This window comes from Alligator mississippiensis, chromosome 9, assembly GCF_030867095.1.
Source record: "Alligator mississippiensis isolate rAllMis1 chromosome 9, rAllMis1, whole genome shotgun sequence".
Lineage (NCBI taxonomy): Eukaryota > Metazoa > Chordata > Crocodylia > Alligatoridae > Alligator > Alligator mississippiensis.
This window is the reverse complement of record NC_081832.1, coordinates 16,578,373-16,722,551: the sequence shown is the minus strand read 5'-3', so window position 1 is coordinate 16,722,551 and position 144,179 is coordinate 16,578,373. Positions and strand designations below refer to the sequence as shown.

Here is a 144,179-nt window from a genome sequence, read left to right as displayed (position 1 = left end):
CCAGAGCCATCCTAGCCCATTCTTCCACCTGACCCCTGCCTTTGACTTCCTTAGAGGCCACACAAGCACTTCCATGGCAAAAGCCACCCTTGAATTGCAGACACAGGTTTAATTGACAAAACACTTCCCTTTCTACGATGGGACTTAGCTGAGTTAAACACCCAGGCATATCCCTGCTGGTCACTGCCTCCTAACTGGATAAGGGAATAGCAGTGGTTTTTGTTTATTGAGAAATTTCCTCTAAGAGAATTTGAGTATTAAGAAAACCCTGAATTTGGTTCTAATCCTTTGACCTATGCAAAATCCTATGTAAATCCTTAAGTGTGTGTGTGTGTGTGTGTGTGTGTGTGTGTGTGTGTGTGTGTGTACACACATATATGATCTCTGACCAACAAACAGGAGAGGGTTGGCCTTTCCAGGTCATGTTTTCTACAATGATTCTGCCTCTCCCGCCACACACACACCCCGTCGCCGTCACACACATCCTACAGCACCTACCCATTTGAATTTCTGAACCTGTGGCTGAACTCAAACTCTTAGAACTCACCTGATTTGACTCCTGAACAGAACAATGCAAGGCTGGAAGGAGAGAACTATATATAAAATTCCCCTTCAGCTCCGATTCACGTGTGTGGGTGTTACAATCCCTGTCAAATGCAAGAGAGCTCTTATTTTATGGGGTGAGTTCAGTGCACATAGAAGAGCTGAGAACAGCACTTTGCATTTCTGGGGCACCTTCCTTCTGAAGATCTCAAAACCTGCTGCAAATGGCGAGGGCTGCCTTTACAAACAGCAGCCACTAATTGTGCGGAAACATAACTACATGTCCAGTCTTGGACCTCCGGCAAACCCTGGTTTTCAGGGCCAGCCATTAGATATCTACCGTATTTTCACGCATATACCCCGCACACAAGTATAACCCGCACCCATGTATAACCCGCGGAAAATTGCATTTTTGAAAAATAATCCATGCATACCCCGCACCCGTGTATTCCCCGCACTCCCTTGTATTCCCCGCACCCCCGGGCAAGGACTCCAAGCCAAGCGGCACCTCCCCGCTGGGCCCCGGAGGCGCCACTGGGTGTCTACTACATGCCCCGGCAGGCGGCGACCGTGGCGGCGGCGCTCCCGTGAGAGAAGGAGATGGAGGGCGAGGCCCCGTATACATGGGGAGGCGGCACAGCCCGGCCCGCCCAGCCCCCGCAGTGGTGGCGGCACAGCTTGCCCCGGCTCTCGCGGCAGCGGCAGTGCAGCCCGCCCTGGCCCCGGCCCCCACGGTGGCAGCGGTGGCACAGCCCAGCCCCGGCCCCCGCGGCGGTGGCAGCACAGCCCAGCCTGTCCGGGCCCAGCGGGGAGGCGGCAAAGCCAGCCAAGGCCCCGGCCCTGGCCCCCGTGGAAAAAAAGTCTGTGGATAGCCCGCGCCCCCGTATAGCCCGCACGCATCCATTTTTTTTGTAAAATTGCGTATATCCAACGGAATATATGCACAAAAATACAGTAATCATCTGTCTGTGGGCACAGTGCTGCAGCCACATGTAATTAAGAGCATAGGGTTAAGGACCAGCTTGAAACCCAGCTAAAAATTAGGCCTTAATATATTATTAATTATATAATGAGCCTTCCCACTCCCTGAGATATAGATGCCGTACATGTTCTACAAGATCTCACTAGGGAGGAACATGCAACTTTTTAACTGTGCACTGCAACATTACCCAACAGCTTAGGACAGGAAGTGAGGAGGAACAGTATTTCCTCTTGAGAGCAGGGGAGGCATTTAGGGGCAGAACATTATTACCTGAGCTGGAATCTAGCCAAGGACTAAGCTTTCAACAGCACATCGTTATTCCGAAGAGGCTGAGCAAAATGCACAAGGAAGGAGGGAAATGATATTGCTGCCGCCTCCCTTCACAGTATTCATTAGGAGGAACTGCTCATGGATTTAAATTCCAAATTACCCTAATGAGATGTATGAGCATCTTATTTGTTTTAATTAATATGAAGGAGGCTCTCAGTGTTCCAGGAAGCGAAGACAGTGAGAAAAGGGAGATGGGGACATTATGAATTGAAATGTCCTATTAATACATCCTCCGTCATTCGAAATGTGATTAACAATCCAAAGAAAAATGAGTAGGAAATGGAACAAGAAAATCAGATCTTTCCCTCTGCATCTCACATTCAGCTTTCTCCACAGAAGCATTCTCCAAGGAAGACCTAAATGCTGGTGGTTCCTGGCTGTCCCATGAGACCTGCCAGTCCAGTTGCTGACACTGTGATACTGATCCTATCACTAACATACAGAGCTAAGTAAGCAGAGACTGAAAACTATTCTATTACATTAAAATAGGCACAAAAGATAACAAAGGTCATTGGCCATAACTTGAAAAGAAGTCTGGCAAACCAGATGGTGTAATCCAGTGGGGGCAAACCTTTTTGGCCAATGTGCCACAAATAAGCCACTCCAATTCTCCTTCCCCTGCCTGGTCTGTTGCTCGGCTCTCTGCTCCCTGTCCTCCGTTCCCTGCCCAATCTGCTGCTCTGCTTTCTTCTCCCTGCCCTCTGTTCCCTATCCTATATGCTCCTCTTCTTTTTGTTTTCTGCTCTATCTGCTGCTCTGCTGCCTGCCCCCTCCCTGATCTGCTGTGTATCACACACACAGGCTGCCCATGCCATTTGTGGCACACGTGCTGCAGGCTGGCCACCCCTGGTGTAAGCAATGGTAATCAGTCATGGAGCCTTTCACTTCTATAGGTCACTGGCTTGAATTTGTTTGTGGAAATCATTTCCACAGGCTGCTGATATTAAATGTATCAGTGGGTTTTTGTGCAGTCTTAAGTGAGTAGGCTACCCAGCCACTAAACCCTTTTATATTGCCCTGATGGTTATACGGAAGTACACATATCTCAACTGGTTCAAGGGTGCGGTTTGGTCTCTATAACCTAACTAGTCTTTAGTGTGTCAATGGACTAGGGCAGCCAGGCTGCCAATTGTGGGTTTCATGATGTTCAGTCAAGACTGAGACCAACCAGTCTCTCAAACAACTGTGTAATGGTGAAGAGTTTCTCTCACTACCAACCAGAGGAGGAATTCAATTCCAGTCTCTTAGGTTTCTGGCTGCCTTTAAAAAAATAAAAAGGGAATATAAAATTGCTGATAGTAGTCCATATTCCATTTGGGACTGAATCGCTAGATGCACTATTGTGCAGTATTGATGCTGGCAGTTTGTGCAGTATTGATGCTGGCAGTTTGGTCCACAGTACAAAGTGTTGCCGATGTAGTTGTGTGGGCAAACCCCGCTGTCTGGACACAGCTGTGCTGACAGAAGACAGTTTCTGTCAGCAGACAGGGAGGTGGTGGAAAGAAGCAGAAAGAACAACCCCTTCTGCTCCCATGTCACATCACCAGGAGGGGGTTTGCCCCCGTCCCTCTGCTGACATAGCTGTGGCAGCACTAGCCCTGTAATGCAGAGAAGCCTGGAATATTCCTTCATCTTTCAAACCCAAGAATCAAACATCAGATCCAGAGGTGTGCTGTTAGCTAAGACGTGAGCTAGCACGTTCCAAAAGCCAAGCATAGATAAGGTAGGGTAGACCTGAACATGTGCTAAGATGAGCAAATTAAAGCCTCAATTCCTCTTATACATTTAAGGCTGTATTGCTTATGCTAGACCTTTAAATGTGTTAGCCAACATACTACAGAGCTTTGCTTGCTAGGGCCTGGGAGATGGAACTCCCTGCCCCAATGTGCTTTTTCAGTCTTCCTGCCGCCTGAGATGACCCCATTGCCCAACAAGGCTAGCACTTGCCAGTGTTTAGAGTGCACCATTAAGACACTGTCTTCTGTGTTGCAGAGTTAGAAATGGTTGAATTTGGGTTGTTTATGCATTGGCTTGGAATTGCATTGAGGGCTTTGACAGCGATTGTGTAGGAGCTGTGAGTCAGCGCCAGAGAGAAGAGACTCATATGTCGCATTGCCTTTTGTTCTCCAAACACACAAGCTGGTCAGTCTGCACCGAGAACTGCATGCTAAATGGGATCTTTTTGCAGGGAGTGCATGTTTCATTCCTAGGTCATAAACCCCAGAAATGTCTTACAGCATTAGCCAGGCCTGATCAGAGCTCATCTTTAGAGTAGGGATTGTAGTTTCCTATGTATTTGTGCAGCACCTGGTGCAGCAGGTTTAAGACCTCTAGGAGCTACAGCAATAATAATAATCCTATGTTCCAATTTTCAGGTATGCTTGGGCCTAAGCCAGAATAAGGAGATAGACTATCATTAACTTCAGAGGGCTTTTGATCAGGCTGCCTGTTATGCTGTTACAGCAAGTGGACTGCTTCACTGGCTCCTTGTCACTTCTGGAAATGGGACTAAGCTTGCTAAGCCCCCAAAGCACTTTTGAAAACATCACCCGTGTGCACAGAGGAGCTGAGTGGGTAAACAGAGACAATCTGTGTGATATGGCAAAGGTCATATGGGGAATTGTGATAGAGCAAGGAACAGAAACCTGTGATGTCTTACTAGCCTACACTGCCTCTCATCAAAGCCCTGAACTTGTTTAGACCAAGTAAAGCTGGGGCTAGCTCTTCTTCTGAGAACAGGGCTCTGCATATTTATACATTAATGAAGTATTGATCAGGGAACTCATTTTCCCAGAGTGTTGAGTGCTTTCTCTCCCATTTGTCAATGCCCATTATGTAGGGACCAGAATTACCTAACTATTGTATCCATTTAGGTTCTTGCACTTTTCCTCTCCCCTGGGCACCTGGACTGAATGCAGAGCACGGGTGTTGTCGAAGGCTGAGTAATGAGAATTGATCACTGCCCTTAATTATAGAACTGGGCACAGGGGGAGGGAGGGCAGGTTGATATTTGAGCATTTGAAATTGCAAGTGGCAGTTCTGCTCTGGGACCCTTCACTGGCTTGGCTGCTGCAACAGAGACTTTGGAACCAAGTTCATATTTCCTCCTTTTAGCCCATTTCAGATACTCCTTTTTAAAGTTAATGTCACCAGTGCATGACCCCAGCCCTGTGCTGAAGCAATGACTGTCCAGGAATTCATTTGCCACTTGAGATGGAAGGAAATGAAGATTAAATGTAAGCTATTTGTTCAGTATCGCTGTTATGCAATCAGACATCATAGATTAAGGAAGGTGACCTCCTGGAGCATGAGAAGGATTTGCTAACATGCTGAAGCAAATATTACAATCCTTGAGATCTGGCACTGCATGAGATGAAGGAGAAAAGGGGAATGACTTGAGAGGGAGCAGGAGAGCTGGAGGCTGCCCTCCTCCCTCGCTGCTCCATGGAATGAGCTGCACAGTGACAAGGCATGGTGGCACTGGAGGGAGGTTTGTGCCTTTCTGAGACCTGTGACCTCCCCTCTCCTGAGTGTCACAGGTCAGACCAAGAACTCCTGGAACAAAGTGCAAACCCGCTTCTTTGGCTTAGTATCCCCACAAGAAAGAAGAAAAAGACCCAAGTAAAGAGGGGTTGGAGGAAGGAAGAGAAGCAGAGGTCTAACCTTTGGCATTTATAAAGTTCGCCAACACTCTGGAAATGGGTGTAGTAGATTCCTTCCTCCCATCTCCCAGCCAGATAGAAATAGTGACTCCTTGGCACAGCATAACTCTTGTTACTATGATTATGCTATATCCCATGGCCACTAGGAACTTCATGATGCCAGGAATTGCATTCAGATCTTTCTTCACCAACTCTTATCGCTTGCTGTAAAGGAGAATCTTTGTTAGGTATTTTCGGTAAGGGGGACTATGGCACACAGTTGAACAGTTTTGATGCTGCCCCACAGAGGACAACTAGCCAGCTCATTAGAGCACATAGAGATTCCATTTATAGTTAATTTTCCCCATACGATGCAACATTATAAACCATGACAGCCACAGCTGTGAGCTCCTTGCCAGGGAGAGTTGTAGCTGACCAGAAATTTTAATTTTTAATCTCCGTGTTTAAAAAAAGAAAACACTGGGGAGGGCTGGAGCACGGCATTGCAAGCTGTCACCATCTCCATTTGTTAAAAGGGTTTTGAGTGACAGCAGAGTTTGTTAGACATGCATCTGACGTCACACCCATGCCTAACAAGGTGTTTGAGTGACAGTTCAACAATGGGAACACGGCAGCATCGACAGTATCCGTGTGCTTGTTATTTCTCCTCTTACCCCTGTGTTACACAGCCTGTGAGCCAGCAGAAAGTGCAGGCTGCTCCAACAGCACTGACCTGTCTGCAGCATAATTGGCTTCTTTGTAGTTTATTGGTAAATCTCATTTGTGAAGGAGGAAAGGAATGAGCATTCTTTAATACTTACCTGGTGCCACATTGCAAAGCTATTCTACCTAAAGGGTAATAGGGACATTGTGGAACCAAAGAGGGCAGTTGGCCCGGAGACATCCCAATCTTTTTGCCATGACCTTCCTCCTTTTGCTTCAGTCCTTATCCTAAAAAGCACCCCCCACCCAGTCAATAACTTGCACAAGAGAGTCAGAGAAGGGAGCACTGGGATTACTCTGGATTGATACTAGTATAACAGAGCAAACTCTGGCTCCTGGTCTTCCCAGACACAATGAGGATTTGTTGCTCTCCTCTCCAGTACTCACAGCAGTTTTAAGTGTTGGAGATGGTTTATGAGATACCCACAGGCTGTAAAACATGCTGCAGATAAGTGTGGATAAAAATCAATTATTTAAAAAAATAAATAACAAAAAATGGATTTTTTAATTTAAATCAGATTTTTTAAATTGAATCATATTTTTGTTAAGATTTAAAAAAAATAAACCTATATAACGATAGTTTAAATTTAAGATATATTAAAGCTCAAAGATATCATCATGGAATAGGGATTATAACTTCTAATTATATACTATTTGAGACAATATATTCATGTAACCATTATAGAAAAAAATTATAAATAGGTCACAACAGGCCATGGACTATATTAGAGGCCCAAGCTTCCCAGGTTCCCACAGGCTCCTCTATAGATTAGTAAAGATTAAAGAAAACCACTCTACCCAATGGGACTCAGTGCTCAGTTTAAAGATCTCATTAAGAATCTCTGTGATGCTTAGTTTCAGTTTTCAAATGGTGGATTTGTGTCTTGAGAGAGAACATCCTTGTTAACAACAGTATATGGAGATGAGAGATAACAGACCTGATTACCTACCCATCAGCCCTATTGTTTTTCTGCAAGTTTTTGTACACAGTCAAGCCCTTACCTCTCTCTAAAAGTGCAGTTTCAAGAAGTTAAATCACAATTCAGTTTTCTGATGTAGCTGCAAAATTAACCTGAAAAAATATCAAAATAAATCACTGCTTCAAAATGTATAGCGTGTACCTTCTAAAAATGAAACCTACATCTATCTACTGTACATCTATCTCTGAGATGTGAATCATATGCGTTAAGGTTATATCAAACAACAAGAATGCACTTTTTGTAGAAAACAATAATTAAATCAAGGCTTCCTGACCAGTGATTTAAATTGGGTTTAAATTATGATTTAAATTGATTTGATTTAAATCAAAGCCACCCTGCTGCAGATACCCTTTTCAGCTCAGTTTTCTTTGGTTACTGTCTCTGCTTTTCTTTTCTTTAGGGTTTGGCAGCGGTTTTAAAACAGGGCCAAAACTGACTCCAGGCATATCTACCTCATGAGAAGGACAACACTGAGGAAGACCAGTGAAAGTGGTCTGCATGCTTTTTATGCACTGGACTGCCACCTTGATGGGGTGGGGAGGCTTGTGTGCAAGCCTCTAAGAGTGACACCGTCAGGAGTCTTGTACTCCTGGTAGGGCCACCCATGGTGGTAAGGTCAAAGGTGATGTATCAGATGAAGAACAGTCCAACACAACACAAAGACCTCAGCGGTGGAGCAGGCGGATGCAGAAGGCATACTTCTCAATGGCTGTGAAAGTAGATGAAGGCTGCAGTGGAAGAGTAACCCCAGTTATCTTGGATCTTCTTGCCACCAGACCTAGGTTTCTCCTCCACCAAGACCTGTGTGGTTGCTGATGCGCAATGGCCTCCTCATGTAGAACAGGTCATGTTCAGACTTTTCCACTGGTCCAGCATCTACTACACAGAAAAGATGTGAAGTAGCTACCCTTTCTGGGGTGTTAAGTGTGCATCAATAAGCATTATTCTACTATAATAAAAGGCTTAGTCTGCCTGTCTCTGTGTGTGTCTGTCTGTCTGTAACACTTCTGGCCAACTGCACACATGCCACCGAGACGGTGGGCAGCGATTGGTTGGGTGGCCCGGGCTGTGTGCGCCCAAGTTTGAGCCGCTGCTGGGGAAGTTTGGTGGTGGAGAACACACCCTGGCTGTCCCAGCAGTGGGGCTCCCCCCCACCTCCCTGCTCGAGGGCAACTGGGGGGATCACATTGGTGGCACCCCCCAGAACTGTAAGCAGGGAGACAGAGGGAGGGGAGCAGGGAGGCTGGCAGATGCGGGCCAGGCGGACCCGAAGTGGCAGGGGGGAAGAGGGGGTGGAGCGGGGTCAGACCCGAAGGGGTGGGGGGGAGGGGGGTTGGATCCGAAGCGGTGGAGGAGGAGTGGGGTTGGACCCGAATCGGCGGGGGTGGGGGGGAGCGGGGTTGGACCCGAAGCCTTCCTAAGGCAGCGGAGCTAAGGCAGTGATGACTTCTCTATCTGTATGAACACCCTGTAGACAAAGACATGTGCTCCCCTGCCTTCAGACTGTGAGTAGTTTGAATGGTGTCTCATCTTGTCCACTCACTCCATACTAGAGAGAATGTTTGAAACGCCCCTGCCAAATCTTCGTTGTCCTCCTCTTCTTCCCCATTGTGTTAATATATTGACTTCAGTAGGGACAGGACTGAACCTACCAGACTTAGGCTGCCCCTTCCTCTGAGCATCATGATTCTGTTCTGGCTCAGCCCTGGCACTGGCAAAAGCAGGCTAGGGCCCATGTGCTAGGGAAGACTGTCATCCCTCTTGTTGTCAACACTCTCTGGGGTACCAGACCTGGCTTTGCCTGCTTCAAATCCCATGGCTTTTCCCTCCATTTGTGGAGAGTCCTAGAGAAACTGGCCCATTCATTTCAAAGTGTTTAATGGAATAAAGTGGCCAGGCCTTGTGCCAGTATCATTAATACGTACAGTGCAGAGATGGAAGGACCCTAGCTGCCGCCGCTACTTGTTTGGCTTCATGTGTCTCTGCTTCTGAACAATCTGTTCTGCTGGTGCCCAGCATAAAACAGTACGAGTGGCCATTTCTCAGCATGTGTCTCTGTCTTATGCAAAGGAGTCTAAACTGCAGCTGAAAACATGGAATATTTCCTCAACCTCTCAGCATTTATACTGTGCTCCTCCCTGTAATAACTAAGCAGCCTATTGGGACATCTGCAGAATGTGTAGAAACAGTGAAATTAACTGCATCCCTGGGCATATCTAAAACTGGATGAGACAAAGCCCTGATAAGGATATAAAGGAAATAATCCTGCATTGGCCATTGGGAGATGTATTGCCCAAGCATTGCTATAGGTCCTATTGCCATAACATTTGAACCCCTCACAGTCTTTAATGCGTTCATCCTCTGAAACACCTCTGAGGTGGGAAAGTGCCTAATAGCTATACAGTGCTATTATGCACATTTTTCAGGTGGGAAAACAAGGCACAGAAACACTGGGTGATTTTCTTGGACTCCATTGTGCGAGGCGATATACACAAAGCAAAGAGATAGCCCTTCCCCAAACACTTTACAACCACAGTAAATCCCTTGGAAAGGTAAAAAAAAAAAAGGAGTTAAGATATTAGTGAGGTGGCTGCTTTTGCATTTAAATGAATTAAAGATGTATGGTTTCTTCACTTGCGATGATTGATTTTGTGTTTCTGTGATTTTATAAGGGGGAATCCATCCTCCCCTGTGCAATCTACTTCTGGTTTTTTTAATGATCCAGTTTTGTGGGAAAAAGCAGTTGCCTTCAGCTCTGACTGTGACAAGGCATGATCAGGACACAGGTGAGGGCTCTAAGGGACTGGGCTGTAGAACGGATTGAGGGTCCATCTCTAGGAATGATACATCATTGTGGCTGTCTTGCATATTGAAATGGTTCACTGTGGGAGCATCATCTCCTCAGGCAGGGGCTACATCATTTTTTTCTTTCTGTGAAGCAAAGAAACATCTATGCCTTGTACAAATGCTGTGTACAATAAGAACAGCAACAGCATTGAAGGACGTATGTGACCCTGCTTGGAGATATCTCAAGTATGGAAGAGAACCGCCCCCCTGTAGCTGTGGGCAGATGGGTTTTTCTGAGGTCTGGAACACCTGATTGTTTCCAAGTGGTTTAGCCCATCTGCTTAATGTCAGGCTGTCTGGTAAACTGTTTCCTTGTGTTTGCTTTAAATGATGAATTATTGCATGGAAGATTATCCTACAGTTCTCTCTCTTTGTTCTGATTATTTCTTCTCCTCTCACCTCTGTTCATCTTGGGGTGCAGCATCCACTGCAGAATCCCAGGTTTGAATTCTGAGGACATCACAGATTTTTTTTTTTTATACAGGCAAATTCCCTCTGATGCTCTTAGGATTGAATCAGAGATTCAGGATTTGGCCCCTCAGTCTTGAGATGGCACAATCCCCTGGCTTCCTCTGGACAAATGACTTCAGAAGGGGAGAGGGAGAGAGATGGTGAAGACAGGCAGCACAGAAAGTGAGATCCTGATGCTAGCCTTCCTTCATTGTTTGTGATATGGGGGCAGGCAGCTGAAATAATGGCATCACGAAGAGAAGATGTGGATATAGGTCTCATCTGGCCCTTGCATTAAGATGCTTGAGGAGCAGAGAGGGAAAGGCAGTGAGGGAGGAAGTTCTCAGCATCAGCACTGGCAGGTTCTAGGGGGACTAGTGGCAGACAGATATTGTTCGTAGTTAGGCAGATCAATGCATGGTGAACGTAACACTGAATGTATTTCTTCAATGCAGGAGCTGCTACAGGAGAGAGGCATCCTGAGGGAAGGGATATCATACACACCCAAGGGGCTATCACTACTAATAGCACAGACCTACACACAGGGCAGGGTGATGAGGAGGCTGAACTGAGCACATAAAAATGTCACCAAAAAGAAGGGCATGGATATGAATTGGAGGCTTTGTCTTTCTAAGGTACTGCCACCTTCACTCAAATACCCTCATACCCCCCAAGCACACATTCTGGGGGCGATAAAGGAGGATCTTTTACCTTTGAGTAAATGTACACAGAGGTTTCCAGTCCCCAGATTGCTTCTGCTCAGATGCATTTTTTCCTGTTTACAATTTTCCTCCAGATTGGGATTTGCACTGCTCCACTTGTGATAGGAGCTATCCACCAATCTGAAACATTTTGCCCTGTGGCTTTATTTGTGAGCAACTGCCTACCAGGATTCACTCTGAAAAGTTGGCACTTCAGTAGGCATTTGCTCTGTGGATGTAAGGGGTAATGTGCAAAAGCAAGTCACTTTGGAGTCCCATCCCAAGCCAACATGGGTATAGACAGAGGTAACAACTGCATCAGTATCTGTAATGGGGCCCCTATCCCATTACTAGAATGGGAAGGGGATTTAGGAGTACCTGGTCCTTTTCTCCTCCTTTACCCTCCCTCCCACCTTTTCCTGTCCTACCGTTTGTGTGATTGCCAGTGCCTCCTTTCCCTGGTAGAGGTCCCTTCTCCCTGCTTTCCTGGTTACAAGGTTCTGATTTCCCTCCTTCTCACTTCCTTCCACTTTGTCTTGATGTCTCTTCTGCCTGTGCCAGACAGAGAACAAACACAAACTGGTGGAAGAGAATGTGAATTTATTTTAAAAAATCAGAAAAATGTTCCTGAGAAATTTATGTAGCCCTTCTTGCAGATCTGCCCAAGGATCAGAGGGAAAAAGAATGGAATAAGAGTGAAGAATCCATTGGTAATTCAGCTGGATCTGGTCAGGGGCTGCCTGAGAAGGTCGTGATAACACTAGGTGGAAAGATCAGGCACCTTGTAGCTAAGCTTAAATTCTCTGTGACTGGGTAAAAGGGATGGAGTCACATAGCAGGTTATTTTTTGCATCTTAGCCTATTTTGTAGCGCCCAAGAGTAAAAAAACATTTCTCTTTGATTTCTCTGTGCCTGAATTTTTTTTTGCAGCAGGACCCTCAGTCTCTGCATGTAAAATTCTCTCATCACTTCCATACAAATATAATACAACTATGTATTTTCGAACATTTATTGCTATTTTGTGCTATGGGAATGTCTAGAAGCTAGAACCAACATCATAGATTTTGAAGATTTCATCAACATTAGGGCTGGAAGGGACCTCGCAAGATCATTGGGTCCCACCCCCCACCCAAAGAGCAGGAAGTCAGCTGGGGTCAGATCACCCCAACAACATAAGCATCCAAGTGTTTCATAGATTCAAAGATGCTAGGGCCAGAAGGGACCTCAACAGATCATAAAGTCCGACCCCCTGCGTAGGCAGGAAAGAGTGCTGGGGTGAGATGACCCCAGCTAGATGCTTATCCAGCCTTCTCTTAAAGACCCCCAAGGTAGGGGAGTGCACCACCTCCCTTGGGAGCCTATTCCAAATTTTGGCCACCCTTACCATGAAGAAGTTTTTCCTGATATCTATCCTAAATCTGCTCTCTGTCAGTTTGTGACCATTGTTCCTTCTTACCCCAAGAGGCGCCCTGATAAACAGAGCATCTCCGATCCCTTGCTGCATCCCCCTAATGAATTTGTAGGTAGCCACAAGATCACTTCTCAGCCTTCTTTTGTGGAGGCTGAAGAGGTCCAGGTTCTTCAGTCTCTCCTCATAGGGCTTGTCCTGTAAGCCCCTGACCATATGAGTGGCCCTCCTCTGGACCCTCTCGAGTCTATCAACATCCTTCTTGAAGTATGGTGCCCAAAACTGGACACAGTATTCCAACTGCGGTCTGACCAATGCCACATAGAGAGGAAGTATCACCTCCTTGGATCTATTTGTCATGCATCTGCTGATGCATAATCAAGTGCAGTTAGCTTTGCTGATGATTTTTTCACACTGACAACTCATGTTCATCTTGGAGTCCACTATGACTCCAAGATCCCTTTCCGCTTCTGTGCTGCTGAGAGAGTCACTTCCCAGCCAGTAGGTGTTCTGGATATTTTTGCATCCTAGGTGCAGCACTCCACACTTGTCCTTGTTGTACTGCCCACTTTTCTAACCTGTCCAGGTCTGCCTGCAATCATTCCCTACCCCCTGGAGTGTGTATTTCACCCGACAATTTAGTATCATCTGCAAACTTGGACAGAGTACACTTTACACTTCACACCCACATCCAAATCACTGAGGAAGATATTGAAGAGTACAGGTCCAAGGACTGAGCCCTGTGGGACCCCACTGCCCACATCCTTCCAGGTCGATACCGACCTGTCTACTACCACTCTCTGGGTGCAACCACTAAGCCAATTTGCCTCCCACCAGACCATGTAAACATCTATGTCACAGCCTCTTAATTTATTTATGAGAATAAGATGACATACCGTATCACCTCTACTCCTGCATTTAAGCATTTTGTGACCCTGTCATAAAACAAAACCTGAATGGTCAGGCATGAGCTACCTGCTACAAATCCATGATGGTTTCCCCACTGCATTTTTTCCCACTGGACTTGCACAAATATCATCTTTCATAATCTTTTCAAAGACCTTTCCAAGAATGAAGGTGAGACTGACTGGCCTATAATTACTCGGATCCTCCTTCCACCCCTTCTTGAAAATAGGGACCACATTGGCCCTTTTCCACTCCTCCGGGACCTGACCCAAGTGCCACAAGTGCTCAAACAGCCATGCTAGTGGTTCTGCTATGACACTGGCCAATTCTTTCAGTACCCTCGGACGCAGCTCATCCGGGCCTGCTGACTTGAACACATCCAGTCCATCCAAGTGACTCTGCACCAAGTCAGCATCGACAGTTGGTGGGCTGGTGTCCCTCCGATGCCCATCTAAGAACCCATTAGGAGACTTATCTTGAGCCCTGTTCAGGAACACAGAGGCAAAAAACTCATTGAATAGCTCAGCCTTGTGCCCCCTCTCTGTCACTAATTGCTCCTCCTTGTTCAGTAGGGGTCCTATGCTGCCCTGTGCCTTCCTTTTACTCCCTACATACCTAAAAAAAGACTTTTTGTTGTCTTTAATTTGTGTTGTCAGCTCTGTAGTTGCTTTGGCCTTTCTAACTGCTTCCCTGCAAGTGCAGGGCAGGTAGGTATACTCCTCTTTGGTAGCTTCCCCCTGCTTCCACCACCCATATGCCTTATTTTTTGCCCTTAGGCTCCCCTGGATTTCCCTGTTTAGCCAAGGAAGTTTTTTGGCTCCTTTCCCCCTTTTCCCTTGTACTGGGATAGTCTCCCTCTGTGCCCAAAGGATTACTTCCTTCAGGAACAACCACACTTCCTGGACTCCCATCTCACCAATACTCCTATCCTGCAGCGCATCATTGACTAAACTCCTAAGCACACTGAAGTTAGCCTTCCTAAAGTCAAGCACTTCCACCCTACTAGTTATCTTACCCACCCTACACTGTATGGTGAATTCGACTGATTGGTGATCACTGTCCCCAAGGTGACCAAGAATCTGCAGCTCCCCTATCAGGTCCTCCCCCGTAGCCAACACCAAGTCCAAGACATTCCCCCTAGTGGAACTGTATGCCTCCTGTATTAGGTGAAGGTCCTGCACGCAGGTTAAGAACGTACACGAATGGTTAGATTTGGCTGACTCCTCCTCCCAGCAGATGTCAGGGTAGTTTAGGTCCCTCATGACAACCACGTCCCTAAACCATACGGCCTCAGAGAGCTGCCTCAAGAATTCCAAATCGAGCTTTTCCTCTTGGCGTGGTGGTCTGTAGCAGACCCCCACCACCAAGTCCCTTTCCCCTTGACCTCCATGTATCCTAACCCACAATGCCTAAACTTTCTCCTCCTCTGATCCCATTTTGATTAGGGTAGATGTATAATGCTCCTTTACATAGGGAGCAACCTCACCCCCTTTCCTCCCTACTCTGTCCCTTCTGTACAACCTGTAGCCATCAATGTGTACTGCCCAGTCATGGGTAGGGTCCCACCAGGTTTCCATTAGCCCCACTAAATTGAACTTATTATCTGCAAGCAGAAGTGCAAGTTCTTCCTGCTTGTTCCCCATGCTCCCAGCATTAGTATAGAGGCACGTGAGCCCTCTGAATGGTGCCTTTGGTGCTCCCCCCCATTCTAATGCCCAAAGGGCCCCTTAGTACTTACCTGGGGTGTACTGCTGCATGTCTCGTAGTTTGTAGGTTCTAGAGACTCTTTCCATCTCGTGCCTCCCTGTCCCTCAGTGTACTTAGTTTAAAGCCTGACATAGGAGGTCAGTCAACCTGTAAAAAAAGAGACTCTTACATTTGTGGAGAGATGAAGCCCATTGTGTCCCAGGAGGTCCCTTGCATGGAAGTGTGGATCGTGATCCAGGAAGCCAAAACCCGCACAATGGCACCAACTCTGGAGCCATGGGTTGACTTCCATGACACAGGTGACGTGATGCCTACCATGACTGCTGATGGGGAGGATCGACAAAAAGACCACCTGCACCCCCATCTTCCTAAGCCTGGTCCCCAGAGCCCTGTAGTCACTCATGATACCATCTGGAGTGCTCCTGACTGCATTTGTTCCCACTTGGATGAGGACCATGGGATAGTTGTCAGAGGGCCAGATGAGGTCAGGAATTCTCACTGTGACTTAAAGGTATCCAGAGTAAGTTCTTACACCACTTCTGGGGGGAGTCTAGTCCAGACTCTGGAGACTCAGACGGTAAAAAAGTTTTTCCTTGTGTCCAGTCTAAAACAGTCTCCCACCAGTTTGTGACTGTTAGACCTTGTCTTCCCTCGGGGTGCTCTGGTAAACAGACATTCTCCCAGATCCTGATGCACACCCCTTATATACTTAGGCTGCCACCAAGTCCCCCCTGAGCCTTCACTTCTCCAGGCTGAAGAGTCCCATGTCTCTCAGCCTCTCCTCATAAGGCCTGTTGTCTTGACCTCTGATCATGCACGTGGCTCTCCTCTGGACTCTCTCAAGCTTCTCCACATCCTTTCTAAAGTGTGGAGCCCAAAATAGGATGCAGTACTCCAGCTGCAGTCTCACCAAGGCCAAGTAAAGTGGGAGGATGACTTCTTGGGTCTTGCTTGAGATGCATTGGTAGATGCAAGTCTGAGTTTTATTTGCTTTGCTGGCTGCGACATCACATTGGTGGCTCATGTTCATCTTGTGGTCACTCATGACCCCCAAGTCTCTGTCGGTTTTGGTGCTAGTGAGTGTAGCACTGCCGAGCCTGTAAATATGATGTGAGTTTTTTCTCATGAGATGGAGCACCTTGCATTTCTCCATGTTGAATGTCACCTGCCTACCTTGCTAGCCTGTCCAGGTCGGCCTGAATTTCCAGCCTATCCTCTAGTGTGACCACACTTCCCCATAATTTGGTGTCATCTGCAAACTTAGCCAGTCCTATTCTGACACCTGAATCCATCATTTATGAATATATTAAAGAGTACTGGTCTGAGTACTGAGCCTGGGGTGACGCCATGCTCCATCAGGGCTACATTGTGCTGGGCATCATTCAGAAACAAAGTAAACCGACCTGACAGACAAAGAAAATATCATATTTATCCCATTTCTACAGATTAGTCACTGGGGCACAAAGATTTGTTCAATGTCACACAGAAAATCAGCATGACAGAGCCTGGAACTGAATACAGCCTGTCCAGTTCCTGCTTTGCAAGACCAGTCTTCAGAGATGCTTAAGGATAAATCACACATGGGAAAGTGGCCCGGAATCCTTGCCTTCAGCAACAATGCAGGGCCCCATCAACCTACATAAAGGAAACTGCTACCTATGAAAGTTCTTCTATCCAATTCATGAGCTGTACCCACTAGAGGGTGACAGCACTCAGACATAAACCCAAAGCAAATGAATCACCTGATATGGAGCATATGTTAAAAGGTATTCTCTTCTTCATGGCAAAGATTCAACCAATTGGTTGGGACAATTCCTTTGGTTCATAGATTTCATAGATTTCATAGACATTAGGGCTGGAAGGGACCTCGGAAGATCATCGAGTCCAGCCCCCCACCCAAAGGGCAGGACGTCAGCTGGGGTCATAGGATCCCAGCAAGATAAGCATCCAGTTTCATCTTGAAGGTGTTCAATGAAGGCGCTTGAACAAACTCCGGTGGCAGGCTGTTCCAGACCTTGGGGGCTCGGACAGTAAAGAAATTCTTCCTTATGTCCAGCCTGAAACGATCTTGTAGTAGTTTGTGACCATTCGTCCTCGTCATCCCTTGGGGCGCTCTGGTGAACAAACGTTCCCCTAGATACTGGTGGTCACCCCTGATAAACTTGTAGGTGGCCATCAGATCACCCCTGAGCCTGCGCTTTTCCAGGCTAAAGAGCCCCAGGGCTCTCAGCCTGTCATCGTAGGGTCTGCTTCCCTGACCTCTGATCATGCGCGTGGCTCTTCTCTGGACTCTCTCAAGCTTCTCCACATCCTTTTTGAATTGTGGAGCCCAAAACTGGATGCAGTACTCCAGCTGCGGCCTCACTAAGGCCGAGTACAGGGGGAGAATGACGTCCCGGGATTTGCTTGAGAAGCATCTATGGATGCAAGCCAGCGTTTTGGTCGCTTTACTAGCCGCAGCATCGCATTGCAGGCTCATGTTCATCTTGTAGTCAATGATGACCCCCAAGTCTCTTTCTTCCATAGTGCTAACCAACATAGCACTGCCGAGCCTATAAGGATGCTGCGGGTTTTTTTTCCCAAGGTGGAGAACCTTGCATTTATCAGCGTTGAACACCATCAGATTCTCATCCACCCACTTGCTGAGCCTGTCCAGGTCAGCCCGGATCATCCGCCTGTCTTCTGGTGTGGATGCTTTGCCCCAAAGTTTGGTGTCATCGGCGAACTTGGCCAGTCCGCTTCTGACTCCAGTGTCCACATCATTAATGAAGATGTTGAACAGTATGGGTCCAAGGACAGAGCCCTGGGGGACCCCACTGGTCACAGGACACCACGATGAGTGACTTCCATCAATTACTACCCTCTGGGTCCGACCCCGGAGCCAATTTTCCAGCCAGTGGATCATGGGGGACCCAAGGCGACAATTGGCCAGTTTCTCCAAGAGACGATCATGGGACACCAGATCGAAGGCTTTTTTGAAGTCAGGATATATGACATCAATCTCATCTCCCTTGTCCAGGTGATAGGTCACCTGGTCGTAGAAGGAAATGAGATTGGTCAAGCAAGACCTACCCGCAACAAACCCGTGCTGGCTATCCCTTAAGATGTTGGCGTCGGCCAGTCCATTAAGGATGGCCTCCTTAATAAACTTTTCTAAGATCTTCCCCGGGATAGAAGTCAGGCTGGTGGGCCTATAGTTAGCCGGATCCACTTTCCTCCCTTTCTTGAAGATAGGCACCACGTTGGCCTTCTTCCAGTCTTCTGGCACTACACCAGAGCGCCAAGAGTTTTCAAAGATCCGTGCTAGAGGCTGGGCTATGATGCTCGCCAGCTCCTTGAGTACCCTGGGGTGAAAATTGTCAGGGCCGGCTGACTTGAAGGTATCCAGCTTCTCAAGATGTTCCTTCACAAAGTCAGCATTAATGGAGGGCAGGGGATCACCCTCACCCGGACTTCCCGGCCCTGTAGCGGGCACGGCGTCCCATGGGGCTGATGAAAGACCGACGCAAAGTACCTATTTAATAGGTTGGCTTTTTCCTGGGCGTCAGTTGCCAGTTGCCCCATCTGGTTCAGCAGGGGTCCAACGTTGCCCCTGCTTTTCCTCCGGCTCCCCACATATCTGAAAAAGGACTTTTTATTGTCCTTGATGCTCAAAGCTAGCTGGAGTTCAGTTGCAGCCTTGGCTTTCCTGGTCTGCTCCCTACAGGACCGGACCAGTGCAGAATAATCCTCCTTGGAGGTGACTCCCATCCTCCATCCTTTGTAGGCCTTTCTTTTTAGCCTCAGGAGGTCTGCTAGGTCCCTGGAGAGCCAGGGGGGCTGCTGTGCCCTCTTGCTGCCTTTCCTCTGAGATGGAATAGACTTAGTTTGTGCATTGAGGATCGCTCCCTTGAGGAGCAACCACTCTTCTTGAACTCCCCTCTCCCTGTGGTCACAGTCCCTTAGGGACTCACTGACAAGCCTCCTGAGCTTGTCAAAGTCGGCTTTCCTGAAGTCAAGGACTTGCGTGTTGCTGTGGTCTAAGTTTTCCACACAGTACTCAGTCAAATTATGGCTGCCCCCACATACTATCCCTTCAGTCAAGTTATGGCTGCGCCCACACGGAATAAAAGCAGTGAAGTGCTACCAAGATGACCAAGAGAATGAAGAGCCAGCCTCCTGAGTAAAGATGAAAATAGCTTGGCTTGGTTAGCCTAGCAAAATGAAGGATGACAGAGAGAGGATTGCTATCTATAAATATGGCAGGAGGGGAACATGAGAAAGGGATAAAAACTATTTAAGCCCAAAGACAATGTTGGCAGAGGTACAACTGTGTTTAAACTTGAATGTGAATCAACTTAGGCTAAATAGTTTCTAACCATCAGAGCAGTGATGTTCTGGGATGGCCTCCTAGTAAGAATAGCTGGAGGGAAAAAAACCCTAGCTAGCTTTAAGATGGAATTAAGCAGTGTATGAGAGGGAGTATCTGCAATGCTTGTATAGTGATGTGATAACAGGGGGCTGGACTCATTGAGCCAGCAGGTCTTTCCAATCCTGTGTTCCTTGTGGAACCCATATTTGGTGTCCTCTGTGGGGCTGCAACAAGGAAAGCAGGAGACTGTTTATACCCTGACTCCTATACCCTGGAGATCCAGCCTCCATCAGCTATGTAACTCCAACCTATTTCTACAGAAGACCATGTAGCAATTGCTGGGGAAGGTCACTGAAACATAGCTGTGGAGGCAGAAAGAATAGGATGTCCTGAGAGCAGTGATGTAACTAGGGTTGGGGACAGAGGCAACAGCCCTGGGCATTGATGGGTAATGGGAGGGAGGAGAGGGAACCAGCTTTTACCATAGCTGCACAATCACAGTGGCAGTGGCAACCAGAAATCATCACTGCCTCTGAGTTTGGCAGCTACCTGGGCAACTGGCCATGTTCTTATGCTGCTGCCTGAGAGCAGTGCAGTGGAGCCCCATGTCAATCTTCAACAGGGTCTGAGATTATTCCTAATGGGAAGTACACAGGCAAATACCCGAGGTCCTCATGGGGTGAATGGATTCTTTTTCTCTTCACAGCTATTTCCAGAAAGGGTGCCAAATGTCACAACTGCAGAGCAAAGAACATTAGTCAGCAACTCAAAATGCATCAAAAATCCAGCCCCAGCTCTGCAGAGAGCAGAACTATTAACCTGAAGAAGAAGTGAAGAGACAGAATAGCATGACTCATGGCTTGAGAACAGACAGCTTGAAGTGCTCGGGTCCTTCAAGAGGATTGGGCTGCTTTTCCCTATGCAGGAAAGGAACAGGCAGCTTCTGTGACATTCATTGCACAGAGCAATGGCAACATCCTCTGTGCAGGTGTGAAAGGGAATCAGCCTGCTGTAGCCTTCTCCTCAGTTGACTGGGGAAAACATTTGCTTGGAATAAATATTCAGGCACCAAGAGAAACACAGCAGCTTGAGGATATGGTTTGGGCCTGTGCCTCAGTAGCTGGCAAAGTATTGAACAAGGTGTATAGCAGCAAGGTGGGTCATTCTATGAAAAACAAAGGGGTTCTGCATAAGAGCAGCCTTTTCAGTTTATTATAATTCAGTTGCCATTCCCAGAGAAGAAGGAACCTCAGGGCGTTGGAGTTAGTACCCATAGAGTTCAGTAACATCATTGTTACTTTTCCCGTATCAAACATTTATCTCCTTCCAGAGATTGGGCTGGGAAATGAGGGCCAGCCTTAGGGTTACATGGCCTTTGCAAAATAAATTTCATGGAGCCTCATACAGATTTTGGTAAACTAGGCTGAGTGGCTTCTGGCTGACTATGGGCCTTTCCGATCAGGATGCACTAAGCATTAGGGTATGATTAATAATCCCTCCCCAGGACAAATAGACAACTTCCTCTTGCTGCCTTTGCTTCCATCCTTAGACTTTGATGTGGGTTAGTCAAAAGATAACTGAATGAGGGCCTCACACCCAGAATGAGCTCTGCAAGTCCAGCTCCAGCATCAGGAAGGTTCATTCATTCCTGTGAGACCACTGTTCTCCTTTTCATTCTTAAAGAGGCAACTGCTTCCCTTGGCAAGTCGTTCCGATGCCTCAAGCCCCATCAGTGTTAGTAAGCTCCTTTGGCAGAGTGCTGGGAGCCATGAGAAGTAGAAATCAGTGTTTTCACCATTTTTGCCTTGCTTTTCCTTGCAGATGTATTTTGAGGAAAGGCAGGGCTCAATGTAGAGTTGGAATTATCCATGCAGCTCTGTTTACAAATAAATACGTAATGAGTCTTTCAAAGGCCTGGGTCACACAAACCCTCCCATAACTGTAGCAGTTGCATTTAAAGTGGCTTCCTTGATGGGCCAACAGCAGCTCCAGGACAGGATTCACCTGAGAATGCTTGGCAGGTCCCCTGCTGAGCCAGCATTTTAGGGAGGCACATTTCCCTCCTATTGGCTCCCCAAAAGCCAAGCTAACCAAAACCACCCAGCAATGAGAATGGACCCTGGGACTGGCTGAACCTCTGCTCTCAACATGTCTCTCTCTAGGGCTCTCAGCTGGCAGAAACTCACTACCATTCCTAGCTGGCTTAGTCCCGGGAGGAGGAGTCCACCTCAGCACAACCCCAAATGACTGAGATGAGAAGGCTCATCTCATTTCACTTGTGGGGACCACCACTGCATATGGGATCAGGTGGATCTCAATTTAAGTCTGGGCTGTGGCAGCGTGAGAGGCAACTCTGTTAATGGTCAAACTTGTCCCCAAGTGTCTGGGTCCCAGGCTAATCCAAAGCCCCCTGAAGTTAGTGGAAAATGCCCTGCTGACTTGGAGCAGCAAGTACCAGTGGTACTGCAGGTGGGGTATGTGAGGTGAACACATATGCAAGAGTACAGGATCAGATTTTCAGATCATCAGTAAATACATCAAACCACATAGGATCTACGTGGAACCTTAAGGCACCAGCTAGTAACCTCTGGCCACAATGAAAGCTGACTGTACAGGTCTATTCTTCTGCCTTAGGTCTCCAGGCCAGTTTTGACTGTGATAATACTTGGACTCTCACCTCATGAGTATTCAGCCTCTTTGGAAGACTCTGTGCTGCTGTTGGAAGTCTAAGTAATTTATGTCAATGGCTTTACTACCTTTATTGCCAAGCTCACAGATCTCTAACAAATTATTGGGTCCATGGACCCAATAATGCTTTTACCTTTGTTGCTGCTAACAGAACAACATTTGCAATAGCTCAGTCTTTTACATTAAATATCTCATAACTATATTTCCAAAGGGATATAAGTCTTGCACCCATAGCTTTCTTGTGCATTATTTTGAATAATAAGTTATAAGTCATTCAGAGTGGCAATAGAGTGGAGTTCTTTAAACCAAATTTGAGTCCCATCCTTGTCTTTGCAGTCTGGTTGCCTTCTCATGTGAAGGCTTCAAAGACCTGGAGTAGGAGAGAATACTGTATTTTCTTACAAACAGTGCACCCTGGAATAATATATGCACCTTGTATTTGAAAGGCAAAATGAAAAAAAAAGATATTTCCTTGCAGTAAGTAACTCTAGTAAGTAAGCAGCTAGGGAGCCCAGCTTGCTTATTGTTGTTCTTCCTGAGTTGCATATTACTATATATCTTGCATACAATAATTGCCAGTGGCCTTTTTAAGGTAGGGATGGGGGGAAGAAATGCATGTCTCATACAAGAAGGTATGGCACCTTATGTTGAAACTCCTCTGGCTAACCAAAAAATAGTGCCAACAGACTATGATTCTCAGTGAGATAGATAAGTTAGATCAGAAATGGGCCTGCAGAAGCAGGAAAAAACAAGGAAAAATTTCATAGATTTCATAGACATTAGGGCTGGAAGGGACCTCAGAAGATCATCGAGTCCAGCCCCCCACCCAAAGGGCAGGAAGTCAGCTGGGGCACCTGTTTCTGTTGCCAGTTTCTGCTGCCTGCTCTGTGAAGAAGGCCAAAAGCCTGCTATTTACTATTCTGCCATAAGGCTTTTACCAGCTACCCACCAGACCAATATGTGAGCACCTTCCATGAAGAACCAATAGCAGTAGCTTTTCACTTCTGAGGTTTTCTATCCTGGGGCCAGCTACACCATAGATACAGGAGCAAGAAGGCAGAGTGTTATAAGTTAAACACTCCTAGGCACTGGCAGTGATATCTTCCTCCAGACAGAGACTCAGCATCAGGTGCTATGGTGAATCACCTATTATTCTATAAACCTGACAATGTTGATCTGGACCCAGAACAAATCCATTTACCATGACTTTTACAAGCACCAAAACTCATCTGCAGAAAGTCACACACAGGATTATTTCTGTCTTGCTTCTATTATAAACTCCCCATAGTTATTTAAAAAAAGACAGTGTTATAGGATGCTTAAGGCACCTCTGACTTTAAGAGGCCAAGCAGCCGGTGTAGCAACCTGCAGGTGAGGCTAGAGCTGATTGACCCAGAGAGCCTGCAGGGGGGGACCAGGACTGATTGGAGGGAGTCATTTGACTGGAGAAGGGCTGGGCTTAGGCAGGATATAAGCCCAAACCCTGAGAGCAGAGCAGCAGAGCAGCCCAGGAAGGATGTATGACATGAAGGGGAAGCCCAGGGGGGTCCAGGAGTTGGATCAGCATGACCAGAGACTGATCCTGAGTAAGACCTGAAATTGCACCCTACTGGGGCTGGTTAGTGGTAGGGCAGCCCTGTGACAAGGCACTCTCCATGAAATGCCATGCATGGGCCACCCTGGGGAAAGGTGAGTATGGGGTGCTGGAAAGCTTTGGCTCCCACTGCCTTGTGGGTTATCCCATGGAGGGGGAAGGCTAAAGGACCATACCCTGACAGAAAAGAAAGGGAGAGAAAGAGTGACCAGAAGGGTCCAGAGACCCAGAGACAGGCCAGGAAAGAATGGGACCAGAGCCTCCTGCACTCTACTGAAAATATCAAGGCATGACAGACAAGATAAGAGTGGATTGCCCATAGAGGAAGATACAGGACATTTTTTGGCCTCCAGGGGTTTTACGGCCACCCCTGGGGATGGTACCCTGTGACAGACATTTCTGAAACTAGTTGCCTCCCAGGCTGAGAACCTGTGCAACAGCGGAACTTGAGTTGGAAAGCAACATACATCACACTCTCAAAGTTTGCATGTGCCATGAAAGCAAAAATCCAGACCCAATTTGTACAGTTAAGATCAGAGGTTTGTCTTTGCAGGATTATTCCTTTTAGTAACTAAGAGAAATGAAAGTCAAATGAAAAACTCCAGGTCCAAATGATGCAGCTTCTCCACAAGGTAGGTTAATCCATGCCGGGCTCTGTGCTCCTGTAGCTGAACTGTTTGGGAGCCAATCTACCTCACTGAGAGTTAGCTTGTGCATCTCTACAGTCTGGTGCAGAACAGACCTACACTAAGACTGCTACTAGTGTGGAAAAGTGGTAAAAGGGCTCAACAACCCCCTTGGCTCAACAGGAAACTCATGGACCTCCTGCGTCTGAAAAGAGAGGCATATAATGGATGGAGGACAGGAAACACCACTAAGGAGAAGTATACTGCGCTGGTCCACACCTCCAGGGAGTGAATTAGAAAAGCCAAGGCTGCAACTGAACTCCATCTGGGTATATGAATCAAGGATAAGTCCTTCTTCAGATGCGTAGGGAGTCTTCAGATACGTGGGGAATTGAGAGAAAAACAAGGGCAACATTGGACTCCTGCTAAATCAGCTGGGCCAGCTGACTACCAACACCCAGGAAAAAGTCAATCCACTTAATGATTACTTTGCGTCAGTTTTTCACCAGTCCAAGGGGACCACCCTACCAAACATGATGCGGGATGACCAGGATGAAGATGAATATATGCCCACCACTGGCATGTATCTTGTGAGGGAGCAGCTTAAGAGGCTGGATCCCCATAAATCAGCTGGTCTGGATAGGTTGCACCCAAGGGTGCTAAGGAACTGGTAGACATCATAGCGCAGCCACTGGCAAGGATATTTGAGAATTCGTGGCTCTTGGGAGAAGTACCTGAAGATTGGAAGAGGGCCAATGTGGTGCCCATCTTCAAGAAAGGGAGGAAAGAAGATCTGGGAAACTACAGGCCAATCAGTTTGACCTCAATCCCTGGGAAGATTTTGGAAAAAATTAACAAAGAAACCATTCTTGACAGGCTAGCAGAAGGCAACATCCTGAGGGACAGCCAGCATGGGTTTGTTGTGTGTAGGTCTTGCTTGACCAAGCTCATTTCTTTCTATGACCAGGTGATGTAACACCTGGACAAAGGGAAAGAGATTGATGTCATATATTTGGACTTTAAAAAAGCCTTTGACCTGGTGTCCCATGATGTCCTCATGGAAAAATTGGGCAACTGCGGTCTTGACTACCCCACAGTCCAATGGATGGGGAACTGGCTTCAAGGTCAGACCCAGAGAGTGGTAGCTGATGGAACAGAATCAACATGGCACTTGGTGACTAGTGGCATCCCCCAAGGCTCCGTTCTCGGACCTGTACTCTTTAATGTCTTCATAAACTATCTGGACACTAGTGTGAAAAGTGGACTGGCCAAGTTTGCTGATGACACCAAACTTTGGGGAAGAGTGTCTACACCTGAGGATAGGCTGGTGACCCAGGCTGACCTTGATAGGCTTGCAAGGTGGGCAGATGAAAACCTGATGGCATTCAATATGGAGAAATGCAAGGTGCTCCACCTCGGGAATAAAAACCCGCATTACACTTATAGGCTCGGCAATGCTACACTCTCTAGTACCATGACCGAAAGAGACTTGGGGGTTATGACTGACTACAAGATGAATATGAGCCACCAATGCGATACTGCAGCTGGCAAAGTGAACAAAACTCTGGCTTGCATCTACTGATGCATCTCAAGCAAGACCCAGGATGTCATCCTCCCGCTGTACTCAGCCTTGGTGAAGCTGTTGCTGGAGTACTGCATCCAGTTCTGGGCTCCACAATTTAGGAAGGACATGGAGAAGCTTGAGAGTCCAGAGGAGAGCCACGCACATGATCAGAGGGCAAGAGAACAGGCCTTATGAAGAGAGGCTGTGAGCTATGGGACCCTTCAGCTTGGAGAAGCGCAGGCTCAGGGGGGGACTTGGTGGCAGCCTATAAATACATAAGGGGTGTGTATCAGGATCTGGGGAAACACCTGTTCATCAGAGCACCCAAGGGGCTAACAAGGTCCAACCATGACAAACTCCACCAAGACCATTTTAGACTGGACATAAGGAAAAACTTCTTTACTGTCCGAGCCCCCAAGGCCTGAAACAGACTCCTCCCAGAGGTGGTGCAAGCACCTACTCTGGACGCTTTCAAGAAACATTTTGGATGTTTATCTTGCTGGGATCCTTTGACTCTAGCTGACTTCCTGCCCCTTGGGCAGGGGGATGGACCCAGTGATCTTATGAGGTCCCTCCCAGCCCTAAAAATCTAACAACAAAAAAATTAAACTTGAGTCTTGCTAAGTATGACATGGGCAGAATGCCACACTATCACTTAGCAATTTGGCTGGATAATTCCGTGCCAACCTGATTCCCAAGGTACCTTTGCTTTGCCTGGTTATAACTTATCCATTTCTATATAAGCTAGTTAGTTACTTACTATGTGAGAGGTGGGGAAATTTACAGCTAGAGTGGATGAATCTGGATTTGTGGCATGGGATCTAAATTACCCACCCATTGAAATATTATTGTATTTTACAATAATTAGTGATTAACATTCAAATACATTAAATCCCAGCTGTCACTTCCAGCATCGCCTCCGTCTGTGACAATGCCAGTGGCATGTGTGGGTATGAATGAAAGGAATGAAGAAAGCAATTTGTCTGCATGACCTGATGTTTGCATTCAGTCACAAATTGCTCAGCTCCATCTCCCAAGCCCCCAAAATATAGCATAAAGCCTTTGCTCTAAGGATTTTATTTTTTTAAGTTAAGACTATAGTTGAGGTTTACAAAAACAGCCCCTACATTTGCATGTGCAAATTGGGTACTCTTAACTTCCTGATCTACATCTATGTGCTTTATTGTGGCTGCACCAAATGCACATACTTCTCTGTCTCATAGAATCATAGAAAATGAGGGTTAGAAGGGACCTCAGGAGGTCATCTAGTCCAACCACCTGCTCAAAGCAGGACTATGCCCAACTAAATCATCCCAGCCAAGGCTTTGTCTACCTGGGTCTTAAAAACTTCCAAGGATACGATTCTACAACCTGCCTGGGTAACCTGTTCCAGTGCTTTACTACCTTCCTCATGAAAGAGTTTTTCCTAATATCTAACCTAAACTCCCCTTGCTACAACTTGAATCTTTGTATGTCTGGGCTATACCCTAAAATGTCATTTGCCCCATGACTACATGTTTCACCTTATTCCTCTCCCACTTGCTTGCACCTAATTCTTTTCCATTTCCCTTCCTTTTCTAGAGTCTGCTCTCCAGTTAATGTCCCAGTTTACAGTTTCTTCCCCCAACCCAGCTTCTTCTGGCCTGATTCTTATGTCCCTCCTTCCCTTCCCACCAGCTCTGTCCTTTCCCTCTGCCCCATCTGTTCCTAGCTTTTCTTTTTTCTTTGCCCAGTTTTCCCTGGACTGCAGTGCTGCAGAACATGCAGGTCTTGGGGACATGCTGTTCCTATGGTATTTCAGTGAAGTGCATGTGCAAACACCTGCTCTTAACAGCATTTTCTATTTGAAGACATCTCCTCCTCCCCCACCCTGGCTGCTGAAATGCTGAGCTTGCATTTTTCATGGGGAAAAAGTTAGCAAATAAAATTACCTGGTTCCCAAACAGACTGGGGTACAGCACATGTTTCAGTAGCTCAAGGGGGATTGCAGAGAAGGAAGTACTATATTTTTTTCACATAGTATTTGCACTTTCCCCCCACAAAATCAGCCCCACCCTCGCTAGCTGTGGTGTGTTTTTAAGCAGGTTGATTTCCTCCCCTTCCCCCCACCGACTGGAATAAAAGCATTGTGCTTTGATTTCTGCTCTAAAACCAACAGCAACAGTGGTATTTCTATGCAGGTAGCTGAGGGAGTTGGTTGACTTAATGCCTCACTGGTCTTCACTCCACTGGCAATAACAGTCATCTCTCCTTTTTAGTCGTCTTTATGTTCCACTACTCAAGATAACTTTTTTTCAGACATTTTTTCTGTCTATGTGATGGAGAACACTTTAAGGGCTCAGAGCAGGCAGCCGGCAGGTGCAGGCCAGCCCTGATGAGGTGGCTATTTTTGATCCAGGCCCTCAGGGCTGAGGAGGGAGGTCTGTTGCTGGCAGCCAGGGAGGAACAACACCTGGCTGAACTGCTGCTCCAAACACCCTGGAGGTAAGGGAGGAACTATGGGGATAGCAGGAGGTTCCTATGGGCCCTGTGGGGTCCTGAGCCCCGGGGAGAAGGCTGAGGCCTAGAGAGAGTATGGCCCAGCCTAGCAAGGGGGCTAACAGTTTGTAGGCCTACAGAACAGGTCAGGCAAGCCCCAAGTAGATTTGGCAGGAATGAAGCCAGGGGCTCAACTGTGAGACCCAGGAGGGACCCATTTGGAGTATGGGGGTTAGCAGCTGCTAGGCTGACTTTCTGATCCCTCGCACTGGTCAGTGCAAGAGGGCCAGGGCCAGAAAGTCAAAGGGTAGTTATGCCCAATGTGAGGGGCAGGCCAGGATCAAGGTGAGTTATCTGGCACCCTGACTGGCCTGGAGGCAGGGCCAGAGCCCACCTGGGCTGAAAGTCCCTTCAATGGTGGGGACATCACAGCTGAAGAGAGTAGGGGTCAGCCAGCATGCTGGCACTTATAATATCAGAATAGGGTCAGAGTGAGAGCTGGGTCCAATGAGAGAGATATCCCAAGCCAGGTGCCCTAATGAGGGAACTAGACTGAGTAAGACTGAGAACTGCACCCTGCTGGGGAAGGGTGGTCTAGTAGGGCTGTCCGTGGTGGGACAGTCCCCCAGAAATGCCAGGCCAGTTACCTCCCTGATGAAAGGTGGGTAGGGGCACCTGATAACCCCAGCCCCCACCATCTGGTGGGTCATTATGACTGAAGGGTAGTGGGGCCAGGCACACACGTGGGACAGGCATCTGAGCCCATAAGGGTGTAAGACCCCAGAGGGCAGTGGAGGCTGGCACACCCATGGAAGAGATACCTGAGCCCATGGGGGTGTAAGACCCCAGAGGATAGTAGGGCCAGGCACACCTAGGGAGGGGCATCTGAACATGTGGGGGTCTAAGACCCTGGTAGTAGTGGGGCCAGGTACACCTATTGAGAGGCATCTGAGCCTGTGGGGGTGTAATACCTGAGACCACAGCACAGGAGTGGAGTGTGGGCCCCAGAGAGACAGGGGTGTGTCGAGGCCCCAAGAAAGGGGGCAGCTAAGCCCAGGTAAGTCTTCAGATGCCTGAGGCTGCAAGTAGGCCCGAGGCCGAGTGGATGAGTAATTGGCCCTAGGCAGGAACAGAGAGTAACGAGTTACCAAACAAGGGGCTTTAGGTCAGAACTCCATCCAGGGTGAGGTGAATTGGCTGGTCACCGTTTGGACGAGGGTCACAAGAAAGCCTGAGGGGCTGTGTGCCGGCCAGCCAAGGCGTGTTAGTAGGCAAGCCTGATGGCCTATGGGAACTGTTCAAGGGAGCAGGGCAGGCTGAATGTGGCCCAGTGTGGGGCAGTGAGTAAGAGAACTAGTGAGAGTGGGTGTAGTAACAGAGGTATGGTGAGAGCGGGTGGTGTAAATGAGGCCCATTAGGATAGAAAGAAAGGGCGAATGTATGAGGACAAGCTAGGGCCTGAGTTTGGCCTGGCCATGAGCTGGAATTAAGAGCAACTCAAAAGGAGACATCTGTGAGGCATGGGACTTGAGAAGGGAAGGTTGGAGTTGTGTATACATCCCTTTGACATCAGGGTCTAAAACGGGCAGCCTTCTGCTTTATTACAACCATTATCCTAACAACAAGACGTGGGAGATGAGACTGGGCAGACTGCCCAAGACAGGTGGGTGGGCTGGTACTGTGACCGGGCCTGGGAGATTTGCCCTCTGTCACAGTCTGCTTTTCTTCTTCTGTTTCAGTTCTGGAGACTTCTAAAAAATTGGAGATCCATCCCACCAGTTCTTAACAACAGCTAGGGTTTCAGCTTTTGGTTAAGCAAAAAAAGAAGGGTGATCTGGCCCTGATCTATGCAGCCATTTCTCTGGAAACATCTTTTAAAATCTCTTTCTGACCTTACTGGAAAGGCCTTTCTGGCCATTTTTGTGATGACAGAGAATGTCTCATGGATGCTGCAATTTCATTTTGATCAGTGGTTCTTAACCTTGTTAGACTCAATATTCTTCCTTCCCCAAAACGAGGTGCGTGTCTTATTTGGGGGTGTATGGCACGGGAGGAAAATATGGTATATCTTGATATATCCATTCACCTACCTCTGTTGATTTAACAATAGGAGGGGGTTAGAGGGTAGAACAGAAGGCACCAGAACAGATTGCTGCTTGTGAAGGCATCACAATAACTCCCAAAGGTTGGGAGTCACTAAAATAGATGATCCTGCCCATCTATTATAGATGCTAACAGAATGAACAGAGTGCGCAGTGAGGCAGCTGATGTGAAGCTTAGTGTTATCTTATCCTTTGAAAGAAGATGGCCAAGATAAATGTGAGAAGAAGAGGAAGCAGTGAAAGGAGTGAATGTGAGACTGGAGGCTGACAGGTCAATACCTCATTACTGACAGTCAGCCGTGTCCCTGTCTAGCTTGTAGCTTAGTGCCTTTGTGGGCTGTGTTATAGACAGATGAAGAGAGACAGGTGTGTGAATCTAGTCACAACTGGAGAGAAAGCTGGAGGAATAACAGTACCGAAAGTTGCAGCCATTGCTTCATATTAGGATCTCAAATTTGAACAAAATGGTACCCCATGGAATGCAGTTCTCTTGGTTTGATTTACAGGGTGGTATTTGCTGTTTGGCAGCAGCAGAGGGAGCAGGACACATGTCTGTTTTGGACATTAATAGATAGGAACATATTAGGTTTGACTGGATGCTAATCTTGCAAAGAGTCATGGAAAGGCCTTTCTGGCCATTTCTGTGATGACAGAATGTCACATGGATGCTGTAATTTTATTAAGATCAGTGGTTCTCAACCAATGCCAGCTCCTAGCTTTCACTCATTTCTTGACTATGGGGAAAATTATTATTTATTTCTTCTGTTGCAAAGTGTGAATGTGTTGGGTAATAACTTCATCTCCTTTCTGTACTTGCCTGCCAAGACTTGGATGTAATAAGAAAAGGGAGGAGATCTGTGAATTTTTAATGTCTGTGATCAATAAATATCACCCAGATGTTGCCCGCTCAACTTGTAGGTTTATTTTACAAAGTAACAGATACAGTAAGAATAACCTTGCCAATTACCTCATTGGCCAAGGTAATCTGTGTTGGAGGTGAGGAAAAACCCCAAGCCAATACTTTTAAAGATATATTGTTTAAACTAATCTAAACCACTAATTGCCTTATTAGAGGAACACGGTCTCCACGTTTTTCGTTCATCAACTGTGGCTTATGCCAGGAGCGGCTCCCTGCTGCTCCCCTACAGTCCTTCTGGCTATCCTCTACGTGATCGCAGTCCCGGTGAGGTAAGGGCCTATCTGGGACTCTATTTCCCTGTGCTTCGTCCCAGAGATGCTGTTTCTTACTTGGCTCCCCGCCCAGCCGGTTCCCGGCGCCTCAGTGCCTCTGCACTCACCATGCGGCGCAATCCTCAGCAGCAACGTCCATCCGGGTCTGACCTGTTGCATCTCTAAGCAGTCCTGTGCTTTCAACGTCCTTCCAAGTCACAGGTCAGACTTCTTGTCACTCTCGTCTCTCCGGGGTCTTGGTTACCCTTGCACTCATCCTCTTGTGCCCGAAAGCAATCAGTAACTGTTCCGCTGCTGGTTTTATCTCCAGTTTTTGTGGGCTAATCACTTAATCTTTCCCCAGGTGTGAAATCCTTTCCACCTGGCAGGGTGCATCCAGGAGTCACTCCTTCCAGAGCTATCCTAAGTAACAGGGCTCCTGCCTGAGTCCCTGTTACACAAAGAATTAAAAAAAGACCACAAAGGTCAGAATGCTTTTGACAGCGAATCTCTCTATGAAATCTCTGGATCTATCTTATGAATCACATGCAAGGTGTTTGCATAATTAACAGTACTAATGTTCAGCAGCATCCTGCAGCACCCTTAAAAGTATCTCATCACACCCCAGAGTATCCTGGCACTCTGTTTTTGTGACTTTAATATAATTGGCTTTGAATGTCCTGCCAGGGTCATTTAGAGTAGCTCTCCTGGAGCTAACTGCCATATGCAGCATTAATGGCCCTGCATCAGCTTTTCCTAGTGGAGGGAAGGAGTGTCACAAGACTGTAGCACTCTAGTTAGTATGATTTATCTTTAGTGCTTCTATATTTACTTTGGGCAGATTTAGGCATGGGATGTGTTCTGACTATCCCAGTAGCAGGGATTATCTCACAACTGCATTGGAGCTCCCCAGTTTAATTAACATGTGGCTTCTTTTTTGAGCAAGTGGTGGGCGAATAGGGCAGAATGGGAAACAAACACAAAACAATGAGTATAGCTTATTTACAAACAACAATACACAGAACAGCAGGGGAGTGGAGTGGGGAGGAACAGCAAATCCTCTCAACCTGGCATATAAAATTTATTTCTTAGGCTGTTCCAGAGACCTAAAATTCAAGGCCAAAATAAGCTGTGTAACTACTGGAAAGAGAAGAACCCAGCTGGAAAAATCCAGCCAGCACTTACCCTAGTTCAGCTACTCAGAGGCAGCTTTGTTGACGAATCAATAGATTAGCCAATTTTACTAAAGCAGCCTTAGTTAAGGTTCTTAGTGATATGGATGTGCTAAATCTTAGTGTTTATCTCTGTCTCTCAGTAGTGCTCAGTTTATCCACACCTATTCACACAACAGACCGCATGAGTCCTACTTCCTGCCTATTCTCAGACTTGCATTGTAGCACCAGCTTTTTAGCCATTCAGGCCATTGGGGAAGAAGACAACATTTGGATCCAAGGTTTTAGATTTTTATGTGCCTTGCTGTTTCGTCTGAACACAAAGCCAATACAAATGGACTTCTCGAGGCATCTGGATCAGGGCATTACTGATCTACAGCTGTCCTTTTAATGTGTCACTGATGCAGCCTTGCCTCTCAGGTTGTTTTTGTTTTGTTTTATTTTGTTTCAAGATGGCATTTCTAGGGCTGGCTGGGATTCCATGATCCTCTGACAGTAGTGGGTATAGGCTATTATTTAATCCAGGCCATATGCAGAGGTGCCAGCTGTCACAAATGGGCAGATCTAGAGACATGATTTTAAAGCTGAGGGGTGAGGCACAGAGCAATCAGTCCAAGCTCCTCTAAAGCAGGAGGCTGTGAAGGGAGAAGTGAAGCAAGATGGGACAAGTGAAAGTAGAAAAGGCTTCGTTTATAGACAGGAGGCAGCTATTTCAGACAGCAGGACATGAAACTGCAATGGACAAGAGATGCTTTAGGGAAGCAAGACCGGGTAGATTATGCACCCAAAGGAATCTGGGGCGGGGAGAGGTGGGGGATAAGAACTGAGCAGCTCTTAATAATGAGGTCAAGCAGCTTGAATTGGATCTGAAAAGGGAGTGGAAGCCTGTGAAGCCAGGAAGGGATTCAGTGAAAATAGGGAAGGGAACATGTCTGAGGCAGCACAAGAGGAAGATGATTTAGGTTCTGTGTTTTGAATAAGAGTGATGTTGTCGCTATGATGCTCCAGAAATTATGCAAGAGGCAAGGATTCCTTAAGCTGATATCTTTTATTGGACAGATTGTGTAGTTGGGGTAGAATTAGATAAGCTTTAATAATTATTAACAAATACTTGTCTCATATGTAGCACATCACACACAAATCTCACATCGCTTTCTAAAGGAGGTTACATTGTCTCCATTCTACATACTGGGAAACTGATGCAGAAAGAGGGGAAGTCAAAAGTCACTTAGTAGGCCAATGGCAGATCTGGAAATAGAAGGCAGAGACCCTGGATCCCAGTCTGTCTGGCCATTAGACAGAATGCAGTTACAGTAGGCTAGGTGGCCAAGGGCATGGTCCAGGGGATAAACTCATGTCCTTTGCCTTAACACTGCTACTTACAAGTTTTAAAGAAATAGGAATCAGCTCTCCACACTTCTAGGCAGCTTCTGTGCCTGGAAACCTAGAAGCAGTTTTTGATTCACAGATGTCTTTTGCTCCTCACATAAAATCTGTTGCCAAGCCTGGTAGATGGGAGCTGTCCAACAGCTTTAACGTACAAGGATTTCTCACTAGCTGCTGCTAATGTCTTGATTGGTGCTATTGAAATGTCTTGCTAAAAATATGGTAATAAGTAACTCAACTGCTCTCCTTCCATTCAGAATCCAGTACTTGATTCTTCACTGTCCACAGCAAATTCATTGTGCCTCTTCTATTTTATTGTCTGTCTTAGAAAGTAGAATTCCAATTGCAATTGTACTCTGAAAAGCACATTACAAAGTGACATTGCGGCACCATCTTTACTTTCACTCAGTAACTCCAGATGAAGTTTTTTCAATTGTCAAGTAAGATACCTCTTCTAATCACCATACCTATGAACAAAACCTGAGATCTGATAGTAAAGCTGGCCCCTTTCTCTTGAGTGCAGTAATAACAGTTCTGTAGGCCACAGTCCAACAGAGCTCTACTCAGTGGGATTTCAGTGGATGCTAGATATGGCTATTAATGTTGAATGAATTGTTCTAGGCTGTGTCCTAGGTGGTATGATATGCTGTGTTTTCTTATTTAAAGTGCTTACTGGGTACATCTACATGTGTGCTTTAATGCATTAAAGCATCATGCAAAAAATATGTTAATATGTTAATGAGCAGTAAAAATAAGCTACTGTGCATTAAGCATCACTAAAAGTGTGCACTTTTGCTACTGTGCATTAGTCTAATGCACATTTATTTAGTACCTCACATTAGAAGGCATTTTTATACATGTTCCTGGCGGGGTGGGGTGAGGTGCACTTTAATTAGAGTGGCTTGGAGAGCCACTCTAATTAAAGCACCCAGAGCATCTTATGTATCAGTGTCCCTGCACTTCAAAATGGTGGTGGGGGTGCTTTATCTAAAGCTCATCAAATGAGCTTAGTTAAGGTGCCTCCACCAGCATTTTTGAAGCATGGGGACACTGTCCACATCCATTTTTAAAGTGTGAGGACACTGATACATAATATGAAGATGCTGGCTGGAGCATGGTAATGACCATGCTGCAGCTGACTCAAGTAATTCAGTCTGCTGTTATACACTGTTATTACAATGTATTGGAGCAGCCTCCATGCTCATGTACAGGCACCCAGAGGTACTAAGTTTTAATGTGCATCAGCAAAAGTGCATTAATGAACATGTAGGCTTACCCACTGGGCATGTAAATAAAATCATGAACAACCTATGCAAGTATCAGTTCTTCAGTTACATCTCAGCCTACTGATGCCAATGAACAATTGACTTCAAGCCACCCAAACTTGTCATCATCTGAAGTTTTGTAGTTTGGTACAACCTCCTCCTCCTCCGAGGTTAATTTGCAGCAAGCTTGAATTCTGTTGCATTGTTACAGGGGACTAATCTATACCAATTTCTTTTATGGATGTGCTTGTTCCAGAACTGTATTTTGCAATAGAAAAGGTAGGTGTCTTGTTTGCATGTGTTACTTGTGATGGCATTAGTTACCACAACAGGTGAAGAGAATGAGAGTGTTGGTGACATTCTTTCCTTGTGTCTCCAGGGAAGATCACCTCATACTGGGGACACCAAGGGGATGTCGAGGGATATGCCTCCAACTCCCCTCCCATCTGAGGTTTGAGTTGCACAGAATACCCAGGATGTGTAGAGATTCCTTCACGTAAATGAGAGGAAAAAATGATGCAATTGTGCCTACGCTGCTTTTGAGCTTCCTGAGTGAGCAATGCTCAGCTCCTCAGGACAGCTGGTACTTTTGTTCTGGAGCCAGTGATTCTGGGTGATGTTTACCAAAAGATAAACCACAAGAAGTAGTCTTTGAGTAATGGACTAGAATTCGCTCCATTGTTAGAGCAGACCTCCACATTTCAATCAGTCTGTCAAATCAGGTGCTGCCAAACCAGTTTGATCTAGAAGTTGGAAAAGGCTGTAGAGACCTGATGCCTTCATCACAGATATTGATTCCAGGGTGCTGCTTACTGGCTGGCTGATCTCTGTGTTGCTGAAGAAGCACTGCTATGATTCCACTGCATTGTTCCAGATGAGCGAGAATCATCTGCTTGCTTGTGAGAAAAAAAGCTGAGAAAAAAAAGCAACTTTCAAATCTATTTTTACCCTCCTATCAGCAATCAAGGGAAATCATTTGAATGTATGTGCTTTCTGCCTGGAACTAGGGTACTTTCAGATAGTGATTTCAATGCCTGAAAAGTCAGGCTTATAAGGAAAGAGGCCACAGTGCTAAGGATGAAGGGAGGCAGCAGGGATCTATCACTCTGGGGGATTTTAATGCAGGATTTTAATGCTTTCCTGGCCTAGTTTGGTTCAGACTTCTCCAAGGAGACTGAGTGCTCCCTTTGATATGGCTGACTGGAGATAATTCTTAACAAAAATATAAATTTATAGAAGTGAAGGAGACATGGATTTTTCTGTTGCTAGTAGGTCCTTCATCTGCATGCCATGTGGAAAGAATCATCTGTCCTGGAGCTAGAAACACACTGGACTGAGAGCGGAGGTTCTCAGCGTAGTGCATGATGCACAAGATGTCTGAATTTTTTTTCAGAGTAGTTAGCTCTTAGCTATGACAGCAGAGGCAGCCAGGTGAGAAATATGTATCCAGGGGGATGTAGCATAGAACAACAAATGCTGTAACCTTCCTGTGAGTGCACATTTGACTACTACTGTGTCAAATATGACGAATATTCCATGCATTAGGCAAGGTGCTTATTTTCCCATTGGTCCATGGAGTTTTTCTGTATTCTAAATGATGGCTCATTTATCTTTCAGGAACACTGAGTTCCTGAAAGTACAGGGTAATAATGACTTACTGGCCCAAATGCCCCTCTAACATCTTATGAAAACAACAGAAATATTCCTGGCCTAATTCAGTAAAATCCATATTGCAGGGTCCAAGCTACTAGGCTATTCCAGCTATTGTGAACTAAAGCAGGAAGAAAAAACTAGTGCAATATATCTTCTCCTAACCATAGGCTATATAGCTTGTCATAACTCTATGACACTGAAAGAAGCTTTGTTTACACATACACAAAATTGCACTGGGAAGCTATAAAAACACTGTCGCATGTCACAGATCCAGTCCATATGAAGGGCTTTCTCTGAGAAATACTTTTTTGAGGAAGATCCTAGAGACAAATAGATTTTTAGAACCATCTTCTAGGATTTATATCCCTGCTAGAGTGTCCTACAATTTGGTTCATAAGTCTAGATAGAGGATCTCATTTTCCAGAAGTTGAGCATAGAACACAAACATTTTCAGCCCTCTTATACTGTAAAAGGCTTCCCTGTAAGGGTTCCAGCTCTTAATTATGAAACAATGGATGTCGGAAAAAACTCATGATCACTTTTAAATCTCTAAGGGCCCAGAGTGTATTGTGTAGCAGAAGAAACTCCTGCATTGACCCAAACAGCAGAGTGGGACTTGGCAGAGGGACTTTAGGCCTGGCACCTGCTCTTCAAAGACAGGGGAGGACAGAGGCTGGGTTGGATGTGGCTAATACTCAGCTAAGGGCAGAGCTAAGGGGACACTCTGCTGCCTGCCTTCACCCAGACAGAGAAACAAAGGCTCGGCTGCCCAGCCTTAGTGATTTGTTGTGTCTGTCACACTTTGTTCCCTCTTCCTCTTCCTCTTCCCACCTGACTTTGGGGAGGAGAGGACAATTAAAAACTCACTTGCTTGCCAGCCTGGGCATTGGGGACATCAATCACCTTTGTTGTCCCTGCTCAGAGAAGAAAAGAGCAAACATCCTAGTACCTTGGACAGGGCACCACTCACCTCCCGACCCGCCAGCACGGAGCACAAGCGATGGAGGTGACACCTGCGACGGGAGGGGCGGGGCGGGCCGGGGCCGGGGCCGAGAGCAGCCGGGGGGAGAGGTGAGGGAGCCAGCAGGAGGGGAAGGGACGGCGGAAGGGGGAAGGGAAGGGTAATAACCCCCCGGGGCTGGCTCTGCTGCTCCTGCTCCCTAGCTGCCTGCAGCCGCCCTCCTCAGGGTGCGCTGGGACGTGCCCCAGCCTTTTTTTTTTCTTTCTGGCCCCCTCCCCGGCCGATCCCTGGCTCCCGGACGCCCCGAGGCAGCAGGAGCGGGGGAGGGCGAGGGCCGGAGCCCGCCCGGCCCCTTTAACGCGGGCGGCGCGTCGCGCTCCCCCCGGCCGCCGCGGCCGCCCTGATTGGCGGTGCCGCCGTGCGAGGATGACTTCACGGCAGCCCCCGCCCCGCGCCGCCGGCGGAGGGCAGGGACCGTGCGAGCCGCGCCGCGCCGAGCCGAGCCGAGCCGAGCCGCGCCGCGGGCAGGAGCGCAGCCCAGCGCAGCGCGGCGGTAGCAGCAGCAGGTGCCGCCGTCGGGCCGCAGCCGCCGCCGCCGCTGTCCCGCCGGGCCGGGCCGGAGCGGGCCCGCAGCAGCCAAGACGCCGCGGGCCGTGCTGCGCGTGAAGAATGGGGCGGCCAAGCTGGCCAAGCCGGCGGCGGCCACGGCCGAGGCGCCCGGCGGAGCCCCCGGGCCGCCCGGGCTCTTCATGGAGCGCTCGCAGAGCCGCCTCAGCCTGTCCGCCTCCTTCGAGGCGCTGGCCATCTACTTCCCCTGCATGAACAGCTTCGACGAGGAGGACGCGGGTAAGCGCCGGGCGGGAGGCGGCGCTGCCCGGGGATGCGCGGTGGCGGCGCTTGCAGTGCGGGGCCTCGCGCTTCTGCTGCGGGGGGCGCGGAGCGCGGGGCTCCTTCTCCTGCACCCTCCCCCCCCCCCGGTATACTCATGCTTCCCCCCCGTGGGCTCATGCCCCTGCACCCCACCCCCGGGTGGCCTCATAGTGGTGCCCCCCCCCCCCCCCCCCGTGGCCTCATAGCTTCCCCCCCCACAGTGGGCTCATGCTCCCCGCAGTGGGCTGAGCCCCCCTCCATGGGCTCAGGGCCTCAGGGGCCTCAGTTACCCCCCCAAAAAATAACAGGCCTTAGCTATGGCTCCTTTTTCGACTAAAGAAAAATAACCAAGCAATTCTTTCCTTGCAAGGAACTCAGACCATGGCAGGGCAGAGCATTTTGGACCATCTAGGTTCCTATTTGAAATCTCAGGGTTTATCTTGTGAATCAGGCACAGGTGTCTGCACTCCTAGAGTGGTGCAGCACCGGGCGGCACCCTTCCAAGGATCCCACGGCAGCCCCGGGTGCCGTGTCAGTCTGGTTGAGGATCCCTTCTCTGATGCCCGGCTGCCTTCTAGACAGGGCCGGAAGGCATTGTTTTACACTGCAAGCACATCGTCTGCAGTACGTTCTGTTCGCTGGCTTTTCAATGTGAATAATCAACTTTGCAAAGTAATTACAGTGAACTGGCACTTACAATAACGTGCCCTGGTGACCTCATGGGAAGAATTCAATTTGTCCTAGGGGGAAGGCAGGTGGCAAGAGATTTGCCTAGACCTTTTACAGGCTGTGCAGGATCTCACAAGGTTTTCCCAAGCTGTTCCCTGCCCCATAGCTGTTTACAGTGTAAACAGAACCAGATTAGGCTTCAGGAGGGGCCCTTGTTGATATGGAGGAGAAGGAAAAAGAGAGGGAGAAGTTTGAGAGAGGTCTGAAAAGGAAAGAAGGGACTCTTGAGGGATGACAGCATACCAGTGGTTGGAGGCGGTGTGATGGAAAACATAAAGCTGAGTACTGCAAGGTACAAGAGGAGAAGATACATGGTGAGCAGGGAGGGGAGTAGGGTATAAGCATAGTCTTGATTCCAATTGGTTTATTATTACATGGGTAATGATCTGCTATGCAAACATAAGCTCTCCATCTGGTAATGTATCTTCAACACCTTTTAAGTGGAGACCTGTTAAATTATATGATGTGTTTTAATACGTACCATCCTGAATGTATTCTTCAGTGCACCTTTGAATGCTCCTTTGTCTTGCAACTTCAGCCCAAGAGATGCAACTTCCAGCAGGAATATATGGGCATGTGGACAAGGTGAAGCATTACACAGCAATCATTTGAGAGTAATCGAGATAAATAAAGCATAAAGATCAAAAGTGATTAACTTCTGATTGCCGCCATCAGCATGCAAAGAACCCTAAAGAGCTGAGCGGAGGTTTATTATCCTCCAACTGAATATGATTTTGAACACAGAATAAAAATAAACAGGATTTACGTGCTTTTAAATGCAATTTCAATACAAGAGCTGATGGAGTATATAAGGCAATAACAAGAACTTTGAGAAGTCAGAGTGGTGTTGCTTTGGGAATGGTTTGTAGGTAGGGATCTACTTAATTTGCAGTTTTGCAGAAACCACAAAAAAAAACCAGCGTTGTCCACAATCACCAGGAAATATTGCATTGGCCACGATTTCCCATGAAATCAACCTAAACCTCCCCCCTGCCTGGCATGTTATTCATATAATACAGAACAGTGTAGAATGCCCCAGTGTTTACTGCGTTACAGAGATAATGTGACAATCACTGCAGCCGTGATCATGTGATTGAGAGGTTACTGTGTGCTGTTGATGTAGACTAAGTGAAGGTGCCAGTCAGCAAAGTTAAAATGTTTCTACTAAGGTTAGAATTAATTAGTATTTTTAAATTTTTTTTAGAACATTACATGTAACCTTTATAATATATTCAAGTTTGTATTTAAATTTTAATATTTATAGTATATGTCACTCCACCAATCAGTGGTGAGGGGCAGGGCTGTCAGGAAATGCCTACCAAATCAGCTTTTCATGCTGTGACCAAGTCATGAAAATTGCTTTGTCTCTTTGGGAGTTAAGTAGACCCCTATTTATAAGGAGATACTTTGGAGCACAAGGACCTGATGCATTGACTGGAATAGTATTTCATCACCAAGTGGCTGATCCTGATTGATCTGTGAGCACTAACACTTTAGGCACTGGAATGGGAAGCATTCGCTTAAAGAATTAGGGTTGTAATCAGGAATGTATTTACTTAGTCTCATTTCTAACGATCACTCATGAATGTTAATATTTTAGCCCTCATAAGATACAAATACTTGCCTCTGAATTACAAAATATACAATTAGGGCTTCATCCTTCAAAAATGTACTGCTGGTACATTGCTTACTACCATGGGTTAATCTTTTTAATTAAAGTACTTGAGGCATTATGCATTAGCCTTGTTAATAAGTGTTTTCCATAATGATCCCTTACTATGTAAATATGAATATGTATTCATATTTATATAAACAAATGTATATATTTCTACTGTTTATGCTGAGAAGAAAAAGATGTGAAACTTTGGAGTTTTGCCTCTTTCACAAATAAAAAGTAATTTTTGTTGGGTAAATAATATAATGTGGAACATAAGATAAATGATCACATTGTGACAAACAAGACACTAGAACACTCACATTTATGCATGAGATTCTGACCAATTCTGATTGCATTCTGAATTTTGTCCAAAATAAATCTGACACAACAGAGAACACTGCATTTGGCAAAACAGTATCTGTAGGAGATGGTAGCAGAAGAGGAAAGATTGAACCCAGAATACAAAAAAGGCAGATACAGTGCCAAAGAAAACACTCATGCTTCAAAAAGACTTACCCATTTTGTCTGAAACTGAGAATCCTAGCAAAAAGAGAGGAGAGAGCATTCTTACTGAGGAAGAGGAGAAGTTAGCATATGAATATGACAGATTAGAGGAAACCTTACTTGTTTCATAGCAAAGGAAAAGAGAACCTTGGCCCCATGTCTGTAACCAGGAAGGAATTCAGATCTGCATCACCATTGAGTTATCTTTCAGGGGACAGATTAAAGGAATTTGGAAGGAAATCTGCAAGGGGTGGCATAGACTTCAACAAAGGGGAGAATGAAAACATACATAACACTATTTGATCATAGTTAGAAATCCTCATAAACCCTTGCATTTTCAGCCCCGAATAGTCAGACACAGCTACTGAGGGAAAAGGGACTTGATTCTGAACTCACTCAGTGGTAGCCTTTTAAGATGCTTTTATTTGCAGAATTTCTCCCTTCCTAAATTGGGCTTCTCATTTTTTGTCTCCGTTCATCACCTTGGCATTAACCTCAAAACCAGTTCCTTACGTTTTGTATCCCCTGTGTCTGCCAGTAAACTAGTCATACCTAGGCAGCATGATTCTGTGATTTCAAAGTCTGTATGGATTTCTTAAAGATTAGGTGAATACAGAAAGTGCCTCAGTCCATACCATGACAGGCAGGGCCAGAGGGTCTGTATGCATGGCAGGGAGATCAGTGTGCAAAACCTATAAAGGAAACTGATCTTTCTGCTGAACAGTACCTAAACTACAGTCCATGCTACAGGGATTAACTGGCCCAGACCCACAGAATTTGCTACAGGCTGCATAGGTCTGGAGAGATGAGGATGGAGCAGTGCGGATGTTTGCATTCCAAAATGGTATCAACAGCTGCGGAGTAGCTAGAGTATTCATAAAATCTAAGCAAGCAACAGGATCTACTTACAGTTAGTGCTTCAGCAGTGCTACAAGATGGCAAAGATTGCTGTCTAAAGCAAGCAGTATAGGTATGATAGATGAACACTGAACAGTGTTTTTTAATTTAATAATTGCAATTTTTCTTATACTTTCTGTTGGCCATGCCCTGCAGTTATTCAGTTAAATCTCCATCAGTGCTAGGGAGTAAGGATTTCAGAACTGGGGTCTTCAATATTAATGATCCTATACTTTTACTTTACTGTACTGAAATGTCTGTCTCAAGCTCTGACTGCTGTCTAATTATACAATAATGGACCAAGAATAGCTAAATAGAAGATAGTATAGTTAAGGTGGATTTTTTTTGCATTGAGGCATATATATAAATGTGAAGTGCAGTTGCTTACCTAGACCACAATATTGCCTCTGCGTGGAGTCCATTTGAAGCTAACTGAATTCGGCGGGATCACAAGGGTATGTCCAAGTGGTATACCTTAGAGAATCAAGGTCTTGGCTTGGATGTCCAGTTACTTTGACTGTACACACAATTGTAGTGTGTACACACACAAATTATGTACACAACTTAATTTTTGTATGCACAACTTTGAAAATTTGGACTGAAAGCCAGTGCAGTGATTCTCAACCTGAGTGCTATGGCATCCTGAGGCACCATCCTGAGGCACCACTGAGGCAGTAGTCATGGGGGACCTAAACTACCCAGACATCTGCTGGGAGACGCAGACAGCAAGGTCCCATCGCTCACGCAGGTTTCTAACCTGTGTACAGGACCTCCACCTGACGCAGGAGGTACACGGTCCCACTAGGGGGAATGCCATACTGGATCTGGTATTGGCAACAGGGGATGACATGATAGGGGGCCTCCAGATCGGTAGCCATTTGGGAGACAGTGATCACCTAATAATAGAATTCACTATAAGACGTTGAGTGGGTAAGGTAACTAGTAGGGTGAAAGTGCTAGACTTTAGGAAAGCTGATCTCAATGCACTCAGGCGATTAGTCAAGGACGCACTGCAGAGTAGGAGTTTTGAAGGGATGGGAGCCCAAGAAGGGTGGCTGTGCCTTAAGGAAATGATCCTTCGGGCACAAAGCAAGACGATCCCCGAGCGAGGCAAAAAAGGGAAAGGGGCCAGGAGGCTTCCATGGCTGACCAGAGAAATCCAGGGCAGCCTAAGGGCCAAAAGGGGAGCACATAAAAAGTGGAAACAGGGTGAGATCACTAAAGATGAATATACCTCCTCTGCTCGTGCTTGTAGGGAGGCAGTTAGGCGGGCCAAAGCTACCATGGAGCTGAGGATGGCAACCCAAGTAAAAGACAACAAGAAATTGTTTTTTAGATATATTGGGAGTAAAAGGAAGGCCCAGGGAGGAATAGGACCACTGCTAAATGGGCAGAAACAATTGGTGACAGACAGGGGGGACAAGGCTGAACTCCTCAACGAGTTCTTTGCCTCAGTGTTCCTAAGTGAGGGGCACATCAAGTCTCTCACTGGGGTTGTAGAGAGGCAGCAGCAAGGCGCCAGACTTCCATACGTAGACCCTGAGGTGGTGCAGAGTCATTTGGAAGAACTGGATGCTTTTAAGTCGGCAGGCCCGGATGAGCTCCATCTGAGGGTGCTGAAGGCACTGGCCGACATCATTGCAGAGCCACTGGCGGGAATATTCGAACGCTCGTGGCGCACGGGCCAAGTCCCGGAGGACTGGAAAAGGGCTAACGTGGTCCCCATTTTCAAAAAGGGGAGGAAGGAGGACCCGGGCAACTATAGGCCAGTCAGTCTCACCTCCATCCTTGGTAAAGTCTTTGAAAAAATTATCAAGGCTCACATTTGTGAGAGCCTGGCAGGACAAATTATGTTGAGGGGAAACCAGCACGGGTTTGTGGCGGGCAGATCGTGCCTGACCAATCTAGTCTCTTTCTATGACCAGGTTACGAAACACCTGGACACAGGAGGAGGGGTGGATGTCGTATACTTAGACTTCAGGAAGGCCTTCGATACGGTATCCCACCCCATACTGGTGAACAAGTTAAGAGGCTGTGACTTGGATGACTACACAGTCCGGTGGGTGGCAAATTGGCTAGAGGGTCGCACCCAAAGAGTCATGGTGGATGGGTCAGTCTCGACCTGGAAGGGTGTGGGCAGTGGGGTCCCGCAGGGCTCGGTCCTTGGACCGATACTCTTTAATGTCTTCATCAGTGACTTGGACGAGGGAGTCAAATGTACTCTGTCCAAGTTTGCAGATGACACAAAGCTATGGGGGAAGTGGACACGCTGGAGGGCAGGGAACAGCTGCAGGCAGACCTGGATAGGTTGGACAAGTGGGCAGAAAACAACAGGATGCAGTTCAACAAGGAGAAATGCAAAGTGCTGCACCTAGGGAGGAAAAATGTCCAGCACACCTACAGCCTAGGGAATGACCTGCTGGGTGGCACAGAGGTGGAAAGGGATCTTGGAGTCCTAGTGGACTCCAAGATGAACATGAGCCGGCAGTGTGACAAAGCCATCAGGAAAGCCAATGGCACTTTATCGTGCATCAGCAGATGCATGACGAATAGGTCCAAGGAGGTGATACTTCCCTTCTATCGGGCGCTGGTCAGACCACAGTTAGAGTACTGCGTGCAATTCTGGGCGCCACACTTCAAGAAGGATGCGGATAACCTGGAGAGGGTCCAGAGAAGGGCAACTCGTATGGTTAAGGGCCTGGAGACCAAGCCCTACAAGGAGAGACTAGAGAACCTGGACCTTTTCAGCCTCCGCAAGAGAAGGTTGAGAGGCGACCTTGTGGCTGCCTATAAGTTCATCACAGGGGCACAGAAGGGAATTGGTGAGTATTTATTCACCAAGGTGCCCCCAGGGGTTACAAGAAACAATGGCCACAAGCTAGCAGAGAGCAGATTTAGATTGGACATTAGGAAGAACTTCTTCACAGTTCGAGTGGCCAAGGTCTGGAACGGGCTCCCAAGGGAGGTGGTGCTCTCCCCTACCCTGGGGGTCTTCAAGAGGAGGTTAGATGAGTATCTAGCTGGGGTCATCTAGACCCAGCACTCTTTCCTGCTTATGCAGGGGGTCGGACTCGATGATCTATTGAGGTCCCTTCCGACCCTAACATCTATGAATCTATGAATCTATGAAAATCCTTTTAAGGGTGTGTATGTGTAGAGTGGGGGGACACATAAAATATCAGCATTTTTAGGTATGCTAACACCTACACATGATTCACAAGATAAACCCAGAGATTTCAAATAGGAATCTGTAGTGTCAGAAACATTTTGACCTGTTGTGGGTTTTATGAGTTCTTTGCAACAGAAGAATTGCCCTATTATTTTTCTATAGTAAAAAACAGGGGCAGTTTGAGTCTGAAAATGTTGATCACCACTGTGATAGTACATACAAGATACAAATCTTAATTATACAACAAAACAAAACAAAAACCTAATCCCACAGCAAGGTTAATTTCCCCATCCTTTTCCCCTCTCCCTCCCCCCACCCCCCAGCCGCCCCAAAATGGTCAAAATCAAACATTTTATGTTGTGGTGCCCATGTCACAACACCTTGCAAGAGTCTGGCTGGCCAAATGACAAACTAAAGCAAGTGAATGTGGTTTAAATAAAACTCAGTGAGAGTTTGTGATGATTTGGACAATCTGTCTATGAACAACTTAAATTCGTTGTATTGATTAGAATTTATTGTATTCACAAAAATCTCTATCATAGAATGCTTCTGTGCAGAGGCAGATTAAGGTGTACTGGGGCCCTGGGAAAACACAAAATTAGAGTCCCCTTCCTCTTATGGGAGCTGGGCTGCAGGGTAGGGGCTTCATCTCCTCCTGGTGGTGCCAGGGGAGGCTGGGTGGACGCTGCTGGCTGGGATTGGGTGGGCACATGCCCCCCTCCTCCCTGCTCTTCACCCCCCTCCCTCGCTATGGCCAAATATACACACACAAACAGGCATGCACACACAGGTGTGCACACAGACAGGCATGCAGTCTACTCTCATTCACTCTCTGCACATGGACACAGATACAAACACAATCTCCCTGCCACGAACACAGACATACACACACAGACACGTGCATACACAGATAAGCACGCACTCTACTCACTCACTTTCTGCACATGGGCACACAGAGACAAACACACTCTCCCTGCAATAAACAGATATGTGCGCAGGCATGCATGCACACGTGCGTGCACACACACACGTGCACACAGGCACAAAGACGCACACGCAAATGCACACACAGAGAAACAGATGCATTCAGATGCACAGACATGCACACATACACAGATGCATGTACACAGACATAGATGTAGATGCACACCGATGCACAGATGTGTGCACGCATGCACACAGATGCACACACACAAATGTACACAGACATAAGCAGATGCACATGCACACACAGATGCACATAGACACAAGGAGACACACACACACACACACACACACACAGAGTCACACACCTCCCCACACAGGACCACTCCCCTCTTCCACTCTCAATCACTCTGAGGCAGCCTCCTCTCCCCACCCACCCCATGAGCCGTCTGCAGCTCTGTCTTGCTCCCCGCCGACCCCGTTGCACTGGCTGGCAGGGAGTTGCTGCGCAGTCATGTTTGCAGTGCTGTGCACATGCATGGGGCCAGGCTGGCTCAGGCCAGGAGTGCTGCGCTGTGCCTCTGCAGGCAGGTGGTAGCGCTGGGATGGGTGGCTACAGGGGGCTAAGTTGAATTTGGGGGGGCTCTAGCTCCCTCAGCACCACTGCCCACCTGCAGAGGTGTGGCACTGTGCAGCACTCCTGGCTGGCCTGGCCCCAGCCTGCCCCCCGCCCCAGTCCCACTGGGGGAGGGGCCCAGCTACAGCAGGGAAAGAAATGTGAAAACTGAGGTTTTAAACTGGGTGCAAATGTGCCCAGAGCAAAACCCCACTTTTGCTCCCCTGCTGATGAGGATCCAGAGGCCCCATATTGGTAGGGGCCCCTGGGGTCGTGCCCAGCTGGCCCATGCATTAATCTGCCTATGCTTCTGCACAGTTATGGAATCCCCCAACTGCTATCAGGGACATTGCCACATCTTGACTACCTCAGGAACAAGAGGGAATTGTTTCCTTTTATGACATGGTTCTGACCAAACTCTAGGAGAATCAGTTTGCCCCAAACATCCCGTCAGGGCCCGGATTTTGGGAAACAGGAAATTCCCCAAAAGTGATCAAAGAATCCAGTATTAGTGGAGGGACATATAAACTGACCCACAGAACCACACAGAAAACTTTGGGCAGGATAAAGAAAGACACACTCAGGCTTTCATACAGGCAGGCTCAGTTTAAAAGAGGTTATGGAAAGCTAGCTCATTTAGAAAGGCTCCATGATACTGAGGGAAGCCAAAAGAAAGATCCTGAACATCCAGTAGGACAATGATCTAAGCCCAAAGAATGCTCCAGACTGAGGTGGAAAAATGCATTTAGGGCTTATCATTTTGTTTAGATTTGTAAACTTTGTGTTGTCTAAGTAAAAAGTAACTTGTAGCATCCTGTGCACAGTCTGTGTTGCATGGTACAACTCCCACATGTACCTGACAAGTCAAGTTATATACCCAGAGTGCCCAAAGAACAAATATTGTAGGAAAGGGTTTGCTTTGATTTATGGTGAGTCTGTGGATTGAGGTCGTCTGGGATGTGGAGCTCCACACCTGTGAAGAGGCAATAGTTAGGAAATGGTGACACCATTCATAGCATCTGATGAAGTAGGTTGTTGCCTATAAAAAGTAATGCCTCTCTGAACCAGTTTGTCTTTAAGGGGCCTGTGCAAAGTGGCTAGTATTTGCTTCAGATTCGGATTCATCTGATTCGGGGGACAGTGATTTGATTCGGTGATTTGAATCACTGTCCCGAATCGATTCGGCCAAATCTGATTTGGAGATTTGTCTGCTGCTGAATCTCCAAATCAACCAGGCCCATCCCCCACCCTGCCCGCCCCAGCTCCCAGCACTTGGAGAAAAAAAAGCCCCAGTGCTCACCGGGAGCTACTGGGTGGGGGGGGCATCCCCACTGCCTTCCGCTGCTCCATGCTGCATGTGGGGCTGTGACAGGTATCCGCACTGGACCAATCTAAACGTGGCCCATGTACCTGTTCCTGGGACAACTGCCTGCCTTCTCTCCTGCCATGCCTTGCTGTTAATTGGTGTTAATTGGCAGGAGGCTGCCCTTATATTGCCCCGATGCCAGGGGGCACTATTTGCAGCTCTGTTTCCTCCCCTACACCACAGTCCATGCCTTGCCGATATAATAGATGTTGTTACGTCTTAGCCGCATTATAATCTGGCCCCTTGTCCTCTCTGGGCCCTACCTCTCTTGATCTGCGCCCTCTCCAGTGCTAGGGCTCTCCCCGGCCCTGTCTCACTATGTGCTCTCTTCTCTGGGCCGTCTCCAGAATGCTGCCCCCCTCTCGGGGCCTTCTCAGTAACGCTGCCCTCTCTCAGGGCCTTCAGTAATGTTGCCCTCTCTCAGGGCCTTCTCATGCCCGCACTGGGGCTTCTCAGCAACGCCCCCCTCTCTGGGGCTTCTCAGCTATGCCCCCTTCTCTGGGGCTCACCACAATGCTGCCCCCTTCTCTGGGGCGTCTCAACTGTCCATCTGTGGGGCTGGGGTCTATGTACCCTGAATGCTGTGCCCTCACTGGCACTGGGGTCCCCACTCTACTGTGAGTCCCCTATGAGGCCTCCTCCAACCCCTAATAGCCTCACCCAAGCCACCGGTAACAAATAGCAACATAAACATAAGCCCCTGGGCTATAACACAAACAGAAGCCGCCCGGCTATAATCACGCTCAAGCCGACCAGGGTTTCTTCATCCCTCAGGCTTCCGTTCTCTTCCATAGCCGAGAGCTCCTTCCCCCTTGGCTGCTGGTGGGGAACTGCCTCTAGCCCCAGCCCCTAGGATTTATAAGGGAGCAAGGCCCTGCCCCTTCTGGTCAGCTGACCTCCTCCAGTTGCCCTGGCAACCCACAGCTGGGTTCCTTATTCCCTGCTAGGGCTTCCTCCCTAGCAGTTTCCCCTCTTTAGGAGCAGGGCACCTCAGTGCTCTGTGACAGGGGCTCTGCCACAAGACCCCTGACCCTCCCCTTGCTCCCCCAGCCTCCCCACAGGTGCCCCGCCCGGGCCAGTGCTGGCCCTTTAAGAAGAAAAAAACCCAAGAAAACCCCTGCACTCACTGTTCCTGCCGGCAGGGGGTGATCCTTGCTGCTCCCTGCTGCACTGCACCATGTGGGGGACTGTGCACGAGCCCCCTGAAGCCCAAAGGCTGCTGTAGGACCTGCGAGTCCTGGGGATTTTCTTGGGTGTTTTTTTCTTAAAGGGCTGGAGCTGGCCTGGGCAGGGCAGCTGTAGGAGGGCTGGGGGAGTGAGGGAGGGGTTGGGGGGCTCATGGCAGAGCTCCTCGTGCAGCGTGGGGCAGTGGTGGGCAGCAGGCATCTCCCCCCCACCCGGCAAGCACCGGGGCTTTTCTTTAAAGGTCCAGGAGCTGGGGTGGGTGGGGCAGCCATGGGGGGGCTCGGGGAGAGGGCAGGGGTTTGGGGGGACGGGGGGGCTGGCAGGGGTCCCCCCATGGTCCCCTCCCCCAGCCCCCACTCCCCTGCCCCTAGTACTGTACTTACCAGCTTGGAGTCAGCTGCAGCTCCCTGCTGCAGCCACCAGGGACTGCCCAATCATCAAAGCTCTCCAAATCTTTCCCGAAGATTTGGAGAACTTCAAATCAATTCAGCCCTTTTAATTGGTCCCCTGATTCAATTTGGATTCGGAGATTCAGCCACTGAATCGAGCTGAATCGTCTCCAGACTGAATCACCACCCAAAGCTTTGCACAGCCCTAGTGTCTTTCCATATGCTTTGGGGGTGGGGCACTTTAATTAGAGGGGCTCTTGGAGCCCCACAGTATCTCATGTATTCAGCATCCCATGCTTCAAAATGGTGGTGGGGGTGCTTTAACCAAAGCTCATTTGATGAGCTTTAGCTAAAACACTCCTGCTGCCATTTTGAAGCATGGGGCCATTGAATACACAAGACTGCTGGAGCACGCTAATTAGCATGCTCACTAATTACTGTGCATCAGAGCAGCACCCCCACATGTCTACAAGCACCTTATGTCCCATCCTGCTTGCGGAGGTCAGTGGAGCTCTACCATGTCTGCAGAACCTAATGGACATTACAGAAAAACTGGTTGCAACAAGGATAGATGTACTGCAAACTGCTGACAAGCAGCTGCTCTTTGTGTTCAGGAAGCAACAGATTTACCCTTTCTTGAGACAATCAAATCCAAACAACTATTGGATTGAATATGCATAAAAGTAGCAAGGATTGAGAGAGATTAATGTGTTACCATTGAATGCATTGAACAGAAACTATACAAAATGTTCATTTAATGGATTGATCAAAAATATAGTTAAGATGTGTTGTACTGTAGTAATGTGGAAAAAGTGTGGAATATTTTTTGTCTGGGTTATATCAACTGAACTTTTCTGTAGTTTAAAAAACATTCATTTATGAAAAAAGTTATTTAATAAAAATAACCCTAAGTATATTCTAGAAATGCCTTGGATCTTTTTTTTTTCCAACTGCAGTACTATGTTGTCTCAGAATACACTTAATTATATATAGGATTGGCAGGATTCGATTTTTCTCGATAACCATTGATAAACACCAATTTCACCTCACACCCACAGACGGTGGGAAAAATATTCCCATTGGTAATCATCAAAATTTGTAGAAAGGGGACTGTAACAGGAAAGAAAGAAAGATGGAGGGGCAGAGGGCCAAGAGGTTAAAGAGGAAAACAATGGGTGGCCTAATGACTTGTCAATTAAGGAATTAGTTGCTTGTTCTGGCCTAATGACTAAGCAATTAGCTACTAATTCACAGGTTGGGAAGCAAACCTTTACCTAAAAGGGGATTTGGGGGGGGGGTGGGGGGGTATTGTTGGTTCCAGCCCTGTGGCAGCAGGGTCCTGCCCTCTTCTTCTGGTCCCTGCCTACCCGCTCTTTCCTGATGAATAAACAGAATGACTTAAAGTAGATATGATTTATTGATTTATGGATATTTATTTTTTATATTTTGGCATGTGATTTTATAAAGCTGTCAACACTACATTGTCTGCTCACACACCCCTAAATTCATGCAATCCTGAATATGTAACTCAATTAAAAAAAATGGGAAAACGCCCCTAATTTTGTGCAGTCCTGAAAAATTTAATTGCTAAAAATCAAAATAAATGCTTCAAAACCAAAATTGATTTTTTACCCTTCAAAATTATTAAAAAATAAAAATTGAATTCTGCCAAGTCTAATACATAGAAAGTACATGCAGTTTATTAATAAATATAAGGACACATGGATACAAGGTTTTGAATCCCATTATTGAGTTCTTACAGTCCATTTTTGTCCCTTCTTATTTGCCCTTGGAAGCTTTTGGGATACCCTACAAACTTCTTTGTGTATTGTAACTGGCCAGTGCTCTGTAATGCACTTTGATGTGTGTTCTTATTCACAATTAAAAAGTGTATAGAGGGTAAGGATTAAATCTGTGCTTGACATTAATGCAATTGTACTGTTTAGAATGTTTTTCTATTAATATATGACAAAGTAGAGTTACTTTTCTATTTAAGTTACAGCAGTGTGCAAGCCAACTCTGCACTCAGTCATGGTTCCTGGTTCAAGTTAAGTCAGAGTCCTTCAGCATCCTAGCATGCTTTGCAGCCCTGGACTGGCCCCACCCCTCTGCTCCCTAGCTGGAGCAGTAAGAGCTGGCTGACAAGTGGGTGGAGGTAGGGAAACCGAGCTGAGACAGCCTGGTCTGCCTAGTGGAGGTGGAGCAGCCCCTGCCAGACTTTCCCTCTGGGGGGAAGGGGGCAGGGGCACGGGGCAGCAGGCTTAGGGAGAGGGAGGGGGATTAAACTCCCCTGTCTCCTGTCTTGGGCCTGGGCAGAGGGACTCCAGCTGGAGTATGTCTGGCTTTCCACCCTGCTGGCTGCTCGTGCAGTGTGGGGCATGGCCAGAGCTGGCCTGGGAGGCAGCCTCAGGTGAAGGTGGGGCAGGGAAGGGGATTAAACTCTCCTGTCTCCCCTCTCAGGCACAGGTACCACAGCCAACGGGGGGCATGGCCAGAGCCAGGCCAGGCAGACCCCAGCTGGGGTTCCTATGCATGTGCCCATGCCCATGCCCAAGCCCAAAAGGAAAGACAGGGGAGTTTCATCCTTCTCCCAGCCCCCCTTCACCTGAGGCTGCTGCCCTGCCTGGTGTCTGGTGATGCCCCCCCACCCCCATCAGCTTCCCTCCAGCCTTACAGCTACTGCAGATGGGAAGGGAGGGCTTTTGTAGTGCCCCCCAGCTTCTAGCCTGAACCAGTGCAGGCATGTGCCTGCATTTCCTGAATCAAACATGAAAGTCTGTTCACTTGCAAATTCGTTCAATCTACGCAGGTTAGACTAACCTGCAAAGACTGAATCAATTCAGGCTTGAGCTTTTTGAATGTCTGTACTTAGCCTTAGGCACAAGCCTACGTTGGGGTCATGACAGAGGTACATAGCCCCAGGCAATGCTCCAGGAGGATTTCTTAAGTACACTGAATTCCTCCTGGAATTTTCCCATGTGCAGACAGCATGCCTGTAACCTATTCCCCCATCGGCTCAGCCAGCCCTCCTGACTTTTATATGCAAGATGCCCAAGGTCTCTGCCTCGTCCTTATACGCAAGATGCCCAAGGTCTCTACCTCCTCCTTATACAATTTGCAGCAGATTCTGTTCCACCTATTAGTCATCTAAGTGAACTTGGGCAGCTAAGTATGGTTCTACTGCACCCTGCTCAAGTGCTTGAAAATCCATGACTGTATCTACCTTTGTAACACACTATCACCTTATCCTTAAGTCTGAGTCGCAAACAAACAGTGAGAAGTAGGACCCAGCTACCTTGTTCATTAACTGTTTTTCAGGGACTCCAGCATCAGGGTGGAATAGAATCACACTTAGGCATTTCTGAGCCCAGTAGGTTGGAAAAAAAAAATTGGCTCTTTGCAATGACTGGCACTCCAGTGTTTCCTTAGCAAAACCAGTGTACTTACTTTACAGATTGTAGCCAGATATCCCTTTGTAAGTAGGGCTATCTAGCACAATAATAGCAGTCTTGTTTTATATACCCAGCCACAGTCTATTGGGTATTCACCTCTTTCTCCTTCCTTTGACTCTCATGGCCTGAACTTTCTTTCCTACACACTTTTCAGACCCTCTAGGTCAGGGGTGGGCAAAATGTGGTCCACGGGCCGGATGCAGCCCACCAGGCCATTCTATCCGGCCCGTGGGGCCCCTAAAAATTTAGAAAATTAATATTTATCTGCCCCTGGCTGGCTGTCATGAGGCCCTTGATGGCTTGCCATAACTCAGTAAGTGGCCTTCCGCCCGAAATAATTGCCCGCCCCTGCTCTAGGTACATGCCCATACTGTTTTTGGGTCAGTCTGCTCTCTCACTCAGCTTTTTCTCTATTGATGTCAGTTATTTGTTGCTACACTGCTGTTTCTTACATGATCTTTCCTGCTGGCTCTTTAGATACACCTCAGTATCCTCATCTTGGCCATGCTCATCATGGGCTACTACTGTTTCTTCATTGCTGAGCACTGAGATCAATACAATAGCACTTGCCTTATCACTAACATGTAGCTTTTTTTTCTCATCAGACAAATTGGCATTTTCTTATCACAGGCTATTTCAGTCACTTTCCTCCATTTCACCCATGCCTCATTTATTCTGTTCCTAACTTCCTCATCTATCTCTTCATTTTCCTGTACAGTGGACTAGTTAACATCTTTTGCAAATTGGTTTAAAAAAAATGCAAACTCAGCCTTAGACCAGCTGCCAGTGAGTCAATTACCCATTTAAAAAAGATTATGAAAATGGCACCTTACATGTTCCTGGTAAATTCACAGAGGTTTAATGATACTGCACCAAGTCAGACATGGATTGACAGGGTGCCATCTGACATGTATATCTAGTCTGAGCCAACCTTGAAGTATGATTCTGACCTATAAAGTGATTATGTGGAAAAGTCAGCATTTTCCTGGAGTTTAATGCCTGTGTGTTCAGAGGATGATCTGCTGACTTTAATGACTAAAACTATTTATTGCTTTTTTTTCCTCCTCTGGGCCTTGCTGAGCTGAGACCAGGTAAACTGAGCTCTATTCCCTCCTGTTCATATTGCAGTCGCACCTATGAGCATTAGTCATGGAACAAGACCCCTTTGTGCTAATACAGAACCAAAAAGCCAGCCCTTGCCCCACAGAACTTTCAACCTTGGCATAAGACAGAGGATACAAGACGGAGATGGATAAGCTGATGGGGCGGCACAAGGAAACTATATGGTACGGTGAGCCATTAGCAGGACAGGCAGTAGTCCCAGACAACCAGCTGCCCATTCATTCTTGTTTCCTCTTGGGCATCCTTAACAGAAGGATTTAGTAGTGGAGGTGGAGTCAGGTAGCCTTAGAAGCACAGGTTGAGAAATGCTGGGCTAAATTGTAGGTCATGACCCAAAAGTGGGTCGCAAGAATATATGAGAGGGTTGAGAACAAACTTTAAAAATGGATTCTACTTTACAAGAGAAAAATGTGGAAAACTGTGGCTTTACCCTTGTAGGCTGTCAGGGTTCCAGCCTGAAACCCCCCATGCCCCACACACCCACCCTCTGCCCCACACATTGGGGGGGCTGGGACCTGGGGGCAGGGGACAGTGAGACAGGAGTGAAGGGCCCTTAGGACTGCCATTGATGTTTACAAATGGATCCTGGCACCAAAAAAGTTGAGAACCACTGGTTTAGCCTATGTAAAGGTATAGGGGAGGAAAAGCATCAAACTTGACTCCTGTAGTTAAATTTACAAGTCTGGCAGTTGAAGGAATAGGGACTCAGTACCATTGTCACTGTTTCTTTTCATGCCATTATTCTGCTGTTAGGAGGGTAAGGAATTCTCAGGGCCCTAAAAAGTTTGCCTATTTTCTCCCCAGCTTCTGCAGCACTGAATCTTATATAGAATTCCTGCATAGTAATCCAGCCATCAATTTGGCCATCATCACCTACCATATAAACTGTAAATATTCCAGAGGGACATGATTTGCAGAAAGCTGGAGATACATGTTCTTTCAAATTGCCCACCATGGGGGCAAAAATCTCTCTTCAGGATTTCTTTTCTCTCATTTTGCTGTCAGTTAACTCTGAATAGGAGAGCTTGCCCCTGTAAACCTTTCCAGCTAGGAACAACTGTTTCTCTGCCACTTCTAAATCATGTAAAATTAATTCTAATGCAACATTTATTAATTCAAAAGCATAGTTTGCCAAGCTAAAAAAAACCACTTTACTCTGTCAGGTTTCTACATCAGGATGAGTCGTGAAATGCTGTAACTACTTTAGTTCAACATCTCTATTTGACAGAATGTGTGCATCTGCTTTTTGTAGAGAGGAATTAGACTTAATTGGGCCAGTTGTTTTGAGGAATAATTTATTTGCACAATTATTTTTTGAAGTTGTGAATCATCTTGTCTGAATTTCTGATGCTGTAGTTTAAATTAGAAATGTGCACATTTTCATTTAGAAAACTTTGTACATTACTAACACATTTCAGGACCTCACAGTGACTTGGCATGTGACTGCCTTATACAGAACTCTGATCACTATAGTCTTGTCATCTTTTCCACAGACATCTTTCTTGAAACACCAGGTGCCATTAGCACAACTGAACAGCAATGTCATCTTCTCTGAGGAACTATTTAGCAGACTTTGAATGTACATCTATCAAAGTGATGTTCATCCAAGGATTTGTTTTGTTTTCTGAATGAAGGAGTAGAATCTGAGGCATGTAATATAGCAGATATAGAAGTAAAGAAGGATCAAGTAACACCACTAAGATACAGTTCCTCATGTGATTTTTATTCATTGCACACTCAAATTAGGTGCACTCCACTTTAAACAATCAGCTGGCTCAGTTATTGGGCTCTACATTTGAGTTATTTATTTAAATGTGTAAAATAGTAGAAAGGTATGCATATGAAGACTTTAGGAGCTCAATAATTGCTTAAACTTGCACGCAAGCAATACAAAACTCAGAAACCCCTCTCCTTACAAGATACAACCACCATCATATGAGAATTATAGAATCATCGAAAACTAGGGTTGGAAGGGAACCTGGGAGATCATCTAGTTCAAACCCCTGCTCAAAGCAGGACCATCCCCAGCTAGATCATCCCAGCCAAGGCTTTGTCTACCCAGGTCTTAAAAACCTCCAAGGATCGATATTCCACCACCTCTCTGGGTAACCTGTTCCAGTGCTTTACTATAATCTTCATGAGAGAGGTTTTCCTAATACCTAACCTAAACTTCCTTTGGTGCAACTTGAGCCCATTGCTCCTTGTTCTGTCATCTGCCACCACTGAGAACAGTCCAACTCCATCGTCTTTGGTACCACCCTTCAGGCAGTTGAAGGCGGTTATTAAACCCCCACTTAGTCCTCTCTTCTGCAGACTAAATAAGCCCAGTTCTCTCAGCCTCTCCTCAGAAGTCATGTGCCCCAACCCCTTAACCATTTTCATTGCCCTTTGCTGAACTCTCTCGAATTTGTCTACATCCTTTCTGTAGTGGGGGCCCCAAAACTGAACACAGTACTCCAGATGTGGCCTCACCAGTGCTGAGTAGAGGGGAATAATCACTTCCCTCGATCTGCTGGCAGCGCTCCTACTAATGCAGCCCAGGATGCCATTAGCCTTCTTTGCAAAAAGGGCACATTGTTGGCTCATTTTCAGCTTATTGTCCAATGTAACCCCCAGGTCCTTTTCTGCAGAGCTGCTGCTTAGTTAGTTGGTACCAGTGCATGGGATTGTTCCATCCTAAAGTGCAGGACTTTGCACTTCTTATTGAACCTCATAAGGTATTAGTCCAATTGCAATAACAGACGGTACCCCTTTTAGTTTTGGAGCCACTACCCTGGTGCTGTGCCATGTTCCACAACCACCACAAGGACTTGCTGGTGTTGCAGCATGCTAATTGCCTGTAAAATATTTTGGGTGATCAAAACTTAACTTTAGCTACTTAGTTCCCATTTTATGCTTGTGATTTCACATTTTCCTTTCAAAGTATGGTACTTTGCTCTTGCCTTTATTGACTTGCATCTTACTGACTTGGGGCCATTTTGCTAAGTTATCATTTTGAATTCCAAATTCTTTTCTCTTGTAAGAAGAGGCATTACTTTGAACATGAAGAGGCAGCATGTCCTATAAGTGGTATGTTGTGCACCAATAGTGTAAATTCACAAAAGATGGACGCTAATCTGCTAAGAGGGCACCTACTTCTGTGTTTCTTACATTGGCTTGTTTAGCCATGTTATGGTTCATGCTGTGCCCATCCTTCACACTGCTTCACCTCTGCAGTTCTTTCAATGGGATGTTAAAATCTCAAGCTGTTGGTATTCCATGGTGGGTATGTTAGCACTTTGAAGCCTAAATGTAGCGTGGTATGTATGTGCACCCTCATTCTTAATATTCCTGCTTTGTTAACTGTTATGATATGTAACCCATCAACTTGTCCTTCATTTCTTTGTGGAGTGACTCTTACCATGGGATTTTCAAAAGTGTCTTGGAGGGGAAAGTCAGTGGGTGTTTTGACCCTAAAAATTTCCCTCTAACCTAGCAAATCCAGGATGGAAACCTGAAGCCTGCTCTCACACAATCCTATTAAAGCACGATTAACAAGCTTTTACTTATGTTCAGTAATTCAAATACGTTGCTGAAGTACTTTTCAGATGCTGTCGTGGAAACCAGGACAATGCTGAAAATAGGTGTATGATCTGATGTTCAGCCTTACAGACAATGGATGGTGGATCGCAGAATGATTTACGGGACGGTTTCTATTGAAAAGCTTCCTCTTGCACTCCAGAACAGTCTACTGGCAGACCAGTTAGAATCCAATTACCAGACAGCTTGAATTGGCTGTCGGCTGCAGTAATAGTTGGGGTGAACTCGAACAGACGTTTTATGCGAGTTCTGCAGATTGCCATGCCATCTCTGCTTGTAATAAAGACAGTGTCAAAATGTTACACAATATGCAGACATTGCCATGGTAACGTTAAAATCCCATGGAACCTGTTCTTGCACGATTGTATAGCATACGCTATCATGGTTGTACTTCCTTCCCCCATGTGGGGCCCTAGAAATGACATGGTAATCCTATGATAGCATCCAGTAAGATTTTCTTGATAGGGTTAAGCTTAAAAAGAAACCTTTCTGCATTTATAGGTGATTTGACTAAGTCAGGCATTCCTACTTATGTGCCTGGAGACTATAGATTAAAAACAGCCACCTTTCCTTAAGAATGATGCTCTACCTGCTATCAAGGAGCTTACTAGGGCATCTTCTCCATACTCGGCAGCCTGGGCACTCAGCAATTTATCTCACACCTCTTTGATGTGCAGCTCCACGTTCACTCAGTGGGTGAAAACATTCCAGTCATGTTTCAGATCCAGTCCTTTTAATCCTGAGAGTGCTTTGCAGAGGGCTAGTACTGATTTCCATATGCAGCTTGACAGGGGTCTGATCTCCACTGCCGTTACTGTGCAATATCTGTCCACTGCTTCTGACACTTGACCAGGGGACTACTTTGGGCAGGATCCTGAGGTCTTGAGTAGAATCTTGTACATGAATCTCCTGGTTTCATTCATGTCTTAGGCAGGCCAAAAACACATTATAATTCAATCCATTTTGCAAACAACAGTCCCTCTAGGATTCTCAGTATCACTCTTTTCTGTATTTATGCATTCCTGGCAGGTTTTATTTTCCATTATTACTTTGTCAGATTTTTTTCTTTTTGCAGAACATGCTTGTTTATTGGGCTTTTCCTTCTGACTGTTGGAAGGTGGTTCTTTGTCTCTGACTGTGTTGATAAACTACAATCCTGGATGGCTTACAAATTGTGTTTGTTTGTTTGATTTTTCAATGTATAATACAGATAAGCAAAATGTTTCATCTATGGTCTTCTCTTATTTGTTGTAGGCCATAATTATTCATACAGTAACACATCTCACTTCTATCTGGAATCAGATTGCATGGTGATTGGTATTCTAAGTATAATAGATAAATGTTGATCTCAGAGGAGCGACTCTGGTGCACCATGTAAGCAGGAATAAGAAAGGGATACATTTTCCATAGCTGTATGCACAAACGGGCACCTAATATTCATGTTCAGTTTCCACAGTTGAATGTGTAAAAGAGTGTTAATTCATTTAGCTGAGTATTTGCATCCACAAATTGCCAATATATATGAGCTGTTGTAGTAAGTGGACATGCAAAGTACATATGTGAATGCTTCAGACAGAATCGGAACCTGGTTATCCTTAACACTATGGCCTTTCTACAGTGCCACAGCTGTATAAAATGGCTTCGTGTGAAGAGAATCAGGCACATAATTCTGGCATCTGTTCTAAAATGTTTCAGTGGAAGGAAGAGATGATTTAAAGCTTAAATAGAAGATTGAAGAAAGCTCAGGTCAAAAGTAAGGGAGAAATGGAATTTGAAGGTCTGATCCAATCTGCTCATCAAGGCTCATTTCTGTCCTGTTCTAGCTCCTCTTTTCTTTGCTTTGCAGCTCAATGCCTCACTTTGAGAATGCTTGTTTGTCATCTTAGCAGCTGCATTTTCACCTGTGTCCATGGAATTCTTCCATTCTGACTAGCGACCAGAAAAGCCACCTATATGAGCTGACTGAAGCAGCACTCTGGATCCTCTTTGATCCAGAACCTGTTGGTTCTTAAGCTCTGTTTCTCCAGTGGACCAGACAAAAGCAGGCATCAATAAAGCCTTATGCAAATTTTAATATGGCGTGGTGTCACCCCAGTTATCACTCCTTCTCAAACAGCAGCCCAATTTTTTTGTCTGACATATCTTAAGGAACTGCAAGGAATTCAGTAGGGTCAGCCAAGGTAGAATTTAGCTTAGTCTTTTGGGAATAAAACCAGGCAACCTATTTGCAGAACATTTTAGTTGGTGAATTTGGCTCTTTTTGTGTTCAGTCTGTTCACTGCAGCCATCTGCTGCAAAGACACAGCAGGTTTTTAGGACAGATTGCCTGCAAAAAAGCAGGAAGTCTGCTACTTGTGCCCACAATTTTGTTTTAATTCCCTAAAATCTGTTTAGCCCCCCTCCCTACTTCTTCCAAAGCAAGTTTTCCCACAGGTCTGAGATGAGATTTTTCCATAACTAGCTGTACAAATAAGATATTGGTCATGTAAATATTTGTGAAAACAAATACAAAAGGGGTAAGAATTTGCTTAACTAGAATTTAATATTTTGTTTGTCAAAAATGAATACATTCATTATGAATACAATCAATAAATACATTAATAATTTTTCCTCTGTTCAACCAGACCAGGTTGAGATCATGTCCTGATTTGCAGCTCAGTCAACTCAAATGTGGTGCAAATCCAAGCAGAATTTGACTCTTAACTATTCCAAATATGGCATATAGAAAATAGTCTTGCCAGCGAGTCATGTAGAGAGAGGCTAGCACAGTCATTTACAGGAAGTTGCAGAGACACACCTTTTGATGGAAAATATCCACCAAGCAAAAAGAGGAACTTTACACAATGATGTTTTACAAAGTTGTTTCATAAATAATTTCTTGTCCCACTTTCTAAAGTCCTCATGGTCTTCAGACATGAGGAAAATTACAGCCAAGAGCAAACAATTTAGATCTCACTGATCTAAATGGTCATTAATAGTTTAACTGTTTGGATTTTCTTTTTCTTTTTCTTTGCTCTCTGAATGCTTATCTCATCAGTCCTGCAGGTGTTCAGACCATTAATGCTGCTGCAAAAAAAATCTAGGACAGATTTGGATTATATTTAACACTGTTCTATTTCAATTTGACAACTAGCTATCGAACACCTACAAGTTTGCAACTGTGATTCACTGGGAAACTGACATGACTGATGTCACATTGTATTAATAGCTACATAATTGTAGCCACATTTAGGAACAAAGTTTCATTAACAGTTTTTCTACAAACAAACACCAATCATTTGAAAACCTGAAAGTATTAGGTGTCTGCAGATGCTGAACATGCCACAAAAGGAACTGTCTTGGGCAACCCACTTTTGTTTACAGCAGGTTCCTGTAGTTACATAGAATGAATTTTATTCATCACTTAAAGTGAGTCTTCCTGATTGCACAAGGAGTTAGGCTCACTACTTTAAGGACAGAAGGCCTTTGAATACCTCTCCACACTTTGAATGAGCAATAAAGGATGCTGATCCATTGGGCTTCACTACCAAGAGGAGATTTGGGAATATTAGTGGACCAGAGGGTCTAGTAGGCAGAACCATGCTTCCAAGGGTATCAACAATCTTCAAAGTTTAACAAATCAGGCCTTTGTGCCATGAGGTGTATGGTGGTGGGTATAGAAGTTTTAATTGGAGGCTTTGGAACCAGTGTGGGCCAACATGAGCAAAGGAGAAATGGGGGCATTCTCTCCTAAGCTACCACATTTGAAGAGTTGCTGTCCTCAGCTAACTGTGCAAACATTCAGAAGATGGCTGTCCTGCTGCTCTTCCAGTTCTTCTCGGCTCCTTGCACTTGGCCACCTCTTCATGAGGATTGAATATCCTTGTGGGGGTGGATGGACTGCTGGCCTCCTCTGCCAAAGCGAAACAGCACCTACAGGACATCATGCAGAGCTGTAACCCTTTCTTTCTATTTTCAAGGTGACATTTAACTTAATGTCACCCTCTGACTTAACCCTTTGAGACAAATGAGATAGGCACTTCACAAAGCCTCGGCTGTCCCAGGCAATCTAGAGACTCATCTCTGCAGCAGGCACCCTCATGTTGGAGATCAGCTTTGCAACCATCAAAGCTAGAAACTTAAAGAAAATGAAAGATGAGATTCCAAAAGACAAACTGTAAAAAGGTTCTGGGCTACTATACTACTGTTCAGTTCAAGCCCTGCCAAAGAATACAATTTTCACCTCTGGAAAGGTCATTGGAAGTAAGCTTCTGATTGTAGTGAAAAAAACCCAGCTTTTACTGCACTGGATGTAGCTGAAAGATTGCCCATTGCTGCCCATAGCAGACAATTATCTATTTTTTTCTCAGTTCTTCCTTTCCCTATTCTCTATTCTCATTTCTTTCGCTCTCTTCTCTTCCTGTTGGTCATGAATAATTCAGCTGTGAGCGTTTAAATTTTCAGGTGCTGTCTGCTTCTATCTCATCCATCTCTCTACCATCTACAGTACCTATAACCTTGGAGTGACCTTGCTGCTGCTCACCTGAAGCTATCTATTGTGCTGAGTTCAACCACTTGCATTTTAGGGTTGGGGGTGGAGGGGGTATGGATTATTCTTGTAGCACCAGCAGGAGATGCTGGTTCAGAATTGTCAAAGGACTAGTGACAATGCCTTTTAGGACTTACCAGTCAACATAGAAGCAAAACTCCTTTGTTAGGTAGAGAGGAATAAATCTCAGGCAAACCAGGATCCTTCTCACACTCCTTTCTAAGAACTGTGGGTATATTTTTTTTTCTCTATGGCCTGTATGCAGCCCATTCATCCATTGCCTTCTCTCAAGTGTTGCTAATGAGCTGTCCAACTAATTACCTATATTTGATTGTCTTCCAGAAGTGCCATATACATTTAGTGGATTTTAATAGCAGGTGATTTGTTGGGCATGTAGCACAGCATGTGATCAAGCCACCCTCAGGCTCAATGTGTCTCTGATACAACAGCCTATGACAGTGAAGGAGTGTAATTAGCAAGGCACATAAAATGGGATTGAAAAAAAAGATGTGAAAATAAGCAGAAGGATTTGAAAGGGATTAGGAAAGTAAATGACAAACCGGTGGTTAAATGGTGCATGATTAATGACTGTGGAAGCAAAGGGAATGACTAAATATTGTGACTCTGTAACGGCTGCCCCAAAGTAATAGAAAATAGTATCTACAAAAATATCATATAGATGGACTCATGTAAATTCATACATTAATTTTATTTGTGCAAGTTTTTCTTCTTAGGCTTTGGACTGAGATCTGGGATAGAATCAGGTGGGTCTCTGTTCTGGCTGACTGACTAGAGATGCATTTTTGTCTTTAACTGCTGTTATCATCACACAAAAAAATCAACTACTTTTTAGGTACTGCACTCAGAAGCTTGAGATCAGTTATTGCCTAAAGTCTAGGTAAATAATGTAACATATTGAGATAACTACTGTAAGAGGGTCAGCCTCATTGGTGACTGCCTTTCCTTGTCTATGCTGTCTTAAACATGTAAGGCTAAGTACAAACCATCAAAAAACCTGGGTCTAAATTGATTCAATCTTCACAGGTTAGTCTAAACTACAAGGGTTTGTGGGAGAATTGACAAGTCTCCTGGGATGTTGAGGGACTGTGAGTTAACTTGAATCTGGAGGGGATCTGGAACAGAAGTTCAATAAATGGATTTAACCTAAATCGGTTAAGTCTGATATTGCATCCATCCAGGTTTATCTTAAACCAGTTTCAGCTATTTTGAAAGCAGTTTATGTGCACTGAACTTCTGTTGTGTTACAGATTTGAACCAGTTTCTGATCCCTTATACCAGTTTGTGTGTAATTTCTGTCCCTAGCTGTTATGTAAAGTTCATTTGTTTCTGTTAGTGGCTGGTCTATGATGATATTAGTTGGATACCCATAATAACTGAATTGTGACTTTCACAGCCTTTAGAGTTCCACTTCACTGGGCCTAACCCCCTTCAGTCTTGTAACCCCCTTCAGTCTATGTAACACCAGACCCAGGACTGGGTTTTACTTCCAAACTCTTGCTTAAAACTCTTCCCCAGAAATTCTAAAGTTCTGATAATTTTTCTGAATGTACTGTAAAATATTCTTGCATGCTCTCTGTTTTTCCTTTTTGCTGCAGTTGTTGTCAGAAATTCTCTCTAGCACCCACCATTTTAGAGTCTTCAAGTGCCGCAACTGCCTGCATTTAGTCACATTTTTTCCCTCCAATTAGGATTACAACCAAAGATGTCAAGATGGAAAATAATGGTGCTTTCAGTTCTAGATGGCTACTCTCTTCTCTCTTAGATGCATCAAAATGGTATCATAACTGCTGTAAAGGGCAAGGTCTATTTTGAACTGATAAAAGCCAACAGAACTCAGTGAAAATGCCACCTTTAAATTTGGCCAGATTGGACCAAAGGTTTGTAGATGAACCTTCCTATGCTAGGAACTTGGAACAGTGTTATAGCCCAGGGAAAGGTCTTGGTGAAACAACAGTTGAGAGGGTTATGAAGTTATGAGTTGAGATTGTGAGCTCAGTCTTTAATGCCCAGTATGTGCTGTTAAAATGTTTTTATTATGAGTTCTCACTATTTTGCCTATATTAAAATCCTTGTATGGTGGTACAGTATACAGTAGAGGGTGGCACATCCTTGGGGATCCCTTTTCACTTTCTCACTTAAAGGGGTACTTGGGGGTGGGGGGAGAAATCATCTCTCTCTCTCTCTCAACTTTAATGCTGTCAAAAGTAACAGTCCCTTGCTCCAGTGATTAGGAAAAAAATAACGTAACTACTTTGTTTAGCTTTTCTACTTTTAGCCATGTTGCTAAGTACAATAGTGAAATTAACTGTATGCCCTAAATCAGTGAGGGCCAATGTTTTTGGCAGGCTAGTCACAAATGAGCCCTGCACCCTCCTTAGATGCCACTCTGATCCCTTTCCTCTGCTCAATCTTCTGATCTGCTTTTTGCTTCCTGCCCTACCTGCTGCTCTGTTGCCTGTCCCCTTCCTTGATCTGCCATGTGCTGCACAGATGCTGTTCATGGCACACATGTAGAAGGTTGTCCACTCTGTCCTAGATACCAGTTTGCTGTCTTTTTTCCCCCTAAAGAGGCAAATCTGACTGCAAAACCATGTAAAGGGGAGCAGGGAGAGAGAGATGTGCTGGGAGAAAACAAGTACGGGACCTAATACTGACTTTGAGTTATTCTTTGAAATGGACTAGATTTCAATTTGTCTGTCTTCTCTCCTCCTGATTCAACCAAGGAGGGGGAGGCAGTAACTATAGGCAGTGTACTTAGACTGAAGGCCAAGTTTTCAAAGGTTTTAGATACCAAAGGAAGCAAATAGATGCCTCATGGGAATTTCAAATGTGAAATTAATAGGAGTTAGGTTCCTAGATACCCAACTAGATATGTAGTTGCCTCTATACTTGAAAAAATCTGGCTCCAAGTGGATATGATGAAAATGTTCAGACTTTGTCCCCCAAAATATACCAAGTATATTAACCAGATACCCAAGCATTCAACTAATCCAATTCAAAATTGTGAGTGGGAGAAGAGCTATCAAGAGTGTCTGGGCATATTTGTATTTGGATCACTTTCTTTTAATTGCTTGACACCTGGTGCAATTGAGTGCATTAACAAGGAAAAAGAATATGCTTGTAAGTATTTTATCCCCAGGGATGGCATACAAGAATTCACAGTAGAAATAGGAGGGCAGGTTGTGTTTGTCTTTTTATTTTGGTATCAGATTTTCTCGACCCTTATAGTATTTTAATTATTGTTCAGCATTCAGTGTTATGAGCAGGTGCTTATAAAGTGAAGTGAATTTGCAGAGAACAGTTGAATGCTATTTGAGGCAGGGAAGCTGTGACAAAACTCCCTGTAAGAGACTGATGGAATTTTAAAAAGGGGCTGCTGAGAGCCCATTCCAGCCCATCTATGTTTAATCCTTTTTAATCTCCTGGGTTTTGTGGGTTTGAGGCAGTTCCATTACATTAATTGAGTTAAAGATGTGGGGTGTGAATAGTAACTAATTTGGAACAGTATAGTAAATAATTAGCTCTCTACAAAATGTCTGCAGCAGCTTTCATCTTGTCAGCAAAGTCATTATTAGAGGTGCATATTAGGGATCTATTAAGCTTCAAAGATAAAATCCTCCATACAAAATGAATTGGCCATGAAACCCTTTCTGACACTGTGGGATGAATGACTCTGTACAAGAAATGGATTTGTATTACTAGGTGCTTTATAATATGGAAGGTTGCTTGATAAAATACAATGGTGTGTTTGTTGAGCATGAATGTATAAAGAAGATTTTATTTAATGCAAGTGCTATTCATTTATAATGCCCTGAGTACAAAATCATTCCAGTAAAATAAAGCACACTGTGAAGGATCTGTTTGCTCTTAGCAATCGGAATGACAGGTTCTGTTCTTTGCTCAGTTCTTGTGCCCAAATTGCATTCCCATTAGAGTTAATGTGAATTACAAGCCTTGAAGGGAGAAGATCTTAAGCAGAACATAGTACGTGGAAAATATGGGGCTGACTGCTATCCAGGGCTAGTTGTATCAACCAGATTCAAACAGACAAATCAGTAAATTGGACACTGTCACTTTTCCAGAATTTATGTGGTATCCAGGTGAATCAGGATTTGGGACCTGAAAAGATCCCTGGGGGTCAGCTAGTGAGACTGAGTCGTGAATATTGCCACATGTGTCCTTTATTTTCAAAGCAGCTTGCTCTGCAGTGTCTCATTTGTGTGCAGTTGCATTTCAAGAATTTTTGCTGTTGATTGGGACACCTGGGCTTTCTAGCAAACTGAATGTACAAGTGTGAAAACAAGCTGGCTGGGTTAATTTTGTAATGGTATGCTATGACTGAGCTGCTCCTTTTGGTCCTAGATTGTAGTCCTAATATTTTGTTTGTGATAATACAATACCCGAGGGTGGCTGATGATGCAGATGCACAGTGTTGGTAGTTACAGGAGCTGAAGCAAGATTGATGTGGACTCATAATAAGCAGAGCAAGCACAATAGCCCAGATCCTCCACTGACAAACTGGTGTAGCTCCCTACATTTGGGTGTCATTTTATAAGTTCAGTATCTGGCCCAGTGGATTCAAATTTTTTACCATCTTATTTGAATGGAGTGAGAAAAGAAGGGACTCTTATAAAAATACCTAATGTCATTAAAAGGACACTGCTTTATAGACAGGACTCCTGTCCTTCCTTGTCTCAATTAAATGAAGAGATCAGAAGCAGGTTCCATCCCTTTTTTGTGTTCACTAGACTGGCAATTTATAGTACATCAATAAAACCCACCCAAGGCAAATAAGACTGCATGTTCAGTAGCTTCTAGCTTATGTAGTTTAGTTTTGTGTCTGACTATTAAATTGCTTTTAGTTCAATAATTCATCTCTCTCCAGCTGCTTTATTGTCATTTTGATTTATTAATGAGTTGGCTTGGAAGGCTGTCCTCATGCTGTACCACAGTAACGTAAAACAAAGGCTTGTACTGAGCACAGATTGCAAATGGAAACAAGTCTTGCGCTGACAATCCATCATCTCCGAGTAGCTGGTCCCAAAAAGGCAATGTGGATCAGTGGACTCAGTATGGGGTAAGGCGGCTGGATCTTCTTCAGTTTTAGCTTCATCTTTATCACCAGGCACGATATTCGCAAGCCTTATTCCGTGTTTGCAAAAAAAGCTGAAATAGTATTTTGTTCCTCCTTCATTCCTGTTTGAGCAGGAATTTAGCAAGCCAGGCTAGACTGGGATTCTATGCAAGGAGGTTTTTATTTATATTCTATGCCATTTGCTTTTATATGTTGTTTCTGTCTCTTACTGTCAGCCACCCTGAGCCTTTGTTCGGAATGAAGGTATATAAATCAAATAAGTAAGTGGATTGTGATGCTTAATTAAATGATGTTTGTAAAGCACTGGATGAAGCTGCCAGGTGTTACTGTCCTCTCTCTCATTAATTGAGTGAGGTGAATGCTGCCAAAAGGTATTGATTACTTTGTAAAAACAAACCCCTCAAATTTCCTTGGACTGTATTCATGGCTTCTTTATATATTTGTTTCTTGCAAATGTTTGTAAGAATGGATTTGTTTAGAAAAAGATCAGAATTAAAATACAAATACCTAGTACAAATTTAGAATCGCCCACATACTTGCATCAGTACCACTTAAACATCTGTCTGAAAAGTTCTGAGTTCCCCTTCAGCCAGGGATGCCAAAAGTCATATGACTAAGGTATGTTACTAGCATGTTGCAGAAAATAAATTGTGTAAATTCCAGGCGGTAGTGACTGATGCTTTCTGAACTTCAGACATGATCTATACCTAATGATAGTCTTAAGATTGCTTCATGCCTTTTCTCTGTAAGATTTGGGAAACTTTTGGCAATTGGATTTTGTTTATGCATGTGCATGTGGGGCTAGAACAGTGGTTCTCAACCTTTTTAGACTCAAGTCACCCCTCAGAAATCACCAGCTCTTAGCTTTCACTGATTTTATGACTATAGAAAAATAACAGAGCAATTCTTCTGTTGCAAAGAACTCAGAAAGGAATCCACAGTGTCAAAGCATTCAGACCTGTTGTGGTTTATGTGAGATCTCTGGGTTTGTCATATACATCATTTGTAGGTATTTGCACCACATGGCACCCTTAAAAGGATCTCACAGCACCACAGGGTGCTGAAGCACCCTGGTTGAGAATCACTGGGCTAGACTGAAGCGTGTGGAAGGCATAAGTGAAAGAAACTTTTTCCCTCAGTATGGCTGGGGACTCCATTGGGAAACTAGCTGGTGGTAGTGCTTGTCTCCATAAAAAAGGAAAGCTGAAAACTGTCACACAGGGAAAACTTTGCCTGACCCCATCTACACAGTCTTGTGTGCTCACCAGCCAGGAGAGCTGCTCAGAATGCATGATGCATTTTGCCAAAGCATGGCAGAAAGGCTTTTATTGTAACGCTTTGTTTCCTGAGACTGGGGAAGAATTTTGGTTGACGTTATCACTAGTCTTCCACGGGCTCCTGAGGCAACACAGTCCCCTCCTGTGTGCTTCTTCCACAAGAGTGGACCTTAACACCACAGTATTTCACAAACTTCATTTTTGCTAGGTTCTTGTGATCCCAAATCCTGTTATCACTACTACTGCTGCAGCTCCACAAGCTGTTTCTGGGACCTTGTCTACTCCAGGTCTCTACCACTGGTGGGGGACTGGTGTAGACAAGGTACCAGAAGCAGCTGGTGTTTTAAAACATCCTGCTGTATTGAAGTAGCAGGGTTATAGGCAATTTAACACCTGTATCCAGCTGCATACACAAGTGCTCCAACTGACAGAGAAACTGGTGGTAACTGTAAGGAGGAAATTTTAAGGCAGAACAAACCTAGTGTAGATGAAGCCTAAGTGAGCAAGAGATGTGTCCAAGGCAAATGGCAGAGTATTTGATTTCAAAGGTTTTCCTATGCTGAATATGTGCAGCTCTGGCCTGTTTCCTAATCCAAAATAAGTAGGACATCTCTTGGGCTTTTGTGAAAGGTGCAATTATATTTTGTTAGCAAATGAGACCTTTAAGAGCTGCACTAACAGCTCTATAGCAGCATGTTCACCACATATGGAATGACGTGCAGAAAGGAGCTGTCAAGCACATGTGCCAAACGGCTGCTTTAAGTTAACCTCCTATGTTTGCCAAGCACTAAGCTCTAGTTCTGTTTAGCGATGAAGATTGATTAGCTCAGCACAAATGGTGTCTTGCAACATGTAGTATAGGCTATTGGGAGTATCGGGAAAAGCTAGTGGATAGGACTTAACAGTATCACAGGCTTCCTAGCTCATTACATAATTAGGATGTACAGCTCTTCTCTTCATTACTGTGGTGAACATACACCTTTATTAACCAACTATGTAACTATGTTGGGGTGCACACTTGTTTGTTTTTTGCAGTAGTCAAATTTAGGAAAAAACACAAATCATCGACAACAGAAAAGTATTTGAAAAGGTGCATGTTATGTACCAACAGTAATTAGCATAGATGTAAGTCTTGCCTAGAGAGTGGATGTTCCAAAGAGAATGGACACAAGGGAAGGACATTTAAAAAAGGAACCTAGTTTAGGGGATACCAGAAGGATGAACAGAGCTGGCATTAGCAGTTCATGGATGCAAAGCAGCAAGACTCAGTAGAGCCTTCCAGCTAAGATGCAGTTTACCTTTTTTAAAACAGGAAGCCAGAACACAAGCAAAATGTTACTTCTTCCCAAAGTAGGTCAAGGGCAAGGCAAAAGATTTCAGACATCTGCACATATTATGACCTAGAAATTGCCTCAGCAGGGAGGCTACAGCCAGGGCTGGTGAATGCAGCAAAATACTTTGTGTGTCTCTGCCTGCAGATTTACAAACAGATTTGCTTCAGTTCTCTCTTGTGTCCATATTCTGGTATCCTTCTTCCGTGAGCATTTGGGGAAATGAGGAGTTTAAGCAAACAGAGGAGAATACTTACAGAGGCAAATTTAGGATATTGCAGTTGTGAATCTCAGAATCATCCTGGCAGTGGGCAAAGACAAGACCACACGTCTTGCCAAAGCCTCCACTGCTGCTCAAGTATCACACATCCAATAGATGTGTGGACCTGCTTGTACACATGCCACATGTGCTGTGTGTGTATTCATCAAAATTATTTCTTGAATAAGTCTGAACATATACATTTTTAGGAACCCCTCCTCATCTACCCCTGCAAATACTTCCAGACGAGTCATGAACAGGAAAAGCTTAAATGCATTTGGAAATTATTTGCTGTGACTTATTCCCTGACACCAACTGAACAGATACGTTCATAAGTTAACCAAAGCATCTGCCAGAGATGGTGGAAATTGCTGCCTATGGTGTAGATGGTTTGCAGTGTCTCATGTGACAGAATAGTCCAATCCAAGATTTGTGTGATTTGTGGCAGTGGTTGCAAATTCTCTCTATATAAAAGCCTTAGTTTGTCTGTCTGTCCATAACGCTTTATTTACACTATGATTGGTTGTCTGAAACAACCAATCACAGTGCTCCAAGAGTGTTCCGGGCAGGAGGTGGCAGCAGCAGTGCACCACCATGACAGCAGTGACAGAACGGACGGAGCTGGAGGCGAGGCCAGCGACACTGGTCTCACCCCGTTCCCGGCCCTGCTCCCTGGAGGCAGAGTGGGACGGGAGGTAGGGAATGGGCCTGGACCTGACAGGACATGGGGTAACGGGGCCAGATGAGAAGTGGGACTGGATACGGAGCTCCGTTTTTCCCCTCTCATGACAGTGGAGACTGGCCTCACACCCCCCCCCCCCCAATTCTGGCACACAGGGCCGGATGTGTGGGGTTGGGGAGGGCACATGAGGCCATAGGCAGAGCAGCGGCAGCATGGGGCAGGGAGGGGGAGGTGGTGTGGAGTCAGTGGGGAAGGAAGGAGGGTCACGGTGGCAGCGCACGACCTCTGCCCCAGCGCCATTGCCACCGGGCCCTGACGAAAGCCAGCAGGGAGGGAGAGGAGCGGGAAGGGAGGGGGTCATAGTGGTGGTGAGAAGAAGATTCTAAAGAGTGTAGGGGCAAGAACGCATCCCTGCTTCACTCGGCTTTTCATCTCGAAGCTGTCCAAAGTGGACCCTTCAAACTGAACAGTTGCGTTCAAGTTGTCATGGAAGGAACATATACAGTTTAATATGATTGGTGGGCATCCTGTCTTTTCCAGGACTGCAAATAGACCTGCTCTGCTGACAGTGTCAAATGCTTTGGTTAGACCTACAAAGGCGATATATAGTGGTTGGTTTTGCTCTCTGCACTTTTCTTGAAGTTGATTTTAGGGAAAATACCATGTCTATGGTTGATCTTCCAGCCCTTAATCTGCACTGAGATTCAGGGTAGACACGACTCGCCAGCTCTTTTAGGTGCACCAAGATGACTCTTGCAAAAGCTTTTCCTGCTATACTTAGTAGTGAGATACCTCTGTAGTTGTTGCAGCTGCCCTTATCTGCTTATTTTTATACAAAGAGACAATGTTTGTATCACGCTCGCATGTCTTATGGTAGCTCACCCTCTCTCCAGCATTTGAGTAGCAGATGATGAAGATATGGTAGTACAATTTCTTTCCCACACTTGAGAATTTCTACTTGGATGCCATTTTTTCTAGGAGCCTTGCCACTTGATAATGAATCAATGGCCTTGTTTTGTTTAGCTCTTCTACAGTGGGCTCCACATCAAACCATGACCTGTAAAGTTGGCATTTGGTCCAGTGATTCATTGGTGATGTTTCTTTGTTGTAAGTATAGCTTTGAATAGTTTTCAACCCACAAAGACAATCTGATTGCTCTTATCGGTAATGGCTTCACCGCTGTGCAATTTGAGAGTGGCAACTTTGTTGACTGTAGGACCTAGAGCATTCTTCAGACCATTGTACATGACTTTTAGGTTTCCTGTGTCTGAGGCTGTCTGTATCTCTTCACAGAGCTTAATCCAGTACTGATTTGCACAGCATCTGGTTGCACTCTGTACCTCATTTTTTGCATGTTGAAGTCTTGCTTTGGTGCTTACTGTTGGCTTCTTGTTGCGTTCCCAATAGGCTATGTTCTTGATGCTGATGAAAGGTAATAGTTCTTCTGTATTTTCTTTGAACCAGTCCTTATTGGAAGGTCTCTTTTCCCCAAATATAGCTTTAGCTGCTTCATAGATTGCAGTTCATGAACAGCAAAGGGCAGACACTTCAGCTCAGCTGTCCCTTCGCTAGGATGTGTACACTAACCAAAAGCCCTGCTTGGACCCTGCAACTCTATAGCTACAATAACTGCTTGAAAGTGTCAGGGAAGCCAAAATGTGTTTCTTACATCTGTGTTTGTCATTTTTCTGAATTGTACAGTACCTCACTGTGGCAGAATGGCTTGGACGCAAATGATTTTCTGGTCACTAGCAAGCCAGGTTATAGAAACTGCATTCCAAAAACTTTTATATATGGAAACATTACATAAATTAGAATTTTCACATGTGATAACTGAGTCTCGGGAATACCTGGTTCTAAAAAACTGTAGTTTGAGCTAAATCTTTTTAGTTATGGGATGAAGGGAGAGAAAGCCTCAAGCAACATGTCCTTTGGGGTTCAAGCACAGAGGACAACTTTGAATTCTTATTCAGTAAGGGGGTAGCTTTTTTTTTTTTTTTTTGGACACAAAATCACCAAAGGCTGCACATTAGAATGGTCAAATTTTTTAAAGGTCTTGAAAGTGAGCTTGGAAATTCTGCAAGACCAGAACTTGCCAAGAGGTACAGAAATTTGCACTCTGATGTAATTTTTGAACCATTAAAGCAGAATGAAATTCATCAAGTGCAGAAGAAACTGCATTAACTCAGTTGCAGACCCTGTGGGGCAGAATTTCATGGTCTGAATAGAGAATTAAGTGAGGATTTAAGGTCTAAAGTGTAGGCTCAGTAAACAGGTAAGTGTTTTTGAAGCTGATTAGGAGATTCTTGCTCAGTTATGACTGCATATTCCAATCTGAAGAAGACAAATCCCAGCCTGAAAACATCCAGAAAATAACTTATAATGTATTTGGCAGAAAAACAACATTAAGCCTACAGATTTGAGGTCAAGTTCTGCACTTGATTACAAGTGTATAGTTCTAACTATTTTAACAATACTTGTGCACATTCAAAATTGAAGGCAGAATTGGCCCATAATACATGACATTAGAAAAGGCTGTGGTGTAGGCATGTACTGTCAGGCTTACATAGCAAATTATCTGGTGTTGCTGCTTTCATTGATTTTATTCAGCATGGCTAACCTTGTTGCTCTATCTGTGGTAGGCAGTTTTGATTCTGTCATTCTTTGCCTAAACTTAGTGACCATGATCAATATGGGATGTCAGTGCATATTAATTATTTGGAGGCTGTCCTTCCTCACTGACCCCGCAGAGGTCAATATCTCTGTGGCTTCTGAAGACCCATGCGACATATTTGCATACCTTGCTACAACTGGAAACTTAGCCTGCAGCAGTATGTTCTGAGAATAGTAGACAAATGTAGGTAGGCAGCCCTCCCTTCCCTTCCCTTCCTTAGAGCTGAGCTGAAGGGGGCATGGCTAGGACCCAGCAGGACGCTCTGATTAGGGAGGGGTCTCCCCCCCAGCTTTCTCACCAGCTCAGCAGGGAATTGATAACACAGTGTTTATCATCCCTAACTCAGTGTTTATCACCCCTTTAAGAAAACAACAGAGGGACCTTACCAGCTACCTGTTGATTCTGCCTTTGTCCTGTCTGTCATAACATGGACTGTAGCCAGCATGTGGTCTGCTAGCTAATGCTGAGAGGTATCTGCGTAAGGCAGAAGGGACCAGGAAATCCCTGCTTAGCAGGGAGGGGGTGGTGGGGAGCAAGGGTAAGCCAGGCAGATGCCTGTAGTCTCTGCCAAGCTCCAGCCAGGGAGCAGAGGGGAGGGGCTAGCTCTGCTGTGGAGCAGAGAGCCCCACCCAGAGAGCATGCTGGGATGCTGTGGGACTCTGGTTTAAGTTAAATGAGGAAGGGGTCTGGGACAGACACTGCATAAACCGGTTTGATCCAAATCAGCTAAGTCTGATCCAACATTCAACTAGGTTTATCTCAAACCAGTTTCAGCCATTTTCAAACTGGTTTATGTACACTGTACATCTGTTCTGTTACAGGTTTAAACCAGTTTCTGATCACTTAAACTGGTTTATGAGTAATGTCTGTCCCTACCCATAGTGGAGTTCTGTTGTGTATTATGACACGCATCAACTATATCTATTCACCTCTCCAATCCTGATGCTGTTGGCTGATTTCTCAAATGTGCTTCACACAATCATCAAAGTATATCCTCCCTGGTAGGACTTAGCAGGCATCAACATCATCATAAATGGAAACTTTTTGCCATCAAATCCAATAGATTTTGCCAGAGTAAAGAATCCAGCACAATACTTTGCATTCTTTATTTAAACTTAATAGCATATAAGAATGACATATAGATTGTGTTTAGGTTTTGCTTAATCCTATAGATTTGAGGTAGCTCAAACCACCACAAAGAACCTCCCCCCCCCCCCGCCCCCTCCCAGCAGTTGGTAAAAATAGGTCTTTTGGGCCACTTTGGCAGGTGAGGTGTTCTTAGTTAGAGAACTTCTGTTGGGCCTCAAGTTCCCTGGCCAAACATAAAACTTCTACTTAGTTATGGAGTTTTAGGCCTGGAAGGCTAAAAAAAACCTGGCATGTGCTTTTGGCAGGTAAAGATGAGGGAAGGTCTATATTTGAAGAGAGAAATTAAGAGAGCCCTCTTCCCAGCAAACTTTATTAAGCTTCAGACAGCATTGTCTTAAGTAGAGGACCTTTTGTTCCATCTGAAAGAGCTTAAAGAAACTAATTGACACTCATCTAATTTCAGTGCATTCAAAATGGCTGATGCCACATCTCATGGTAGCCTTACTTAGTGCTACCTTTCTGTGTCGCTCATCCTAAGGTTGATGCAAGCCCCATTACCTGTAATTGAAGTAACCACAGAAAATAGCTGACAAAGCACAGCACATTTAGCTTTGATTCTAGATCTTAACCAGAGTGTCCCTTGACATCCAAGCTCCACAGATGAGTAGTGAAGTTAGAAATAGAGGAAGGTAAAGTAATATAGGCCACTCTGAAGTAGTGATTAACATCACCATGTAGCACACCTGGGATTCATCACTGAAGGTGGGAATGATGTGTAACACAGCAGGGAAATGCTAAGGCAATATTATGCTTCTTTCCATCCTGCACCTCAGCTCACTGTTATACTGAAGTGTAGATCAGAACTCTCTTTTCAGGACTCTTCAGTAAGGGTTAAATCTCAAAAGTGCTCTGTTTAAAACCTGGATAAGCGGGTGATAATAAAGAAAGAATAGTGTATCATTTCTCAGCAAAATATTTAATGAACACAGAAAATACAGTGAGTAATCCTAATGCTATTTACTATGTAATCTCTGCACAAAAACCATTATACCCCAAGTCTACTGGGGCTGTTCATGTAGATGCCCTCTGATATTCAAGTACAAGATGTCATCATATTTGTACCTCTGCAGCTTAGCATGCATACTGATATACATTCACCTCTGATCTTTGTTCAGAGATGGTGTCTCAGTGACCATAAAATGTGGTGGATATCACCTCGCCTGCAGAGTTTGAAAAGAATGGCAGCTTCTCCACACTTCAGAACACTATCAGCAACATGCTGGGTTCTCCATAATTGGCAGTATTCAAGGTCTTGAGTGAATAATTGACTGACCTACTCTGGTTTTAGAAGAACAAAATCCTGCATCCTACGTCCTGCCCATTGCACCCAATAAAACAGCTATTATGTGAAGTAACTAGCACCATGGGTGCATCTACACATGCTATTAATGCACAGTAAAGTTACTGCACATTAAAAAAGGAAAGGGTCTACATGTGCCCTGGGGCTGGGAGCAAATTTGCTCCCAACCAGAGCAGTTGAGACCCATGCTATTCCTGTGCACCTGCCCTGCTCTGCTCCATTGCAGCAGCCAGGGAAAGCTTCAGGCTTCCTCAGGCAAGGGGCACAGGGCTGGTGGACTGCTGTATCCCAGCCACTTGGTAATCAGACCCAATCCTCACATGGCTGGGAGAGATGTCCCCATGGGGATGCTGCCTAGCAGCTATGAGGGCATTGGGAGGGTCCTGATCCCCCCAGGTGACAGGGTGAGGAGTGCCCTGGGGGGGGGGGCAGCCATGTGGGGATTGGGAGGGTCTGATCCCTATGTGGCTGTCAGGCAGTGACCCCACCTGGCAGAGGTGATTCTCCCAGACACATGGCTATCAGGACCCTCCCATCCTCACATAGCTGTCCCCCCCCCCCCAGAAGGGGACGCCTCTCCCTGCCACCAGATCTGATCCCCACCTGGCTGGGAGGCAGCAGTTCCAGCTGGGGACATCAGGATTAGGAGTATGCAAAGCAGGCACTATTTGATTCGGATTGGGCCTGAATTAGGAACAGCAATTTGATTCGGATCACTCTCCCTGTTTCGATTCGGCCAAATCCGAATCTGAAGATTTGATGCTAATTCAGAGAATCAGCAATTCGGGCATGGACACAGGTTTTAAAAGTTTTTTCTACATACCTTGAGGTAGCAGGCATAGCTCATGAACACTGTGATACTGGGGTAGACGGAGCATCCCATGGGAGGGGGGCGGGGGGGGGGGGGGGGCTCCGCATGCTCAGCAGTGAACCTGGAAGTGGACTGGAAGTACTTCTGGTCCACTCCTGGGCCTGAAAGGAGCACACTGGGGGGCCTCCCTGCACCTCCCTGGTTTGGTGATCAGCCGCAGGGGGATCCTGGGTGACCCCCAGACCCAGGAGGCACCAGTTGCCGAGCTGGGGGGTGTAGGGGGGGGCAGTCTGCTCCTTGATGGACCCAGAAGTGCTTCTGGTCCACTTCCAGGTCTGCTACCAAGCCTGCTAGAGAGCCCCCTGTGCTCCTGTGGGACGCTCCATCTGCCCCAACATCACAGCACTCAAGAGCCACCTGCTGCCTCAAGGTGTGTAGAAAAAACTTTTAAAGCTGTATCTATTTCCGAATCTCTCCAAATCAATTTGGAGGGTTTCAATTCGATTTGAAGAGATGAAAGGGTCCTCTGATTCGATTCGGATTCGGAGATTCGGCCACCGAATTGGTCTGAATCTCTGCCAAATCGAATTGGGGACTGGAGCTTCTTCTCACAGCCCTAATCAGGATGTTCTGATCCCCCTGTGGCAAGGAGACAGCTACCCCTGCAGGCTGTACAGCTCTGACCACATGGGGCTTAGCCAGGCAGCAGTGGGCCTCCTGCTGCCTGGGAGCAAATTTGCTCTCAGCCAGCATCCACACATGCACTACTGCATAGTAGCTAATGTGCTACTGTATTTTTCAGGTAGTAGATAACACTGCATTTTCTGATTTTATTTTATTTATTTATTTATTTTTACTGAGCAGTAGCCTAGCGCACAGTTACATAGTGATGCTTTACTGTGCACTAGATTAGTCTACTGTGCAATAAAGCATCTAATGTAGACACACCCTGTTTCTATGTGTTTCTGCATCCATTCAGCTAAATCACCCTGACCTCTGCGCATGTACTCTTCATAAACGCAGCTGGAAGATGCATCTTCTCTGTGCTGCTTTCCGTTGTTTCTTAGAGCTAAACGAAGTCAAATGCTGCAGTAGGCAGCATGGTGTTCTCTTGGGAGACAGGTGAATTTATAATGTGCACAGCAGAGTTTTGTGGGTCAAGCAAACTGGTTTCCAAAGTGCTCTAGAGTAAAATAATTATGTAGCTAAAATGAAAGCAGCAGCAGGAAGAAATTCAAAGGCAGTAGAGCTGAAGGAATAGGAGAGAGAAGGATCTTATGATTCACTAGGGGCAAGCATGATGGTCACTCTTTTGACTGACACAAATGCTCTCCAGAGCTAGTCACTTGAGTCTCTACAGCTTGAGCTAGAGTTGAGGGCCTGTAGCTGGAGGCTGTAACAGGTTCATGTCCTTTGGAATGGGCACCCAGGGGAGAACAGAACCCATTGATCAGTGGATAACACAAGTCTATTGCAAGATTTTCATATAAAGGAGGGAAATTTAGAATTTACTTGAAGTGAATGGGAGATGGGGCTGATGTGATTGAACTTTTTGCATAATGTGACAAAGAGGGCAGTGCTAGCAGGATTTTTGCATCTCTAAGGGTGTCTGAGAGAGCCATGCTGGGAGAGAATAGTAGATAATCTCTGTAGCCAAGTGTAAGTAGAGGTGTTGAAAGATGTACAATTACCCCATTTTAAAGTATAGGGGAATTCACAAGTATCAGGCATCAGTTCATTTTACGTAGCTAAAGTGTCTGCTAAGAACCTGCAACAAGAGAAGCAAAACCTCAGTAATTTACCCCTGAATGAAATTGTGCGGGGTGGGGATTATTGCAGATTAGGAAGGAACAGACAGAACAATTGCACTGGATTGAGCTGAACCTGATAAGTCCCTTCCACCACCTTTTAAAGTGGTGTCATTATTCTCTCCTTTCCACTCCATAAGACAGGTTGGTTGGTCTTCAGTCTATTTTACCTGCCTCCAGCTGGCAACATTCTGGGCTTCTTGCTATTACTTTTGGAAATGCTGTCCATGAGATGAAGCTAAGTGAGAGGTATGGATGTCTGACTCTTAAAACATTACTTCTAATAACCCAGAGCTGGAGCTGTTGCATCTCCCCATGCCAGTATAATGCCCACTAGCCCTCATTTTTAAATGTCGGTACAGTAATGCATTCCTTGCTGTGGGTTGCCTGGGAGCTGTGACTGGGGCAAAATTTAATATAGCATATTAGGCTGATGTAATGGCGATAATAAAAAAATCAATTTATAGGCAAGAACAAATTTTCCTTTTCTGTAGTAAGGGGGACCCAATTTCTCCAGTGTTACATTATTAAGTTTGTAATCTTCATTTTTAATGCTTTCTAAAAGTGAATATTAACTTAAATCTAAGGTACTGAATTTAAATTTATGAGCTGGAGTTTCTTCCCAAACTTTTCAAGTCTTATCATTTATCTTTAGAGGTGAACTTCAAAGATTTTTTTTTCAAGAAATAAATTAAGATCTAAATCCAGAACTTGTCTCAGTGCATATTCAAACTCCAAAGACGCTTACATTTTGCACTGAAATAGCGAGGAAGAGGAAATGATATTTTTCCTTTCTATTTTAAAAGTACTTTATAGTTTTTAAATGTGTGGAGAGTGCTATTGATTTGGAATCCAAAGCATTCTTCTGAAATAAATCTTTAAAATTGTGTGTAATTCCATTTGTGTCTCATTGTATCTATGTCTATATTAATTGAAACAAACATGAATCAGGAGCCTCAATAGTGCTTCATTGTAGCAGACGTAAAGGCTGCTTGCTGGCAAGTAACTAGATGCATGTCTAATACCAACACAATTACAGTGTATGTCAGAGGATAAAATATGTTGTTCTGAATGTATTTAGTAATGGAAAATTCATTGCCCTGTATCTGAAATTAATTTTCCTTGCAACTATCTGCACCTGTCTCAAAAGAAATTCCACAGTTTTTTAATCTCTGCCAGTTCCTTTGTTAATGAGGAGAGGTCTAAATGTAAATGTTTGAGACAAACATGGGTACAAAAACACCCAGCTGTGAAGGCACGTGCATTTTATGAGCAACTCAGAATAATTTACAAGGCCTGTAATATTCCAGTCCTATTGCCCCTCTTCGCTCTGTAGGCTGACCTTGCTTAATGACTGTTTCTTATAAATCATTTCATGTACGTTTTATAAATCGGTTCCCATCAAACATTTTCTTGTTTGTTGTGGTGGAATGATATTTTTCCCTTCTACATAAATGCAGATGCATGCTGCTCTGTAATAGATGTTTGATCTGGCTGACCTGCTTATGATAGTCTGCAAAAATTTATATTGATACCAGCTGTGTCACAAGTTTGTATTCCTGTTTTTCTCTCTTCTGTCCTCTCTAATGCCCCTTTAGCAGAGAGCACCAAACCCTGCAAGATACTTCAGTTTACCCCCATTTCTTCTGTAAAATAAATTTTAAGAAATATTTTCAACTAACCTATACAATTTGTAGGATTTTTGCTGACCTTATAGCTAGGGATCTTCCAAAAGAACAGCTAGAGAGGCTGGGTATCTGTAAATCAGCAGGACCAGATTAACTCCATCCTAGAGTGCTGAATGAACTAGCCAGAGGCCTTGTAGGACCTCTGGTGAACCTCTTTGAGAATTTGTGGCACTCAGGAGAGGTCCCAGAAGACTGGACGAGGGTCAGTGTTGTGCCTATCTTCAAGAAGGGGATGAGAGAGAACCCAGGGACCTACAGGCCAATCAGCTTGGCCTCAATCCCAGGAAACATCCTCGAAAAATGTCTCAGAGTCCATATGCAATAAGGTAGTAGAAGGCAAAATTCTGAATGACAGCCAGCACGGTTTTGTCATGGGTAGGTCATGTCTGACTAACCTCATCTCCTTCTGTGACCAAGTAACTCACCACCTGGATAAAGGAAATGAGGTCAACATCACTTACTTAGACTGTAGGAAGGCCTTTGACTTGGTGTCCCATGAGGCTCTCAAGGTAAACCTAGATGACTATGGGTTCAACAATGGTCAGATGGGTGGGAAACTGGCTGTAGGGTCAGACCCAGGGAGTACTAACAGACGGATCTGTGTCGACCTGGTGGAAGGTAGCCAGTGGTGTTCCCTAGGGTTTCATACTTGGACCCATGCTTTTCGACATCTTCATCTATGATCTGGAAGTTGGAGTAAACAGCAAACTGGCAAAGTTTGCAGATGACACCAAGCTGTGGGGAAGTGTGGCCATGCATCAGGGTAGGCTGATGATCCAGGCTGACCTAGACTGATTAGTTAGATGGCGGATAAAAGCCAGGTGCTATTCAGCACTGAGAAGCATAAAGTGCTCCATCTGGGGTGGAAAAATCCACAACAAACTTACAGGCTTAGTGGTGCTACACTAGCTAGCACCATGTCCGAAAGGGACCTAGGGGTTATAATTGACCATAAAATAAATATGAGCCACTAGTGTGATGGTACAGTTAGCAGAGCAAACAATATGCAGGCATGCGTCAACTAATGCATCTCGAGCAAAACTAAGGAAGTTATTCTCCCACTCTAGTCGGCATTGGTGAGGCCATAGCTGGAGTGCTGTGTCCAGTTCTGGGTGCCACACTTCTAGAAGGATGTGGAGAAGCTTGAGAGAGTCCAGAGAAGAATTACTCATATGATTAGAGGCACTGGTAATACATAGGGCGTGTACATGGGTGCATGTGCACTCCCTGATCTTGGTGGTATACCCCCTGCAAAAAGTGCCACCAACACCGCCGGTGGTACCTGTAGGCAGTTGCCATTCACCACCACTGCCCCCCTTTGACACCAACACCACCAGTGCTGCCTGAGGGTGGTCCCTGTTTGCCATTGGCCACTGCTGATGTTGCTGGCAGTCACCACCACCCTCCTCCCCTCTCTGCTGCCACCAGTGCTGTGGCTATCTGCAGGAACTCACTGCTCGCCCCTGCTGCTGCCTTCAGGAGTTCGCCATGCCCCCCCCCGCATCCGGGGGCATGCAGCATTTATGATTAGAGGCCTGAAGAGCAAGCCATATGAGGAAAGGCTGACAGATATGGGGCTGTTCAGCCTAGAAAAGAGAAGACTTCCAGGGGATTTGGTGGCAGGTTACAAATATATCAGGGGCTTGGTGAACAACTATTCACCAAAGTGCCCCAGGGGAAAACCAGGAGCAATGGTCATAAACTCCTAGAAGAAGGTTTCAGACTAGATATAAGGAAAAAATTCTTCATGGTTCATGTGACCAGGCTCTGGAATAGACTCTGAGCAGGGGTGCAGACACCTACCCTGGAGATCTTTTTCAAAAGGAGACTGGATGCACACCTTGTTGGGGTTATTTGACCCCAGCAGTCTTTCCTGCCCAGAGCAGGGGGGCTGGACCCAGTGATCTCATGAGGTCCCTTCCAGCCCTAAATTTCTGTGAATTCATGGCAGAAGTGAGGTGCACAGCAGCTCCCTTAATATTGCATGTTCTCTTGCAGCTCCTCCCCCCCTCTATTGATTGGTAGAGGGGCCCTGCTACTCCCTCCTGATTGGCAGGGAAGTGGAAACCGGGCAGGAGGCAAAAACGACAGTATAATTAAAACTGCAGTTTTCGCCTCCCTGACTATCAGGAGTGAGGTGCAAGTGGGGCCCCTCCACCAATCAGCAGCAGGGGGCACACAGGGGAACCTGCAAGATCACAGGAGCCGCAGTGCACCCCACTTCCACCATGAATGTGGTAGGTCCTACATTATGGCCTTATCCACAATAATCATGGGTAGTCATTCTATCTGCAGCCGTACCCTATTCATAAATAATGGCCAGCCTTCTGATTGTCTCGTACAGAATCATTTTGCGATATGAGTGGCTAACACACTTGCCAGTTGATACAATATCGAGCACCATAGTCCAAAAAAGGTTTTGTTGCTGGCCAAAAAACTGATTCTTCTTTCATCTAATGGTGGGTAATTGAGAGCTCTCTATTTAGAATAGGATCTTGATATTATTCCTCAAACATTTTCAGCTGCTTCACTGATTATTTTTTCCCCTTAATCCTCAGTAATCTTTAAACAAGCATGATATTTTGGATGGGTTCCCACATCCTCCGATATCTGTCATGAGAGATGAAGATATTTTTGTCTGTTTTCCAACTCAGGCCAAGTTTTAAATTCTGTTCCTACCAATAGCTCAGCATTCTGTTTAAACAAATAATGGACCAAATTTGCAAAGCCACTTCAGTTCAGCGATCAGCCACAGGGGAAACCCAGATGTCCCACTCTCCGACCCAGGAAGCACCAGTTGCGCAGCCAGGGATGCGGGGCGGGGGGTGGGAGGGGGAAGCATGCTCCCTGGTGGGCCAGGAAGTGTACTGGAAGTGCTTCTGGTCCACTTCTGGGCGTGCTGTCGAGCACGCTAAGGAGTCCCCCGTGCTTCTGTTGGACACTACATCTACCCCAGCACCACAAAGATCACAAGCTCCTGCTACCTAGAGGTATATAGAAAAATCATTTAAAGCTGTGTCTATGTCCGAATGACCAAATCTGTCCGAATTGATTCGGAGGGTTCCGAATCGATTCAGAAAGATTAAAGGGTCTTCTGATTCAATTTGGATTAGAAGATTCAGCCACTGAATCAGGCCAAATCTCCACCGAATTAAATCATGGACTGAAGCATTGCACAACCCTACTATTCAGGTACTGGTCATGCTGGATACTCCTTCATGTGCCCCGACAATATAACTTCTGCAGAATCCCATTAAGTGTAAAAAAGTAGGGGTGATCTGTCTGCTTCCTGCATGATGTGACCCTTGTATTTTGAGCTCCTTTCTGAGGCTAGGGACAGACATTCAAAAAGCCTGAACTTGAGTTGATTCAATCTTTGCAGGTTAGTCTAACCTGTAAAGGCTGAACCAGTTTGTAGAGCTGTGCAAAGCTTTGGGTGCTTATTTGATTCGGAGGAGATTGAGCCTATTTTGGTGGCCAAATCTCCAAATCCAAATCGAATCAGGGGACCAATTAAAAGGTCCAATTCGATTCGAAGCTCTCCAAATCGTCGAAAAAGATTCAGAGAGCTTTGATTCGGACAGTCCCTGGTGGCTGCAGCAGGGAGCTGCAGCTGGACTCTGAGCTGGTACGTAGAGGCGGGGCAGGGGGGGCTGGAGGAGGGGAAAGGGGACTATGCGGGGACCCCTGCCAGGCCCCATCCCCTGCCTGCTCCCCCAGATCCCCCAGGGCTGCCCTGCCCGCCTCCAGCTCCATCCCTTTAAGAAACAGAAAAACGAGACAAACCCCGAAACTCACCACTCCTGCAGTGGCCTCAGGGCTTTGGGGGGCTCATGCAGAGCCCCCCATGTGGTGTGGGGCAGCGGGGGGCAGCAGGGATCACTCCCCCCTCCATCCGGCAGGAATGATGAGTCCAGGGAGTTTGGGATTTTTTTTTCTTAAAGGGCTAGAGCTGAGGTGGGCGGGGCCGCCATGAGGGGGCTGGGGGAGCAGTGGGGGGGATCAGGGGGCTTATGCAGATTCCCCCCCATGCAGTGTGGGACAGTGGGGATTGCCTCCCAGCCAGCAGCACCCGGTGAGTCAGGGCTGCTTCTTTTTTTTCAAAGTGCCAGGAGGTGGGGCAGCCATTGCCGGGCTGGGACAGCAGGCAGGGGATAGGGCTGGGTGATTCAGAAATTCGGCTGAATCGATTCGGGACAGTGATTTGAATCACTGAATCGAATCACTGTCCCCCGAATTGGTCGAATCCGAAGCAAATATTAGCAGCTTTGCACAGGCCTACCAGTTTGTGACTGTACAGACATCCCCTCTGGACTGAAGAAACGCAGGCATATGCCTGCAGTGGCTCAGGCTAGAAGCCGGGGGACACTAGAGCAGCCCTCCCTTCCCTTCCACAGGAGGGAGCTGAGGGGTTGTGGCCAAGCCTGGGCAGGATGCTCTGATTAGGGAGGGGTTCCCCCCTGCCTCACTGCTCCTGACCAGCTCAGCAGGGAGTTGATAACACAATATTTATCAGCCCATTAAGAAAACAAAAGCCTTTCTCGTTAGTTTAAGCTCTTCTTAAACAACTTTTTCCAAGGAAGGAAAGGAGAGACATTACCAGCTGAGCTGTTGATTAGCTCCAAAAAGCCTTAAGTGGACATTGTCGACATCGACAATGTCCTTTGTCCTGTCTGCCTTAAACAGACACCTCTCAGCATTAGCTACCACATGCTGGCTATAGTCCGTGCTGTGGGAGAAGGGAAGGGGGGATCCCTGCTTGAACAGGGAATCGTGAGGGTGGGGCAGGGCACGGGGAAGCCAGGCAGACCCCACTGTATGTGCAGTCTCTGCCATAGCTCCAGCCAGGGAGCAGAGGGGAGGGGCCAGCCCAGCTCTCTGCTCCAGACAGCCCCACCCAGAGCTGTAAAGCATCTGGGATGCTGGGGGACTCTGGTTTAACTTAAACCAGCAAGGGATCTGGGACAGACATTGCATACAGCGGTTTGATCCAAATCAGTGAAGTCTGACACTACATTCATAGATGCTAGAGTCGGAAGGGACCTCAATAGATCATTGAGTCTGACCCCCTGCATAGGCAGGAAAGAATGCTGGGTTTAGATGACCCCAGCTAGATGCCTATCTAACCTCCTTTTGAAGACCCCCAGGGTAGGGGAGAGCACCACCTCCCTTGGGAGCCCATTCCAGACTTTGGCCACTCTAACTGTGAAGAAGTTTTTCCTAATGTCTAGTCTAAATCTGCTCTCTGCTAGCTTGTGGCCATTATTTCTTGTAACCCCCAGGGGCGCCTTGGTGAGTAAAGCCTCACTGATTCCCTTCTGTGCCCCCATGATGAACTTATAGGCAGCCACAAGGTCGCCTCTCAACCTTCTCTTGCGGAGGCTGAAGAGGTCCAGGTGCCCTAGTCTCTCCTCATAGGGCATTCAACCAGGTTCATTTCAGACTTGTTTTAGCCACTTTCAAACTGGTTTATGTACACTGAACATCTGTTTTGTTACAGGTTTAAACCAGTTTCTGATCACTTAAACCAGTTTATGTGTAATGTCTGTCCATAATCAGAGTGGTTGCTTTGGCTCTCATTGTGGAATGCAAACCAGCTGAAGGGATAGTCCTGGCTCCATTTTAAGCACAGGGAGAAGAGTGTGAGGCTAAATATCTCCACCAGTAGTGTGGTGTTCTGCAGTTGTTGGCAGCCTTTGAAATTGCTGGCTTTGAACTGCTGTGAGTCTTTTGGCTCTGCATTTGCTTCACAGGGCACATTCCCTTGTCTCCACCCAAGCAGCCCAGAGCCTTTTAGTCCTCTTAAGTTAACCCCTGATCCTGAATCTACAGATGTGGTCTCTTGTGAGAACATGCATCTGTTTCCAGGAGCAGGGCTTCTTTTTGCAAGTAGGAAGAGCCAATTAGCGAGTCTGGGTACCGCCGTGCCAGAAACGCAAACTTCCTGCCAAAAACCATTGGACAGTTCTCCAAGCTTTTGTGAAACATGATCGCTCACTGACTTTGTATTAAGGCCATATTTCAAGGGGGTGTCTTTGTGCCTTTCTTTATAATGTTTAAAAAAGGAAGTGTTCTCTTGCTCATGCTGATGGTTAAATGCACCAGGGTCTCACAGAAGATGATCTTTTCATTTGTAAGTAAATGGAACTCCATCTTGAATGTTTTTGCATTATCTTTTAAGTGATGCACAGCATTAATTGAAAATATATATATATTGTCAAGTTCTTGTTTGCCTTAACAACTGCCAGAGATACTACATTGAAATGCCCTGTAGGGAAAGAACGTGGGTGGTTAGAGACGGCTGGTGAGATTGTCTGATTAAAAGTTTAATGTCTGCAGTTAAATGAGACTCTCCTTTAAAGGAGACCAGCATATTGTAATTCAGCTGTAGATCTAGTAATGCATCTGAAACAGACACAAGTTATTGAACAGTATATCTAATTGGAGACAACTTCCTATGCTTTTGATTACTCATTTTCTTTAGGAAAGGGCATTTAAATGATCACAGATCAAGTTAAACATGATTTGTTCTGAATAGAATGATAAGATTCTGGACCACATTTCATGTTTTCAGCCTTACTGAAATTCACAGGACTTCACAAGCATTGCAGAAAAGCTTGGGCTTATCTTTTAAGTGTACTTATAACAAAATACCTAAAGGCAATGCCCCCCCCCTCTACATAAATATATAATGTGTATGTATGCGAGTTGTGTGAGATTTAGATTTTAAGTGAGGAGGAGTTGTGCAGGGTCGGGGATCAGGTACCGTTTTGTCAGAGATGTATTCAACCTATGCCAGCTCCAAGCGAGCTCCAAAGTCCAGACATCCGCGCTTCCCGACTTCCTCTTTACTGATGACTGTGCGTTATGCGCAGGCTCACAGGCTGACATGCAACTGTCCATGGACCTATTCTCATTAGCCTGCGATTAATGTCGGATTCACTATTAACACTAAAGACCAAAGTGATGTTTCAACTTGTGCCTGGCACAACACCCCACGAACCACACATCTCAGTTAAAGGTCAACAACTGTCAATGGTTGACAAGTTTGTCCATCTAGGCAGCACACGCTCTTGTGTTGTCCACATCGACAATGAAGTCAACGCAAGATTAGTGAAAGCTAGCGTGACCATCAGCAGACTCCTTAAGTTGGTCGGGGACTGCAGAGGCATCAAAATGTCGACGAAACTGAAGGTATTCACACCCTACTGAAACTGGCACAGTTAAGATGGGCTGGTCACCTTTCAAGAATGCCCAACACTCACCTGCCGAAGAAAATCATCTACGGCAAACTGTCAAATGGAGTATGCTCTCGTGGCGCACCAAAGAAGCAGTACAAGGACACCCTAACGGTGGCCCTAAAGAGTTTCGGCATCGACTCAGAGTCATGGGAGCAAACTGCTCGTGACCATCCATCCTGGAGGTCATCAATACAGAACAGAGCACTGGCCTTCGAACAGCAACGCATGGCAGAAGCAATGAAGAAACACATGGCCAGGAAAATGAAAACCTCTTGTACCCAATCCTCACCACTTTCCTGCCCCTGCTGCAGCAGATTGTTCAAGGCAAGGATCAGGCTTATAAATCACCTATGTACCCACGTGACCTAGCCTCCACCCTCCCCCCCTTTTCTTTTTTCTCTCTCTCTTTTCTCCTTTTTCCTCCTTTCTCTTTCCATGTTTCTTTCCCATTTTGTTTCTCTCTTCTCCTCCCCCTCCCCTTGCTGGATGCAGTTATCTTTGCTTGCGAAGGATGAACAACTGTATGTATACAAAAGAGGCACCCTTGATTAAAGAGAAGATCTTGACAATCAGCAGCAACATTTCTTTTAAAAGGTCTTGCTTCCCACCAGGGCTAAGAAGATGATAGCAAAGATATTGTAGTAACAAGTTTGGATGAAATAGCTGCTTTTCCCTGAATTTTTTGCCTTTTTTGGCCTTCACTAAGAATTGGAGTGAGGCAGTTCAGGGTGAGAATGTTCAGTGTTTTATTTGTCTTGATCACGTACATTTTGAAAAGGACAACATTCATTTTCAATAGGGGAGAACAACGAGAAGCAACTGATTCTCTTATTCTGGTTTGGGCATGTGCTCCTGTTGTCTTTCTAGAGAAAGCTAACTTTGGTGTGTAACCAAGAGTAAAGGGAAGCCTTTGGTCTTTCATAAGCAAGGATCCTGATTTTCTTTGTTTAAAAATAACAAATTCTCTGATAAAATCTCAGATACTCTGATTTGAAACCCCCCAAATCCCTTAGCCCCCTACCCACCCCAACCCTGCCAAAGAAGGCCCCCAGCTGCCATGGGTCCACAGCCCCCTACCCCCTGCAGCAGCACCTGAGCCCCAGCTGCCACATGTGGGAGGTGGTGGCTGCTGTGGCAGACCGGAGTATGGAGCCCAGGTCCCACTCCACCTGTACTGCCCGTGGGGAAGAGGGGCTCAATGTGGGGGGCGGTGAGGGGTTTGGGTTGCCTGCTGCAGGCTTGGGGCTCTTCCCTGCTGTCTCCTGCTGCAGGGCCCAAGTAGGGAGCAGGATGCGGCTGCAGGTGGCTAGTCCAGGGGGCAATGGCAAGGGGTGGCAGCTGGCTCCTCACCACTGCATGTATTCCCAGAGAGGGCATGGGGGGGGCACATAGATTTCATAGACATTTGGGCTGGAAGGGACCCCAGAGGATCATCGAGTCCAGCCCCCTGCCCCATGGGCAGGAAGTCAGCAGGGATCATAGGATCCCAGCAAGATAAGCATCCAAGTGTGTCTTGAAGGCGTTCAAAGTGGGTGCTTGAACCACCGTTGACAGCAGTCTATTCCAAACCTTGGGGGCTCTGACAGTAAAGAGGTTCTTCCTTATGTCCAGCCTGAATCGGTCACGGCGGAGTTTGTGACTGTTTGATCTTGTCATCCATTGGGGCACTCCGGTGAACAGATGTTCCCCCAGGTCCTGGTGACCACCCCTGACAAACTTACAGGTGGCCACCAGATCACCCCTGAGCCTGCGCTTTTCTAGGCTGAAGAGTCCCGTGGCTCTCAGCCTCTCATCATAAGGTCTATTTTCCTGACCTCTGATCATGCACGTGGCTCCTCCTCTGCACTCTTTCAAGCTTCTCCACATCCTTTTTGAATTGTGGAGCCCAAAACCAGACGCACCAAGGCTGAGTACAATGGAAGAATGACGTCCCGGGATTTGCTTGAGAAGCATCTATGGATGCAAGCCAGCGTTTTGCTCGCTTTTACTGGCTCCAGCATCACATTGAAGGCTCATGTTCATCTTGTGGTCAATCATGACCCCCAAGTCCCTTTCATCTGGAGTGCTAACCAGTGTAGCACTGCTGAGCCTATAGGCATGCTGCAGGTTTTTCCTCCCAAGGTGGAGAACCTTGCATTTTTCGGTGTTGAACACCATCAGGTTCTCATCCGCCTATTTCATGAGCCTGTCAAGATCTGCCTGGATCACCCTCCTGTCCTCAGGTGTGGATGCTTTACCCCAGAGTTTGGTGTCATTGGCGAACTTGGCCAGCCCGCTTCTGACACCAGTGTCCACATCATTGATGAAGATGTTAAACAGTACAGGCCCTAGGATAGAACCTTGAGGGACCCCACTGGTGACCACGCACCAAGACAATTGGCTTCCATCAACCACCACCCTTTGGGTCCTACCATGGAGCCAATTCCCCAGCCAGTGGATTGTGGTGAGTTCGAGGCCACAGTTAGCTAGTATTGCCAAGAGGTGATCATGGGGTACCAGATTGAAGGCTTTTTTGAAGTCAAGATATATGACATCAATCTCTTCCCCCTTGTCCAGGTGATAGGTCACCTGGTCATAAAAGGAAATGCTTTACCTCTCATCGGCCCGTAGACTTCCTGCATCAGATAGAGGTCATCCACGCATGAGAGAAAGCTTTGCTCGGATTTGGCTGAGTGCTCCTCCCACGAGATGTCTGGGTAAAGTCTCCTATGACAATCGTGCACCGGGAGCGCGTGGACTCAGCCAATTCCCTGGCAAACTCCTGGTCAAGGTCTTGAACCTGGGTAGGGGATCTGTAGTAGACTCCCACCATAGTATCCCCTGTGCCGTATTCCCCATGGATTTTAACCCAGAGGGTTTCAAGTCGCCCACTGTGGGTGCAATGTCGGCTTGCAGGGATGCGTAGCTTTCCTTGACATAAAGGGCTACACCTCCGCCCCTTTTGTCCACTTGATCCCTCCTGTATAGGGTATAGCCATCTATACCTGTGGCCCAGTCATGGGTGGAGTCCCACCAGGTCTCCGTTCTCTCTACAAATCACAGTTATTTGCGTTTAGCAGGAGGACAAGTTCCTCCTGTTTATTCCCCAGACTCCTGGCATTTGTGTATAGGCATGCAAGTGTCCCCTTGGTGCTTGCCTTGCCTACAGATTGTTCTAGGGCTGGGGCAGGGGTGGAACCCCTGAAATGCCTTGACCTGCTGGCTTTGCAAGAGTCGCTCAGTGGGCCAGCAGTGGCAGTAGTCCCCCCCCATCTCCCGGCGGGCTTTGTTTAAAGCCTGGTGGAGCAGGTCAGCCAGTCTAGCTGAGAAGAGCCTCCTCCCCAGTGGAGAGAGGTGGAGGCTGTCCCTTCCCAGCAGCTTGCTGCCTCTCTCACCAAAGAGCGGACTGTAGTCATGGAAGCCAAAGCCTTCCCAATGACACCAGCACCGCAGTCTTTGGTTTACTACCTGGATCCTCCTCTCCCTCTTCAGCCCATAGCCTGAGACAGGGAGGATCACAGAAAACACCACCTGCGCCCCCAGATCCTTAAGCCCTGCTCTCAAATCCCTGTAGTACCTCATGACCTGGCTGGGAGCGCTCCGAGCTGTGTCATTGGTGCCCACATGGATAAGGAGCATGGGATAGTGCTCAGTGGGCTGGAGGAGTCTCCGCAATGTCTTGGATGCAGGCTCCCAGGATGCGGGCTCCCGGGAAGGGGCAAACTTCCCAGGCCCCCTCAGTTCCCCTCAGGATGGAGTCTCCCATGACAAACACTTTGCGTTCTGTCTTGGAGAGAGGGGGCAGTAGCTACAGTAGCGCCGGTGTTGCCTGCAGGAGCTGGCAACTCAGCAGGCTCTGCTGGGACTGCAAGAGGTTCGTACCTGTTGCAAAGCTCCAGTGGGGTGGGGGCCTTGGTGTGGCCGGCCTTGGGGCCCTTGCCCACCTTGGTCCAGCCCCTGGGCTGGACAGAATGGGAGGTCCCGGAGTCCTCCCTTGTCCTGGAGAGAGACCGTGGTCTACCCTCCACCTCCCGGGGCAGAAGGGCCTGGCAGTAGGAGTCAATCTCCTGCTCACAGTCCCTGATGGTGCACAGTCTCTGGACTGCAGCCTGGAGCTCCTCTAGCTGGTGCGCCAGAGACCCTAGTAGGGAGCAGACCCCACAAGGGGAGGTGGCCATGCTCCTGGGCCCCAGAGCCTGAAAAAGCGACAGGCAGCCCTCGCAGCCGAGAGCCAGGGGTGCCGTCTGCATGGAGCCTGGACCATGGGCTCCATCTGGGTGGAGGCCTCTGAGCTGCCAGAGGGGGGCGCCACAAACCCTGAGGGGACCATCTGCGTCATGCCGCTGGTGGGCTGGCTACGGCTGGGACTGGCTTCTCTAGTGGGGCTCACAGTCAGGGCCTCGGGCCCTCCCGTGCAAACTTGCGCGCTGGGCCTAGAAGCATGCCTGTTTGCACAGCCTGTTCGCGAAGCTCCGGTTGCGCGGCTCCCTGTGGGGCTGGGCGAAGTAGGAGCTGGGGGGGAGGGGCGTGACCCCCTTGGCCCACTTAGCCCGCTCCCAGCTGTCTAGGTTCCTCCCTCCACGGGCCCCTGCTTACCTGGGGCAGGCCGGGGCTCGTCAGGGGGTCCTGGGGTCTCGCTGGGGGTCCCTGGGCTCACAGGGGCGCAGCGGGCTTACACCCATGCGTCTCGCACCAGAGCCGGGACCAAACTGAGGCTTGTGCTGTTGCCAGGCATGTGCAGAAGGGCCGGCTGGTGCCTCGCTACTTTTGGGGGGCTAGAGGGGCTAAGGGGGGGTTCCTCCCCCCCACTGAGGGAAGGAAAGGTGGGTACTCCCCCCGGCTCATGTGCTGGCAGCTCCCTAGGGGGCTGGGCCAAGTAGGAGCTGGGGTGGGGCTCAGAATTGTACCCGCAGTATTGTGCACAAGGTGAGTGAGAGGTGCCCACTGCAGGCTCAGGGCTTCCCACTCTGCTGCCCTCACCCCAGGACCTCCACAATTCAGTGTGGCAGGGCAGAGCAGGGCAGGGAAGCTCAATGCTGCTGCCACGAGCCAAGCACCACCATGGCAAAGCACCCCCTGCCTGCCTGGCAGCAGTAGGGGTGGCAGCATGGAGTTGAGCCTGCTGCTGCTGCATGGGCAGGGGGCACCTTGCCATAGTGGCACTTGGCTCGCAGCGCCAGCATTGAGCTTTCCTACCCAGCTCCACTCTGCCCTGCCAGGCCAGGTCCCACCCTCTGGGCTGTGGAGGCCCCAGAGGGAAGGCAGCAGGGCAGGGAGCCCTGAGCCTGCAGCAGGCAGCCCACACCCAACCTGTGCACAAATCTGGGAGGCACATACACCCCATGCCCTCCCTGGCAGTGCACACAGTGGCAGGGAGCCAGCCCCCCCCCCACAATCACCTCCTGGATGAGCTACCTGCAGTCTCACCCTGCTCTGTGCTTGGGCCCTGCAGCCACGCATTCTGGCCCTGGGCCCCAGCCCCACACACCACCACAGCTGAGCAGTAGCCCCAGTCCTGCCCAACTCCCTCCCTCACTATGGGAACCTCAGTTCTCCCCTCCCAGACCTGCCTGAGGGGAGCTGCTCCCATGCTGCCTGGTGGCCATGTGCATGTGTACATGTGTACATACATATGGTGTCCCCTGCCTAACCGCCTGCCTCCCACTCCATGCAGCCCCTTGCAGGCTGGAACTCTTCCCAGCTGTTTTCTGTGTTTTTCTCCTTTTAAAGGAGGAAAAATCCAGGTTTTTCTCCTTAAAATGAGGAACTCTGGGTTTTACTGTGTTTTTCTGTGGCAAATGGAAAACCCGAATCCCTGCGCATCATAAGTAGCAGCCTTTCAGGGGGCACAGAAGGACAAAATAAAGTGATGACATCACATGGCAAAGTGGTAAAGTAGAGACAAGACCATGAGTTCATTTAACACGAACACTCATTTACAGCGACACTTTATAATCATCTAACTTCCCTGAACTTTTACACCTTTTCTTGATTCTCCTCTGAATCTAGAAGTTTACAGCAGCTCTGGTTCATTCATATTTCAGATCTTGGGCTAAGATAATGGCCTCAGAATTAAAAATAGGATAAGATGGATAGCAAAACTAGGACACACTGCTCTGATTGTTCAATACAGCTGTAATTAAGTAGGGCTCTTGTACAAGCCTTTATAACAAATCACCACATTTGGTAGGTCATAAGACTTCTAACCAGGGGGGCAGGGGTAGATCAGGGATTTTTTAAACAGGCAGGTGCAGGAGCAACTATCTGGGCCATAGAGTTGATTGCACCCCTGCTCCCAACCGCCTGCCCCCTCCCACCACATGCACTGGTGTGGGTAGCCCACACCATTGGAGCCTATAGGGACTTTTCTAAAGTCTCCAAAGCACATAACAATTGCCCCTTTCCCTTCCATGATTAGGCGTGTCTTTTTCCCTCCTCTCCACCCTACTGCTACTGCTTCCCCCGCTGACCTAAATTGGGGGAAACTTTGAAGCTGTTTTTCATTGCCCCATCCATGCTATGCCAGGGCTGGGTTCATCTGGGAATAGTGACAGTGGTAGCAGCACAGATGGGTAGGGGATGGGTTCCCCCTGCATGGACCCCCGGGAACCTCCCTGCCCATTGCCTCTGCTGCTGTCACTGTTCCCAGATGAGCCCACCCCAATACAGCCTGGATGGAACAGGCAGGTCTGACTTTGAAGCTTCCCTGGCCCTTGGGACAGCAGAGAAAGCAGTGGGATAGGGGATAAGGGAGTGATCTGCCTCTGACTATGGAGGGAAAGGGAAGGATTCTCATGTGCTTTGGAGATTTAAAAAAAAATCCCCATTAGGTTCCTGGGATGAGATCCAATCTGAAAGGGGAGGAGGGGAGCAGGGTGGAGCCATGACACTGGACCCCCTCTGGACATGGATTAACTAAAGTCCTTTTCTGGGGGGTCAAAGGGAGGCTTCAGGAGTCTCTGCAAGGCATTAAATTGTCTGCCTGCCTACATTTCAGTTTGTTTCATGGCACAAAGGACTTCCTAGCTTTTGAACTTTAAGACTGTTGGGCTGAGCAGTAAGATTGCAGTTTTGCATTAATATTTCCTTACTTATTAATATTAGTTTTGGCATTTTCCCTTTCTGGAAAATAACTGTTACAACACAGTGGTCTGTATAATCTGAGTAATGATTACTGTTTACTGTGATCAGGTAAGACTGAATGTACCCAGTCGTGAAGGTAACAATCCTTGGGCTAGCTAGTGCTGGGATAGGAGACTACCTAGGAATTCAGAGTACCTCAATTAAGGCATATCTACACTATACCAGTGGTGTATTCCAGCTGGAACAGCCCAGCCTATACATAGGCTTGGCAGAATTTGATTTTTATGGGTTTTTAAAATTTTGATGGCTAAAATCAATGTTTATTTTTAAGCATTTATTTCAATTTTCATCAATTGAAATTTTCAGGATTGCAAAAAAATGAGGGGTGTTTTTTTATTTTTATTGATTTAGCATGCATACATGTGTGCACATGCTCAGCAACCACACTGCAGGAGCTGGGGGCCGTGCCAGTAAGTCTGTGCTGAAGGGAAGGACTGGAGGGGTAAGGCTAGTAGTAGCCGGGAGGCCAGTACTGCTGGCCCCTCACTCCGCGCAGGGGCCAAAATCCCAAGGAGTGTGGCTAGTCTAACTATCCAAGCAATAGTAAAACACTTTAATTCACAAATCCAGAAAAAGATCTTTTATTTGACACAAAAAATACATTTTGTCTTCGTTTACCAAAACTTGAAAATTTTCATTTTGGGGGCAGCCTAAAACATGTTTTTTCCTCCATATTTTTTTTTCTTCTTCTTCTCCTTTTTCTTTTAAATAGCCAATGGGCCAAAAATCAGTTATTCACACAGCTGTAGTTCAATGTGTTGTCCTAAATCAGCCTGTTCTGTATGCTGCTATGCATTATCTGGCTTGTAGGCAAAAAAGGTTCTTTGGGTAAATCTGGTATCTCTTATTAGACCAACTCACATAGTTAGAAAAATTCTTCTTAGCAAGCTTTTGAGAGAAAGCATCTGCAGATGGTCTGTGCTCTTCCTGGAGTGGCTTCTATTTTTCACTGTGAGTGATGGCATCCAGGGTTCTGGAAGTATGCTTTTTATGTTTTACATAAATCAAGATGAGGATCCACACCTGCTGAACTGTCACTGGAGCCTGAGAGTAGAAGCTACTGGATTACACACCTCCTGCTGCAACTGTGAAATACTCATTTCCTCCCCGCCCCCTTTCCCAAAGAAAGGAAAAATAAAGTTATTTCAAAATAAGCACGCACACTTTTATCTTAATGTTGTTTACCACTGTCAGTACAGCATTACTGTTCCTTATCCATTTGGATTTTTTTATTTAATCAAGACTCTTCTCTGCAAGGAGTGACAGCTTTGGGGGAGGAGGGAAACAAACCCTATCCAATTATTCTTTTCCATTCCTTAGAAATATGAAAATCAGCATGAGCCCAAAGACTAAGCTATTTGGATCCTGCTGTTTCAAACAAGTTATACAGACACTTAGAACGAATTGTAGTTAGAGAGCCAAATGAGAAATAGCTTCCATAAAATATTTTGGAAGAAATAACAACTTTACCTTATGTCTGTATTTTTCTCTTCTGTGATGAAAAACTTCAAAAATGGTTTCTTTGTAAGATTTTCAAAATTTTCATTTCAGTAAAGAAAGCAAGCCCTTACTCTTATTACTTACTTTTTTCCACTTTTTGCCCTCTGAAAAGTAAGAGTGAGGCTGCTTTTCTTCTTGCTAAATTACTTTTTTGAATGTTTCAGAACCTTTGATTTTGAAATGTCTCTCTGCAATTTCAAATATCATTCCCTCCTCCCCTCCCTTAAACTGTCATTTTTCCACCCTACAATTTATGGAAATTTTTCCAGTGGCTTTAAAAATGATATCAGGGTGACTATTCTCCACAACTTTAAAGATTCAAGGAGAACCTATTTAAGATATTTTAAAAATCAAGAAAATTTGTCTTCTGAAAATGGGAAAGCAAAATGGATGGTTTTGATGTCAAGTCTGACCAATAGTTAAGTGGACATATCCCTAAGGGAAATCCCAACTCAGCTCAAATGTCCCTTCAGTTGCTATAAGCCATCTAAAGAAAAGGGTCTGAAAAAAAATCAAATGTCTTGTTTTCATGCTTGGTGGCTACCTACTTCCCCAGAGGCCAGGCAGAAAAGCACTTGCAGCGTTCTATGACAGCCAACACAAGCCTTTGATTCCCCTCCTGCTAATGGAGATTATTTTGTCCCCCAGATTGAAAATAGCACTCCCCCTTCGAATCCTGAATTCAAATTTAGCCCAGCTCCATGGTGACCCAGGAAGTATCTACCAGTGACTAACGGATAGCCCATTTGAAGTAAGGGGGTCTTTCAGGCAATGCACAACAGACAAGTTTTCCTCTTCCCAAAAGTATTACTGCAGGTGGTAGCCTTATTGCTCAAAATGTTAAACCCTGCAAGCATTTTTTTTAATAACAGCAAGGATTAACTGGCTACTAAAAATCCACTCCCTGAACTTGGTCCCAGTCAGATACAGTGAGAAAACTTAGTGAAAGTTACAGCGTGTTGAGGCTCATTTAAATATGCATGCAACTAGATTTAGTAACAACCACAGCTCAGGTCATCTTGGGTGAAAGAGCTTCCTTCGCTCTAGCTTCTCTGCTTGTGGAGAGGGGATCCTCTGTTTCACATGTGCTATGCTTAGAAATCCCAGGTGTTGTGTTTTCCCTAAGAACAGGTGCTCCTCTGCCTTTCAATCTGTGGTCATTTAGGCAGAGGAGCTCCTCCCAGAATGCTCCTGCCCCTGGAGACACAGTATAAAAAGCTGGTAGTGCCTATTTCAGAGTAGATGCTGTTACTGAGGAAGGGGGTTGCTAGGCTTATGTACTATTTCCCAGTGAATGGGTGGAGGAACAGAGGGTTGACTTTGCTTTTGTTATATAGCTACTGTGATACTTACTAAAAAAAGAGGCAGCACTTTCTAAACCCTGGCTTAGAGAGCACTGCAGCCTAGTCTGGCCCATGTAATGAGCAGTCCTTCTTTCTGGTTCATGGAAGTTAAAGTTCTTTTTCTTTGTGCTTATGCAGTTCATGTTCAGTGAGTTAAGAAAGGATGTAGTCTTCCAGGGCTGCCAGCAGGCACCTGCCACCAGTGACTGGAAAAAAAATTATGTGAACTGTTGTCTCCCTTTTTTCTAAAAAGAGAGGGGGAGGAGGAATGTTCTGGGCTCTGAATCTGGGAGCTCTGTGAGTTCATACCCCCCAAAGAGCCCCTGGTCTGTTAAGCCTAACAAAAGAAAGGCTGAGCAGGGAATCTGCAAATATCCTAGTGGGTAAACAGTAACAAGGGAAAAGAAGTATTTATGCTGAAGTACATTTTTTTTTTTTTTTTTTCCAAAAAAGCAGGTGAAAAAGCTGTGAGTGAATTTGGACTGGAAATTTGTTTCTAACCTTCAGAACAGTGAGGCCCTGGAATGGGCTCCCAATAGAAGTATGGGCAAAAACCTAACTAGCGGTGAGAAGGATGATAACATAAGCATGTGCCACTCCAGGAGGGTGCCTGTATTAGTGGGGAACTGGATGGAACAACTTCCAGTCCTTTGTTCCTATGAAATTAGGGTCTGCTCGTGAACTGCAAAGGAGGCAGTAAAGGTGAATTCAAGCCCTTCATAATTGAGGTGGTTGTTGGAGCTAGGGCATAACAGGTGCTCTGCTTTAAGTTAGGGCAGGTCCATGCTGCTGTACTTGGTTTGAAAGCTTGATGCAAGAGCAGGGAAGGCAATGAAATGAGTACACCAGGAACCATTTTTTCCTGATTCCTTAAGGGCTATTTTTATAGGTGCTGTGGAGCAGTTCATAACAAGTGTAGCATGGGTGTAATTCCTCTCTCAACACTTAAGTTGGTGACTGCAAACATAGCTGTTTTTTCCGAATGATTTATGGCCAATTTAAGTTTTGTGGTTGTCTTAGCAATAAACTAATTGCTTCTTTAATTACTTTTTGTAGGAGCTAAAAGTATTATAAAGACCTTTCCTTTGTAGTGATAATGCTCTAGTTCTAAATAGATCAAGAATAATATTTAAAATGCTACTTCTGTCCTATAGCAGGACTTTTTCTGGACTCTGGGAGCAAGTGGGTAGTCAGATGGCAGACAAGGTTCTTTGGGTGAATCTGATATCTTTTATTAGACCAACTTAAATAGTTGGAAAACAATTATTAAGCAAGCTTTTGGGTTCCAAAACCCTTCATCAGGCTAAGGAAGCTTCTGCAGTTGGTGTGTGCTCTTTCTGGATGGAATGAAAAGTAAAGAAGCCAGAGGCTGGGCTGGTATGCATACAAGACAGGTAGTCAGTGAAAATGTAGATTGAGGAGTCAATGGGTGAAAGACAGGCTTGGGGGGGGGTGGGGAGAGAAGAGGGATGAATAAAAGTTATCAGATTCACCCAAAGAACCTTGGCTGCCTATGTCCTTAATCATGGCTACAACCTACACCCCAGTAGTCAGATGGGCATTTGTGACTGCAACTAGGACAAGAGGAGTATATCAAACTGACAGATGTGTGCCTCTGTTTATCTCTGGCCATTTCTGTCTTTCCAATGGATTATTTGGCAGTGACAGTAGTCACTGTTAGTCCTGGTTGCTCCTGGGCACAGTTCAAGATGCCTCACTTCAGGTGCTCATCATTCACGACCCATAGCATGTAGAAATGTGAAACACTTGTCAATAGTGTCAGCTCTCTCAGGCATGGTGAGATTGAGTTCAGCTGGTTAAACTGCATTTAGAAATGACAATTTTTTTTTCTCTAAACAGCAGCATTCATTTTTTAAAAGAACATTGCTTGCTACAAACACAGATAAATACCTCAAATTCCACAAAGGCCTGCTTGGTGCACCACGTACAGACAAATCAGTATGTGCATTCACTGTGAATGCTGGGTTGTCACAGGTGTTGTGTATTCATGCCATTCTTTAGACATTTCTTGTCTCTCTTGGATTTGAACAAAGGGATTCTTCTATTAATCTCAGACTGGATTCTTAATGAAACACCTTCTGGCAATTGGTCTGTAGGGATTCAGCATCCGAATAAGCAGAAAGGAAAATATTTTTTTCTTTTTTTAAAGAAAACACCACCACAATGACAGAATTATAAACAGAGAAACTGGGATTCATATTCTTTCCTCATTGAAGCCTTTGAAACCGAAGCTTTTATTTAGCTGAAGAAAGGGGAGGTGGCCAGTAATTCAGCACAATCACTTGGTTCCTCATTTGCTTCTGACCTGAGGTTTGCACTGCAGTACTTGCTTCGTTGCATGTATATGCAGATAGTCACAAAGTGAACTAGTGTGCAAGGGAACCTAACTCCTCATACACCCATCATCTTCCCAAGGATTTTTAACCTCTTCTGAGGTGCCTGCTTGGTTACACAATGCTCCTTGCTTTTCATTTGTGAGGCTGACCCAAATGATCTTCCCTTGTTTTGTCTCAGGACAAGCCATAGGCAATGCGTAAGTGGGGAGGGGGGGCGCACAATACTGCACCATCACTGCAATGAGGGGGCACAACTCCACACTGCTGCTGCTGCCATTGCTGCCCCCGCTGCTACCAGGCATTGGGTCCGACTGGGCTGCAGCCCCACACCCTGCCGTTGGTGCAGAACTCACGATGTTGCCACTGCCACCACCCCTGCTGCTGCCAAGCTGCAGCCAGGTGCCCCATGCCCCGCTGTCAGCACATAAATCTGGGGAGTCATGTGCCCCCCCATCCTCTGACGTGTCCCCTATGTGACAAATGTTCCATGTGGGGAAATGAGTAAGTTCTGGGGGTTCTGCTTGTTTTTACTTTTTTAAATGAAGAGAATTTGGTGTCTTGTTAACACAGCCAGATTTTTTTACATGCTTTTGCACACGGCTCTGCCAGGGCACCTCAGCTGTGATGTGCCAAGCCATTTATTATCTTGGTCCTGCTCTGCTGATGCTCCTGAATGCTGACCTGCAAGACCCCCAGTTATCTCCATCATGCTTGCCTTCTTCAGCTCTGCTGATGCACAGCAGTTGCCACCTCTGGTATTTTGGTCTTAGACCTCATGTATTTAGCTAAAGTAAAACATTTATTTGCCTATTAGTTTTTGCAATTGGAACAAGTGGGTCTTGAGAACAAGCCTCCAGCTGATTTTTCTCTAGCAACAAAATCCAAACATTTGAACACCATTCCCAAGGAGTAAAAGGCTAATTGATATGTTCAACAGAGGACTTTGTAGCACAGTGCATAGTCTGTATTGGTTTTGCCTGTACATTTCCTTTGGATATGAATATGTTCTGTGTTTTAGAGCAACGGATTAACCTAGAAGTAAAGCTAATTGAGTTTGAATTCAGTCAATTTCTGATCCCAATCTTGAATCAATATCAACTCATTTAAAAAGTTTGACAGGCACCACACTTCTTCATATAGCAGACCGGTCTGTTCCTGTGGAAGCTTGAGAGGAAGTCTGTGAACCTGAGGACTAACATTTAAAATGAGAAACTGGAAAAGAAAAGGATGGTAACAAAGCAACCAGGAGGGGGGGATGAGGAAAAGTCAGAAGGGAAAAGGTGACCTAAGAATAAAAGGGAAACAGGAGTTACTGGAAGCCTCAGGACAATAAGCTCAGTAAATTGTGAAGCCATCATTTGTTGAAGGGTAATAATGTCTGATTTTATCATCTTGGCCTTTTAATGAGTTACTGTAGAATTCAGAGTGGATTTTCAAGACTTTGTGTCTTTTGATCACAGAAAAAGCTGTCTGTAGCAGAAAGAAATGGCTTTTTGGAGACCTGTGCTTTAGACTGATGCGTAAGATAATATGTACTGTGCAAGACAATGACTGTGTTTTGGGGTAAAACCCTTAGGTTTTCTCCCCAATATCAAAGCAACAAAAACCTAAAGGAATGTGTAATGATAATCTTGGTGCATCATTTGTAAGAACTAGCTTTTATTGTAGTTGACAGCCTCAAAAATGCTCAGAAGTGTCCTATTATCTCTCTAATGCTTCAAGTGGTATCACTTTCACTCCCTCCAATCCATTTCTAGACTGTATTGAAATAACTATAAGCCAGTTAGCCAGACATCAGTCCTAGACAAGGTAATGGAAAATGCAAGATTTTATTAATAAGGATTTAAAGGATAGAAAGGTAACTGTCTATCAAGATTTTTTTTAATGGAAAATAAGTCTTGTCAAACAGGGTTTCCATCCATGTTTGGTTGATAAAGGTATCTGAACAGATGTAATTGAATTTTTGTAAGGTGTGTCACTTACTACGATATGACATTCTGATTCAAGCAACTGTAAATGTTAAAGGATTAAGACCTGGCTAAAATGTCAAAAATTAGCTGTGGGTGGGGAATTGTTATCAAGTTGGGTGTTTTTAGTGGGGTCAGGAGGAAGTTGGTACCAGGCCTCTCATCACTCAGCATTTTCATCTGTGATCTGGAGCTAAATACAAAATTATTGCTGATAAAAATTTCAGCTGCCCCAAAAACTGGCAGAATGGTAATGAATAAGGCAGATAGGACATTCATACAGCATTGCTTAGTGAGTTGGGCCTGTTCAAGCAAACTGTTTAATTCCAGATGAATAAAAAGTTATAGACATAGGATCAAGCAACACAGGCTGTATCAACAAAGTGGGGGGGATTATAGCCTGGAAATCAGTGACTGAAATGGATCCAGGCATTAGAGGGAATAAACATCAGTGTGATTCTGTATTAAAAATACAATCTTGGAAGTATGAACAGGGAGGAAGGGAATAAATGGGAGATGACTTGACCTTTTGAGGTGACACTTGTCAGGTAAATGCTAGAATATTATGTGCAGTTTTGGTGTCCACATTTTTTAATGGATTTTGAAAAATGTTCATCTTGTCAAGAAGATTTAGAGGGGACATAATTGCAGCGAGTAAGTACCTTCACAGAGAAAAACACAGGGTACTGAAGGATTCTTTAATCTAGTGAAAAAAGGATTTTTTTGCAAGTAGTAATGTCTGGAAGCTAAAGCTACACAAATTCAAAGTGAAACTAAGGCACATAGTTTAAAAAATGATTAACCACTGGAACAAGCTATCAAGAGAAGTAGGAAATTCTACATCTTGAGGTCTAATTAAGACTGTATTATTTTTGGGGAGAGATAGCAGCCAAATGCAGGTTTTTTGAGCTCAATACGCAATAAATGGATAAAATTTTGGGGCCTGTAATATACAAGAGGTCTAGGTGATAAGCAAATAGTACCTTTTGGCCTTACTGTGGTAAAAGTGTAATGTCTGTACCTGGCTCCTGAGTTTTAAGTGATTGTAAACCAATTTATACCCATAACAGAGCAGAAGTTTGGCATACATAGCCTGCTTTAAAAACGGTGGAACCCAGTCTGAGATTTGCCCTCTCCTCCAAAGGGCAAATGTGTGTTCTGTTTGCTACTGACCTAAATTATGCCATTTACAGAAAACTGCATAACAGATTGATTCTGCCTCTGCATCTGCCTTTTTCAATGTCTGTACCTAGCCTATGTGTCTATAAGTACAGAGGCTTGAACACAAGGTATTTACCAGAAAGATCATTATGGCGAGAAGAAACACTGCATGCAGACAACAAAGTTCATCTTTCCAAGCTCATTCCAAACCAGAATTTGTTTTCTGTCTAGCAGCATGTTGGTGCAGCTACTTGATGGACTACTTCACCTTTTGTGATTTTATTGCTTGACTGGAAAAAGTGCAGAGAGTTAATCTGGTGAAGCAGCAGAAGAGCAACACTCACTTTACACGTTTCAGATAGTGCTAATACTTTAAGACAAATGGATTATGACAGGAATATGCTTAAACAGCTGCTAACATTACACAATTCATGTTAGAAGTCCTTCAAAGCCGTTTTAGGCTTTTTATCTTTTGGACATGTTACCTTTGCTAAGGGAGGATTGGTTTGCAGAACTCCTCTCAGTTTTTCATCTCAGTTATAAGGCTTGAAAGCTTTTAAAGACTGTGGTAAAATACTCTGCAAATTGCCATACCCTTTTTTTAAATCTCCTTCCCTTTACTGAGACAATCTTCTTGGTTCATCATCAGGCCTGTAAATGCCAGTAGATGCATGGCTGTGTTTGTTCTGCTACAGCAGAACTTGCTCTATAGTAGCTACAAGTGAGTTGAGTACAACGCTTTAGACTGCTTACAGATGTGAAAAAAAAGACAAACAGCACTTTAAGCTCAGCATGCCCCTGCACTGAGCACAGTGCATGCCCAGAAGAGGCATTGCATTAGCTTGACTCGGCTCACCGAACATCTAGATCTTGCACTTCAGTGGCGCTTTTTGGCCCTTTCATCTAATAGCTGATTGAATCAGCTTTAGAGAAAAACACCAAAAAGCCCTGCTGAAACACCTGATCTATACAGGTACCGGGACGCTGGGTCTAACTAACGTGGGTCTCCCCCCACGTCTGTCAGCAGCCTTAGTGTCTCAATCTATCATAATGCCATGTTACCTGTATTTTGTTTTGCCTGCTTCTATGAAAAAACCCTAGCATTAGATCAGAATACATGTGATACAAACAGTGTACTGTTTCAGGTGCCCTGGGGAAGCTGAATGCCTTACCCTGCCCCAAACCTCTCTTAATCTGTTGTCAGCAAGAGCTCCAGGGCAATTTGAGCATTTCATTCCCCAGCCATCTCTAATTAGAGTGGGCAAATCCAGTGATTTTGAGAGCAGATGTTACATGGTCTAGCGCGTGAATGTTTTTTAAGGCTGATTTATTATTTCTGACTTGGGGTTGATTTATGAAGGAACTTAATATTTTGAAAGTGTGCACAACAACAAGGGCTGGGACTTGTTGAGAGAGGTACTAAAAGGTATAATTATGGGGGAAAGATTCAGTGAAAGGGGAAATTGAATGGAACATCTACACTGTGAAGGAGTGCAAGAAAGGTACGCTTGGGAGTTTCTTAAGGTGAACTGAGGAAGCATACTCATTTGGGACATCTAGGCAAGGCTGGACAAAATGCCAATAAATATGCCACCGAGAGAATTTTTGTATTTTCCAGGGACTAAATGAGACCATCTCATTGGACTTTCCCTTCATTGATGCATGTATTAATATTTGTCCTGCCTGAAGCTTTTGACTTGGATAGCAGAGTTGGTTTTTTTAATGTTTGTTTAACTTCCTGATTTATATGATGTGCCTGTCACATTGCTTGAGGCACACAAACAGTACCAACTGTATTTAATTTTAACCTAAAACATGCAGACTCTATCCTGTTAGCCCAGAGGGACATGCACGCAGCGTACCATATATGTATGCAGCAGCTGGTACAGAATGCCTTTGGGCCTAAATCGTCATGAAGTTGGAACACTCATGATACCACAGGGAACGGGGCTTCATAGCTAAGTTAATGAGAGATGCTGTCCTCTAGTACTTCAGTATTGGTGGTAGGCCACAGCAGAAACACTCATGGTACAGCCTATCAGATTCCAATAAAATCTGCAAATTCTGCTAAATATCTTGTCACAAGGACATAAGAAAGGAAAGTACTGGTGGTAATTTCAGAGAGAGCTTAGGAGGCCTTTTTGATAGAGCAAACAGGAGAAAAGCATGCTGCTTGCAAGAAGCCTGGTAAAAAATAACGCAATAGTGTGCAAGTCTTAACTGAGATTCTTACAGTCCAAGCTCTCCATGCTCAAGTAGCTCTGAGGGCCTCTGGCTCCACTTCCAGATTTTGAGAATTCAAAGTGTCCTAAAATTGGTCCTTCCAGGGCTGACACTGTGATAAATTAGTTCATTTCTTCTCCAGAAGTACCCTTCAATAAGCAGGAGGTGCTTCTGGGTGTAATGCCACTTAAGTGTTAAATTCTTTCTGGGTCTAAGGCCTTGCCCTGCCAGAGGCCATTGTATATTGCTGCCATATAAATTTTACTTAGAATTACTAATGCAGTCTGGTGGGTCAGAGTGCTGTCACCTGGGTGTTTACAAACAGTACACCTTCATATATATTTGTGGCATCTTAAAAAATATTCTCACGTTCCAATTCATTCAGAGAACTTTCAGCTGATGTAAATATTTCAGGATAAGCACTGCATGTAGGTTGAAATTTGTAGCTTTCTAACATCCGCTGAAGCAATTAATGGTAATGGTACTCATTATATATTCATTATATAACATAAGTCATTCCAAGAAACAGACTGCTGAAAAGGAGAATGAAAATAGCCACCGTTAATTTCAGAGGGCTAAAACTTTAAAGACTAAACCCAGGAGAGAATAAGTGCCTGTGCCATGAAAGTGTAATTTCTTTCAGAATCTGGCTGAGGGTGCATGTGTGGAGAAATAGCTTGTCTTGTGGGATTTTCTACAAAAAAAAAAAAAATCCCATCCAGGTGGCTAGCATTGGGAAGACATTTTGGAGATGCTGTAATGTCCTAACATTGCCTGTGTCTGAAGGATGCTTTCATTCACACCATTCCTAGTGCTGTCTAGTCATTTCTGTCCCTTCTGGCCCTGCTGTGAGTGGCCTCGCTGTATGGATCCTTGGTGTTTCTCCCAATTCAAAACAGCAAAGCAGATTTTCATACACCCATAGTTTCACACCTAACCTCTACTCCTAGTTATTAAAAGGGCTTATGCTAAATGGTTAACTTCATGCAAAACAGCATGTGTGGTCCTGTAGGTATGTGTACACATGCTTGCAACTATCTGATTTACATGCTTAAACTAGATTTAAACTTTGGAGTGCCCAAATAGACCTGCAGCTTGTTATGAGTGTCAGTAAGATACAATGCAATGATTATGAAAAAAAATGAACCGTTTGGTGATTTCTGGATTTCCAGATTAATTCCCAGTAAGAGAGAGCTCTGCTGGATTCTCCTCATTTCTGCTACTCCATTGTATTACTGTGTGCCTCTGTACAGTAGCTGACTACCCTACTATCTCTCTCGTTCTTAGATGGGGATGGTCGGAGACTGAAAGGTGCTATTCAGCGGAGCACAGAAACTGGACTGGCTGTTGAAATGCCAAGCCGGACAGTCCGTCAAGCCAGCCATGAATCCATCGAGGACAGTATGAACAGTTATGGATCTGAGGGAAAGTAAGTCGTTAGCCAGCTAGATAAGCACTTCTGAGATGTTCAGTTCTCCCTACACTTATTCCTTTTTTCCTGCATGATAGATGACATGTTTATCCAACATGCAAATGCTGTACATGTCCTGCCAGCTCTATTGGTGGAATAGGCAGAACAAAGTAGTTTTCCTTCCCTGCACAGTAGGCAGATAGGTTTGTTGTCAATGCTTTTTAATATCCTTATTGTTATGAACTGAAGTGGATGCCCATTACTATTTACAAAGCTGCCTTTGAAAGACATCTTAGGGTTGATTATTGGGAATAAAATTGCAAGTCTTGATGCTTATTGTATATTACTCTGTTGAAGCGATGTCCAGGAAGCAGGGTTCAAATTACACTTTGACGCTTGGTGGGGAGTCTGCAAAAAAAAAACTGGGCTGCCCATCATGATGCCCTCATAGAATCTGAGACATGCCCCACCAGGTTATCATTTTCAAATCTTATAGGGGAGCTCTGGTCTCTTATGGAGGAGCTCAGCCTCCCCACGCTCCCCTGTCATTTGAACCCTGCAGGAAATATGCCAGAAGCAAGGATTTCTGTGGATGAAATGTATTGCATGACTGGATACAAACAGATGTTGCATTTGTCTCTGTGTTTGGCCCACAGATTAGGTCTGGTTTAGATGTGGTACTGGAGTCTGAATTAAAATCCAGTATCAGATACCAGCTTTGGCTTCTCCCTGTTCTATCTACCTACCTCTTGACTGTATTTCTAAAGCATCCTCCACTGTTCTCCACTACATCTGGCATAGTCCAAAGGCTCTCTAAAATAATAGTTAACACTGTGTGATAAAGAAGTACAGATTTTCAAGAAAAACAAACTTTCTCTAATGGTTGCATAGCTTTCTGTAATGTTATAAGTAAGGGCACAACTGGGAAAGCATCCTTTATGTGTATCCAGGACAGAAACATTAATTAGGAGCTGCCTCTGGGGCAGAATCAAAGTGCAATGTAGCTTATCTCTTCTGTGAGTACCTGTCATTGGGGAAATATTCCTGTCACCCTCTCTCAGACATGTGGCTCTGAGACATGCCTCCACTATATAATTCAGAGGATTAGAGATGAAGTTCTGTTCCTTTAACAGTGCAAGGTGAGAAGCTGTTCTCTACGCAGGGAAGGACTCTTTCCTCTTACACTGACGTTGCTTGACCTCTTGGGAAGGTTGAACAATACTTTGGAGCATTTGTGGAATATCCTGGCCTGTCTTGGATACCTTGGTTAGGTTTTGATAGAGAGAAGGTCCTCTTCCAAAGAAAATATTAAACTTAGCTAAATGCCACTGCACTACGAAGGCAAAGGTTGTGTAACTATAAACTCAACAGAGAAAAATATAGTTCTTTTCAACCAATCCTCACACATTAGGATTAGTATAACATAAGATAATAGAACCTCTTTTTCTCAAATAGCAAGTCAGAATACTGCCCGGGAGGTGTGACAGCCTATCCCCCTGCTTCTATAGGAAGGAAATAACTGTGTCTTACATGGTGGGTTTTTTTGCCTAGCTAAGCTACTGAACTCCAACAGAACCTCCTTAGGAATCAGCAGTTATAACTTATCAGTCAAAATCACAAGTGACAAGCAAACAGGGTGGAACATACAAAGAGCAAACAGGCCTGCGCTCTCTAGGAATATGCTCCATTTTGTGAGGGAGTTACACTTTCTTTTCCTCTTTTCCTTAGCAAAGAAGGGAAGCAGGGGAGTAGTTTGGAGAGGCAGAAATTTAGATGCTGCTACACCAAACCCCTGCTGGCCTTTTTTGCAGCCCTGAGAACACAACCGTAGTGAGAAAAATTACAATTCATATGATTACATTAGCCCTGGCAGTTTTTTTTTTCCTTTTTATCGCTTGATTTCTTACGCTACTGATGGAATGAGGTCAGACACAGCATTAGCCTCTGGCCTTCAAGAAGCCACTTTTTAACACTCAAAAGATCGCCCACAGCTTTCCAGCCTTAAGTACAACAGATATTTGATGTGAGAAGCCTACAAATTCCATTTTCCCCAGCTTACCTTCTCTAACCTTCCTCAAAGTGAGGACCCACTGGAAGATTGGCCAAAGACAACACATTTTTCTTCAACAGCATCCAATCTTTATGTGAATTTGTGGGGTTCTGATTTTTTGAAGATGGCAAGAACTGTTCCATTTTGAAGAACAGGTTAGTCTGCTCCTTTTCATATATATTCAACTTACTGGACATTTGCCTGGTAACAATTACTCGATTTCAGATGCAATAGAATTATAATGGAAGATTTTTTCAATAATGTACATTTTGGAATGACATTGTTGTTAGTGTGAATTAAATGTGAACACTGATGGGTATGAAAGCTAGATGATTTAATTTAAAGCTATGTTATATAGGATATTGTTCTCTTAAAATAGCGGGAGTGGATATTCTAGAAAATATATTCCAAAGCTTCTCAAAGCCTGAAAGATACTGAGGATTATTTGATATTAAAGAAGTTTCTCCTGTAGTCTGAGCTCATGTAATGTGCTTATAATGACCTTTACAACATCAGTGCAGCCTTCTATGTTTTACTTTTTGTTATGCTAAAAAAATCAATGATTCGGTCTTTGTACTGCACAATAGTTATACAAGTACTAAAGAGTATTTTCAAATAACTGTAAAGGAAAATTTTCAGAAATATGCACTTTGAAATCTATATAAAAGGAAGGTTACCCATTTCAGTGTGTTGCTAACCTTAAGGCTCATGAACACACTGAGCATGATGCAGTGGATCAGAAACTGGCTTGGGTGTAGCTTGCAGAATTAATGCCTTGGGCTTTAATAAAAAATAAGAACATTCAGGAGTAGGCCGGACCCCTCCATGCCTTGTGCCCTGTGATGTCTGGGTTTTGCTCCACCTGGTTAAAGTGATGTTGTGTGACATTCAGGATATAACAGCTCATTGACTGCTATATGACTTCAGACAGTCAACTACATTTCTTCTGGAAAATAGGGCATGAGGACAAAATGGACCTGGGACAAAAGATTTCTGGCTCCAAAAATCTATAATGTGAACACTTGGGCTAGGGACAGATATTCAAAGAGCTGGAGCCTGAATTGATTCAATCTTTGCAGGTTAATCTAATCTTCCTAGATTGAACTGATTGAACTGGGGTCTTGCTGGCCGGCCTCTGGCCCAGCACCCGCCCAGCCACTGGAGCAGTGAGAGGGGAGTGACCATGATGGGGACAGCAGCCCCTGCCATGGTTTCCCAGAGTGCAAGCCCATTCCCATCGGAGGAATCCCCGCCCCGCAGCGCAGCCCCTGGTTGGCAAGGGGCTCATACTCCCTGGACAGCATGACAGGGGCTGATGCCCCCATCAGGACCCCTGCTCCCTCTTTGCTCCAGCAGCTCGGTGGGGGCATGGCCAGAGGCTGGCTAGCAGGGCCCTTTAGGCTGGGGGGTGGGGAGGGGCAGGAAGCGGGGTTATTCCCTCCTTCCTCCAGCATCTGGTGGAGGTGGGTGGGGGGGAGCTTATTCCACTGCTTGCCCCAAGCAGGGAATGTGTGGTGGCATCAGCAGTCAGGACGCACAGATCCAGCTGCAGTCCCCCAGGGAGCAGTGGGGGTGAGAAGGAAATAACCCCTCCTCCCTGCCTCTTCTGCCTCAGGGGGCCATCCTGGTCAGCATCTGGCCACACCCAGCTCTGCTGCTGCAGCAACAAGTGGGGAGTGCCCACTTGTGGATTTTGGCTCGGGTCCCTGCTGGTAGGACAGGAAGGGGGGAATTAAACCCCTCCGTGACCATTTTAGCCCAGGCTACTGCCAGGGCTGGCCATGACTCCACCACTGGATCAGCCAATAGAGAAATGCAAGTTGTTGGTAGTGGGACAAAGGAGGGAGGGGGGAATAAATTTCTTCCCTGCTCCCTTCTGGGGCCAGCATCTGGCTAGGCCCCTACCCCTCCCTGTCTCTGCTCCAGCTGGGGAGCAGAGGGCCATTCCTCTTCCGCTGGAGCAGAGAACACAGCCCAGCCCAGAGAGCATTCTGGGGGACTTTGGTTTAACTTAAACCAGGAAGAGGTTTGAGACGGGCATTGCATAAATCAGTTTGAGATCAATCAGTTAAGTCTGATACTACATTCAACCAGGTTTATCTCAAACCGGTTTCGGCCATTTTGAAACTAGTTTATGTGCACTGAGCTTCTGTTCTGTTACAGGTTTAAACCAGTTTCTGATCACTTAAACTGGTTTGTATGTAATGTCTTTCCCTAGTCTTGTAGGCTTGCTTGTTTTTGCTGCCAACCACTGGGATGATTAGGTTGCAGAAAGCTAAGGTGATTTTTCTCACCTTAGTAAAGCTTAGCAGGTGGCAAGTAATGGAAGGCATAGAAAAGTGTTTCTGTAATATATGAATAAATTAGCAAGCCTGTCCAGCAAAAAGCCTTCTTGTTGTTTGGCAAGGTTTCTGTATAAAGTACCCCTCATACTTCCCATTCCTAGAACAAAATATTCCCAGACAATATTGGCAATTGACTTCATGATATGATATGGACTTATCTCTTACATGTCCGAAAAATGGACTTTAAACCACTGATGCGGTTTTTTTTAATTGTTCCTTCCTTGCATAAGACTATATTATACTTGGGAACAGCAATGACAAATAATCATCAGGCAATACTGACAGAAATCATTAAACTAATGACAGCTTTTAGACTGAAAGATACTTGTTTTTGGCTGATTTACTATGAAGTGAGAGCAGGTAGAGGAAAAGGGAAGAAGAGTGTATACTGATGTGAGTGATGATAAAATGTCCTTTTCAGTGGTGGGTGGGGAAAGACTTAGAGCTTTCTTCTTGGTCGGAACCACCATTGCCGTCTGCCTTCATATAAGGATTGCTAGAGCATCTTACCCTACCGAAGTGACATTGGCTTTGGATGTAGTAAATTAGTCTATAAGGTAATATCACAGGCTGCATTCCCAGATAACTCCAGGCCATCGCCTTTCAGTGCATGCTCTCATCATTCAGTATCCAGCACAAAGTGACTCGTGAAGGTTATACCTCAAATGAAATAGATGCCCTAATTTTCTCACCAGCTTGTCCTGGCAAGAGATAATCATTGCTTTATACTCTGATTCTTTCTTTAAAAGGAAATACATTCCTGTCTGCCCAGGTGATGGGAGGTTAGTACAGTTCAGACTCCAGAGAACTCAGAAACTCAGCAGTTGATGACTAATAAAGGCAAAGGGAAGCACTCTGTAATATCTGATGAAATTGGCAAGCCTAATATAAATTTTATATTATTATAAAATAATGTATCTTATTTGCTGGATCTTCTCTTTCAAGTTTAGACAAGTGTGCCTGTGAGAAGATGCCCTTTGAACATGTGATTTCCAGAGGATTAATAATCATGAAACTCATGCCAAGGAAATGGCAAAAATCAGTTGGTCATTGGAGGTAGCATTCTCACATCATTGGAGCAGACTTGCATTCAGTATTATTAAAAATACTTCGGGGTGATCCCATAACAATTTGTTTAATAACATGGTTTAAGCCAGACAACTTCTTGTACGGATTTTACTGGATGGTATTTTTACTGTTTGTGATAAAAGCCATACATTAGAACTTAAAATACAAATAAAGTATTCTGCATTACTGAGAAGCAGGCAGAACATCATCTTACAGGAAGTGTTGCAGGAAGTACTGGAGTAGTTGGGGAGATAGCTGAAGATCAACATTGAAGTGCAGTGGCAGATCTGATTGGAAAGGAGGAGCAGGCCTGAAATAGCAAAGAATATTACATTACAATGACTGGAGATTCATTGCTTTTAAACACTGTTGTGATGAGGGTTTATAGAAAATTTTAGATATATGAAGTAGTGCTTCCTAGTAAAGAAACGGTATTCAGGCTACCTTTCTGACAGACACACAATAATTGTCTGGACACATTCCAAATGCTGTAACCTAGTGGTACTTTCAAACTCATATAATAATAATGGATCCAGTACTGATAGCTAACCAAAGACATTTTGCATCCTGTGAAGCTGACATATATTTATTTACCTGGCCATTAAATTATTTCGAATTAGAAGAGCTGATTCATGGAATACCATAATGACCAGTTTTATTACATACAATGTTCCAGCTTCCTGGTGACTGAGATGTAGGGTGGAATCACTGAAATCCTTTTCCACACCTCAGACAAAGTAGCATGATCACTTTTGAGGATGACTTTTCTCCTTTCCCTAGGACAAAGGATGCATATTCTGCTGTCCGTTGCTATTGAAGACAGAAGGATAAAGCTGACCCATGTTCTAACTGAAACTATGAAGAAAAGGTTTATTAACTCAACTGTAAACTAGTATAAACTGAATGTATTCTGTTTTGTAGCCATATTCAGGCAACATGCTTATCACTGACAATTGACATATTAAGGGAAAGAGGGAGGCAGGCTGTCTCTTGAGAAATATTATGTATGGAGAAGATAAGTTTCACAGCCCCAGCACCATTGTGTCTCGAACAAGGGCCATATCAGGAGCAAGGGTTCTTTATTACATATACTTACCATACACAACAGAAATGCATGCTTTTTGAGAAATTCTCTGTAGTCAGTGCAAAATATTAATATCCAAAGCCACTATGGAAAACACATTCTGTATTTTCTCCAAGTAATATTTTACTTGCATTTAAGGTTTCGAGTTGATAGCAAGTCCCCCTGTGCATGTAGTATGTGTAAATAAATCCTGGAAAAGTACAGAATAAAATGCCATCTGAAACTAAACTGCTTCAGAATATGCCAAGAGATGACTGCCTATAATCTAAATAGTTCAGAAGTTGTCTCCTCAACTAGCTTGTCTATCATTTGTACCAGATTCCCTGATCTTCCACAGCATCACTCTAATTGTGTGGTGCTCTGACTTCATGGTTCCACTAGTTTGAGGCCAGTGGAAGATGATGAAGAAGTGGATGCCAGGCCTGCTCTTTTACTCCCATCTCTTGATTTAAAATCAGACCAGCTCTTCTGGCTCTTCAGAGCTCACTTAATCAGCTACTATCATTTGAATTAATTTTTTTTTTATTGTTTTAAACCAAGTAAGTGATGACTGGTGGCTAAATGGGAACAGATTCTGTGTCTTGAAAGCCCTAATTATGTGGGATGGTGTACCTCCTTTTCCACCATTGGACAAAGTCCAAGTATAAGGATACATTGCCTTTATGGAATACCCCACTTACTGGGGGTTCCCTGGTTATAACGGTTCTCCATTTCAGCCCAGGGCACAGGAAACCTAGTCAGGATGTGTTGCATTATAACTCTTCTGTGCTTGGCATAGCTGCAAGGATAAGGCAATTACAAGCTGGTGCAATTCACAGCACCCCTCTGGTTGCTCTATGTCATGGAGGAGGCTCTGCAAGCCTCTGACAAAGGACTGAATTAGGGAGGCTCCAGTGTGTTATACTCGTAGTCAGTGAGTAACAATTAGGGGTGCTTATACAAGGGGTGGAAAGAAAGAGCCAGGATATATGATCTGCAAGGTCTCTGCAAGATAAAAACTGCTGGCACTTGCATTAACATAATGACAGCACCTGGCACACAAGATCCCAGAAGTGTTTTTAAAATAGATTTGAAAAGAGGTCACAAGCTCCACATGGCCAAGAAGAGAAAGTAATGATATGTTTTCCCTAAAAGTGGCTGTCCTGGGATGCATTCAGCATACTAATGCACAACACACCATAGATGGAGGAAAGGAGAGAAAAAGCAGTCACATGCACAAGTCATCCAATACTGCAGATTTTCTTCAAGCCACTCTTTATTGAAGCTGGCATGAAGTAGTCATTCAGACCACTCTTATTCCTCAAACCAGCTTCCAAAAAGCAGTTCAGGATGATCTGAACATATTTGATGGGCCTAGCAAAGAAAGAATTGCCTTTTGACCAACTTGTGCTTGACTGGGAAGGGCACAAAACAGACTGCCTTATGCTGGGCTGTGCAAAACATGTGAACACTGAGGCAAAGAGGGGGAGATTCAGACTCCATCAGTGACTGACAGAAATTTGTGGGCCATATTTAAACTGTGCTAAAGAGGGCAGACATCAGTTGCCCTCATCGCTGGTATAGGAATGTAGTCTGCAAAGACTGTTGCAAAGATTTTCATATTCAGGTAGATCCTTGCCTGTGTGAAATGTGCTATTACAGTCCTGAGTGGCATACACAGTTACTAGAACCGCACATAGAAATCATGAGCATTTGTGTGCACACACATTACTACAAAAATAACTAATTTGCACATGCACTTACTCCATTTGCTAAGCCAGTTACAGCAATTAAATGCACATGCATTCTATACCTAACTTCTTTGCAGATCTGTCTACGAAGATGATAATGCTGCCTGGCATTGTAGGAACATGGAACATTGTGCTTTAAGTAGCATGGTCTCAACCTGTGTCCATACGATCTTGTCTCCCTCTAGTGGGTGCTCCAGTAGCTGTAATGACAGCTGTTTACTGTAAGTGAATGAGATTTAGCTGTTTTGGGGTTTGTCTATATTGCAGTCGCAGTGACATCAGTCTGGCCATAGAGCCCTGCAATTTGGTGTTGGCTAATTTTCTTTGCTTTTCCAGAGGTTTTGTAGTCTGCACTAAGCTTTGTGCCATTGTGTGCTCGCTGTCAATACCTGAACTAGCTAATTTAAAGTGAGCTCAGTTTTGTCTACGCAACAGTGCGATCACTACAGTATAGACTTACCTTAGATCAGTGGGGGCTGAATTTACTAGCAGGCATGCCATAAAGTGAGCGCTGCTCCCTCCCTAAGCGCTAGTCCAATCCCCCTCTCCTGCTCAACCAGTTACTCTGTTCTCTCCTCCCTGCTCTGTCTGCCACTCTGTTCCCTACTAGGCCTGTGCGAAGGGGCTAGTATTTGCTTTGGATTCAGCCGATTCGGGGGACAGTGATTTGATTCGGTGATTAGAATCACTGTCCTGATTCTATTCAGCCGAATCTGATTCGCAGGTTTGGCTGCTGCCGAATCTCCAAATCAGCCAGGCCAGGCCCCTCCCCCAGCCCAGCAATGGCTGCCCCGCCTGCCCCAGCTCCCAGCACCTGGGGGGAAAAAAGCCCCAGCTCAGCAGGTGCTGACAGGCTGGGGGGTGATCCCCACTGCCCCCCAGTGGGGGGCTCTGCACAAGCCCCCAAAGGCTCCCCGCTCCCGCTCTGACGGGTGCCCTGCCCAGGCCAGCTCCGGCCTTTTAAGAAAAAAAACCCTGAAGTAACCCTGGGACTCACTGCTCCTGCCGGCAAGGGTGATCCCTGCTGCCCCACGCCATGTGGGGGCTCTGCAGGAGCCCCCAAAGCCCCAAGGCTGCACCAGGAGTGGCGAGTCCTGGGGCTTTTCTTGGCTTCTTTTTCTTAAAGGGCCAGAGCCCCAGCAGGTGGAGCAGCTGTGTGTGGGGGGGGGCCGGCGGGGGAGCAAGGGAGGGGTCAAGGGGGCTCCCCATGCAGCATGGGCAGCGGGGATCGCCCCCCTGTCCAGAAGCACCCGATGAGCCCCGGGGCTTTTTTTTTAAAAGCTGGGGCAGGCGGGGGCAGCCATGGGGGACTGGGGGAGTGGGCAGGGGTTGGGGTGGCTGGCAGGGGTCCCCCTTTAGTCCCCTCCCCCAGGCCTCCTCCACCGCCTCTAGTACTTACCAGCTCAGAGTGGCTGTAGCTCCGTGCTGCAGCCACCAGGGACTGCCCGAATCATTGAAGCTCTCCAAATCTTTGCCGAAGATTCAGAGAGCTTTGAATCGCGTCGGACCTTTAAATTGGTCCCCTGATTTGATTCGGATTTGGAGATTCGGCCACCGGATCAGGCTGAATCTCCTCTGAATCGAATTGCCACCCGAAGTGTCACACAGCCCTACTCCCTGCCAGATCTCCTGTGTCACAAAAAGGGTCTGTGTATGCCACTTGTGGCATGTGTGCTGCAGGTTGGCCACCCCTGCCTCTGACTTTTCTGTTGACTTACAGTTAGACACACCAAATGGTAGAGGTTTGTGTTGAAGACCCCAGCATCAATGCTGACTAATATTCCTGATGTTTTTCTGCACGTAGCCTTGGTTTGTTCTGGTTCATCTCCCTTCTCTTGAAGACTGTTGCAGCCAAGAGTTCTGTTAAGTCCTTGAGCAGGACTGCACACGGGGTAACCCCATCAGTATAGCACAGCTCAACATCTGCCCAGCAGGTGCTGCTTCCCAGGCCTGATGGTGTACCTACCTGTATGCCAGTGAAGGAATCAAGTTCCATTCACTCCAATCTCATTAAAAGGCAGTCATAACCAAAGGAGCCAGTTCAGGGTTGGAGCAAAAGGCCATGAAAGAGGCAAAGCATCCCCCTTTTTTGTCACAGGACTGGAATGCAGCTTCATCTCTTGTATTGTTCATCCAAAGACTAGTCTTTTTCTTCCAGTCTTGTGAAAGTGCTGACAAATGATACCTGTTAATCTTTTTTATATACTGTTCCTTGTCAGGAAGAGCAGGTGCTGTGGCAACACCTCCATTCTTCCTGGCCCCAGGGACCTCACTCATTATAGCAGCCACAGTTTTGAGTCAACTGAGAAATGCGGCCTCCCTTACTCCTAACAGCTGTTTTTAGCAGTTTCTTCACTTGTTGGGCTGAGCAGCAAAGAAAAAAATCAACACATTATTTGGCGATGGACAAACAATGGTATTTTCTTGTATCTAAATTAAGAGGGGATTTTCATGCAGTGAATGATACCTGAATTTTGAATATCAAATGGAAACAAAAGAATCCTGATGGGTCCATTTTATAAATAGTATGACAATAAAGCTGGAGCTGCTGCCTCCCAAGAAAATGGAATGATGAACTAACCATGCCCTGTTCTGCGTGAAGCCCACAGGCTAAGAAAGGGAAAGGGTGCAACATGTGTAGAGGATATAGAAGGGAAGGTGACTTTAAGACTCTATATACCCACTCTGCTGGATTTGAGAGGAGAAAAAGTGATGCCAGAGCTGAGGCCTATTCAGCAATGGGATCATAAAGGTGTTTCAGGATCATTCCTGTCTGTGTGAAAACCATCTGTTGGCTGTAGCCCAAGATGGAGTTTCTTCTTTCATGTGAAGCTGACCCATTTGTGAACCTGTGTTCCTGCCAATGCTCCCAATGTGTAATAATTTAGTTGGAGAAACTATAGCTGAATCAAGGGCAGGGGGAGAGAAACAGTCGGATTTTGTCAAACAACTGGCAGGAAAGTCATCTGCCAAGTGCACTGTGTACTGTGAGGTAGCAAATAAGAGGGAGAGAGAACTCCGAGGAACAGTGAGCCTGAATTTTAAAGACCTGATTGATGTCTTGAGCTGTCTGCCTGCAATTGTGTCTGCTCTCAGGGTTAGAAGGAGGAACTGAGTGAAGCAAAGCATTTTTAAAATGCTCCATCCTACAGATTTTTAGAATGATGCTGCAAGGCAGCCCTGCCACATACTACAAAATAGACCTGGTACATATGAGCAAATGGATATGGCTCCAGCTCTGTCGTGGTTCTTCAGTTCAGAACCTAAGTAGGTCACCCAGACCTTCTCTGTCTGAGGGTGCAGGTCTCCAGCTAAACCATTTTAATTTGCTTCACAAACCTGGATTTGAGAGCTCCAGGTGACCATTCTCCCCTGAGATCACAGATGCTGCAATCCCACTGCTGTGTTTAGAATCTGTGCACAGTCTTCCCAGAAGCTGCAGTTCAAGCTGAATCCTGAGAAAGGAAGGGGTTTGTTCTCATTTATCTCAGCCTAACATCTGGCATCATTTTGGGGTGTTTTTATTTTCCAAATGTCAGCAAAGCTTCTCAAGTTACCATTTAAGCAACTGAGTTTCTACAGCTCAATGAGCTAACTTTTTGAAGGCCCTTACTTTAGCTGATATGGTTAATGGCTGGTTGCAAATCTTTTTTTTTCCTCGGGCTTGATAACTTTCCAGAGAGCTATATTTTCTCCTCTCCTCTCTCCACAGAGAAAGAGTGGCTGTTCATGAGGTTTCATGTTGCTTTCCCAATCGGGAGTTAGGCTTTTCGTCCCAGGATTTTTGGCAACATCTAAATTGCAGTGTTCAGAAATCACTTGGAGCCAAGGAGGCTGACAGATGTCTGGTTCCTGCAGCATGTGTGTTCCAATAGCATGGCATAACATGAGCCTCTGCACAGCAAAACATAGCCCAGAACCTCTCAGAGACACTACTGCTTCCCCCACAGAACAGAACAACACTTAGCAAGTCCTTGGTGAAGGTACTTGGTGAAGATACTCACCTGCAAGGGCTGAGTATAGTATCTTACTGCTGTGGATAGCCTTGTTGGCTTTAATGGTACTGTCCAGGGCCAGCAGAAGGATCTTAGGGTCCCAGAACATTCCTATAACTAATCAATTCACTATTTCATAGGAGATAGGCAGAAATGCAGGCTCAGCCTCAGCCAAGAGGACAAAGGCTAGGGCAGCATGGCACTCAGACAGCTCCAGTTTAGGTAGGGTGGGTTGGGGGCAGCGGCCACTGAGGGGGAGCAAGTAGTTTCTGGGCAGTGAGTGGAAAGCTTGCTAAAGATTCGAGAACTGCAGAGAAGGTAGCTTACATGGCAGGAGGTCCTGGATTACTCCTGAACAGCAGAAACAACAGATAGAAGAGAGGGCTCTGGATCCTCCAGTTTCTGTAACACCAGGGGCTGGAATATGTCTAGGCTGCTGACTGAGCCGTGGCCAGTTTGGTGTTGGGAACCTCTCCCATTTCCACAAGACAGTCTATCATGCAGTTTATTTGCCTTCTCCCTACATGATCAGAATCATGGGCAGACCTTTGTCTCATGATGGGACTCCCAACCCTGAGTCCCTAGTCCTGTGCGTGCAACAGCTGCCATTTTACTCCCAGTACCATTTACTGTGTCTGTACAGGACTGGACCCAATACAGATTTAGCATATCTATCCTATTCTCTGCTCACTGCAGCACTAACCTGGAAAAGTGCTGTATCAGAGCAGAGCAAACAAATTCCAGACTCCAGCATACTTGGGAAAAGAAAGCCGGGGAATACTGTTGCAGCAGGCTTACCTTTTTGGAGCTTGGGTTGAGTCTCAGGATTGAGGGTCTGCTGTTTGATTGGTGGAGCCCGCCCACTAATCTGGAGGCAGCACAAGGGAAGCAATGCCCCACCCTTTTCCAAAGGGAGGGGGGCAAGGAGCAGCTGGACCTGGATGGAAACTGCACCAGCCAGGTCCGGAGAACTTTGGGGGTGGAGCCCGTGAAGAGGATAAAAGGGGAGCGTGCTCAGCAGGCTGGAGAAGAGATGCAGGGAGGGACTTAAGAAGCGCGGAGTGAGAAAAGCTGGGGAGCTCTTCCCCTGCAGGCAATAGGCCCAAGGCTCGTGAAGCCACTACTGGAGGAGCAGCCTTGGGAGCGGTGCAAGACTGCTTGGGCTATGGACGGTGCCCAGGGATGGTGCATGGAGACCCAGCCCTGGGAGCAGCATGAGACCACTCGTGCCCATCACAGCGCACAGTTTGGTGTGCAGAGTCCAGGCTTTGGGAGTTGCAAGTGGCAGTTTGAGCCTTCAACCCCAGCAGGTGTCTGGGCGTCATGGTGCGCATTTCAGCACATAGCGTTAGGGCTCTGGGAGCCGTGAGCAGTAGCTCAAGCCTGCAACCCTGGAGGGCTGGCAGGTCCCACGGTGCACAGTGCATCGCATGGACCCAGGCCCTGGGAGCTACAGCAGGGAGGCATAGGCCCATAACTCTGGCAGGTGGCCAGGCAGGGAGGCATGCGAGTGGTGCATGGAGAGCCGGCCCTGGGAGCAGCTCGAGGCTGCTCAGGTTAGCCCCAGCTCTGGGCCAGATAACCAGAGCCCCGCAGTGTGGCTCAGCATTAAACTAGAAGAGCCCTGGGGCCCTGAGCAGGGCCCGGGAAGGGGAAAGACCCCTGGCGTGAGGCTGGGGAACTGGAGCCAGTGAGGGCTTAGCTCCCTTAGGAGCTCCCTGAGTGCCCAACGCAGGGCACAGGGCCCAGAAGGAAGAACCCTCAACTTCAGGCCAATGGCTCCAGGAGGCCTGAGATGGTGTGGGGACACAGAGGCCAGATCGATAGCCCCCAGAGGAAGGACTGTGAATTACTGTCTGTTTGTGAGGTCAGAGATGCTCATTCAGTTACATGTGTACTATTACATGTATTACGAGTTATTGTGGTAGCACTCACTGTGGCTTGTTTGGTTAAGTTCTTACTCATAAGAAGAAAAAATACTCCCAGCAGGCTGATGACTGGTCTGCAAATAGCTAATAAGAGGTGAAACCTTAACCTAAAATTAACACCCTTCTAAGTAAATGGAAATTTTAAAAATCATCCTTCAAATATAAATGATTTACATTTGTGACTGACTAAACGATGCATGTAAGTGAAGTCCTCAGCCCTGAGTTACTGTCCCTTAGTTCCTTTTTTAACTTGATTTGTTCTGAGTTGAGATATAAGCATTTGTGAATATTTGGCCCTTATCACAGATTTGTAAGAAACTGATTTTAAGAAGCAGTGAGCTGTATTGTGAAGCTGCTAAGGTATGTCCCTTTCAGGGATGTGTGAAAAAGTGTAAGGGATTCATAATTATCTGACATTCATGTGCAGAGAAGATTGTTCAAAAAAAGTATAACCAGACTAGGAATGTATGGGATGCAAATCAGGCCTTATCTACCAGGGCTCCATAGGCAACTGTCAGTGGTGCTGGCAGAAAGTCTGAGTGCAAAGACAGCACACCAGCATAAGCCTTGATTTGTACCCATGCAGGTCACACTGGCTTGCCCTATGTCCATGTTATATGTTTTTGCCAGGGGCTAAAAACTGCAGGACAGCCTCAGGTGCCTTACAAATAGATCCTGATCACAAATCTGCCTTCTTTAGCAGCTCCATTTTTTTGCTGCAGTAATATATGGCCCACACTCCATCTGGGGTTTGAGGGCACCATCTGTGAGTTCTGTGCATGCATTTTAGGATTCAGGCTTCATTCTTGAGGTCGTGTCAGATGCCTTTACTGAATAAAAACAGGATGGTGCATTTGATTAATGCTACAAAATGTACTTTTTTCACCACTCTGGGCCCCTCTGGGTCAAAAAAAAGGTATATTGCTTTGGGGTGGGTGTGCATGGGCTTGCACTTGCCATGACTTTTGCAAAATAAATGTAGAATTCAGTTATTTGGCTATGTTTTTTTTGGTACCTCCCACCCCCAACTTTACATTTAACCCACGCTCCAAAAGATGGACAATCACCAGGAAACAAATTGCAAGTTGACCCAGAGGCTGTCCAAGTTTTAATGCTAATGAAGGGGTTGAAGGGAAGCCCCTAACCCTGACCGAGAAGGGTGGGGTTTTTGTCCCCTAGGTTCTTAATCACAGAAAAACAAATGTTGCAGTAATGGCATTGGCTAACTGCTCCAGCCTTAATAAGTTGCAGGGGAAGGGGATTTTAGATGGATCACGTGTAGCTAGACTGCATGGAAACCAATGGGTTCTGAAAGTGCAATGTCTATGTTGATAGCATCCATTTTAGGCGTATAGTAGAGCAGGCTGTTTAATCACAAGGTCATTTTAAAGCACTAAACTAATGAGTTGCCAAAATCAATTTCTCTTGCAGCCTGAATTTCAGTGGAGTCCATCTGGCATCTGCTGGGCAGTTTAGTGACTTCCTGGGGAGTATGGGTCCTGCACAATTTGTTGGTCGTCAGACCTTGGCCACCACCTCCATGGGTAAGGAATATAAAGGCATAAGTTAGTTTACAATGAATACTGCATGTACTGTTCCCACAAGCCACCCCCTAATCTGCTCAGCACCTGCTCTTTTTTAGGTTAAATAAAATGTGCTTGGCTGTTAGGTTTTGGTGATTAGCGTCTTACTGTTTTACTGCTACATTAGCAATATCTTTCCTTATTCCTACAATGTCCTTCAAGTATGAAAGGCCTGACCTAGATTTACTGTGCATCCAGCCAGTGTATCCTGTGCATCTTCATAATTCTCTGATTCTCTGAAGCATGTAAACTCCCTAAGGATTTTCTTATGGTGCATCAAAATTCCATTTTCAAAAGCATGAATGTAATTCTAGGTGCCTCTGTTTTGGACAGATTAGAGGCTATATGTCACTTCGGAAACAATTAGCCTGACTGACTAGGGCTGTGATTGAAGGGCTGTAATTAGAGGCCACTTTTGCAAATGTGGGCTTGAATCACCACTGAGTTACTTCAGAGTAATGCAGGAGAAATCAGGCACTTGGACCTATATTTTTATTAAGTGGTCTGTTAGCACTCAAACTTGTTAAAATGTGCCCTGTGTCTCTGATTCTGTCTAAATGTTTTTGGCTTGTTGTTCAGGGGATGTGGAAATTGGCTTGCAGGAGCGAAATGGACATCTAGAAGTGGATATCATACAGGCCCGAGGACTAACTCCAAAGCCTGGCTCCAAAACTCTTCCAGGTATGTGAGTGTTTTGGCCTGCTTGAAGTCACTGACAACCACCTGAACCCCTGCCTTCTGAGTTGTGTCTCAGTAGGTAGAATAACGGTCCTGACCTAGCACATTTCTACTCTATACATTTTCTTGAAAATAAGATGGAATGAACAGTGAATTCTTTGGTTGCTGCAAGATGCTGTTTTCACAGTTGACAGCAGAGAAAGCTGTATCTCGTCAACTCTGTGACTGCCTGTTTTTCTTTCAGCTGCTTACATCAAGGCTTATCTATTAGAAAATGGAGTGTGCATTGCCAAAAAGAAGACAAAAGTGGCTCGCAAATCATTAGACCCACTATACAATCAAGTGTTACTGTTTGCCGAGAGCCCGCAAGGCAAAGTATTACAGGTAAGATGAGCAGCTCTGGGAATGACAAGAACCAGGTCTTCCCCTGTCTGCACTCGGCCACTGCCATAATGTACTGAGTTTAAGAAATCGGAGTATTTGACAACAATGGGGAAAATATTTATGAATAGAAAACTTACTAAACCAAACACACTCAATCTAAACTTGATTAACACAGTATGAATAAACCCCGCTACTGAGTATAGCAGGGCATGTCTACATGAGATGTTTACTGCACAGTTGACTAATTAACTCCACAGTAAACATCTCAGCATCTACACGTGCACTCCGATTAGGGCACATGAAACCAATACATTCTGCAGCAGGGTAGCACTTGTAAATACAAGTACTATCCTGCTGTGGAGTTTTTTTGTGTGCAGCAACACATATAGATGCTGATCTGGCTGGCTGGGGTACAGGGTGCTTCAATGCTGGGGCTGCTTGCTGACTAGCCCTGCATTCAAGCACCCTCGTGCCCCAGCCAACCCCTCCTGCAGCACATTGAGCCTAGTCAAGCAGCTCTGGGTTGGCAGGCTGACCCCCAGCAAAATGTGCTATGGTAAAGGTGTACATGCAGCTGCACTCCCAGGAGCTTCCTGGAAGCAATAAACTGCAGAGAAATAAGCTTCGCAGTTTATTGCTGCCCTCTAATGGCACATGTAGATGGACCCACAGAGAACTAATATAATGATTATTTTTTCAGTTGCCCTCTATAGCTATAAACCTTGTTGTATAACACCGGCATTTGGTTGTACTAATAAAATATTCACTTTTTCCCATTGCCGGGTCTATAGTATATGAAAGAGTAGCATGCATGTGTGTAAGCTAAGGTTTTTCTTTGTTTATATAAATGAAGTTTGTAGAATCCGCCAGAACTATCTCCTGATCAAATGTCTTGTCTGCTTCCACATTTGTCTTTTACTGCCATATCCTTCCAGCTCTAAAATGCCCACTTTTAATATTTCAACAGCTTTTGGGGGAAGAAAATGGTTTTTATTGTCAATTATCCTCTACTTGTATTACATGCAATCAATCCTGGCTAATGGTTTGCTGGAAACATTGCTGTGCTGGACTTCAAGTTTCTGCTGTTTATCTCCACTGAAGGGGAGAATACTGCTACCAGATCACAGATGTAAATGAATTGATCCTGGTTCTTACTGGTTAGAAGGAGTTTTCTCTTTCAGATAGTATATGCAGGTATCTGCTGATTAATTAACTAATTAGGGATCTGATTTCCCACTTTTCCAGCCAAGTAAGGGCCATGCAAGCAACATTTTAGCAAAGGAATGAGACCTGTATTTTGATTTGCGTGGGGTTGGGTCTCGTTTAGCCTCTTCTCCTGAGACTGGTTCACAGCTGGGCTGTCATGAACACTCTGCCTCTGGGTGAATCTAACCCTGAGCTGCTTCATCTGCATTGCTCCCCTGCAACAGGGGTGTGTATGGGTCAGAGGTAGGAGTGAGGTAGCCAAACCTGGGCTACAGTAAAGATTTTTTTAATATAATCCAGGGAAAAAGGTCAGCCAGTGGAGATCGAAGTGGACCTGAATGTAGTGGGCTAATAACAGCCTTGTCTCACATAAGACACTGCCTCCATGTGGCACAGGTACTTAACTCCATGTAGAAAGAGGCAATAGTCCAGCTGCTTCTGGGGGAGACCTTCTAGATGTACAGAACATTGTCTATTCTGACTTGATCTCAGCTTCAGAAGTTCAGTTTGATTGTTGACCTTTGCCCTGGTCAGAGTTGCCCTCCGTAATGGTAAATCCTGGTTTATCCACACCCTGTGGGTGACTGGGTGTGTCATTCAATTAACCTAAGCTCCAGTTTCTGAATATTTGTGCTCAGTGCTGGTGGGTTCAGGGAAAATCACTGGGGAACCAGTAGCAAACCAAGAAAGCCACCAAAAATCTGTACTTGGAGATATTTCATGTGTAGCATTGTTAGCTATGTTGGGGGTAGGATTGTGGGAGTAGTGTGCTCTGAGCTAGGTGCTACTAAGCAGGGGGGCCAGGCACGTCCATCAGTGGCGTTGCTGTACCCAGTCCCATTTACACTGATAACTGTTTAAAACACTGTAATGCGTCACTGCAGCTTATTCAAAGAGAATAAAAAGTGGGTTACACTCTGTACCTTGCATTCACCTCAGCCAAACCACTTGACTCCAGTACCTAGCTCCCTAAATAAAGCTTTGACTTTTAATCTGGCCTGTATTTTTTCCCCCCTCCTCCTCATTGATACAGATAAGGCGGCAGCTTCAGCTTACACTGAGAGAAAGCTGCACTGTGCTGCTAACACAGGGAGTAGGGGAAGAGGAGGTTAAGAATTAGCCACAAGTCACCATTCACCTTCATCACCATCACCATGATGCTCATCCTCTCGTCTTCGGAACAAAGACCTCACTTTGAACTCGCCTGTGTCTTGAGCCAAATAGGTCATGCACAGGTTCCCAGTGTGTTTTCTGCCGATGCTGCTTGCTGTGCCTGTTTCACCCTCCATTGGTCTCCATTGTGTTGTAAGTGTGATTCAGCTTTCACCTTGGCTTGTCTTACCACTTATTTCTAGACCTTCCTCTTAGCATTCAAGCCTTCCTTCCTAGCATGTTACCCTTTCCATTCTTGTGATGACACATGCATCTTGTATCGCTAGGCCAACTTGCCAAGGCTAAGCTTCTGCCTTGTCACCGTGTGAGTAACCATGTCTCATCACCATATGGCATGTTGCACAAGATGCAGAAAACAAAGGCAATATTTACTCTTCATGCTGCCATTTAACTCTCTGCAAGCCAATGCCCCAACTTAGTTTTTCTGTTCAATACAAGCATTCTGTCTTCTCTCTGCAAGCCTCTTCTGGCCTGCTTATTTAGTCAAGCTCCACTGTAATGCCTGGAAAGAGAGAACTTCAAATGTTTATATAAACAAACACATTACCCCCCTGAACAACCATGAGATCTGCATGGATATCAGGGTAGGGGATGTGCCATGCTAAGTGCTCAACAAATTCCTTTATCTGTCACCAGAGGCAAAGACTTTTGTGGGTGATGTCTTTTATTGGACCAGTTGCATGGTTGGGATAAAGTTAGACAAGCTTTTAAATGCAAAGCTTTCTTCATCAGGTCACCCTCATTTATCTGTCACCCTCATTCATATTGCATAGGACCTTGTACCATGAGTAGTTCCACCAATTATAGTGGGAGTAGTCATGGTACGGCTTCCTGTGAGTAAGTATATCACATCTGCCTCTCGTTTTAGCAGATGAAAAAAGAGCTTGAAATCGCCACCTCCTCTCCTCCCAAGATTCTTTTGATTTAAAAAAAGGCATCAATTACTTAATGGTTTGAAGGAGAAATATACTTCTGGTACCAGTGTAGTTGGGATTCTGGCCAATGCAATATTATAAGAGAAATAGAAAAGATGGGTCCAGGTTTCACATTCTGATTTGCATCCATTATTGTCATTGAAAACATATTAGAACCTATAGATTCCCAAAATAACAGAGGCTGCATTGTGGCCAAGTACAGATATGCAGTAAGAAATCCAAAGAGTTTACATTTGCAAAACATACCACATGTTGGAACCCCTTCACTTGCACAAGGGATCTCTGAAGGGAACATGCCCCTATTCAAGCAGAAGGGTCTGCCTCTGCAGATCAGCATGTAGAACGATGGTCTAAACAGAGAAGGCAAACTAGGGAAGGAAAAAAGCCATACTGTTATCCCCATTTTATAGATGGGGACTTCATGCGTGCCCCTTTTCTAGTGCTGCAGCATTTGTTGCACACACTACAGGAGCATGTTTAATAAATACACATGCACATGCTTCTGTGTATGTGCAGACATGCTTATTTTTAATTAATAAAACAATTACTATTTTTAGGATGCATAACACTACCTCAAAACAAACAAACAAACAAACAAAAAACAACATCAACCCTGCCCCCTTCTCATGACCTAAATAACCTGGCTGTAAAGTGGTACCATTACCCATGCACTGCAAGTGTATCTTGATAAGTTTGATTTACACCCTTTAAAATACAGCAGTGTGGATTTAGGATTCTGTTTTCCACTGTGTAAAAAATAGATGTTGGATCCAGAGCCCATTTAAACTCCAAGGGAACCTTTCCATTGACCATAGCAGTTACTGGATCAGACTTAGTATGAACCGCTTTTTCAAAAGAATGTATGACTCTCCTCTCACTTTATTTGAGAACTAACCATGTCCCTCTTGTCTTGTTTCCAAGGTGATAGTCTGGGGAAACTATGGACGCATGGAGCGCAAACACTTCATGGGAGTAGCCAGGGTTCTCTTGGAAGAACTGGATTTGTCAACCTTAGCCATTGGCTGGTACAAGCTTTTCCCGACCTCCTCAATGGTAGATCCCACTACCGGTCCACTCCTACGCCAGTCCTCACAGCTTTCTCTGGAGAGCACGGTGGGACCTTGCTGTGACAGGTCTTAATGAGTAAGGAAAAGGGAACTGCTTCTGTTTTTTAAACATGCTGTCAAGGTTTTGTTTGCTGGAACTCTGACCTCAAGTGCGGTGCATGTTCAATCAGTTCTTATGGAGCTGGAAGAGGAGGATAACCCAGTGACCTTAGACAGAAGACAAGGGAGAGGGCAGTGCAATCCTCTCCATCTAAGTTGGAGGTGCCATGGGGCATGAGTCCTAGTTGTCAGTTATCCATACCCCTCATGTTTAACTTCTCTCACAACCATTCTGGCACCCTTATTACAGATCACCATTTACCCTAGAAAGTCACAGCATCATTTTTTTTGAGCAGGGAAGGTATTTTAACTTTGTACTTTATGAATTTCCAAACCAGACTTTTCTGGCATTGCCTGAAAGGTTCAGATGCAAACATCTGATCAGAAGAGAGCAGGGATAGCAAGCTTTTATGGGAGCTTTGTGTTTTTTATACAATCTTTCTCCTTAAAAATGAATTAATAAAAAAGGAACTCTTTCTTTAGAGTAAATTCTACATCAAAGAATCATGTTAGTTGTAAAACAATTGTTGGTTTGTTTTTAAACTGTGCCAAATTACCAGCAAGTGTCTTTAATACATTCTTGGCTAACACTGCTGATGAAGCATATTTGATAGGAAAATGAATAGAGCATACTTTACTCAGACCAGACAGTTCTAATGGAGGCACTTAGCATGATAATTAGCTGCAATTTTGCTCAGAGAAACACTGAAAGTGGAGCTGAACATCAGACTTTCAGTTTGCGATGTGGTTTACTAGCACGTTGTCAGATAAAACATTCCACAGTTTACAAACTCCTTCCTTTTTGCCCTGCGTCCCTTACTCTACCTTCTGCATTCTGTCCATCTTTTCTGTGTACTGGTACATATCTTATAAAGTGCTACCCTTCTTCTGCCAAGATGTCATGCTGTGAGTTAACTGGAAATAATAGTTTTATTCAATGAAAGGAAAGGGTGTGATATTTCTGGGAGTGCAGCAAAGAGAAACTCAACTTTTCATCTTGTAAGGGGTTCTAGAGAGGGACTCAACTTGTCCCCTTCCATGCTTAAAGAAGGTGGGTTTGCCCAAGATGACCCTGTTAATACACAAGCATTGTTAGGTGTATTGAAAGAGGAGGACACTTTTCCCAGAGTGCAGAAAGAGGTGGTGGTTGGGGAATCTAACAGATGCTCTAGTCATAACATATGTAGATTTTGCTTTAAGGACAGCAACAGAGAACATCCATTGCTAGTTGTAAGTAAATGCAGGTTAACCCTGTAATGTATATTCTGTAAGCTGCTGAGCAGACAGTAGCTGCTGTTAAAGAGAGTCATATATACTAGAGCAGTGGAGGTAATGTGCTATTTGTATTAGATTGTTCAGGTGATACAAAATCTTATGCTTGGAAACACCCATTCCCCAAAGCCAAGGAGAATTTTTTAGAAGGCTGACAGATTTCATGGGGTTCTCTTTATGTGGGCCTTTCTGCTAGATTTCTTGTCATAATTTTTAATGGAGATTTGGTGGCTAGTGCCTCAAAGTAGGTGCAAGGAAATATTTTGTTTGGTGATTTAAGAAGCCGAGGTCCTATGTAATGCTCAGGAACCAGCAAATTCCTGACTTGTCATTGAAACACACTGGATGTGTCAACATGTGGACCACAAATATGTCAGAATATAAGCATGAAGTTTTATAGGATGGAAAAAGTGCTTGTGGTGATTGCTTGTCTGTGGCATTTTAAATTTATTTTGAAGCAATTACAGAATAGGTGCAAAAATAATGGACCCAACAACGAGCTCTGTAAAAACTGATATAATGTAAAAGGGGAAAGGGACATAAACCTAAGAATTTTAAGAGTCTCAAGATAGTAAAGTTTCAACATTTCAGTCCACTCTCTTAATTTCTTTGGTAAACTATGTCTCTGGCCTCACTCTAATTATTTTTTCCTAATTGTATTAGACAATTTCTGTATATTAGCTGACAAAAGTTTGTTGCATGCTGGTCAAACTATGTTGTGACTCTTTTTAAAAAAACAAAAAAGCACATTAACTGTAATTCAAGTCAACACCTTTTCCTCTTGGTATGTAGTAAGTACTAGGCAATATTGTACAATATGTGTATGAACTAGAATAGATTAGGTAGATTTAGTGGTTTGTAGCACTGGATCTTTTAATAACTACGTCTTTAAAAGGACTATGGGAAAATACAAATACATTCCAAGCCTGATAACTGAATGGCAGGGGTCCTATATTCAGTTATTTAGAAAACTTTTTATTGGTATATGGTTTGGACATTATCTACCTGTATATCTAGTTAGTCACATTTTACCTATGTTCATTAGTATGTATGCAACTTTTTGAAACCTTTAATTAGGAGTTGGGGGATGATATACACCAAACTAAGTACCTTCAAGAAATCTCCTTTTGGGACTGGCTTTGGTCCTCCATGAACAGGAAATTCCACAGGGTTTTTGTCCCCCTCTCCAAAAACTCTGCAAGCTCAATGTGATCAGTTTAGTTAAAAATAGGACTTATACAACTTTGACTGTCTTGTCTATGTTTTTTATTACATTAAAAGGTCTTTGTCAGGTTAAATTCTTATTCTATAAATTGTATTTCCTCTCCTGTGTTATTTTATTAACACCTGATAGTATGAAAACTGAAACTAGTTTTCACCATCTGTTTGATGCTGTGTTGTTTATCTTCTGTTGCTCTGGGATCAGGATAGTGGGCTAGTAAGTTTGCTTCTGTTTCTTGTCAGTTTCACTTCCTGTTTCTTATGGACTAAGTCAATGTTGCAATGTCTGGTTCCATACACTGTAGGTCATACTTAGAGGCAAATAAAAAGTTTTCACTGAGATTAAAACAAAGCAGAACAAAATCACAGCAACTCTTCTAATGACTCATGCAGGCATAGAGATGAAGGGCAGGCCAGGTCCTTACAATCATAGCCCAAACTTCTCCATTTCTCAGGCTATAGAAGCTCACACTGTGGCTTCTGCATTTAACTTAACTCACTAACTTTGGGTAGAAGTAAAGGAAATATTTTCTAACCCCCAGTTTTTAAATAAAGACGCCAAGCGATAGAGAGTCCAAGCAGGGTCTTAAGCTTAGAAAAGCTTATTTTTGCCAAACCTAACTTTTTCATCCAACTCCAAGATAATATGATGTGGTAGCTCTAACTTCTGCTCGGGTCAATTAGAGTTTGTAAAAGTAGCAGTTGTCTTGAGCAGTTAGCATCTGAAATGTGAATTTTGGTCTTCTTTTAAAAAAGGCAAAACAGTTGTTTTGTGTTTAAATCTAGGTGTTAGTTATTATTGTTCTTTTTTTAAGCAAAAGGAGTGGTACATACGTGGTGTGCGAGTAAAGAGGACCGAGTATGGAGACTAGTTAGTGTCTGCCCAAGGCAAGGTTGATTCTCCATTTCTTTAATTCCAAAAGCTATGCTTAATCTTGATGGGAGGCTTGGTTTCAAACAGAATGAAGGCTCAGTCCGTGGATATTAATTTATTTGTTTCTATACTTTTTTCAATGAGAGGATGGTGATGACCACATCACTGAGGACAAAATTATCTTTTCCCATTGATAATTCTATGAACACAAGAAGAACAGAATATTAGAAGTGAGAGAACTGTTCTGTTAGTAAGCTGAACACACAGAAGCCATGTTGGGCAAAAAATCTGATGTTCCATCCTCCTGGTGTTGCTTTCCTTTCTCTCAACCCATTTGGCATGATATAGAGACAAAACAAGATCCCCACCCTGCAACTGAATCAGTAGAGACAGACCAAGGGAACCTCCACAGACCCAAGGCATTAGGGTTTAGTCTCTGCAAGTCTGTCTGGAAGAAAAGGGCAAGGGAAACCTTGGCCTGATCCTGGCTCAAAAAGTGTATCCCAACTTCACAGCAAAGGAATTTTTAGGGAGATCACTGAACTCTTGCGCTGTATATATTTAAAGTTTTTAAATACTGGATCCTTTATCAATCTAGTGTTCCAAAATCATAGGTCTTCTGGAGTCAGAACATTACAAGTTCCTCTATAAAGTTGAGGCAGTTAGAAGAACCTCATCCTAAGCATGGTTGGTAATGGGTAGACAGCAAGACAACTTTTTTATGAAATTCATTTTGAGTTAGTTTATTACATGCTATTATTAATATTTTAAAACAGGATAAATATTTTTCTTTAAAAACAAGATAGCATATGTTTTTTAACAGATGACATGATTTAGCATTTTCAAAAGCATTTAATGCTTTGGGTATGAAGTTTACTCATTCTTCTGATTTATATGTTCTTTGTTATATTTTATCAACATTTTTTCCAAAAACGAACAGGAATCTGTAAATAACAACCAGAAAAGAGTCCTATAGAAAGTTCTGTTGAAACTGATCATTAAATTATTATTAAAATATTTGTTAACATTCATTAAATCTCAGCTACTATCCAAGCCTTTGTTGAAGAACTTGATGTTGTATTTTCAAGATGAAAACTACTTAGCTAGTTTTGTCATAATTCTGTATTCTGTATAAAAATCTTTTTATAAAGAAAGTCTAATAGGCTAACAAGCAATAATATATTCCATTTGATGTGCACAGATTGTGACTTGCAGGCTGTAGTACATATTGTTGATAAAGTATATAGTTGTCTTCATTCTTAATGACATCACTTTTTAAAAGGACCATATTAACTTTGAAGGTATGGTTAATAAAATGAAGATGGGGCTATTGCCATGCGAGAAACATTCATTATGATATAGACTTGCCCATCGACATGAGATCTCTCTTAGGTTATGAATGCAACACAGCTGTAGGTAACTTCAAACTACAGCTTTAATAATAGTTTCAGTGTAAACTTCATGACTGTTTCAGTCTCCCTGATGTTCTTAGGCAATTCAGTATTTGTAGTTCGATAAGGTTTTCCCACTGCCACTGCAGCGCCTCAGACTGTGAAAAACTTTGCACTCTGGGGTTATGCCAATTCTGCCCTCCAGCTGTGGTTCTCTTTAGGATACCACAGGCAAACTAAAGGCAGATTTTACTGAGTGGTATACTGAGCTGCTCATTAAAGCTTTTGTGGGGTTTTTTGTCCATTCCACAGATGGCGTTTTGTCATTACAAAAAATCCACCCAAGATGGAGATAAACATAACTTTGTAAAGTATAACGTGGGATAATGCATAAGCCAGTGACAGTCCCATGCAGTTCCACAGAAAGTTAGATAATGCTGGGTTCATTTAAAGACCATTCCAAAATGGCAGGACCAGAAGATAACTAGATTTTAAGAATGTTTTAGTATTACAAGATGCAATGTATATTCAATGCAAAATAAAATGTAGGTCTTGCAATGAGTTCGGATGCTCCTCCATGTGAGCTCCCCCGTGCATCAAGGAGTCTATGGAGAAATCCTCATGTTGATTTCAAACTTACTAAGCTCTTGGCCAGGTTTGCAATGACATGCTGGGCAGAATAACATAGCAGAATAAACTTCCATACATCAACCCCAGTGTGGCAGACTAGAATGTTTATACTGTCAATAACTGAATATACCCTGGTAATAAAAAGACTGGTAGCTGACAAGCCTGTGTCCATTATCTCGGACTCCAACTGAACTAAGCTATTATATATATGTAGTCCCGCTTCTTCTAATGGGATTATAGGTGGTTTCGACCTCCAACAATATGGCCACTATCTTGTTAACTTGTCAAATCCCCATCTATGCTTCACCCCTACATGACCAGCACCAACATAAAAATGATACTTCAGGCAGCAACAGAAAATTCCACTCCCTCCCGACACGTACACAACCTTGGCAGCAGTGTCTTTTTCCCAGGGAATCTCTAACTTTTCTTCAAAGCATGAACGCTTCTTAATGGAGATGTTGTCTTGAGGTCTTGCCCTCCCATTAACAATGGCTCAGAGGCAAATCTCCTTGCTTTGAAACACAATCTCTCCTTGGTTGCTACTGTCATCCCTTCCTGGGTAGACAATTTCTTCCAGCTTGAGCTTCTTCTAGAGCAATATGTAGCAGCTGAAAACAAGGAGGAGGAAAGAAGCCTGCCAGTTCTCAGCCAGTTCTCTACACAGCACCAGCAAATGCAGCTTAGGACTTACCGGTCTGTGTCTTCATCACTTTCCAGAGCTGTAACATGAAACAGACTTCTGCAGCCCAGATATTCAGAATTTGCCTTTCTGTAGCAAGTTGCATGCCTTGGGAGCTGTGACACAGCCTCGTCTGTGAGAAAAGGGATTACTTGAGTCCTGGCCACTGAGCAATAAGTGGTTAGGAGAGAAAACCAATCAGAAGGCCAATTTGGAACAAATCCCAGTCTTTATTCATGCAAATTCCCACTAAAACCAAGCTGAGTTGGCTGAATAATAACTGCAGCACTAAGCCTTAAGGGCCAGGTTTTAAAATGGGTTTCAGTGCCTAAAGATTTAGAGAGGTTCAGACTGAGATTCTCTGCAGAACTTTAGAATATCCCGCCAGATACCTATCTGAATGTCTAGGTGCCTACATACCTTTACAGTTTTGTCAGGTGGGTTAATACTGTTTGATCCATCACAACCTCTCACTCCTCCATTTCCACAAATCTGTCTTCTCAAGTGGAGTGTGTCATTTTGAGATATTTAGAGGGGAGAAAAGATTTAGAGTAATAGAAAAGGCCCTCTCACCAAGCCATGTGAGAGGGCCTTTTCTATTAGCTGGATGGTGACACACCATGGAGTCATGGCCTGTTCTCATTTCATAAGGGAAGAAACAGTAGGCAACCCCCCCCAGCAGGTGAATCAAGCTACATCCCCACAGGGATTGCTCTGATCCCAAGATGAGGGTGGGGAGAGTGCATGGCAGAAAGGACTGGCTTTTTAGGCAGCTCTCCATTTTGAGTTGGAAAGGAATCGTGGGCATGGACAATTGCATTGTTGAACTAGCCAGGACTAAGGACAGTGCCATAAACTGCCACCTGCTTAGATGCAAAACTCTCAGCCATTTTCATGACAGCTTTGCCTCCAGATCAATGGCAGGCTTTTCCCCTAGGAGGAGCTTCTAGCAAGGATAGAGCAGAATCTGTGACTTCAAATTCCAGACAGACTATCAAGGTTAGGGTAGATGGAATCAGGAGGGGAGCGCTCCCCCTACCAGCAATAAGGCAAGGGCAGCTGTCCCTTCACACTTCTCTGTTCCACTCCTCTTGCCTCTCCCTCAGCCAGTTCTCTCCTTTTGATAGGATTTTTCCTCCTCAAGGTCCCAGCTTTATTTCAAATGACAGAGATTGGAGGCTGATCTTGGCTCCAGGTAGGTGCCACTGGGCTGACGTATTTCATTCTCCTGGGGCCACTACTGCATCCAGACACTGCTGAGAAGTGAGACCAAGTCAGCATGGGGTTGAGCCCATCATCAACCATCCTTAACCTAAGATGCAACTCCTGTGAGGCTTTCTGCATCACCCATGCCATTGTGCAGGCCAGGGATGGTGATGACACCCAGCTCTGTCTTCTCTAGCATTTCTACCATAGTGCAGCCACTTTCTGTCCTGTGTGGAAAAGTAGCTACCAAACTTCCTAGTGTAGATGCACACTCAAGACCTGGTCCTGCTGCAGCTGCTAAACAGATTGGCCACTTGATCTCTGGGGGACCATTCACATCAGGATTATCCACAGGAATAAGTGCTGCAAAGCCTGGTCCTTAATCTGGGATTAAAGTTTAAATTACCTCGAGGTAGCATTGTGTAAGTCTCCAAAGAACCCAGCATTCTCTGTGTATAACCAGCAAGGAACTGCTGCATTCCTAGAGCATGACAACCTGATCTCTCTTTTGACTGTTGTCCAGTCTGATCTTCTTTGGTTTCCACTTGGCATCTCTGTGGTTTGATCAGTGCCCAGGTTGTCGTGCTGGTGCTCTCGCTGTCACAAGGAAAGCTGCTTTAGTTGGACAGAGACCATTTTGACTTATTTGCCACTCTCCTTACATTATGGCATTCACGGGGGAGACTGTCAAAGGGCCAAGTGGCAGCAAAATGCCTAACTCCTGTTGCCTGTTAGAGGCAGGCATCCCTGGCTGACACTTGAGCCACTAAAACGTTCCTCTGTATTTTCATGCATGACTCGGCTAAATCTCATGCATGACTGCATTGCAGGAGATGTGCAAACACACATGATCACCTTTCAGTGACCAGGAGGCTGGCATCCCAGTTCTCCAGGAGTCACAGGAGCACTGCCCCCACAGTGAATCACTTGCAAGGTATGTGGACTCCCTTGGGTGGAAACCTTTGGAGCAGATTGCTCCATCCATATCGCACTGTAGTCCGTGAAGCGTGGTGTGACCCGGCGCGCCATGCATAGCGCCGTTCGTGGGCTAGTTGTCTGTATTTAAAGGAGGGTTCTGCTGTACTTTTTTCCTGTCTGTAGGTTTTATTCAGCCAATGTGTTGACGATTGAGTGATTTACAATTCAGTGTTCAGCTAATGACAATGTTGATAATGGTGATAATAAAAACCTTTTTTTTTCCTAAATCAGATTCAAGGATTTTCATTGAATACATCCATTACCTATCATAACCCATGTCCTGGCTACTAAGGTTTTGCTGGCCCAGAGTTTCAAATTGCCCATTTGTTCTCCCACTAAACACTTTAATTGTCTTGCATATGAACACAACGTCCACCACTTCCCAGGGCTTGGACTTATCACAGGTGATGAGCTTAGGACACTGCTGATGCCCTGTCTCAGGTAGAAATTGCCCCACACAGTGCTTCCCTATCTAATCAGGTCTTGAACAACTCTGGCAATAAGGCCATAAATAATACGAATAGCTTGCTGCCTGAAATCACCTGAATCTGGAACCTGCTGGAGCGACAGCAGCAGGGCAAGTGTGTGCACTTCCAGAATGCAGCCTGATCATTCAGGTGATTCATACCTGGCTGGTGGCCCAATCACAGGCTGTTCTCTCCATGTGTCTCCTATTCAAATACATGGATTCGAGTGGACTGGACAAGCAAGCAGCACACACTCAGTGTCCCTCTGCAAGCGGTGACTGGGCCTCAAGATACTACCTTTGATGGCCAAGGTAGAGCTAGGCTGGGCAGAAGAGGCATGCTGTAGGATCTTCCTGCCAGTCAACCCCTTTTCCAGGACAAATGGTAGAAGATAGGGCAAGAAAATAATGCCCCAGTCCCACTGCTGACTAGTCACAGAAAGTGTCACTGTGGGCCTGTTCAGCATAGTTTCTTGCTTCATTATCTGAGACTTTAAGCTCCCCTAGTGTATTGGGCTCATGGCCAGAGCATGGCAGAGATTTCTATGCTGGGGTCACCAGCCTGCCTTGGTGGGAGGGACATGGAGGTGGGGGAAGAATGAAAGGGAAAGAAGAAGAAAAAGAAAAGGAGTAAATGATACAGACAAGGTGGGAGAGGAAGGCAGAGGGAGTCTCCAACAGAGCTGATGGCTAGACAGTCCAGCCAGCCCAATCCAGTTCGATGCAGAGATCTGAATGGCTTCATCTCCTGCTGTCAAACCATCACCAACTTCCAAAAGCAACATCAGGCTCAGGCAGTTGCTAAGCGACTGGTGACCTTAACATCAATATTGCCTAGCAACTCAAGCTCGGTAACAGCAATAATAACAAATGAGCAGGTGCCCTGCCTTTCTGGGCTGTCAAATCATTACCAGCTCCATTCTGTGTTTGAGAAACATGTTCTGTGCTGTGGACGTCACACCTGTCAGTTCCCAGGGTGTTTTGACATGGGTTGCTGTGCATTTAATTTGTGCTGTGGATGCTGTGTCTGGTGAGTGATGACAGAGCCATTTAATGCAGTGAGCTCTGGCATAAAGTCGGGGCAAGTGGGGGGGTGCGTAAAGAATCCTTCAGCCTCTGAATGCTTTTCTCATCAGAGGCCCTCTGGCTCCCAAAACCAGTCACCAGAGGTTTGCTCTTAAACAGTTCACATGAAAAGGCCTGTGGACTTTGTCTTTTCACAGTCAAAGAAAAGCTGCTCTTTGCTTTGGAAAATGGCTCCAAGAGAAGAGGATACTGACTGCACATGGGCAAGGATTATCAAAAGTATGTTGCAGGGGTTATGATGACTGAAGCACGAGTCACAAGCCCGAGATCAGCCTCAAAGCAGGCTGGGAAAATGGGCCCATGCCTGTGCCATGTGCATGCAAACATGGTAGCAATCCAGCAGCAGTAGTACAACTGCACAAAGGCATGGTCTGGCATGTGTGCAGTTTAAGGCATGAACACTGCATGCCCTCAGAGGCTGGGGGGGCACAGTAAGCTCCCAGAGGCGGTGGCGGCGCTGTCGGCAGTGGGAGCATGGTGGCGGCAAGCAGGGAGCTCCTGCAGGCAGCTGCAGCACTGTCAGCAGGGGAAGGGGCGAGCACTGACCAGTGGTCGCTAACCACCCATGGATGCCACCGGCAGCATTGGCAGCAGCCAGCAGTGATCGCGGACCGCCCACAAACACCACCGGCAGTGTCAGCAGCAAAGTGGGGAGGGGGGGCAGGTGGCGAGCAGTGACCGCTCGCAGGCACCGCCGGCAGTGTCAGTGGCACCTTTTTCCAGGGGGTGCACTGCCACATGCAAGGGGCGTATGTACACCCATGTACACCCCCTATGCATCGCCAGTGGTTCAAGGTTTACCCAGACAGCTTGGGCTTTCAGGTGCTGGTCTGCTCTGGCTCATGCAAATGTGACTGCACATTGGAGGAACCAGCTACAGATAGGCACTTTGTCATGCTGAATTTCCAAGTTACTGCTGCTCTTTTTTTCTCTCTGGGACATTCTCAGCCCTGGCATAAACAGGAGCCCAGCTCCAAGTGGAGTCAGGAGGAGTCTGGTGGCCTGCCTCAGAGCCTGTTTTCATTGGGAGATGTAGTAATTTATCAAAACTGTAAAACTGACAGGGGAGCAGCAGCCTGTTAATAAAATGAAATATTATTGGGGGGGCTGGCCCCCACCCTTTCCTCCTGCAGGGCCGTTGCAGGGCCGGCGCATGCTGGTGCTGTACGTGGTGGCAGCAGAGCACACGGTGGGGGCGCTAGGTGCGGCACCGCGGAAGCAAGGTCTGGGAATGGCACTGCAGGACAGCGGTGCCACGGTGCTGCTGCTGTCTCTGGTTGCCGCAAAATTAATTTCAGGGAGCTAAGCCCTGCTAGCCCCGGCCTTCTGCCACCTATGACAGCATCACAGAGCAAGAGGCCAAAGTCCCCTGCACCCTCATCTCCAAGCACTTGCCCTAGGCCACAAGCCCTGTCTCCTGTACAGAAAGGAGAGGGAGGCAAGGCCTGTGTGACTGCAGTGAGAGGTGTGAGTGCAGCATGTGGAAACATGCCAAGCTGGCTTTCATGTACCTAGCCAGGGCTGCCTGGACTTCTTTGTGGGCCACCCCTTATGTCCCCAGGGTCCCGAAAGGGTGTGTATGGTCTTTCCTATTGGGTATTGCCTGCTGTTGGTGCCTGAGCGAGCTGGATTAACCAGGGTATGTCCACTCACGCTTCACTTACACCTCTAATTGCAGGGTGGACATCCCCTCAGACAAAGCTCCAGGACAGTTACCTCTCACCAAGCCCCTACACTAGATGGAAGAGGGCTCTTCTCACCAGCTGCCCTATCAGCTCTCCTGCTGCCGGCACCCTGACCTGACTGTTGCTCCCACTAACTCTGTGCTCCAGGTATCGGAGAGCACCCTGCATCTCTTCAGTCCAGCTGACAGCTCTGCTGCTCCTTGGGCCTGAAGAGAGCTCAGTTCTGCAGGACTTCTCCTAGTTTCTCTGCTGTGCAGGGGCTCAGCCCAGCATGACACAGCACACAGCCTCCCTATGGCAGGAACTGCTAGTTTCACTGGTGAGCTTCAGGACGCCTGAGTCCTTCCAACAGGTCTCTGATGTCCTGCAGCAGCATAGTGACAGGTCTCAGGACCATGAGGGTGCCAGTGTCCCCTCACCCTCACTTTCTGAGTGTCTCCCCTGCAGGCCCACCTCTGCCATTCCAGCTGTGTGTGGGGAGAGTACAGGTAGCTGGCATCTTCTCTGCAGCCAAGATGATGAGCCTTTGGCTCTTTCCATAGCCACCACCACAACAAGAGGACATAAGGAGAGGCCATGGGGGCACGTGGGTCTCACATAATTGTGTTATCTGAATAACCACACAAGTGCCAGGTTTTGCTCCATGCATACAGCTGCTCTGGCTGCTTAAACACAGAACAAAGTGAACCTTACTGAAAGGCTCACAAAGTATGAAATGGGAATACTCTAATCTGGTGCACTACAACCTTGGATGCAAATATTATATTCTCCCCTCTGTAACTCTTCATGGGCCACTTTGCAGCCCGTACGTTCCTTGAGGGAAGGACTGCACATCTGTAAGTTTGAGATGCAACCAAAACAACATGGCCTGATTGTGACCAGTACCTGAATATACTGGGCACATTGTGGTTTCTTCAACAACTGCCCCTGCCCTACCCACAGCCAGGCCTGACCCTCACCAGGGGGTTCTGTTCCTCCCAAAGGGGTATTTGAGGCATACCTCACAGCCCTTCTTCTAGAGGGTGAAAAGGGCTGAATGTCAACTCCCTGGTAGCGCTGCCCCAGCCCTGCTGTATTTCATCTCAGTCATGATGCTCTTTGGTATCCATCAGAACCAAAGCTGCCAAAGGCTCATCAAATACTGGTATATGATACATAGGATAAGTGTTCATTCATCCTTACTGCCTGCATTATGGTGACACAGAGTCAGGTTTAGTTCTTTGGGTTTTTAATTGACTTTTCCATGAGAGGATGGTCTAGAACTTGTCATCTCTCACATGAAGGCTCCCTTACGGTCCAAGTATCTGTCCCTGGGCTCCAGGGAATCTCAGCAGGTAAATTATTTCCCAAACTCGAGGTATTTTTGGTTAGCCAACTCTTCCTGCATTTGCCCACCAGATGGCACTCCCTCTCTTCAGATCCTGAGCTTGTCTCCAGGTTCTGAGCAAAGCAAGGATCTTCCCTGTCACTCATTTCATGAGACATCTCTTCCAATCCTATGACCCAGTCTCATGCATTTGCACATACTGTAGGAAGCCGCTTGCATTCAAAATACAAGGAGGTAGCTAAGGAAATAGCTCTGTGGCCTGGTGCACAGGCCTGGGACCCAAAAGACTTGGGATCTATTCCAGACTGTTATTCACTTGGTCAAATCACCTTTGCTGAGTCTGCCTCATGTTCCCCTTGTGTACATGAGGGTCAAGGGTATCAACCTCCTGCATGAAGCAATGGCCTCAAGCTTCAACAGGGGAGAATTAGTCTGGAAATTAGAGGAACTTTCTGACTAGAGGGTGGTCAAGCATTGGAAAAGGCTACGTAGAGAAGTTGGGGAATCTCCATCCTTGGAAGTTTCCAAGAGCAAGTTGAACAGACACTTGGCTGAGATGGCTTAGTCAGGGATGCTTCTGAGCAGGGAGTTAAACTAGATGACCTTGTAAGGTCCCTTCCAGTTCTATTTTCCTATGATCTTAAGGTGGGATCCAGCGATGATGAATGTTGTGGCTGCTGCAGCTGAGTTTAGTACAGGAAGGACTTGCACACTCTTGTAACATTCCTGAATTAATGTTTGTTCCTCTAGTTGGATTTTAGGCACTTATATCACTAGCAGGCTGGTGTGTGGTGGCAGAGTGGGGAGGCATGAGTCTGGGTCCTGCTCTAGATATCTGCCATATGCTGTCCTTCACCCACCAAGCTCTCAATGGGTACCTGGTCATTTGAGTGGCACAGTCAAATGCTGGCTGGACATGTTGCTGATCACCTTACTCTCTTGTGTGCCATTAGCTACAGAGATTGGTGTGCCTAAACCATGCTTGGCTGCTGGGCTGGCTGGACCTTTTAAATAAATACATGGACTCCTGGTGCACCCTTACCTGCACAGATACTCATAAGATGGCTGCCTGACCAGCCCAGTTACTTACTTGGGCACCTGTTGGGACATACCTACAGTCTTTACTGAAGTCAATGGGTGGCTGCACACACCACAGATTTTAATCCTGATTAAATTAAATAGGTTTATAACATTTAAACTCATTTATTTTGGAGCCTCGCATCAGTGTTTGCATGCACTAGGTTTTCAAATGAATTAAGCTTTGGAGCATCGCATCTGTGTTTTTCAAACAAATTAAACCTGGTCCCCGGATGGTGCTGCAGGAGAGCAGGACGATTCAGTGCTGCCCCCCCACTCCACCCCTGGCCCAGGGCTCCCCACCCCATGCCTGTGCCCTGCCATGTAGCTGTGGAAGCAGGGAGCCAGCAAACCACACAAGAAAAGAAAAAGTTGAAGCAATTCAGAAGCGAAAGCAATTTGAATGGGTGAACTACAAAAAACTTGCAGTGCCATCTGATGAACAAAGAGGCTCATTACACATCTTTGAGTGCCTTTGTGTTTGCACGCAATGAATCCATGGACGTGGCACTTTAATTCCCATTGAGCCAAACTAAACTATATCCAAGGAGTTTTAGTTTAATGCACCAGAAATACTTTTAAAGCATCTGGAAACCCCACTCATGCAAACAGGCATGCAGTTGCAGCACAAGAAAAGGCAAAAGAAGTGGGATGTACAAAGGCCCAATGGAAACAGTGAGTGGTCCACACCTCCAACAACCTGCGCTCTCCTGTTTTAAGTGCATTTTGGAGACCAACCTCAAACCACCCACATTTAAAGTCGCTGCCTACAGGAATTACATCTCTCATAGGCAGGGAGCAAAACCAGGGTGAACATGAAAGAGCCCTGCACCCTACTAGCACTGGGCAGCTCTGCCTCTTATTTTTCATTATGTTGTTTGTACAGTTGGGATTCTGCAGGAAATCTCCTGACCTTTCCTAACTCGGATTCTAGGTGGCAAGGACAAGCCGGTAACAACCTGGTGAACAGATGCCTTCCATATAAGCAATAAGTCTAAAGCTACCAAAACACAAACCCTCCAAATGAGGAAAAGTGCACTAGTTTAGGGAAAAGAGTGCATGGTCCCTGAGCCTCTCACTCCCCCCTGGGTGCTGTACCAGCCTGCCTATCCTCTCCACTGGTCCCCAGCCCTTCCTTAGTGCCCTGTTAGCTCTTGCTCCAGCTGCATCTCACACTGAAGGTTCCCTGACTAACCCAGTTATTCACCTATCCATAGATCAGTTATTCTCAGACCTTTTTGCAAGACCAGGACCCCATTGTCCTAGGTACTGCACAGATAAGCAACGAGACTCTGCCCCAGTGTAGAGGGCTCTGATGCTTCTG

The 144,179-nt window shown here is 45.5% G+C and overlaps 1 protein-coding gene across 2 annotated transcripts; it reads left to right on the top strand.

Annotated features, from left to right (window-relative positions):
* Positions 1-38,826: 38,826 nt before the first annotated feature.
* RIMS4 (regulating synaptic membrane exocytosis 4) lies at positions 38,827-137,441 on the top strand. Of its 2 annotated transcripts, XR_009464324.1 has the most exons (7): positions 38,827-39,074; positions 107,512-107,653; positions 123,267-123,379; positions 123,998-124,099; positions 124,341-124,480; positions 126,720-126,991; positions 128,716-128,799. XR_009464324.1 is itself a non-coding variant. In XM_059733184.1 (6 exons), the coding sequence occupies exons 1-6, from the start codon at positions 38,978-38,980 to the stop codon at positions 128,932-128,934; spliced, it is 813 nt and encodes a 270-aa protein (XP_059589167.1). In that variant the 5' UTR covers positions 38,827-38,977; the 3' UTR covers positions 128,935-137,441. The 2 variants fall into 2 exon arrangements, 1 of the variants encoding a protein (XP_059589167.1); XM_059733184.1 differs by lacking the exon at positions 126,720-126,991 and having other exon boundaries at positions 128,716-137,441.
* The last annotated feature ends 6,738 nt before the right edge of the window (positions 137,442-144,179 follow it).

Excerpts from the sequence above, each read along its gene's own strand:
- RIMS4 (XM_059733184.1), top strand. The coding sequence starts at position 38,978 with ATGGAGCGCTCGCAGAGCCGCCTCAGCCTGTCCGCCTCCTTCGAGGCG. Across the intron at positions 107,654-123,266 it reads AGTTATGGATCTGAGGGAAA|CCTGAATTTCAGTGGAGTCC; the intron begins GTAAGTCGTTAG and ends TTTCTCTTGCAG. Across the intron at positions 124,481-128,715 it reads CGCAAGGCAAAGTATTACAG|GTGATAGTCTGGGGAAACTA; the intron begins GTAAGATGAGCA and ends CTTGTTTCCAAG.